General features: G+C 38.3%; 2 protein-coding genes and 1 pseudogene across 5 annotated transcripts; 2 read left to right on the forward strand and 1 right to left on the reverse strand.

The window, feature by feature from the left end:
• Nucleotides 1–21,880: 21,880 nt before the first annotated feature.
• Gpr65 (G protein-coupled receptor 65) lies at nucleotides 21,881–22,888 on the reverse strand. The gene has a single exon (XM_026400608.2). The coding sequence runs from the start codon at nucleotides 22,886–22,888 to the stop codon at nucleotides 21,881–21,883; it is 1,008 nt and encodes a 335-aa protein (XP_026256393.2).
• A 19,412-nt stretch (nucleotides 22,889–42,300) lies between these two features.
• Galc (galactosylceramidase) lies at nucleotides 42,301–118,676 on the forward strand. Of its 4 annotated transcripts, XM_077799465.1 has the most exons (18): nucleotides 42,301–42,565; nucleotides 47,928–47,996; nucleotides 48,238–48,301; nucleotides 50,222–50,335; nucleotides 64,258–64,397; nucleotides 66,368–66,406; nucleotides 70,554–70,684; nucleotides 79,341–79,496; nucleotides 81,480–81,604; nucleotides 83,765–83,892; nucleotides 105,568–105,657; nucleotides 106,739–106,825; nucleotides 107,255–107,335; nucleotides 108,896–109,046; nucleotides 110,079–110,259; nucleotides 114,658–114,821; nucleotides 116,012–116,088; nucleotides 117,921–118,676. In XM_077799465.1, the coding sequence occupies exons 1-18, from the start codon at nucleotides 42,371–42,373 to the stop codon at nucleotides 118,068–118,070; spliced, it is 2,142 nt and encodes a 713-aa protein (XP_077655591.1). In that variant the 5' UTR covers nucleotides 42,301–42,370; the 3' UTR covers nucleotides 118,071–118,676. The 4 variants fall into 4 exon arrangements, with proteins under 4 accessions (XP_077655591.1, XP_026257582.2, XP_077655592.1 ...); XM_026401797.2 differs by lacking the exon at nucleotides 107,255–107,335; XM_077799466.1 differs by lacking the exon at nucleotides 105,568–105,657.
• Nucleotides 57,039–58,382, forward strand: LOC113192388 (gap junction alpha-1 protein-like; annotated as a pseudogene).
• Nucleotides 118,677–144,179: the final 25,503 nt, after the last annotated feature.

The raw sequence follows: 144,179 nt of genomic DNA on the forward strand, positions 1-144,179 counted from the left end.
TACTTGCAGGCAGCAGGTACAATTTTCTTGCCTCTGAAGTGTGGGAAGGCAGAGTTTGGCCGAGATCATTAATGAAGGTGACTCTAGCAGCACCCTACCTGGGGTGATGAGCAGTGGCCATAGTGGTCAAGGCAGCCCGGTTAGATGGGAGGGCAAGGAGACCCACATCTTGTCCTTGCATCACCCTTCTGAATGGTCATTCCATCTTCCCACTGCAGCCTCAGGAGCAAATTAACCCTTCAAGACTTGGAACAAATGTCGCTTCCTCAGCAAAGCCTTCCCTCCTTCCTAGGTTCTCCACAACACCCTGCCCAGACCTCACAGGATGTCACGTGTTTTCTTACTAGCTTCCCAGTTCCCCAAGGGCCGCTTCTCATGTCTTACCTCATTTTGTATCAACGGGGCTTGATACAATGCCTCAAATATCTCTATGACATAAATGTCCTAATAAAATGTCTATAGTATCTACTCTCCACCTCATAATGTACTTAAGAAATCCAATATCCCTTACAAATCCAGATGGCTCACTTAACAGAATGGAGTTATCTTATTATCAGACTTCAAGGTCTGCTTTGATGATACAGCATCTATAACTTAACTTGTTTTTGAAATAGAGGGAAAATGATTACTGAAATGAAGGTCACTGCTGAGCATGAAAAATGGAAGGGAAGAGAGCCAGGCCCAACATCATTGTTTAATGAAAACAGGATTGAAACCTCTTTACTAAAGAAGCCTGCTTGATGATACTCTAGTGCAGGGCTAGGATGTGGCTCAGTGGTAGAGCTCTTGCCTAGTGTAGCTAGTAGGTGGAGGCCCTTGGCTTGATCCCCACACTGTAAAAACATCAAAAAACTCTCTAATGTCTTCTTCTGATCCTCTGGAAAGTGTTCAAGTGTTTTCTTAAAAGGAGACTGCGGCTCTGCTCTTTCCAGCACGTGGCCGGTGTTCTGGGAACCAACTAATCCCCTCACTTTCCAGCTCACCTGGGCTACAAACCTTGCATCAGGCCTTGGGCTTATTTTTCCCCTGGAGGCCTGAGTCATTCCCATCCACGGGCTTCTGAGAACAAGCCAGCTGGAGATGTGCAGCAGCTGAATCTGCCATGCCTTGTTAGCAGGCTATGATCCCAACCCTCAGGGGACTTAAGCCCAAATGCCTTCAGGAGTTAGGCAGGGAACAGGAATGTGTGAAGTGTATAACACACACAGAGCTGAGCAGGGAGCCTGGTAAGTGGGAAAAAATGTATGCTCTACCTGAAGATGTTCAGATTCAAATTTTTTTTCAGGGTGTTCCAGACAAAATGCACCTATTGTCAAATGTATTCCAAAGACATAGATGTCCAATTGATGCAGCCATTTGGCTCCTCCTGCATTCGCACCCACACTTCTCTCTGACTTTCCTACCTTATCTAACGTGAGGTCCTCCAAGCCTCACTAGTTTCACCCCTGTGACAACCAACTGGGCCTAGATTCTGGCTGATTTCATGCAGGCCAGCCTGGTAGGCCCTCATCACATAGACAGCCTCAGGCCTTTCATCTCCTGACTGGGGCTTCCCTGTTGACATTGCTGGAGCCTCTGCTGGGCACACGGATAGGCAGAGCTGGAAGTGCAGGGGAGTCCCCCATGTGAAGCTTTAACCAATGGGAGGTGGGAGACAGATGAGTAAATAAACTCTTTCCCTTTTTCTCTCCCCATCAATAGACAATGCTGATATGTAGGTTTTTTTGTTTGTTTGTTTGTTTTTAACAGCTTCTCAGGAATGGACACAACTCCCTGAGCAATCAGTCACACTAGAGGCAACCTGCTTGCTAACAAATACTCCCATTGGCTCTCCTCTGCTCCCTTCTTTCTTCTTGTCCTTTACTTTTGACCTCTGGGATGGTACTCAAGCCACCCCTTTAAGCTGTGCCACAATAGGGAGCCCAGGCTTGAACAACTAGTATCAAGAGTGGCCCTATCAATCAAACCACCGAGATGGAACTTTCAAGCTAGATTACTCAGTGATCTGGTGGCAGTAACTAAGTACTCCACTGCCGGAGATGTGGTGTGGTGATAATCCCTGGCCTGTTGTGACCTGCAGTGACATACAATTACCAAGGCATTCACCTGAGATTGACTGAGGCGAGGTGCGGGCAGAAGATGAGGTACTTGACCCAATTCTGAGGGCTGAGATAATTACAAGATTTATTTTGACTGGGATAACTCTCTTAACTGCATTGAAGATTTGCACCAGAAAATGAGATGTTATGACAACCAAATGCTGAGTAAAAAACATTCTTTAAAAAGCCGGTGTGTTCAACAAATGGGACTTACTTAAACTAAAAAGTTTTTTCTCAGCAAGAGAAACAATAAGAGAGGTAAATAGGGAGCCTACATCCTGGGAACAATTTTTTACTCCTCACACTTCAGATAGAGCCCTAATATCCAGAGTATACAGAGAACTCAAAAAATTAGACAATAAGATAACAAATAACCCAATCAACAAATGGGCCAAGGACCTGAACAGACACTTCTCAGAGGAGGATATACAATCAATCAACAAGTACATGAAAAAATGCTCACCATCTCTAGCAGTCAGAGAAATGCAAATCAAAACCACCCTAAGATACCATCTCACTCCAGTAAGATTGGCAGCCATTATGAAGTCAAACAACAACAAGTGCTGGCGAGGATGTGGAGAAAAGGGTACACTTGTACATTGCTGGTGGGACTGCAAATTGGTGCAGCCAATTTGGAAAGCAGTATGGAGATTCCTGGGAAAGCTGGGAATGGAACCACCATTTGACCCTGCTATTGCCCTTCTCGGACTATTCCCTGAAGACCTTAAAAGAGCATGCTACAGGGATACTGCCACATCGATGTTCATAGCAGCACAATTCACAATAGCTAGACTGTGGAACCAACCCAGATGCCCTTCAATAGATGAATGGATAAGAAGAAATGTGGCATTTATACACCATGGAATATTATGCAGCACTTAAAAATGACAAAATCATGGAATTTGCAGGGAAATGGATGGCACTAGAGCAGATTATGCTTAGTGAAGCTAGCCAATCCCTAAAAAACAAATACCAAATGTCTTCTTTGATATAATGAGAATAACTATGAACAGAGCAGGGAGGAAGAGCAGGAAGAAAAGATTAACATTAAACAGAGACATGAGATGGGAGGGAAAGGGAGAGAAAAGGGAAATTGCATGGAAATGGAGGGAGACCCTCATTGCTATACAAAATTACATATAAGAGGTTGTGAGGGGAATGGGAAAATAAACAAGGAGAGAAATGAATTACAATAGATGGGGTAGAGAGAGAAGATGGGAGGGAAGGGGAGGGGGGATAGTAGGGGATAGGAAAGATAGCAGAATACAACAATTACTAATAGGGCATTATGTAAAGTTGTGGATGTGTAACCGACGTGATTCTGCAATCTGCATTTGGGGTAAAATTGGGAGTTCATAACCCTCTTCAATCTAAGGTATGAAATATGATATGTCAAGAGCTTTGTAATGTTGTGAACAACCAATAAAAAATAAATAAATAAATAAGCCGGTGTGTTCTGTGGTAACTTCAAAGGAGACTCTCATTTCCTGAAGACCGTGCTGAAAAGTCTCTAATTTTAAAGGTAACAGAGCTGCTCAGATGATTCAGCTCAGAGCTCCAACAAGTCTTATCTCTCAGTGTCAATGCCCTGATGTGATTCATGTTAGGGCTCTTTGGGTGGATTCCTGGGAATTGTGAGCCCCAGATTCCCCTCAGCTCTCCAGGCTGGCTGAAGCATACCTCCATCCTGCTAGAAGGCAGCAGCCTCCCCTTTCCTGGAGTCAGTGAAATGGTACCACCTGAGGTACCCCACACTAAGTTACTGGTTCTCCCCTACACCCCCTCCTCAGCACCCCCAGGCCTGCCTCCCAGTCTGATCAGGACCATCTGATCCGGTGGTACTGATATCAGCACAATCTGTGCTTCGGGAGGGTTGATCTGCATTCCCAAGCATTTGCAGGACCCAGAGAGGTCGATCTCAGGAGTGCTAACCTGGAACCGGAAAGCAGGGGGTAAGACTGGATAGGGAGCATTTATTGACAAAGGAGAGTTCATTCATGACTTGGATTTCAATGCTGGGCAACAAATAGCTCAAGAGAATTCTAAAAATCTTAAACTGAGTCCTTAAAGCTTGTATGTGTCAATGGGCTCCAGTTAATGAGGAAGGGATGCTAGAACTTTTTTGGTTTTTTTGGAGATGAGACTGTTAGAATTAGTTTATTGTGGAAGATCTAGAAATCTATCGCCTGGCTGTGGTCACTGAGGGGACCTGGAAAACATTCCCTCAATCAAATCAATAAGGAATACAAAGATGAGAGGGATACTGACAGTCTAGAAATTTGTTAGACTCTGTCTTCATAAACAGGACTGGTGGTTGGAGGTATTGCCATAAAACTGGTCTCCACATTATCATTGGGGATGACAGGATTCCAGAAGAGCAGAGTCTGGGCCTCTGAGGGCCTCTTGATCGTCCATCCATTATAGACATTGTGCCTATAATGGGCAGCAAAGTCAGACTGTCAATCAAAATGCTTTAACAGAGATCTTTGTTGTTGGCTAATAAACCATGATGTTCCTAGACTTGAGACGGCTAGACTGCTGACTAGGGTTGCTGACTTGTGTGGTTATATTTATAAATATTGAGAACCACGGAGCAGAAGTGCGACATCAGTCACCGCAATGGAAATTTATGGCCCTTATTTCAGTTTCAAGACCTAGAATCCACTTATTGAAAGGAAGCTGAGTACCCTTGAAGAATAACCTTGGCACACTATGTGAGCATATATATTTCCACCAGAGAGACCCAAGGCCAGTTGATAGAGTATTGTACTCTGGGGAAGGGAAAATACATAGATTTTTTTTGAGCAATGTTAAGTATGGAATTTGATTAGAGTAGTGGTATACAGAGTCTAGGTGCTAAATGAAATTTTAGCCTGAGTTTATCTCAGTTTTTTTCCTAGTCACCAAGTATACAGTTATGTTGGGCATCTGGCAGAACCTTCACACACATTGTTTCCCTGAGTGAGGGTCATCATGGAAAGAAGGGCCAATTAGAAACCCCTAAAACTTCACACACACACACACACACACACACACACACACACACACACACCCTACATACACATTCTTGGCCTGCATGGTAAATGAGAAGCAGTCTGTATCCAGGAGGATTGCAGACATTTCAACTATCATCAGAGACTGTAGGTATGCAGAGGTGGATATGAGTGTTTACACCATATCCCCATTCAATTAATTTGCCTGGGTCTTGGGGAAAAAAAAAGATGGCTTATGGCAAACAATGGTAAACTACTATAAATTTAATTGGATAATAATTCTCATTCTGGCTTACATGCAAAATATGGAACCATTAATGGAGCAGATCAACATAGTCTCTAGCTCTTCATATGCAGCTACTGATCTGGAGAATTCATTCTTCTATATTAGGGGCAGGCAAACTATAGCCTATGGGCCAAATATATAGATATTACTGCTTATCAGAGAATATGCACTGCTGACGGAAGGGTCAATCAACAACTGGTTAGGAAGGACATGCCTCATACATTTCAGTCCATCTCTGTCATTGATTGCCCCTGTACTGGACAGAGGCCCCCAAACAAGGTGGTCATTGGCAGGGATAGAGGCCTGTATGGGATCCCTCTCCTCTAGCTTGTGTTACTTTTGCATGCCCAAACTGTCAGTAGCACAGACCGAAGAGATCAGTCAGTCTCTTGGTATCAGGTTGATTACAATTAGACATCTTTTATCCTCCATTGGGTATATAAAAATTTGTCTTTGTAGGAATCCTTAATTGAAAATAGGGGTTTGCATTGCTGTCTGAAGTTACATCCAAAGCTCTAGACAATGCTTGATTTATCAACATGAGGTCTCACACAACATTGCTCACACCGAAGGTTATATTCTTTAGTAGGAAAGGCAGGGCATTTGCACACAGAATCCACTAATTATTCCTTGTACCCTGTCATTCAGAAGTGGACATTTTATTAGAAATCCTGTTAAAAGCTCACTTAAGAACCCAGCTTGAGGACAACACCTAGGAGGGATGGAACGCAGATTTCCAGGATGTGCTATGGACATATATGGAGATAAATATTAAGCTCCAAGTTCTCGGTAGCACAGTTTCACAGGACCAAGAATTGAATGGTTAGGGGTTTTGTGTTTCTTATCCTGCAACCTTAGCCTCTATTGGATAAGAAGTCTTAATAGTGGTGGATGGGGAAGAGAACAATTCTACCAGGAGAAAAGTATAAATCTACTGAACTTGAAGCTGAAATGCCAGTTGGATTCAGCATGCCTGTAGGCAGCAGCTAAGAAAAAAATATTCTGCTTATGAAAGTAATAGACCCTGATTATCCTCAAGAACTAGGTCTGCTGCACCTTATGGAGATGGGGAGAAGCATGTGTGGAACCCAAGGGTTTCATAATATGTGTGCATCCGGGCGATTCAATGTCCAGTGAGACAATAGTTGCATATTGTCAAGTTGACATATAGTTGTGTTGCAACAACGCCCACTAAAAACAAAGAAAATAAGGCACCAGCCCCTAAAACTGAAGGTCTATACAGCCCTACCAGGACATTAACCCATACAGCTCATGTGCTGGATGATGGTGAGGGACATAGAGGCTATTGGAAGAGATGGAGATAAATCTTAATGATGACTGCAGATCCAGCTAGAATTGTGTAGACTGAAGTTTGCTTTACTTATCTTCAACCAGACTGACTGACCTTAACCTTGAAGGGGACCCTGTGCCAGATTGGACTCATGCTTTCCAGTCCTCCTGGAGAGCTGGATATAACAGTGGGGCAAAGAGGACCTGGACAGTACAAGGGGCACAACTGTATTTGTTCTTTGTTCCACCTGTTTCCTTCAAAGCCACCACGGCGATGTCCCACTCTTGAGGTATGTTCTGACTACTTGCATGAAGGTGCAACTAGACAGCACCTCAGCTTTTCACCTCCTGCCCGGGGCCACCTTCCACATGAAACTATCGTACTCACGTACGTCCATCATGGAAACACAGGGAGGTTCATGCCCTATCAGAAAAAGCTTTGGCCAGCGGGAGACAGGAGGCAGTGGATGAATTTTTCCTTTTTATTCCTTCATGTTGAGATTATACACCTTCTCAGCAGACCCACCTGTCATCAGTGGGATGGAGCGATCTGCCACACTACACAGCCTCAGCTCTTTGATCTAGTGTCATTATTGCTCTCTCTCTTCCTCTCCTCCATTCCCTCACCCCTCACTCTCACGACCTGGGATTGCACAACTTCATTCAGGTTAGAATAGTCTCTAACCTCCCAACCTGATCCACGTGTGCCTTCTGGGGATTTGACTGTCACAACAAACAGTCCCTCTAATTGCACCTTAAGTGAAATGTGGTTGTTTTCTAAGGATAATTGCAGAGTGGTCAAATGAAGGCTGCTGGCTGTCTGATACTATTTCCACATCTTTTTTTTTTTTTCTTTCTTACACTTTTGATGTGTTTGCCGCTGAGCCAAAATACCCTCTGGTCCTCCTAAGACCTCTTGCATCTGTCCATTTCTTGCTATCCCAGAGGCCACCGCCTCACTCAGGCCTGCACCAAGTCTTGCCTCACTGTTTCCATGGCTCTCCTTCCCAACATCGATAGCTCTCGGTGTCCAGAGCTCATCTCCTTCCTTCATGCCTGGACACTGAGCCAGAGTCATCTTCATAATGGACAAATCTGTTGTCATGCGCTGCTTAGCACTTTTTCATGGCAACTTGGTGACCTTAACATAAAAGTCCAAATTATGAATCTCTGCTAAAAGTTAACTTCTGTTTATTTCCAGCCTTTGTCGTTTGCTACTTCCTCCCTCATAGTCAGTTCCAATAGCAGTGAACTACTTTCATTTCCTTAAAATGGAGCCAGGGCTTGGCCCGTTCAATTCCTTGGCAGGAAACGTTCTGCCCTCTTGGTTAAGGCCTATGCTGCCTTTAGGGTCCTGGGACATTTCCTGACTCTTCAAGACTGAGCAAGCACTGGCCATCTCCATTCATCCTTCTATCCAACTGGTATATTCACTCGCTTGTATCATTTATCTTTGGATCCCCTATCAGACTGAAGGCTTTCCAATCCTACTGGTGTGTTTTAAAAATTAAACGCTTGACAAAAGTTTGTTGAAAAAGTTAATAAATGAATCATGTGTTTTTCTTTCTATTAAATATTTCACCATCTTTTATAGTATCATTAAAAGAGATAAGTACACTTTTTTCCCTCACATACGTCTCCTATATACTTAAGAACCAAATGAAATGGTATATGAACAACATGAAATTGACTGGAAACTTTACCAGAGGTAGTTTAAATCACTTGACTTAACCTCTTACCATCAGTATCTTTACCTGTTTTGTGTTGCGATAACAAAATACCTAAGTCTAGAAACTTTAAAAAGTAAAGAGCTTTATTGACTCATGATTCTAGTGCCTGCAGGGCCCAGACAACATGGTGCTAGAATCCTGGCAAGGGTCCCCTGGACATGATAGGGAAGAAAGGGAGCTGGCCTTGGGCAGAGGGATACATGTGTGAATGAAGAAGCAAGATGGGGGCGTTGGACAAGGCTCGTTCTTTTTATGAAAACCCACTGTCATGGAAACGAATCCATCCCTGTGGGATCTGGTCCACTTCCAAGAGAGAAAGCATTAATCCATTCAAGAAGGTGGAGCTCCCAAGACCTAATTACCTCCCACAGGGCCCCACCTCCTAAAAATTCTACCCCCTCAACACTGTTACATTGGGAACCAAATCTCCAGCTCATAAGCCTTCGGGGAAAACAAACCATTTTCAAACCACAGCAGTCAGCAATTTCAGAAAAATAGGTTAAGTTTCAAACACAGATTCACAACCATTTATTACCCTTTCCATAGCTTTGTATTTTAAAAATCTCAAATAGTGCCTCGCGGAGCTCTTAAATATCTGTCTCACTGGTGGCATTGAACCTTGCATGGTATCATGATTAGAATTTAGACTTCATAGTGACTGATAGAACATGGCAGTCAAATAAGACTGTTCCCCTTCTTGGCTGTTAAAGGGAGGTCTCTAGGGAGTCCTGATAACCCCTTTCCTAATAAAATGCCATCTATTTGCAAGTATGTGTATCCAAGGGTCTCCTGAAATTATAGGAGCAAAACTCCCTCTTCACTTCAACCCAGTTAAGCTCTATTGCTCAAACGTGATTAGCCACACTGTGTGTAAGAGGGCATGGAAACAGGTAGGCTACCTGTCTGGTGTTCAGTTCACAGGCTCTCAACTCAAACATTTGAGCTCAAATTCTTATGCTGTTTTTAGTCTCTCTAACCTTCAGACTCTTCATGTACAGTGGGAAAAATAATATCTGCTTTTATAAGATTTGGGGGGAAATTCAATATCAAATGTGGTGGTCTTGGCCCATGTGTGTACTCCAGTATAGAAATGGCAGTGATCACTGATGGATTCCGAAAAACATGGCACAAAGAGAACATCAGACTAAAAGAGCCTTAGGAACCAGAATATTTAAGGAGGCAAGGTGGTGGATGGCAGCGACAAGGAACTGGGAGAGGTGAGATGGGAAGGAGTAGGTGTGGCCATTTTCTCCAATGTATTTTTTTTTATTAAACTACAGCTTCCAATCTGGGGTTCAAAACTCATGGGGATCATCCTAGGAGCCAGCAAAGCAGAAATGAACTGTGATGAGTCTAGTTCTAGTAGGAAAAACATTCTCAGCCTACTGCAGGGGAGAGATAGCAGGAAGATCCATGGCCAAAGCACGTCTTCTAGAGGACTTTCATAATTCACTGGGATGCATGGGGCATTCTGTGCTTTTGCCTAGTCATAAACAGACATAAACACAGTGACTCACCTGTCAGACAGAAAAGTTGATTAATGTTTTTTCTACAATAAGCAGAATCGTAGTAAATCATGCCCTTAATGTAAGCTTGGAGTTAACTGGAGGTCGATTTGTCATTACATCATTTCAGCTTTCACATGTGGAAGGAGCCAAATAGTCTGTAGAGCTTCTCCTGACATAAAAATTGCAAAAAAACCCAAAAAACAAAAAACAAACAAAAAAAAAACGAAAAAACACCATATTATTCTATTTCTTGTGCTCACATATTGAAGTTGAAATTATCAATATAAAATTAATACCTTATCACTAGAAATACTTATATTCCATATCTCATTTGCCCTGAATAACAGATATCATTAGGTGCATGAAGGAATTGTATCATCCTCATATTAAAGATGAGAAAACAGTTTCTAAATGGTTATCTTATTTGTTCAAGGTCCCATGGCTTGGAAATGAAAGAACACTAGTGACTAGTCTTGAGAATCAAAGTCCCCCAATGGACCTCACTAATGCTGTGGTCAGGTGTTAGCTTTTTTCTCACTCTGACAAATACCTGAGAGAAATGACGTAGAGGAGAAACATTTTACTTTGGCTCATGATTTCAAATGTTTCAGTTCATAGTTACCCAGCTTCATTGCTTTTGGGCCTGAGGTAAGGCAAAACATCATGATGGCAGGGCATGGTGGAGGAAAGCTGCTCAGTTCATGGAGAGAGAGAGAGAGAGAGAGAGAGAGAGAGAGAGAGAGAGAGAGAGAGAGAGAGAGAGAGATTGATTGAGAAGGAGTGTGTGAGGGGAACCTGCATTAGTGCAAGAAAGAAGCCAGAGATAAGCAATACTCTTCCAAGTCATTCCCTAGTGACCTACTTCCTCCAACTAGGTTGACCTCATTGCCTCCTGACAGTCTGTCCAGCTATCAATGGATCAATCGGTTGCTGAGGTGAACTATAGGGCAGGTGAACCAGAATCATGACTTTCACCAGAAAAGATCCTCTCTCTCCCCCCTAGTTTTCTAAGCTGTGGAATCTAAACTGGGAAATGCTGGTAATCCTCCTTCACATCACATTAAAGTCAAAGGACAGAAAGTGTCAAAAATCTCTTCCTGGCAACATAGGTTGAACATTGGTATTCAGCCATACCTGGAATTTTCTTCCCTGGACCCCTACTTTTTTTTTTCATAGACGCTATGATCTGTCATCTTCATCTAGAAGAATCTGCAATAAAGGAAAAACTCCTGATTAGACAGATGTGAAGTTTATCCCAGTCTGTTACTTAGAAGTCGTGTGACTTTTGGCAAATTATTTTGCCTCTCGGGGCACACATGCTTCATGTACAAAATGAGAATTTTGTATGGAAGGTTCTTCAAATGTCTTTCTAGGGCTGAACAGGAAGAAGGAAAACAGGGGCCAGTCATCCAGCTCAGCTGGAACTAAGGCAAAAGCCGTGCTTCCAAGTGAGCTCCTTCTTTAGTCCCAGATACTCACCGTAGCAGACAGTCACTGCTGTCCATCCAACACAGGCTGCTGTGAGCACTGACCACACCCTGCTCTTGTCAGTCCCATTGATCTTCCCAGGAGATCTCGTCTCATCTTCTCCACGTCAGTTCAACCAACCAAGTACACTATGTAATTTTCATGATCTCCCTCCTCAAATCTACTCAGCATGTCAAATATTCAATGCATAACCCAAGTAAAATGAGGTGCTAGGTACTGTGATGATTTTATTAGCCTGTCTTTTTGTGTATCCTCCTTGGAAGGGACGGAATTCATTTTCATCAAATGGATGCCAGGGAAACAAATGAGTTTTGAAGTAAAAAGATGAAGGAAATTTTTGAACAGTACTTAATCCTCTTCATTGTTCATCCATTCATTCTTCTACTACCCAATGGCTAGGGCATTGCTTTGGGGCTCTTTACTTTAATTCTATTGATTGATTGATTGATTGATTGCTACTGCTTTCCAGTGAATGAAAATTTAGCTAAAATAAACTAAGCTTATGGAAGATGAGGGCAACAGCATTGTCTTGCGTGATTTATCTAACATTTGTTGAGTTGAGAGGTCACATATTTGCATACCACATTTAGATGTGGGGAAGACACTATTTGTCACCTTGCCCTAAAAACCCCATTCCTGATGATGGTGGGAAAATATCTAAAGTAGCTCATGGAAGACATTTCATTCTCTGTTGGCTAAAGCAGTCTTTTAAAGACTTGCTTACTATCTTCTGGGTAAATAATCAAGCAATTTTAAAGTTCGTGTCCCTCGAGTGATATTTCTCACCTTACACATCCACAAGATGGCGCCTTCCCCAAGAGACCATTTCCACAAGGAGGCTTCCATTAGATTTCGCCTGGGTGGTGAGAAAAGGGTATCTTACATTTTGTGATGAGAAAAAGAGTGATGTCTACCTGCTGATCCTGGTGGTCTTCTATGACCTTTGAACCTCTTGATGCCCACAATAATGTAACTCATGATCTGGTGGCCTGGTGGGGGTCTGGTGTGCCCTCCTCTTGTTATACTCCTTTACCTTGATATTTAAACCAAGTTTCTCCACAGTGATCCATGATAGCCCACCGGCCCCCATCTATTTCTTACCTTCTGGGAGCATGTGATAATGCCCCACATGAGCTGGCCTTCTCTCAACTATCTGCTTTTGCTTAAGCACAGTGTACCCCATGTCTACTTCTCAGTTATCTTTCAGTTCTCCTACTCTGGTGCAGGGGGTCACTGAAAGGTGATGTTCTTCCTGAGCTTTAGTCAAAATGGGGCATGGATCTTCTCTGCTTCTAGATTTCTTTGCTGACCTCTCTTGATCCGACCTTAGGAACCTTAGGACCTTAGGAACTTCCTCCTAGAATCAGACAGTCCATTCACATCAGCATTGTTAAAGGACGCATCAAAAATACAAATTCGGGGGCTGAGGTTATGACTTAGTGGCAGAGCGCTTGCCTGGCATATGTAAGGCACTGGGTTCCATGCTCAGCACCACATATAAACAAACAAACAAACAAACAAATAAAGATATTGTGTCCATCTACAACTTAAAAAAAAGATTTTAAAAATACAAATTCTCAGGTCCAAATTCAGGTCTATCAAATCAGATTCTCTAGGGCCAAGATCCAGCACTCAGTTTTCACAAGCCCCCCAGGGGATTCTGACCACCACAAAAATCTGAGACCCACTCTTCAGACTCTCAACCATGCAACTCAGTGCTTGAACCCTGGGCTCAGCAGCACTGGCCTTGCCTGAAAATTATTTAGAAATGCAGAATGTCAGGCTCCACTTGAGATTATTGCTAAGAACTTTGAAATGAGATTCTGCAGTGATTCTTATAAACAGTCAATTGGAGACCCACTACTTGATGATTGGACCTGTACGCAACCTGGATTGTAGATTAGAGGTGGATAGTGTTGAAGGGAACTTTTCTTCTCTCTCTGTCCAGCAGGCCACCTCCAGTCCAAGGTTGGACATTGGGAGACAGTGGTTAGACTACAACTCGCTTGTGCACAAAACAAAAAAGTAGCTTTCTTTCTATTGTTGTTCTTCTTCCTCCTATCTTACCAACCTGCTGGGTAGTAGGGTGTCAAAAATTATTTCACTTGTAAATTAAAGACATTGTCACCTCTTCCTCCCTTAACTATCTCTATAGGGTATCTCAACTACTTTGGGGGAAATTTTGAGCCTTTCAGATAAACTCCAACTATGCCAGCTCCTCCCATGATGGCTCTGGGTAGGAGAGTCTTACATGACCTTGTGATGCCAGGGGCAGGTGGGGTTATGCTGTTCACATGGCATTCTGTGCAAAAGAGGAAAAGGCGTATGTTCCTTAAAACACTCTCTATTCAGTTGTTGGAAAATTGTCATGTTTACTTTCTTAGGATAAACACATCACTGTCATATACTTTAAAACTGCCACAGTAAATGTGAAAATTTACAATGTCTGAACTGAATCATGTTTCCATAGACGTAGTTTTCTTTTTCTTTTTCTTTTTTTTATGCTGTGCTCAGTCTGCACAACTCTTCATCCATCTCCCTATTTTTTACCATAATGATGTGCATCAGATGGAACATGAGGTTTCTCCCAAAGTCTTGCAAAAGCATTAACTATCTCACCCCCTCTAGAAATTTCTACCACTCTGAAGACCACAAGGTGAACATTTCTCTCTGACCTCTTCTTTTTGGCTGTTCCTTGTGTCTTCCCCACAGTGCACGGGATCAGGAGCACAGGCAGATTCCTGTGTGATCCAAGTTTGGACATCATAGTTGGTCCTCATTTCCCTTTGATGGACAGAAAACTCCAAGTTTAAGCCCAGTCCTGCTTCTTCATATGAAACCAGAGGCTGGGGGATATTCAAAATCCTTTTCTTTCTCCACAATGACTGGTTTTTGAGACTTCACTTGCTGGTGACTCACAATGTTGACTTCCTATTTTTTAGCAAAAATTCACCCTCTTCCTGAAGCATGAAAAGACACTTACACCAGTGGCCAGGCCCCTCAGGGAAGCAGTATCTTCTGGATTTGAAAACAGAGAAAGCTCTAAGAAGAAACCAAAAGACTCTAATGTCTTGACTTTTTCCCCAATATTTCTCTGATGCAGTCTTGGTAGACATTGTCTTAGTCCAAGGGGTTTAACGAACCATTTTGCTATTGTTTAATGAGAGCTGCTCCTTTCACCGGCTAGAGATGCCCTCCTTGCCCTCTCTGTTAGATCTCTCTATCTCTGCTAGATCTCTCTATCTCTGCCTACTCAACACCGTAACTTCATCCCATCTCCAAAGGTCCAAATTAGGACCTTTGGTGTTCAGGAGACAAAAAAAAAAAATCTGGTTCAGATTAAAGTAAAACATAAGAAGGTTTATTTGGTTCATGTAACTGCAACATGCAGAGACTCACCATGTCACTAGGATACAGCCCCAGAGTTCTGCGATTCCTTGCTTCCATGTGTCAGCTATTTCGTGAAGACAAAATGGCCCACAAAGCAGTCAGGCACTTCATCTGCATACCACATCATCATGAGCCAAGAAAGAGCCTTTGTACCAGCACCTAAGCGGGTTGTCACATGCCCACCACTGAACCTACACCATGGTCAGGGGATTAGACCATTTTGATGGTTTCAGTTAGCTAATGAGGAACATGTTCCATTCCTAAAGCCAAAAAACTCACAAGTCTGGAAGTTAGGCATCTCTCCAAAAAGGCATCTCTGGAGGATGTGATGTCTACCCAGTGTACAGGAATCTGTCAATGACTGGGTCCCTACCCAGTCTCCCCCAATGAACCCTGTGCCCTAATATTCAAAGAGAATAGAACCACAGTGATGATTCAAAGACCACTTAAACCTTAGGCAACCCGATGGTGTGGGTGACTGTCAGAGACTGTCCATCAAAAGTCCCTCCACACTTCCATTTTATTTTCATTTTCATAATTTATTTTGTTGGTGCATTATAATTACACTTAACAGTGGGATTCATTATGTTTTAGTTGTAAACTTCTCCCTGCCCTTCCCTCCTCCCTCAGGATCTCCTTCCTCTACTCTTTGGGTCTCCTTTCTATTTTTATGAGATACCTTCCACCTTTTTAAAAAATTTTAAATTATTTAAAAAAAATTTTTTTTTAAATTTGAATTCCTAATTCTCCATGATTTTCATAGCATTAAGTAAACTTCCCTGATTCTGGGGTGAACCCAGAAGAGGAAGAAAGTTCTGCCACGACTGTGATGGATTCTCTGTGGCTGGTCGGCCTGAGGGCTGGCAGTTAAGATGAAGTTGACAAAGAAAAATGAAGCAGTATTTTTGGTTGCACTGACTGTCAACAGAGATTGACGCCACTGTGTAGTCTGCAACAAAATTAAGTCGATTTATGAACATCTTACCAAAAATTTAGGGGTGAAACATCCTAAAAATGTTTCTCATAAGGGGTGGTATCAGGAAACCACATGACAACTCTATAACTGCCAAGTGACAGTGAATACAAGGTCATCCATAGTGTCTTTTTCTATTGTTTTACTCTTTCTCTCTTCTGCTCATCATATTTTCCCATATAATCCTAAAATTTTTCAAGCCCCAATACAAAATAGTTCCAAGGGTTTCAAGAATCAAACTCTGACATTGAAATTCACTTCTTAGTTTATTCCATTAATCAACATATTGTTTATTCATTCAACAAACAATCATAATTACTAGGTAGAATACCCATAAGAATTGAGTCTTTCTGGAACAAGTGTGGTGGCCCACACCAGTAATCCCAGTGACTCAGGAGGCAGGCAGATTGCAATTTGGAGGCCTGGGCAACTTAGTGAGACCCTGTCTCAGAATAAAAGGGTCTTGGGGGATATAGCTCAGTGATAGAGAAACCCCTGGTTCAATCCCCAGCAACACACACACACACACACACACACAACACTTTGTAGCTCAGAATGATAGTTGCTACCCAATTTTCAACTGGAGTTTCAATAGTGTCAATAGTCTTGGAGGCAGGGTCAGAACTTTTAGGACACTTCTGAAAAGATTTCCAAGTCCATCCAACTATCTAAGAACTTTGAATGAAATGCAGAGAACTAAGTTATTATTTTCATAGCATGGGCTAGGCGAGTCCATGTAGATTAGGGTTTCTTGATCACAGTTTGGATTTGAAACCAAGCACACATTTCCTGGATAATTAAATTTGAATTTCTATTCCATAACTGATTCTGAACAATATGGAGAAGTCTCCAGTTCATTCCCTTATTGGATGAGTATACGGTTGGCTTTTTAAACACCTAATTGCAACATCATTTGAGGAATCGCAACCTATTTTTTTAGCGTGTAAAATTCCACTAGTGCTGCATAAAGGGCTTCAGAAAATTATAAGCAGAAGAAAAATAGGTTACAGGACATTATATGTTTAATGATATGCAAATGCTATTAAATTAGAACATGATTGTATCACTGTTCTTTGGGGAAAAATGGTTTTAAGCAATTCAAAACAACAGATGTTAAGGTTTTGTGGGGTTTTTTTGGTGCAGAGATCTAACAATATCAAATTAGAATTAAAACCCACATATATTGAATTACCTCTTGACTTTCATAGATATTAATTTTATAGTAGACAAAAAGACAAACTGATTAAAGCTTAATTTTGCTTTTTATTTGAAAAGTAGCTAGTATTTTCTTACATAGGTAGGAAAACTAAACAAAGACAAATTGTCAAGGCTATAGCCACAATCTTGCAGAAATTACACAATTTAGCCTAAGTTTTCTTACACCTTGACCGACCAATTGTATGTAACCAGCTTAGGAAAAAAAAAATACTGAAAAGACATTTGGAGTTTAAACCAAGAGAAAGCATCTGATGATTGCTGAGCTTTTCAGAGTGCAGAGGAATAAATGGTGCAGAGGATTGCAGCATCTCCCTCCCTTCATTTCCAGCTCCTAGGGAGCAGTCTCTTGGATAGGAAAATGCCAGCCTGGGCTACTCTTGGCTCTTCAAGAGCAACAAGGGAGCGGCGAACTACAAGGTTCCATGATAGAGCATTATCGCCACCTAGTGGCCATGAGTAAGATGAACAACAAATGAGATGGCGAGAATAGGACCTCTGGAAAAGAGAATCTTAAACCCCACATCACCTCCAATTTGACCTGCTTTTGTTATTTTCAGCTAATTAATTCAAACCAGGTGCATTAACTAAATGTAACTAATTACACTAATCTAATCTCAGTGTGCTCCATCTTAAAGCTGTTATAAACCTCAAAGAATAAAAGAGATACAATGCTCAAATATCTTTTTTATTTGAATGGAGTCAGGGGGTTTACACTAAGGAATAAAGAAAATTTGGAAACATATATTGCTGTATTTTAAGTTTAATTTTTCATTACCACCCCCCGCCATGTGTCCACTTAGTAGAGGTAAATAAACATCACAGTCAGAACTAGATTTTTTTTTCAGACCAGTATGGCAATGAAAAGGAAAGTTTTCCTGCCTCATTTCCCTTGGCAGCCACTTCCTGGGAGAAAAAAAGAATGAGGGACAGGGAAGGAGAATGTAAATAAAATCTCTCCCCTGGCTGCTGATATAGTAAACTCGAAAATAAAAAACCCAGGTGGTTTTCAAAAGTTCATGAGGCAACAGGTGTTCCCCTGGTTGGCATTAGACACCCTACAAAATGGTACATGCCAAAGTGGTTTGGGAGGTTTTTTTTTCCTTAGTCTTTGTGAGATGGAGTAAGTGGTTTGTGTGTGTGTGAGTCTTTTTGTGTCTGCTGGAGAAATTCTGGTTCCTGGCAGGGTCACTAGACGGACATCGACAAAGAAGTCTATTATCTCAAAAGCTTTATTGGGTCGGGGTTGTATAGCAGTTGTGTTTCCATGGCAACCCATGGACCGGTTTAACCGGAAAAGAACAGAGGCCCTGCATAGATAACAGAATGATGGCAGGGCCAAAAGGAAAACATACTGTAAAAAGAAATGCCTGCTCACTCTGTATTGCAAATGCTATTTTAAAATCAATGCCTCTAACTAAAAACAAGTTAATGAAGTCAATGGAGGTGATTGATAAATAATTGTTTATTTGATCATTACTCTAAAGAATAGATATCTAATATCCTGGAGAGATCTGTCAGCTCAGCTTGAGAAGAGGAAAAGGCATAATCATTGTGGGTAAGCAGATTTGCTCTGGATGCTCCCGGGGAGATAATGCTGTGTAATTTGGATGAAATGAGGTGATTATTTTTTATGTCGTTTAAGTTCTTCATCCATAAAGATTCCCCAGACCTGAACTTGGTCTGATTTCCAGCCTATCCAAGATGTCTATTTTGAGTTACTTAAATTAAAAAATAACACTTTGAATAAGAAAATAAAAACTCAAAATGTAAATAAATTTAAAATAGTTGTCAACCTGTATGTTGACAATACACAGTGTGGTCTCCACAGAATTGTGGGCAAGGAGCAGGCGCCACTGAGGATATCCTATAGAACCATAAACCATGAAGGTTCTTGAACTACCTTAATAGAGGTATTTAACCCTCCAGAGAAAGTGACCATGACAATAGTGTCCTGGGACCTGCTCCTACCAGTCCACGTCACTATGTCCTTATGCCCAGTGTCCTTCCAGAGAATTTTCTCTCAGGTAGTTGGCTATATCGTGATAAAATGGGAATAACTCATAATAATGAACAATTATCTCAACACTGTGGATAAAGCATTTTCAAATCTACTTGTTAAAAAGCAAGTGTTACAATTGTCCCTACAGTTTGGGACAAAAAAAAAAAAAAAACAATTTCAAGAAAGTTTTTCAAAGAGCTAGTCGGTAGATGATCTGGTATTCCAGTCTGGGTCTCCTGATGAAGAAGATCCAGGCAATAATAGCTGGAAGGTCTTATCCCTTCCAGAATTATTTTCATCTTAATGGAGAACTTTGGAACCTAAAAGTCTTCAGAAACAAAAGTGTTTACTCTCCACCGTTGAAAATTTTAGATTGTGTCTAGGGTCCTCTGTCCTAAATCACCTGAGCATCTTCCCAGTTTAGCCTCTCCTTGACTGGCCCTCCTCTGAGAAGATTTTGGCAGCTTGATTCACTTGGGAACTAATCCCTCATCTTAACAGTGTTTTGCTACCAGTTGTTCAATAGGACCTTCTCATTAAGGGTGGCACAAATTTGTATTTGCCAGTCTCCTCACATAACCAACTGAAGAAAAATCCCAATCAGGTCTCTGTAACAGATCATTTTAATTACTATCGATAAGACTTACGATATTCTCAGAGGTGATAATTAATGAGATTAACTCTCTCCTTTCCCCTTATCCTGACCAACAATGACACCGATCAACTCTTTATGCATACGTCTGCATCACACCTAGAGAAAGAAACCGTAGAAGTATTTTTAAAAATTTTTTCAAGGGGGAAAAATCTACTCTGGAGGCAATTCAGGGTCCTTGGCTTCAAGGTCTGACACTGCTTTTGAAGCCAGATTTAAAGATAGGGAGTTAATGTAGTTAGGTAAATCAGGTCTAATGTAGAGTACCAAAATCAAAGTGGAGATCATTATTGGGAATGGAGTCCACGAAACCAGAACAGCACCTGGGGAAATTGAAATGTTAATGTCCCCAAGGCCCCAAATCCATCCTAAAGAACTGTTAATGAAGTAGCTCAAAGCAAACTTAATCACCTCACCGGACCCTGACCTTCTGGCCTTGCCACCTGCATTCTAGCACTGCAGGATGGAGGGGGAACAAAGGACAGGAATGTGGGGGGACTAAAAGAAGACCTCAGATATAAAAAAGGGAAGACCTCCCCCTTCCATGGATTCTGCCTTTTGGGTCCCTTTCTTCCTCCCGGGGAGAAGTCTTTTCTGCTGTCCTTTAATAAAGCTTCCACTTTCCACTCCACCCTTGCCGTGCTTCTCTGGTGTTAGACTCCAGCCTTCCCAGAAGCAAGGACTCACCGGTGAACAGCAGTAACACTATCAGTCAACTGTGTGGTCCTTTCTGGATCTTTTACCTTTAAATGTGTTTGACTCACAAGTTGCCAATAACGTATTCATAATTAAGCAGTTCACACTATTGTATTCTTTGTTTTAATGCTGAATCTTTATCTCTTATGCATTTGTGAGTGTGTCTCACTCAGAGTGCCTGCCCAGAATCTCTTCATTCTCTAACATCATTATAACCAGAAAAAATGCAAAGAACAGAGAAGGGGCATATGGCCTCAAAACCAGGCAGTTTTCTGTTGTGCTCATGTATCACCGTCAGTTTATGTTGAAAATTTTCATTATTGAGAAAATACTGATCTCATTATCAGGATATTGTTTTGGAATGGGAGGGCACAACATGGTGTCATGACAGTAGCTATCTGATCATTTTTGGAGGAGTAGAAAGAGCAAATAAAGAAGAGAAGGAAGGAAAGGAGAAAAGGAAAGAGTAGGATAAAGAGTCTTAAAAATCACTTTGGTCAGGACAAATGTTTACCCAGTGCCAACCTAATTCTAGAGCAGAGCAATTTCCTCAATGAAGATTCAAAATGATCTATCAAGACTCCAAATATTCCAAGTCCTCAAAGAAGACTGTGGGTAGAAGATTTGACATAACTGTCTACTTGTCTAAAAATAAACTTCTGGTAATTTCAACTACCACGTACTCAGCTGTAGACTGAAAAAGAATCAAATCAAAACTGGGAGTCCACTTGTTTCTGCTTCCTGTAAAACCTTACAAACTCAGTGACTAGGTTTCCATACTGACCTAAACCTCAGAAGGCTTCATGAGATCGTTTCTGTTGGGACTCCAGTACCTAGTGGTAGAGTAGGTTCAATAAATATTTGTGAATAAATGAGAAGAAAAGAAGCAGTTGTTAGTAGTTGGGATTGTGGGAGACAGTCACAGAATTGAGAGATCTGGTGGTTGATGACCCAAAATCCAAAGAAAGAGCAAGAAAACCCTTAAAATCCAGACATGGGTTGGTTTGATGGTGGTGTACCAATGTGATCCCTAGGACTTGGGAGCCTGAGAGAGGAGGATCCCAAGTTGGAGGCCAGCATGGGCAATTTAGTGAGGTCCTGTTTCAAAATAAAAATATAAAAAAAGGGCTCGGGATGTAGCTCAGTGGTAAAGCAGCCTTGGGTTCAATCTCTAGCACCAAGCCAAACAAACAAACCAACAACAAAAAACAGACACAAAGGGCACTAATTTAAAGGACTTATTGTCCTATGCACCTATTTTACTAGCTTCTGAGGGATTATAACCCAGGTAACAACCCCCCCCCCAAAAAAAAAAAATTATCATCAACAATAATGATCCCAAGTCATTAGGAAAATATTAGGTTTTATTAATCCATCTCATTTAATAAAAGGCGAGCAGGAAGATGTACAATGCGCTTTTAAACGTTTCCTTTGGACCGGATTAAAATCTTCACTGAGAACACCTGTCACCTCCCAGGCTGCGATTGATTCCTTTTACAAAATGTGATCTGGATGCAATGATGCCACAGACCTCCCCTCCCTGCCCCCATCCTTCATTCTATTCCAGGACCTCTAGCTCCATAGTGTCTTTTGTAGACATGGAAAGGGTGCAGTTCCTTTGCTTTTGGGATTTGTTGCAGATCCCAGTACAGAATTTCAGTATGCTCCACATGTCGGACCTCCCTGTTTCGGTTACAAAGCAGTACAGAATCGGGTCCGCCACACAGTTGAGACTCGTCAGGGCCACGGAGATTCTGTACATGGTGTACGTCTGCCTCCCGGACTTGTCCTCCAAATTCATGTTGCGCTCTAAGATGCAGCGGACCAGTAGCATCACATGAAAGGGAGTGAAACAGAGGACGAAGGTCAGGGTGATGCTAACCAGCAGTTTAATGATCCTTGTCTTTTCACGGCTTTCTGTGGCTTGATTGTGCCTGACAGCTTGATAGACTTTCTGGTTGCAAATCGCGATGATGACCAAGGGTACCGCGTAGCCCGTGCAGGTCCTGAACAGGTTGAGGTTGATCTGCCACTTCTCCAGAGGGTACTTGTCATAGCATAAGGTGAAATTAGACCGTCTGGCATCACAGTATTCAATGGTTGTTTCATCCTCCCACAAAATGACAGCATTAAAGATAGATTCCAACACCCAGATAGAGAGGCTGACCATGAAGGCGAATCTTCTGGTCCTGAGAAAAGAGAATCTCAAAGGGTAGACGACGGCTAAGTACCGATCAACAGCAATGCAGGTGAGGAAGCCCGTGCTGCTGTAGAAGTTCATGTACATGCAGAAGGCACTCCCTTTGCACAAGGCAGGCGAGAAAGTCCAGTTGTCTTTATTCCAAGTGTAATCAATCCACAGAGGGAGGGTTAAGGCGTACAGCAAATCAGACAGTGATAAGCTGAAGAGGTAAATTCCCAGCTCGTTCTCCTTCTTAGCTTGCAGAAAGGACACACAGAGAGACCCGATATTGGCTGGGATGCTGACAAAAATCACAAAGATGTAAACAGTTGGAAACAGATAGTGTTCCAGGTCGTGCTGTTCTTCAATGCATGTGCTGTTCATTGTTTCTTCTTCAGGTGGCAATAACAGTAATTCTTGGGATGTAAGAACAGGGAAATTAGTCTTTTGTAGTTTGTTTTCAACATTGAATTCTCTTTTACTGTGCCCGCACCCCCCTCCCTCAATTTTCCTTTGGTTTCTAAAGTTCTAATTAATCCATCACTGTTTTGAAGGGTGGATGCAGATCAGTTTTCACAGATGATGCATTGTTAGAAGTCAGAATCCAAACTCCTGGCAGTTAGCTAAATTCAATGAAGACAAGTCCATGTGTCCATAGGACAGAATGCTGGCAAAGAGCCCTCCAGGATCAACTGGGATATCCTTCAACTTCCAATTTAATTTTCTTCATGAATCTCACAGAGATTGGTGCAGAAAGAATTCATTTTCGCAGAGATTGACATCTCTTTTTAAATGCCTTTGTGTCTGTAATGAAAGATGAACTAGAATAGGTTAGATGTCTACAAGATATATAACCTCCTTACAATCATGATTTTAAAGAATTCTTGTATTTCATTATTGAAGATCTTGCAAATGTTTTAAATCACAATGAGGGTGCTTAAATGGGAAAATTACTTAGTAGACTTTAGTAAATAAAATCAAGCTGAGATATTTTACTTACTGCAAATAAGAATTACCCAAGGGAATTATGTTTCTCACCAGACATGAGATAACAACCCAAACTAAAACCAACAGGCAATTTTAAGTGGCTAAAAATAGAAAATGTAGTTATTTGGTTGTGATCAGTACATGCCTCCAAGTGTGTGATACACTTTGTGGTTATACACTTCTACATTTTTAATTTCATATACAATTTAGGTGTAAAGCACTTTCAAACCAATCGTTTTAGCCAAGCGAATATTTTCAGAAGAAATACAATCAAGTTTAATTTTAAAATACAACAACAGCTTGTTGAGCCTTAATACATAGATGAGCCCACGTTTTTGAGCTTTTTCTTCCTTTGTGAGTTATTACATTTTGTATTTCACCACCAAGAGAAACTTTCATAAGGCTTTAATACTTCCATGAACAAGAGGATAGAGTGTTCTGCATTCTAGGTAAAATCTTGTGATCAACAATTTCTGCTGATATCCCAGCTATGATGTGAAGCTATGATGTCATGGATCCACACAGGAGTAAAGGATTCATCCTTCTCCCCATCCTGGGGTGGAGAAATACTTCTGGTATTTCTCTGTTGGTGGTGCCTCTTGGTCGTTTGGATGATTTACCTGATGGGGGCCTTCAAAGAAAAGCTTTTCGAGGACACCAGACAGGGCATCAAATCTCTTGCCTTCCAAATGCGGATGGATCCTGAGCACACTAGGGACCTGCCCTCATAAGGCATGAGGATCCTGCTTGTAGAGCAAGCCATATCCAGAGTACATGACATATCTCACTCAAAACAAATTGGAGAAAAACTCCTGAGATCTTCTGGTCTCATCACATCTCAAATATGAATGAAATGTGAAAAACAGCCTTTCAAATCAAAACAGTCTCTTCCAGAGAGAAAAATAATTCTGATGGAAAAAATAAAAGTAGGAGCTGAGATGAGGGAGGTCAGTGAGCAGGGTAAGCTCTGGAGAATCTACAGGCATCTGTGGCTTTGGAGGAAATAGCTAAAGCCTCTGGAGCAGATAAACACTGAGTTTGGACCCACGCAGGGAGGGAGGTCCTCCACCATCCCACACACATTGGTAAACAGGAGCCTCCACCCTCAGAAGGGTGAGCCAGAAAACAAAGTAAAATAGTAAACTCCACAGACACTTTGCAGACAGCAGAGAAAAGTTGGCAAGTTCCATATCTCAGCTTAGTCTCTGTGGGGAGCTATAAAAAAGCAATGCTTCCCTGAGTGTTCATGCAATTCTAGGTATATATGAGTACATATGTGTTTACCACAGCAGTGCACAAGATTAAAATATTCACAGTAGCACTATGTGTAAAACCCTTCAAATTAAATGCCTATTAGTAGTAGATTAGAAAAGTAAATTGTGGCATATTAATACAATTGAAATCTACCTATTGATGAAAATGAAGAAATTATTGCTACACTTAATGACATGGGTGAAACTCACAAACAGAATGCAGAGTGAAAGGAAAGACAAAGACAACAAAGTATGTGCTAATAAAAGTCAAGCAAAGTTAATATATGCTGCTAGAATTTAGAATTTGGGAAGGAAACCAGATACCATGCAAAGAGGGTATGATGGGAACTTCTGAGATTTTGGTGATGTTCTGTTTCTTGGAATAGTGCTGCTTCCACGCCCAGTGTGTAAAAATTTATCAGGCTGCTTGCTTGGGAAATGTGCTTTTTTTTCTGCCTGAAAAAGTGGTTTTGGAAAGCTGTGTGAGATGGGATGTGAGGCACCGTGACAAACAACATCTGTTGCACATGCAGTTGAAGTATGTATGCCTTCCTAGGAAATATGATTCTACTTCTTTTAAAACATAAAAATTAATTAAAACAGAACAAAAAATAATTTAAATAGTTGTGGAAATAAATTCACCAAAAATAAAGGTTTATTATATGACAAATAAATAAATTCTAGGCATTTGGAAGAAGTAAATACAAAACCTCCCTTGAGAAAAACTTCCTTAACATCCCCTTCAAAGAAGCCCAGAGAGCCAGGTGCATACACGTTATCCCAGTGGCTCAGGAAACTGCGATAGGAGGACTGAAAGTTCAAAGCCAGCCTCAGCAACTTAGCGAGGCCCTAAGCAATGCAGCGATACCCTGTCTCTAAATAAAATACAAAAAAAGTGTGGGGATGTGGTTCAGTGGTTTAATGCCCTTGCGTTCAAACCCTGGTACCAAAAAGAAAAAATAACTCCCATAGATAGGGTTCTAACAATTATGACCTCACTAAAACACATACGTGCGTACACACCCACGCCCACACCCACACAGAAATAAACCACTACGTGTGAGACTGAGCAGAAACAAGAAAGAACTAGATCCACCAAAGATTTAGAGGTACATTAGTATATAACAAAAAACAAGTGTGTTTAATATGTTTAAAGAAATGAAAGAAGGAATTGGAACACATAAGTGAGGAGCAAGAGAAGGTAAAAATGACCAGATGTATTTTTAAAAGTTTGAAATAAAGTGTCTAGATAAAAACATAATACTTTAAATTTGAAAATCAACCAATTGATTAGATATAGCTAAAGAGAGAATTAGTATTTTGCAAGACAGAAATAAAGAAAGAAGATGAAATGATCAGTGTTAAAGAGATGAGAAAACACCAAAGGGACATGGAGAATAATGGTCAGCATGTGTGTAACTCGAGTGGCACAAAAGTAGAGAAGAGAGAATAGGGAAGAGGCAATATTTGCAAAGATAATATTTCAGCACTTTCTAGAACTGATGAAGGATGAAGTCTTCAGATTTATGAAGACTTACAAATTCCAAATAGGATTTTAAAACAAACAGAAATGGAAATCTATATCAAACTGCAGATCACCAAAGACTGATAAAAAAAATAGCCAGAGAGAAAAGATGGATTACCGACAGAGGATAAAATTTAGACTGACAAAGGATTTAATAAAAACAATAATAGTATACAGAGGATTAATAGTCCTAAACAGCTAAGAAAATATATGTCACCTGTAACTGTGTACACAACAGAACTAAGTTGCTAGAACCGGAGAAAAAATAAAAACATTTTAAGACCAACTACCACTGAGAAAATTTACTCCCATTGAATTTCTCACTTCAGCAGCTTCTATAGGATATAATTGAAGGACCAGAGAGGAGTCTGAGAAGCACCAAGAATTGATGAAGCGACTGAAGATGCAACCTGAAGAAGACACCACACGGTGTTCCCCACGAGACTGACACACCTGGACCCTGAAAACATTCTCCCATGGGACCAGGACTACAACTGTGGGAGGATGGCCGTGTGTACCCCTTCTCAATGTTACTCAATAAGTATACATTTTTTTCTCTAAAAAAAAAAGTATAAAATGGACAAACTGATTTTGGAAGAGTTTAACAAGTTCTCAATAGAATGAATTTCTTGAGCTGTAGAAGTGTTTCCTTCCTTGCTGAAAATAACCACAAGAAAGGATGGTTTGATGAAGCAGATACTGGGTCTCCTCTCTGTTGGGCAACAGAGGCCCTATAACCCTTGTGGTTATGAGCGTGGGCTCTGGAGACAGTTTGAAAGCCTCTCCATGGTCTTTGGGGGATCTGTGACCTAAGTTCCAATCTCCACATGCGTTCCGTTAGTCACAGGGTAGTCGTGAGGGTTGAACGGGATGGACACCAGGCAGAGAACCTGGCACATGGCAAGCCTTCACTCTATGCTGTCACTGTCACTGTTGTTTCAATGGCAACATTGGTAATATGCTGCTATCATCTGTGCTGTCCCCCACGTTTCTGACAAGGAGTTCACTTTGACCACCTGGCCAGAGCATGGCAGAGGAAGAACTCAGCCTGGTTTGAACGGTAATGCTTCACTTACGATACCAAGGTTTGCAGATAAACTTGTTAACTTAATGCATGCAGGTCTACAATTTTAGTGGAAAACAAATGTCCTCTTATTCATACGTTTTTCAAATGTTATTTCGTCTACTTTAAACAGATTTGGAGAAAATTGCTTTTAGAACCACTAAGAAGTCTAGATGAGTTTTGAAATTTTATTTTACTCTTTACTGAATGCCAAAAGACAATCTATAGTATCTTAAAGTATACCTATTTCTAAACAGCTCTAAAAATAGTAAGAATCACTGATGAGAATTACCAAAAGGAAACTGTTTTCCTATAGTGTTATAAGAAGAAGGCTCACGTTCAGTTATCAGTTTAATAGCTGCTTATTAAGACTACTGTGTTCCAGGCACTGTGATAGTCACTCACTAACAAATAGTTATTAATTGATGCTTATTAATTTTAGAAACACTATTTCCTAACTTCACATTATTTTATACATACATATATATACACACACACACACATATATATATACATATGCATATATATATATGCATATATATATTTTTTAGTTGTTTATGGACCTTTACTTTATCTATCTATTTATATGTGGTGCTGAGAATCCAACTCAGTGCCTCACACATGCCAGGCAAGCACTCCACTGAGCCACAACTCCAGCCCCATTCACATTATTTCTGATGAATATAAAAGATATCATTAGATCATTGTTTGCTAAGGAAAGGTGTGAGGTAGTCCTACAGCTAGGAGCTGATAGGTTTCCTCCTAAACAATGCAGTTTTCCAATATACCACTTTCCGAAAAGGAAACGGAGCACTTACATTCCCTGTTTGTATAAGCATAGTTCTACTTAACTCTTCATGAATTTAAATTTCGACATCTCTTTACCCATATTCAAAGCAGAGGAAACCATGCGTCTTCCTCTTTGTGTCTCTCTACAATACTCTGCCTTGTTACATTTATACATCCTAAACCAGATAAAACGCTACAACCATTGCTGACCATCCTGCCAAAGTATGTTATCTCGCTTAAAATCTTATTCTGTTTGTAATCTTACACTTACCCCTGTTTCTTGGAGTGATGCTTTTGTCGACTGAGGAGCCTGATAAATCTGGCATTGAGAAGAGAAACCAGCACTCTTGAAGTGGGGACAGGAAATTGCACTCATAGCTCACATTTCATCATAAACCAATGAGGAAGCAGCATCTTGATGGGAAGGTTTATATTGTCCAAGTTTGAACAATTAAAAAAAAAAAAGTCAAGCTCTTAAGTATGCTAAAACATGTTTTTATCATTTACTGTGTGTAATTTTTATGACTCGCTCTTCTCTTTGCATTCTAATTACAAATATGTACTGATGTTCTAGATCTTTACTTAATAGAAGATGCACTAGGTATTTCACTCGTTCATTCATTCCATCAGTACATATTTCTATGCACTGTGCTGGGAGACATATAAGACCTGTCTATGACCCTCTATGACTAGGAGCTTATCACCTAGTAAAGGAGAAGTACAGATACGGTATGATAAACAGGAAAGTGTGCGATAAGAGATGATGCTGCAGGTGGATGCGGGTGATCAAGTTCTGGGGAAGAAGACAGAAGAAGGAGACTGGGGGTTGGGTGTTTGATGGTGGAGAGCGTGGTTCAATAGCTGATGGGGTGCAGCCTGGGGAGGCTAAGGCAGACTACTCTGTAAAGTTTTTTTTTTCTTTTCTTTTTAGGGCTAATGGTTTTCTATGTGTAGTATTTCATTGTCTTTTAACTCTCCTCTGAGAATAGAAAACAGAGATTTTCAAAACCAATTAAACTTCCTGTCTTGGGTAAATAAATAATTTTATGAACCTTGAAAGATCATAGATAGTTTAAGACTAATATAGATAGTTACGCTAGAAACTCATGTAGTACTGTAATGAGTTAAAAGTTACCGCCAAATTTACAAATGGTTTATACTTATCTCCTAGAACTTCCTCATATCATTAGACATCATTTTGGAAACTTGTCTTCATAAACCTTTATTAGAAATGGAGGGGAGACTATCACATCATACAGACAGACGTAATCTGGGATGGGAATTTTTGGCTTCATGAATCAGCACACCCTGAGTCTCTGTGTGTAAGAGGATACTGAAGGCTGTTGGGAGGATCTTTTCTACCCAGAGTAGGAAAAGGTGATCTTGTGATGCAGCCACAATTATTCATCTTAGACTTAATCGAGTATATCAGGAATGCACAAGTCTTTGATACTTTCTTTGTAGGTCTTTCATTAAGAACAACAAAAGTAATACATTCATAAAAGTATACAAGAATTTACAAATAAGTGGGCATACTTGAACTTCAAAATTCAGAATGTGTTGATATTGAAATGATAAAGGATTAAAGCACAATGTGGAAAATTATTTTTTTTAAAAAAAGCCTTGAATCATTACAAAAACAAAAGTAATGATTTCAGTGTACTTGTGACCACGATCCCAAATTCTCCTTTTTTTGCATGGTTTGGCACGTCTGCTTCTCTGCGGTTTCTAAACATGGGTATTTCGTGACTCTGAGAATCTCTTACACTACCTAAATAGACTGTACTTCTGCTTTTAGGGAAAGAGAATTTCATGTCCACATCAAAATTCTATGTAGTTTACTCTTCAAAAACAAAAATTAAAAAAAAAGGATATACTAAAGAACATGAGAAATACAATTAAACTTTCACTTCTCCTGATTTAATAGGAGAAAAATTGTGGCCGACCTGTGCTAAAACCTTTGTCCAGTTCACACAGTAAGTTTACCAACATTTATAATATTTCCTTCTTATTTAGGCCAAAAAATAGAGCATTGCCATATTTTCAACCACATGGGTCTCTAATGAGTAGTTGGAAATGCTGATTAGAGCACTGAGTCACTGTGACATTTTAACAACATAAAGGTCAGACAAAGCCAATTAGCATTACTGTCTTTATGGAGGTTGGCATTTGTATCCAGGTGTCTAGCCTTCTGAGGTCACAAGCTGGGCACTCAGCACTGGCCAGTCAGGGCACTTGGGCTACCCAATGGGGGAAAAAAGGAATCGAATGTGGATTTGTCTGGTTCCAACTTCTCCATGAGGCAGACAGCACAGGATTGGATTCTGCTGATGAGGGTTCTTCTGTGAGGCCACTCCTTTGTCCGGTGCAATGGAGACAACGGCTAAATATGGCCGGCTGAGATTTTGAAATACTGTTCTGTTTTCTCAGTCTCATTTCTTTGTACCTCGGGTCTCCTCTATGCACACTCAATGGGGTTTATTGTCTCAAGAGAAGAGATTCTCGTCAGGAAGTAGGAAAAGGAAGAAAGGGGGGAACATGTGAGTTTAAGGTTACAAAAGATGGAAGCCGCTCGGGGAATGGAAAGGACTGAGGCAGAGACAGTGTGCTTGGGAGAATTCCTGCTGAGGTGCAGCAAACCTTCCAGGCCCCAAGAGCACAAAGGGATTTTCCTTGGGGTTGGGAGAGAGGCAGTAAGGAGAGCTTAGATGTGGTGAGAACCTGAAGCAGGGCCCCTGCATCCTGACTGCTACTCTCCCCCAGCAACCTCCGGTGGGTGGTGGTGAGGGGTGTGAGATGAAGTTTGTAATCAGGGGAGGAGAGTGGACTTGTGCCTCCCTTCCAGGATGAAGTCCAGTTAGGTGGTGTGACTCAGGGGTAGGTACGTGAGGTGCCTGAGGCAGCCCTGTTACCACAGCACAGGTAGAGTAGAATAGTTTCCAGAAGGTCTCAGCTACCCTCCTGGCACTTCTGGTAGCCCAGTGTGGTGACACAGGAGCAGATGGCAGTCACTGCTGACGGACAACTCAGGTGAGTCCTACATGAGATAGCTACAGAAGAAAACAGGGAACAAGGTTGTTTTGGGAGATGCCAGCCTTGATAGAGAAAAGCCCTAAAAATCGGGGGTTCAAGCTGCCCTCAAGCCTTGGCAACACGCACCCCCTACCCCTGGATCCTAAATGATGTTATGGAGTGGATTGTTTCCCTCCTAAAATTCATACGTCGAGGCCCTAACCCCTAGTATCTCAGAATATATTTGGAGATAGGACCTTTAAAGAGGTGATTAAACTAAAATAATGCCCTAAAGATTGGTCCTCATCCAACCTGACTGGTATCCTTACAAGAAGAGGAAATTTGATAACCTAGCAGAGATGGATACTTCCTAGACACATGCAATTGACCAAGGTGGGATCATGAAGAAATAGGAAACCTGGACAGTAAGTAAAATGGATCCACACCCGGAAACACCCAGATGTAAATTTCACAACTTATGTCCTCCAGGCCTCTCAGAAATGATTTCATGGTTTGGAACCAGCTTTTTCAGACTGGGCAGGAGCAGCAGTCAGGTCCTCTGTCAATGATGTCACAAACTCAAAATCATCTATGCAGAACATAAGTGCCCCCCCCACACCCCCCCAAAAGAAAATTTTGGCCCTTCTTGTCATTCAATCAATAAGCAGATTTTCCCTTCTCCCTGGATTTGAATTTTTCGTTCCTTTCCAGTCACCACACAAAAGAACTTTTTCTTTTTTGCAATAATCTGTTGCCACACAGATTATTGTGTCCGTAGGGCAGCAAGTCCTTGCTTGATAACCTAAGGAAGTTGAATTAGAATTAAAAAAAAAAAAAGTCTCCTATCAAAGATAAGCTCAGGATCCAATGACCTTGCTACTGAATTCTATAAAACATCTAAGAAGAAATAATACTAATCCTTTTCAAAGTCTTCCACAAAGTTAAAAAGGGGGACTTCCAAATTCATTTATGAAGCTAGGATCACTTTGATGATGAAGCCAGACAGGACACTAAAAAGGGAAACTTATAGGCCAAAGTCCCTGATGAAAATAGATATAAAAATTCTAAACAAACAAACAAAAAACAAATTAGCAATCAAATCCAACAACACATTACAAGGATCAGAATTTCACCATGATCAAGTGGGATTTATTCAAAGATGTAAAGATGGTTCAGCAGATGCAAACCTATAAGTGAGATGTTCCATGTTAATGGAATGAAAGATAAAAACCATATAATTACCTCAACGGATGCAGAAAAACAGTGGTCAAAATTCAACATCCTTTTATGATTAAAAAAAACACAAAACTTTGAACAAATTAGGTGTAGAAAGAGTGCACCTCAACACCATATGTGACAAACCCCAGAAGGCCTCATGTTAACTGGTAAAATTTTGAAAGCTTTCTCTCCAAAATCAGAAAGGAGAAAAGGATGCTAACTCTTGCCACCTCTATGCAGTCTAGTTCTGAAGTTCTAGTCAGAATCAGGAAAGAGCAAGAACAAACATCCCAGGGAAGGGAAGAAGTTAGATTGTCCCTGTTTGCAGTTAACATGATCCTATATGTAGGAATCCCAAAGATTCTACCAAAAAGCTCTTAGAACTGATAAGTGCATTCAGTAAAGATGAAGGATACAAAGTCAATATCCAAAAATCAACAGTGTTTCAATACACTAACAAAGAATTACCTGAAAAAATTAAGAACATTCCCATTTATAACAATAAATAAATAAATGTAAGAATAAATTTAATCAAAGAGATAAAATACTTGCACATGGGAAATTGTAAATTGTTAATGAAAGAAATTAAGGAAGACATAGATAAATGGAAAAATATCCTATATTTATGAATTAAAAGAATATTGTTAAAATATCCAAACTACCCAAAGCAATCTACAGATACAATGCAATTTCTATTGAAATTCCAATGATATTTTTCACAGGCATAAAAAAATCCAAAAATTTGTATCAAATCCCTGAATAGACAAAGCAAAGCTGACTTCAAAATCTAGTACAAATCTATAGTAATCAAGACAGCATGAAACTGGCGTAAATGCAGACACCTAGACCAGTGGAGCAGACCAGAGATCCCAGAAATAAATCTGTGCATTACACTCTCTTTATTTCTGACAAAGATGCAAAGGAAACACAATGGGGAATGGCAATTTCTTCTTTAAATAGGACAACTAAATCTTTACATGCAGAAGAATGTAATTAGATCCTTTTCTTACACCATATATATATATACTTTTTTCCCTCTAAAATGTAATAAGGTTTAAATGACAGATCCTGACAGATCTAAAACCATAAAACTACTGGAAGAAAACATACAGGAAAGGCTCCCATGACATTGGAATTGGTGATAATTTGGGGGATATGACCCCAAAACCACAAGCAACAACAGAGAAAACAGGCAAATAGTATTGCTTAAACTGAAAAGCATCAGCACACCCAAGGTAATATTCAATAGAGTGAGGATAACACCTATAGAATGAGAAAATATTTGCAAATCATATATCTAAGGAGTTAATATCTAAAATATGTAAGGAGTTAAATTCAACTGCAAGACAATAAACAATCCAATAAAAAATGGACTATAGACCTGAATATATATATATATATATATATATATATATATATATATATATTTCTTAAAGGAAGACATAAAATGGCCAACAGATATATGAAAAACAAACAAAACCCCAATAATTTAAAAAACCAAAATCAACATCACTAATTCCAGGAAAATGAAAGTTCAAACCACAATGAAATAACTCCTCCAACCTGTTTGAGTGGCATTTGTCAAAAAGAGGAAAGAAAACAAATGGAGGCAAAGATGTAGAGGACACATGCACAGTGTTGGTGGGAATGTAAATTCTTATGACCATTATACAAAACTCTATAGAGGTTTCTCAAAAAACTTAAAAATAGAATGACCATATGACTCAATAATCTCAATACTGGAAATATATCCAAAGAAAATGGAATCAATGTGGTGAAGAGATATTTGCACTCCTGTCTTCATTGCTGCAGTGTTCATAATAGCCAAGACATGGATTCAATCTAAGTGTCCATCAGTGGATGAATGGATAAAGAAAACGGGACACTAGGAAGCCCTAAAAAAGAAGAAAATCCTGTCCTTTATGACAACATGGAAGAACCTGGCAGACATTATGTTAAGTGAAATAAGCCAGGCCCAGAAAGACAAGTACTTCATGATCTCATTTATGTGAAGAACCTAAAAAAAAAATTTTAAACTCATAAAAATGGAGAGTAGAATGGTTGCTATCAGGACCTGGGAGCTGGGGTAGTTTAAGGAGAAGTTGATCAAGTGATTCAAAATTTCAGTTATATCAGATGATTGAGTTCAAGAGAATTATCATACAGCAGGGTGACTACAGATTATATATCAGGAATACAGTGGATTGTATTCTTGAAAATAGCTAAGGGAGTAAAATCTTCTCCCCACAAAACAGAAACGGTATATGAGGCAATGCATACATTAATTGACCCCATTTAGTCAGTATATAGTATGTTGTACATGATAAATATATGTGTAACTTTTGTCTGCTGAAAATACATTAATTTTATAAAAGAAGAAATTCAAACTTATGAAAAGGCACCAGGGTTGCCTGTACCATGCCAGGAGACAGTGAGAAGGTGGCTATCTACAAGCCAGGGAGGGACCAACCTTGCAGATATGACAATAGATCTGTTCAGTCTACAAGAGGGGATTGATTTTTATGTACTTGAAATGTCACTAATCCAAATTCAGATGTGTATATGCATAAAATGCACCCTAGGTCTTTGAAAATTTAACATGTAAAGAAGAACATCAAATAAACATTTATGTTATTCCATATGGTGATGATAATAATTTGGATATTTAGGGTCAAATAAAACATATCACAAAAGTTAATTGTACCCCCATTTTTTACTTTTATGTGACTACTAGGAAATTTTAAATTTTATGTGCACTTTGCATTACATTTCTGTTGGACAGTATTGTTCTGACTGTCATTTTCTTCATTCTTTGGATCTTGAGCTAAGTGGACTCTAAAATTCTTCCTCTGGCAGAAGTACAAAAATAAATGGGTATTGACAGTCCAGAGGAGACAAAACACATTACGGGTTCAGCATGGGAGACAGCAAAACTTCCTAGAGTTCCTTATCTGAGAAAATCTATGCAGTAACAACCACCAACAGAAGAACTACAGGTGATGAAGGCAGTTTTGTTTTTCTTTTTCTCTCTCTCTTTTTTTTTATAGAGAGAAAGAGAGAGAGAGAGAGAGAGAGAGAGAGAGAGAGAGAGAGAGAGAGAGAGAGAATTTTTTTATATTTATTTTTTAGTTTTTGGTGGACACAACATCTTTATTTTATTTTTATGTAGTGCTGAGGATCGAACCCAGTGCCCCGCGCATGCCAGGTGAGCACGCTACCGCTTGAGCCACATCCCCAGGCCAGCAGTTTTTAAAGTAGAAAAAAAAATGCATACACAGAGACTGAAAATTCTTATCTACGATCATGTTAGTCTGTCACCTGGTCTGTTGGTCAGGGTTCTGGTTTTTCATTGCAGAAAACAAATGAAGCAAAGGCTTCAGAAACAGGCTGATAAATAGGGTGAGAATCAAAGGCCAAAAGACAGCCAGGTTCCTGGCTAATCACTCAGGCTAAGATGGCACTACTGACTCCTCTGTGCTGGGCTCTTGCAGCCACCTCTGATGGAGCCTTTATGTCACTGCTTCCTCCAGACTCTGACATGACTCCAGGGTGATTTTCAACTGTGTTGTCAGGACCACAGTCCAGTTGTGCTAGAGCAGTGGGACAGGTTGCTGAGATACCAAAGAAATACCCAGAGGAGGCACATGAGACACAAGGTTTATTGAAGAATGTTTATAGGGAAGGAACAGTGATGACAGGCTGGACAGAGAGCACCTCTGTCCCTCATGGTGCTTCACCAAATAGCAGCTCTATCCCTTATAGTGCTATTCCCAAAAGTCCAGTGGTGACAGCCTGACAGATAGTGCTTCTGTACCTTATGGGACAAATATTGCTTCCATTTCTGATGACACCTTGTCTAGTGGAGGTTGACTGCAAAACAGGTACTTCATCCCTAGTGCTCTCAATTCCATGTCATTTACCACAGGGAGAGGGGCTTTATGTTAGGCTATAGAAATAGTGACATCATGAGTTTACTTAGTTTGCTTTGTTCTTTATATGAGCAGCAATCCAAGGAGCAGCTCTCCTAGGGTGGGTACAAGAAAGCAGTTCCTACAGAGGACACTGGTTTACCCTATTTGCAGAATATGCAATAAAGAGAGTCAGAAAATGGAGTTTATCTGCACATTCTGTTCCTAGCCGGTTCTCTTAACTTGGCTAGGCTCTTGGAACCAGACAGGGGAGTTTCAGGAACATCGGGTTTTACTGTCCTCCCTTTTTTTTAAAGATGACAATGTGTGCATATCTGGTCACCCTTCCAAGGTCAAAGTTAAGGGTTCAAGGAACTCACTGAGGGAGCTTGGTCACTATCAGAACCTGTGTTGCTCAGAGCAGCAAGAGGAAGGGTCTGGAGACTTTGCTCCTCAAAGAGGCAGAATTCTACCTCCTGCCAAGACCCTCATCATGGGGAATCAGTCACATTGAATGTGGGTTTGGGTAATCATGGGCCAATAGAACAGAACAAAATAACACATAAAAATAACAAAACAAATGCACCCAGACTCTCCCCCATAAATAAAATATCCAGACCCAATGCAAAGATAAAAATGATTCATTTTTCTGGGATTGTCTTAGTGTGGAAAGAGAAGTAAACATAAAAGTTATACTGTTGTTAAATTAGTATGTCATTTCAATAGCAGGTAATATGTGTTGGTCACTCTTCTAAGTGCTATATCACCGTAAAATTGGCTGAACTTCATATCAGTGCATTGCAATCATCATCTCTGCTTTATAGATGGGTAAATGAAAACTTAAAGAGGAAAACATCTTACCTATAAGCACTAGCTAGTAGGTGGTAGGAGAGTGATTTGAAGTCAAGCAGTCTAGAAATTCAGGACCAATGTTCTAAGCACTACACTTTGTCAAAATGTTTTTTTTTTTAATTTCTGCGCACTCTTAAGAAAATATTCAGTAAGCAACGTCTAATTTATTTCATTAGGAGGATTCTGTTCTCTAAAACACTTTTATTACCATTATATAAAGTCCTGAGTTAACAGAACCCCTTCACATACTTTAGAGAGAAGCTGCTAAGCAGGGTGACCACATTAACAGTTGAGATCAAGAGACTTTTGTTCAGAGTTGAAAAACCAGATCCACAGGAGATGCCACAGGATAGTTCATGAAAAGAAAATAATTCATGTCATTTTATGGCCAGAGACTACTTAAGAATTGTTTCCAATGACTTTACTGAGTATGCTACAGGTAGCACGTTGTTATCATACATTTTGTACTCAGGAAGTACAAAGAGAAAAAAGCCTTAACCTCTGTCCTTGAATTTCTGACAGCCTACTTGAGGTTTCTAGAAGTAAAGCCCTTTCTTTAGGTCAATGAGTTTTTGTTAAAAGGCAAGATCTCTCCTCCTAAGAGATTATTTTTTTTTCATATTTTTCCTTTAGAAAAACTAGATTTTTTTCAGTGACTGGTGTACCCTTGTGTACTCAGAAGAACTTCTGGTTTAAAAGAGAGGATGTCATTGTCACCAGGCCCATGTCTGTTTTGCTTGCCATTCAAGCTTCCTCAAGAACTAGTTGCTAGTGCAAGGAAAAAGGTGTCCTTGAAAGCCAATAAACCAAAGAAGATGGGAGCTTAACTCCAACAAAGACAATTTTAGGGAATTTGGGTGTAAAGAATTTCATGAGGAGGAAAAGGAAGAGTGAGGATGGACATCCTGCTCACTGGGGTATTCATCATCTGTAGCCTATGTTTTATTTTTCTTCTTCCAGAATATCTTTGAGATAACAATTGACTTTCATCTCCTAGGCTGTTCCCTATAATTCTTTAGATAAACATATTATTTCCCTGCAAATTAATCATTCTTTTTCTTTTGAACCCAGAGTTGCTTTACCACTGAGCCACACCCCCAATCCTTTTTATTTTTTGCTTTGAAACAGAGTCTCACTGAGTTGTGGAGGGTCTTGCTAAGCTGCTGAGGCTGGCCTTGAACTTCCGATTCTCTTGTCTCTGCCTCTTCCTGTAATTACAGGTGTCAGCTATTGTAACTGGCCACATTATTTCTTTTTAAATTAAAGAACAAGATAAGAAACCCTCTTCCCATGCTTTGAGGTTATCTGAAGACTATCTGAAGATGATTAGATGCCTTGGGTTCTGTAAATATAGATACTGATAGATAACTTTTACAACTTGGGTTTCTTCAGTCTGGTTTCCCAGAGATAGCTAAACTTGAAATTGATCACTGAGACACAAGAGGAATCTTTTATTGGAGAATGGGGGAAGACAGTGAAAGACAGTTGTTTTCTCTGGTAGGAGGCACTCAATCAGAAGTATCAGCTACAGCCAAACTAGTGGGAAACTAATAATAAATGGCTCAGCTGTGGGACTTCCAAAAAGAGTGATTTTTAAAGTCTACTAAAGCAAGTGAAGCTAGTGTTTACTTAGGATTTGTTTCGATTACATCATTATTTTTAAACTCATTTGAGATGGAAGAAATGGGATTCTCCTCCCTTAAGTTTAACTCACTGATCCTGAACCCAGAGATTGGATGGGAACCAAACACATGATATTCTCTTTATCTTTATTGAACATCTTAAGTGAAAAAAAAAATCAGCTTGCATTTATTTTTCAGCTTGTATTTATTGTTTCTTTGCTTAACGGTCTTGCAACAGAAAAAGTTGCATTCTGCAGCCTCCTGATAAGGCTGATGACTCAAGAAACGGAGTGACAGAAGAAAGAGCTTTTAAAAAACAGATTTTCAACTCTAGGGGCCTGAGAGTTTGCAGATTGAGAATAGGAATAATGAAGGAGGGGGATAGGTCAGTAAAGGAAAGGAATATTCATGTCTTTTCTGGGAACAGGGGGAGATCTTCCAGGAACTCAGGGGCCACCTCTTTTTGCTCCTTTTATGGTCTAGTGTTTGGGATCTTGGTGGATGGTAGGTGTCTTTCGTCCAAAAGTTAAGGCCACAAAGGAGACAGAAACAATATGAAGACAGAGATATCAAGCCTTTTTATCTTGTTCCAGATCCCTTATCAGACATCCTGCAGACCCAAGTGAAGAGTGAGTGTTTTTAGCAAAAGTGGCCTTCAAGTCTTGAACAGCAACTGTTAAACCACACGGCAGAAGTGTTATCGGCAGACAACAAAGCTAGTGAGAGACAAATAATGAATTGCAAATAATGAATAGCTGTGTAACCTCCAAAATTAGTAATTTTTAAGTCAACTAAAATCAAGTAAAGCCAGAAAGTTTAGTCAGGGTTTTCCTCATAAATGGTCTCCTGGATATAGATTAGAAAATAGAAACAAACAATATTCTCTCTGGTAAGCAATTACTTCAGCATAGGAATTACTAGGAACCAGTGGTACTTCCTGTGGGGGGTAGGGGTACTTTTTCTGTTAGATGTTGCATCCTCTTCTGCAGATTTTAAATATTGCACAAATATTTGTGGCTTGTCCTCTAAGTACAAGGTGCAGTGATGTGCTACAGGATGACATTTGCTGGGTACTGGTTTCAACTTTCTCATCTCATGTACATGGTATTTTCCTGTTTTCACCTTCGTATTTACAACTTACTCACTTTATCATGTGGTGCTTGTATGCTATATGCATATCACAGATATGAAACTTCTGGTTAGTAGGAAGTGTATCATTTACTTGATTTATCATCCATGACTTGCAACCAAGGTTGTGAAGGATATGGAAAATAGGCCCCAAAGAACTTCCCCTACCGTATTCCCCTTCCTGCCCCACCCCACCCTAAATGGGCTCACCACCAAAACTCCTCCTATGACCTGGACCAGCCTTCCAAAAGGGCCAACCAAAAGTAGCTAATTCCTTCCATGAGCTGGCTCTGCGTAGGCCCTATAAAACCCAGACCCTTGTGGTGGCCTGCTGCCATCCCTCACCCCCCAAGATGTGCCCCTTCAGTGCTGAATAAAGCATCGCTGATCCATGAGGTCTCTCTCCATTTTCTTATTCTTTTTGTATTCTCTTTCATGTGCTTTCAGGTTGCTCCAACTCATACTTAAAATTTGGGGGTAAAACACATGGGTCGGAGTGAGTTCTGCAAAGCTAAATCTATAAAAGTGGAGAGTTACTGACTTTTTATCAGAGAGTGGTGGTGGTGGTGAGGCAGAGTGTTCAGATATGTGTTGTGTGGGAAGAGACAATGGGTCCCAGAAAGAGAAGGAAAACAATGGGATCTGAACTTTCACAATTTGTTCTGCAACTATTTTCCTGACTGCCCAACCGACACATGCTCTTACAATTAAGTCTCTGATGATCAAGTCATATTAAACCTTCTGCTATGATTAACTCTCACTAAACCCTATGAAAATCAGACTCCTATTATAAGCAGCTGCCATTTTCTCCCCTGAAAATGTGCCATTCCACTGCTTAACAAAGAAAGCTTGCTGATCCATTTTGGTTATTTCTGCTTTCAGTTCATACATGGGGGACCATATAACTTATTCAAACCAGGACACTTTTGAGGGTGAAAGGGTATTGCTGGTAGTTATGCTGGGACTACAGAGAGAAACTGAAACTGTCTTTGGTAAATCAGACCTAGAATAATTTAAATAGAAAAAATGAATACAGCTATTGTTCAGTAAGAACCTAGGGATATCAGAGAGTCTGATGAGGTTGTTTATGGGATTACCCAGATGGAGATTTGACTTCCTCATATAATTAAGTGTGGTCCTGAAATTTAAATCTAGTTTGTAGGTAAATGACAAAATAATTAGATTTCAAACAGGACTGTGCAAACAAAGTGTCCTTAAATCTTGTGTCTTCTTGAATTTGGTATCTTAGGGGCTTGTTTGGGCACTAATAACCAATTTCATGCTTCTGCCAAGGGAGAGTCAGGGACGAGAAAACACTTCCTCTGCAGTCTGTTTCAGAGTATATTTAATTTGATCCAGTTGCAGGGTATCAGAGATACCAGGGCAACTTTGCTAACAATTGGCTTGTAGTCATTTCAACTAACAGTGGAAGATGGTTCACTATACTTTAAGTGAGACATTGGGTCCCGGGTGGGCCCAACAATAAAATGGACAAAAGACAGATCTGCAGGGGAGAAGAATACGGTTTAAGTTTACATGGCACAGGAGACTTCAAAAGGAAATGCAGACTCAAAGAAGCAGGTTAGTCAATCGCTCATATCCTGAATTAGACCCCAAACCAGTTAAGTTGTGAAATGTGATAAGGCAAAGGGGCATGGGCAATGGTGTTTAATTCAATAGAGAACTGATTAGGAAGATAAACGTTGTTTGCAAAGATTGCTGTTGGGTTTCAACTTCCTGTCCTCGTTATTATTTTTATAAAGATGACATCTTACACGAATTTCATCTCCTGTTTGAAACAAACGAAGGTCACAGTGATCTTGCACCTCCTGTTTTCTTTCAATTGCTTTTAATTGCAAATACTGAATATGCCAGAGCAGCATATTTTGGGATGACATATTCTTCAAGCTCAGGTTACTCCAGGGTAGTTACCAGAATGGAGAACCTTGTCAGATAAAGTTTGCGAAAGTGTGGTGCATACTAGGAAGGTTTACCGAGTGTCTATTAACTGATCTCATTTGATCACACCCCATGCCCTTGCTCTTCTCATCTCATCCAATATACAGAACAACTCGCCCTCCGAAAGCTGAGTGACTGGACCATGATGACAGCTGAACTGTGGCTTAGTTAGGGGTACAAACCCTTTGCAAACCTGGCCCTCTTGTTCTGCTACAGACTGGTACATGGTAGATGCACCCCAAGTTGTTGGGGTATCCGTGGTAAGCCTACTTCTTGCCCTCTGCCTTTGGCAGGTTTTTGATATTATCCATCTTTCTTTCGCTAACATGCTTCATCAGGTGAGGCCCAAAGAGTAGCCGCGAAGTGATAGCACTTGAAGGCGGGTAAAGTTTAAAAAAGACGCGCCCCGCCTTCCCTCAACACTATTGCGGCTGCGCGGGCGCGCCCTTACTCAAGATGTCCGGAACCGCTTCAACAGCCTTTTGCCCTTTTCCATCATGGCGGCGGCCGGACCCGCCTCCCTGGGCACCCGTGTCATGTGACCCACACAATGGCTGAGACCCCGCACCAGGCTTCCCGGCAACGCCAAGCCAAAGTCATGACGGCCGCCGCGGGTTCGGCGGGCCGTGCCGTGGTGCCCCTGCTGCTGTGCGCGCTGCTGGCGCCCTGTGCCGCGTACGTGCTCGACGACTCCGCCGGGCTGGGCCGGGAGTTCGATGGCATCGGCGCCGTCAGCGGCGGCGGGGTGAGCGGCAGGTATCGGGGTGCGCGGGGAACGCCGGCGACCGCCGGGACTTGCCCCAGCCCACGAGCCTGGCGGCGCCGCCCCTCAGTGGGAAGCCCCTCCGCGGGCCCCGCTCCACGCCGTTTGGCTGCGGCCGGGGGCGAACCGGTGCTCGTTGAAGATGAACTCAGGGCCATTTAGGTCTCAGGAAGCGAGTCCCCGGGGGTCCAGCAGGTGTGACAGGTCTAGGCTCGAACCCTCAGCCTCCGCGCGGGCCAGGGCTGTCCTCGCCGCCACAGCGACCGGGAGAGTCGCCCCGGGGAGGGCCACTTGGCGCCACCGGGAGTGTCCCCGCGGGAGGCCCCGGCGCCGGCTCTTCGTTTTGGGAGTCGGTGGACGGGGGAGGCGGAAGCCACGCGCCATTAGTGCAGGTGACGGCGACCCCTTTCTGAGGGGCGAATGGGTTTTTATTGGGAGGCAGCACTGTTTACCCCAAAGCCTCGCGAGAAAGGTGCGCGGCCTCCGAGTGGCTGGGACCTTTTCGTTTGCTTTGCTGGGAGGCTGCGCGGTCCACCGGGGTCTGGGGTTTGCTGTGGGCCCCGCCAGCCCCGCGGAGGGTCGCGGCCCAGTGCCCCCGCCCGCAAGGCCGCGCGCTCCCGCCTCGCTGAGGGGTGTTTCCGTGTGTGAGCCACAGGGAAATGTTGGCGCCTCGCGTTCCGGGTGCTGAAGAATCCCTGGGGGTGTGCTGTTACCCTGTGAATTCTGCCTTCCACATTCCAACTGTGTTGTTCTGGAACCACGGGAGAATCCTGATTTTAACCAGTCCACCAGTTAATTTTCAGTAGAGGTGTTTGAGAGACAGTATTCCTAATTCAGAAATCTCAGGAGGAGATTTTAAGAAAATAAAATTTTAAATGCTGGTGAGGATGTGGGGTAAAAGGAATCCTTATACACTGTTGGTGGGGATGTAAATTAGTAAGCCACTATAGACATCAATATGGAGGTTCTTCCTCAAAAAAAATAAAATAGAACTACCATATGATCCATCCATACTGCTCCTGGGTATAGACTCAGAGGGTTGAAGCTAGGTACCTGCACAATTCACAATAACCAATCATGGAATCAGCCTCAGTGCCTGTCAACAGAATGGATAAAGAGGATGTGGTGTATATACACAATGGAATATTATTTAGTCATAAAGAAGAACAAAAATCATGTTATTTGTAGGAAATGGATGGAACTGAAGATCATAATGATTAGCAAAATAAACCCGACCCAGAAAGACAAGCCTCTCATGTTTCCAACCTCTTGTGAAATCTAGGAGGAAAAACAAACACCCCCCCCCCAACAACAACAAAACGACACATGACATGAAAGTTGTAGGGAGACTATTAGAGAAGAGGAAAGAGATTTGAAGAGTAAGTGAGGGTACTGGTGGGTGGTTTATAATCAAAATATGTTATTTTATGTGTGAATATGCCACAGTGAAACCCATCATTCTGTGTAATTTAAATACTCCAATAAAGAATAATTTTAAATTTCACAGTAGTTTTAGAAAGACAATACCCTGTTCTCATATACCAGTAGCCAGTTTTTCCCTGTTATTATTATCCCATATTGGAATGGTTACCTTTGTCACGAACAATATTCATACATTTTTAAAGCCCATACTTCTAATAGATTTCCTTCCTCTTCACCTAATACTCTTTTATTTGGCTTGTTTTCTTAGTCTTCTCTTGGCTGCAGCAGTGGGATGAGTTATTTTTATGAGGGCATTCCATGGGATTTATTTAAAAGGAATCAGGGAAGCAATTGTAGGTTTGGGCATAATTGTGGATGGGCACAGCTGGTCATTTTTTAGTTCTCTGGACATGCCAGTAAGGTGACTTCTAAGCCTGGGAGCTTTCTTCAGTGAGATGATTTGTTCTTGGTGCCTAATAATATTTACTTACCCCATCACAAACTCTTTGTAATCTTTGCCTCTTTTATTTGTAACTTGTGGACTCTTGGGACCCAGGCATTCAAGACTGTCCAATGCTGCCAAACCTTTGGATTATTTATGTATTTGTTTTTGTGGCTTTATACCCTAGATCACATCTATGGCTCATTTTGTTTGAAAACGTTGAGGCCGAACTCTTAAACTTCTGGTTTTTGTTAGGTTGAGTCAGATGGGAATCACCATCTTTAAATTCAACTCAGAACAAGCTTGGATGCTTGCTTGCTGTGTGGGTGTCCCAGCCTGTAGAATGATCACAGATCTGACCTTCGGCTGGGGGCAAATCGTTTTCTTGAAATTCTACTTCTTCTTGGTTTTTGCACTTTTCAACGAGTTCTGATACATATTTCAGAGAGAACCTGTGGGCTGATGAACTAATTGTTCTTCACTGTTATCATTCTCCTTTTTAATTTTTCTCATCTTAACCTGAAATAGCCAATATTTCATAATGAGGCCCTGATTTCTCCTTCTGATACCTTCCCTTATGATATTAAATTTAGTGTATAATCTTAACAAAAAATGGAAGTGTTTCGTTATATTATGTTTATTTAGCTCAGTTTAGAATTATTAAAATTGGAATCATTTCATAACCCAGAGTAAGAAACTCCGGTAATCTGATGAAATGTTCAAGTTATTAGTGTCCTTAAGTATACAGTACATTACTCATCTTAGAAGATCAATAAATAATGAATGTAAATGGTCTCATCACTGTAATGTGCCTACCAGTTTAAGTATTTTTTTCCTGTGGGATCCTTGGTACCTGGCATGGTTTGTGGTTATGTTTAGAATGCTCTCATTCAATCTTCAGATCATAGGGCTGGCATTTTGGTGTAGTAGTTAAGAATGTGGGCTCAAGAAGGTTTTTGGGTCCATGCTGGAATCTGCCACTCACTCTGTGGCCTTGGCAGGTTACTTCACCTCTCTTTGCTTCACTTTCTTTTCCTGGGTTCCAGTGATACCTGCCTGATATGAGCATTGTGAGGATAGATAAAAAGTGCCTAGAATAACAGTCTGGCACATGGCTAATTTTGGTTAATATCAACTTTTAGGGATTAGGGTGGAGGAAGTTATTTTAAGCCTTTGAACCAAGGGATGTTCATCTCAAGGCTTCTTCCTGGTCTTGTGAACAGCTTCAAGCCTTATTCAGGCAGTGTGATCAGCCTTTTGGAAATATGTTATTGCTTGAATGGTACATTTCATCATTCCATTCGGTTATCTTATCTTTGACTAATGCTTTTGCATTGCAATAGCATAATAATATGGTGTGTTTGTCTAAGGCTGATACTTTCTGTTTAAGGGAAAGAGTGCATAGGGAGCAAAATAATCTCAAACAGCAAAATACACAGTTCTACTGGAATAATGCAAGGTATGAAAAATGGCTGACTAGAGTCAGGGATATGTTGGTGTGCACTTCCGGTGTTCAATCATTTGAGAACCAACTTTGGCATTTGAGCCTTTGCTGTGTTGTGAGCTCTTTGAGAACAATATATTTAAAAATAAATTTGTGTATGCAATGACTGCCATTTATTGAGAGCTTCTGTGTGCTGGTAACTTTGCTAATTTTTTTAATGTACAATTTATTTTAGTCTTACAACAGTTGATGAATAATTACAATAATTTACTTACAATCATATGACTTGAAAATGATAGGACAAGGGTGCAAGCTCTGTTTGACTCAGAGCCTCCTACTTTCGGTTTACTGTACCAGTGCAGTAACAACACCAAAGCTATTAAGTAAATGTTAATTGAATAGCATAGGATGAGGATACCAACTTGGGTAAGACAGTCTGTGTCCTCAAGGAGTTTAGAGACAGCAAAGTAAAGCAGTGATTAGATGCAGAGTTAGAAGAATTATGGTAGAGATATGGACCTTGTGCCAAGGGTGCTTTGAGGAGAGGTACTTACACCAAATCCGTGGGGGAGAGACAGAAGGTTAGCTGAAAGCAAAGGATGAATTGGAGTTTCCCCAATGAGGGTATACAGTGCATTCTGGGCAGTAAGAAAGGAAAAGATAGTTTGATGTGTCTGGATAGAAGATGTAAGATTGTGATTGGGGCAGAATGTTAGAATTAGGGTCCAAATAATGAAGAGATTTGAGTGTAAAACTGAATAGTTCTGAACTTGATCCTGAAAGCTGGTGGGAAGGGGGAGTTCTTAGCAAGTTTAAATAGAGTAGTTTCATGATTGAGGGAAGATGAATCTGATAATGGTGTGAATGGTAGAATACAGAGTTGCAGATGGGATGCTTGAGACCATTTATACTATTCTACTAAGTGAGGAGGGCTAGGTTAAGTGGTTATGGGGGTGGGTGGCAGGAAGAGTAGGAGATGATTTAGGTGTCTGCAGATGGATGGGAAGTTTGATGAAATGCCAATCCCAGATTTTTGTTATAGTAAGATGTTCTGTGGTAAGAAAGGAAATGTAGGAGAAGGGGCAGATTTAGGACCAGTGCTCTGTTTGGTCTGGATGTGTTGAGCTAATGAGATGAATCTTCAGTTGAGTGGCAGGGACTGGGGAGGTTCTGGGTGTGAAGAGAATAGATATGGGCACTACTGAATGTCAGTGGTAGCACATATGTCAGTGGTAGCATATATGAAAAGATAGAATGTAAGTTTGAACCCCATAAAAGTTAGTTGTCTTGCCCCTGTTATATACCTGGAAGGTGTCAGCATTTTGAACCTAGATCTGTCCAGCTTCTAAGCCAGGTACATGCTCCTGTATCATGCAGAAAGTCCACCTCTTCTATTTCCTTTGCTTATATTGCCTCCTAAAAGAGTTTGGGTCAGATACTGGTTTTGTGCTTTCTTTTTTCAAGTGGTCTTCTGTCATGGTCTTTCTGTATGTGTCTTTCCATTCTTTCTTATGGCAAACTTGTGTGAGGTTTCTTTAACCTGTATGTCATGGGGAATCGTTATGTGGTCATTTGTAATAGAGACAGATGAACTTCTGATGGATGAGGAAAGTAGTGCTTCCTTTCAGCATTCTGCTTGAAATAGTTTGCTGCAAAATGTTGAGAGGCACAGCTATCTGAGGTTCATCCTACTCATCTTAGCCCCGAGATATTGTTGACAAATGGTTTTAAGAGAGAAAGCCTGTTTCAAGATGTTTATGGTCATGATTTTACCAGTAACCTTAATAAGCTTACCTCCAGCCAACCCTTGTGTCTCAGCAGAAGAGAACCTTTTAGCTGTTGGGAAAATGACAGCCCTGCTTGTCCCATGACTGGCAAAGGCAGATCAAGCAAGTGACCTGGGAATGACTTTTCATAGTTCCATCTTGCCCACGAGCTAGCTAAGCAGGAGCATGCCAGGGGGCTTACATGAGCATTATAGACAAGTGCATGGTTCAATTTATTTTATTGACATTTTTGGCTACATTTTTTTTCAGGCAACCTCCCGACTTCTAATAAATTACTCAGAGCCCTATCGTTCTGAAATATTGGATTATCTATTTAAGGTAATGAAAAAATAATTATTTAATGGACTTGTGATGTTTTAAAAAGTGTTATGTTGAATTTCAGCCATAAAATTTATTAGTTTTACAATTATAGGTTTTGAAAAAAATGGCAAATTACTTTTGGAATAAGCTGCTATTTGAAGTTGTGCTTTTCTCATCTGTAAACCAAAAGGTGTTACTAGTAATTGTCTTGAGGTTTCATATGATGAAGCAGTGTTAATACTGTTATTTCTTTCCACAGCCAAATTTTGGTGCCTCTTTGCATATTCTAAAAGTTGAAATAGGTGGTGATGGGCAAACAACAGGTAGGAGTATTTGGGAAATAGGATTCCCCCCCCCCCAACATTTTAATTTTCCTTAACCTTATGGATTGAATTTCAGAATATAAATAATGCCAACATTTTTGAGGTATTGTTGCTTAGTAGATTGTTTCTTATTTTTACTTTTTTACCTGCAATTATTAAAAAGTATAGAAATGTGAATTTTTCAAAATAGTACTTAGAGTTTAAATCGCTTATTTAGTTGAAATAATCAGTAGTAAACAAATCCATAATTTTCTAAAAGCTATATACACTAGAGGGAGCATAGGAACAGTTTACAATTTTATGGAGAAGTTCAAAAACAAAGATTTTAGATTTTGTATAGGATATGTAAGATGCAAGATGTTATTAACTTTAAAAATATATGGTAAAATATGCAATCTGTATTTTAGAGATACAGCTTTTTTTTCCTTTTAAAAGCAAAACTATTTTAAACCACTAGATCTTCGATCTTCATGGTCACCATTTTGATTCGTTTTATATAGTACCTATTGTCAGTCAATAGTTTATAGGCCTCTGGTTTTCAGGAAGGAGGAAAAATTATTCTCTCAATGGTTAGATATAGTTTATTATTTAGGGGTCTGATTCCATTATATTTAACTTTTCCTGCTAATGATTTGAAAGTCATTTTTAAATCAGATGTCTCTGTGTGGTGGTGTTAGTGGTTATGTTGAAAGAAAAAAACTTTAAGGTGAAACTAAAAGAAAACCCTCATAATGGAAACTTTTCCCAAGAAATTGTAAGAGGACCTCTATTTTATTGTCAAAACCTTTTAGGCAGAACTGATAGTGACTGGCCAACTTTATTTGCTGAAGCTAAATTAGAGGTTAAGATGTATAAGCAAGCAGTTCTTGTGAATTATGATGTTTGCCTTTAATGGGCCAGTGTCCTTCTTATAGGGCCCTACCTAACAAGGTACATCTGAACCATGGGACATATGAGGACTTTGATGTAAGTTACCTACCTCTGTGCTTGATGTTACCTCAACTAATGTGGTCTCATTATCTTTTTCTTGAAATTATTATTAATGATGTGGGGTATAAAGCATAGATATTTATGTCCAAATTTGAGAGTCTGGAAGTTGAGGTTATGCAAATTTGAAGTTGGACATGGGGATTTGAAAATCTTAGATCAAAAACTTACCAGAATATAGTCCTAGGACTTTTTAGTTATGTGAAGTAATAATATTTGTCTTATGGCTGCTCTTAATAGAAAGTTATGGTTTTATAATAATAACTATAGTGTTTAGGCTAATGAAACAGGATGAAATAATATGCTTTGGTCATTGTGTTAGTGGGCTTTCCATTGCTGTGACAAAAAAATCTGAGGAAAAAAACTTAAAAGAGGAAAGATTAATTTTGGCCCATGGTTTCAGAGATCAGTCCTTGGTTGACTGACATTATTTTGGGCCTGGTGTGAGACAGATCATCAAGGTTGAAGGGCTTGGCATAGGAAAGCTGCCCAGCTCACAACAGCCAGGAAGTAGAAAAAGAGGCAAGGAATAAGATATACCTATAAAGGGCGTGCCTCCAGAGACCCACTTTGTTCAACGAGGACCTGCTTTCTATAGTTTACATAACCTCTCAATAGTTCATTAAATGATGAACCCATCAGCGGATTAATTCATTGACAAGGTCAGAGTTTTCATGATCCAGTTGCTTGCCCAAAGCCTACCTCTGAATTGCTGCATTGGGGACCAAGCCCTTCAACATAGGAGGCTTTGGGGAACATTGCAGATCCAAACCTAAATAGCCATCCATCTTCAAGTTATTATATAGAATTATTCTTATTTGCCCAACTTCAGGATTGGAACTGGAGTACTACTTTTGTGAAGTATGTATGTGTAAATGACCCAGAAAGCACCATTTATAATGCATTTCCCCTTTCTTTTACTCTCCTATTCAGATGGTACTGAACCCTCCCACATGCATTATACACTAGATGAGAATTATTTCCGAGGATATGAGTGGTGGTTAATGAAGGAGGCTAAGAAGAGGAACCCTGATATTACACTTATAGGTAAGAAATGAAGTTTGCAGTGCTTCTGATGTTTCTTCTCCTTTAACTATAGATCATGGTGGTACAGTCTGCTAATACTGAAACACTAATAATTACCAGTATGCTACTACCAGCAAAACGTGCCAGGAATGATCTTCCTCTGCCCTTGTGCATTATGTCAGATCTTTATAATGTCTCTGGAATAAGGTGTTACTTTTCTCATTTTATAGAAGAAGCAGTGGGGGTTTAAAGAGGTTGGGCCACTGACTCATGGTTGCAGATAGTAAATGGCTAAATCAGGTTTAGAACTTAATTCCATTTTTTTTCCTGTGATGATAAACTTACTTGACCAAATTTCTCATTAAAATTTGTAAAAGGGCAAATATTATTTACAAGATTATAAATTAAGCATAATACTAGATTCCATTTTTTAGAAGGGATATATATAAGAGCATTTTAATTTGTTTTTAAACCTCAGAGATATGCAGATCATTCTTTAAGGGACCAAGGATACTGAGCAATCCAAACCTCAATTACTACCCATTCTGGACACAGGTTCTTATTGTCAAGATCATTGGGTAATTGCCCAAATTTCATTCATAGTTCTGTTGCAATGCATGCAGAACTTCTGAAGTATTTCAGGCTTCTAGAGTGGTGGAATATTTTCATTATTTGAAATGAATTTGGTATTTTGAAACAGGTTTACATTCAAATCAAGTTAAATGAAAAGATCTGTTTTAATGATTAAATTTCAAATTATTTTAAAAAATAATTTTCTCCACAATCAAATTAAAGGAAAAGAGCCTTATTTTCTAAATAAAATGAGTGAGGAATGAATGTGTTCTTTCAAATGGACTTTTGTGAGAGATCCCAGAGATGTTTTGAGCAATAAAAGCCTCATTGAATTGAGCACATATCTGCCCACTGAGTTGTTTCCAAGGTCAAACCTCATTTGAATGTAGAAAATCTGGCATGCCAACAATGTCCCAACAAAAACTCACTCATGGTGGGACTTCAGTTTATATTTAGCATTTCACTGTTTAAAAATGTTCCAATATTTTAGTGTCATATTTTTTATGTAATGTACTTACTTTAGAAAAGTAGCATTTTTTCATTTTGATTTTGTCTCCCCATCTCCCCAAACTCCAGTGGTGAACTGTTAGGGTAGCTGGTGCAGATATCCCCGGGAGACACATCTCAGTGTCAAGCAAAGGTTTATTTACAGAGGCTCTCTGCCAGGCTGCCCTTCTGCAAGGCACTGCAGCCTGCTGAAAAAACTTATTAACTATATAGTCATGTACAATGAAGTAGTTAAAAAATAACCTATCTGGTCCTGTGAATGTTACGTGGCGTCTTTGTTGTGGTTGGGTAGTTAGGAACTCTTTGAGGCAGGCTTAATGAGAAGGTCATTAAGAAGCCTGTGTGGGCTTCTTAAGATGGTGGATGCTGATTTTCAAAATGTTACTTTGGCCTAAGGACCTAACCTGAACTAGATTGGTAATATATTTCATAGCTAAGGATCTTAACTGTTAAGCTTATTTTAAAATATTAGTAACCAAATTAGGATTTACATCTGTAATCAGTGCCTTTCTACCATTCTCAGTTTTAAACTTAATAATCAGGGTTACTGGAAGAATATGGACTTATTGATATACATCATTTAACAAAGATGTATTTTCCTGTTGAGTCATTGGCATCTATATTGATATCAGGACAAACTAGTTTGCTAAATTTGGTTACCTGACAGGTTAATGTTTTAAATAGCCTTAAATTGTAAAAAGATGTACTTGTAAATGGGAAATTTGTATTTTGTTTATCTGATGGGGTAGTTGAGTATAACTTTTTAGAACCCATGGATTTGACCCTCAGAAAACAGAAATTTAACATTGAAATCCCAATGGAGAATGGAGATGTTAGGTTAAAATGTTGTACATGTCTCTTAGTGAGTGTCTTTGAGAGAGGTACATTTGTTGTTTGTTTTCATTTCATTTCTTGGAAAGAATATTTGGAATTATGGGATCTGACTCTAGAGGTCAATAAGAAATTACAATGTCCATAGATTGGAAGGAATTTCAAGAATTTGTGGTATATAATGGTTCCTTTTGGTCAGCTCTGTAATGTCCTTTAGTCATGGAGGAAGAGATGTCTCTGGAGGAGGGTCCAAGGAGTTCCCAGAGAATGGGGGGGACTCAATCCAGGAGCAGCAGGGTTCTTGCCGTATGTGACGGAAAAGAATTTCAGCACGAGCCAGACATAGGCATAGACAGAGGATTATTTAGGAAGGTAGATACATATTCAAGAGAGAATGTGGACTGTCTTGAGAGTGAGAAGCAGCCCAGACCTGGGGTAGGGATCCAGTATTTATAGAATGTCTGTATCAGAGACCAGTCTGGAGGTGAGTCTAGGGGAGCTGCACAATTTTATACCAGTTTTCCTACACTTTCAAATTTCCCTCATTTTTCAAGGGCATGGGCCAAGTTTACAATTGTGTTTTCTGCATCTCAGTAGCTTGAGGGTGTTTCCATTAAGAGTCCATATTTCTCTCTCCTTATCCTAAATCCCTATCTCATTCTCCTGCTCAGACTTTGATCCCTAATCTTAAGGGCTGGTGAGGAATGAAAATCTGCCTCTTATGGCTGCTTCAGACTGGCAAGGGGTGATGACCCTGCCTAGTCAGGGGTCAAAAATCTCACTCTGACTATTGTAAAGGAGATATATTGCTGGCTTTAATTGCAGGGATGGATTGATATTCTTGTGTTTCCATTCTATTAACATGGAATTGTAATCTGGAAGATACAAGCTTTATTAGTTTAAAAAGACCCAGACTTTTTGATGCCTTTGATATCTATTTTGCCTCCACAGAGACACATAAATTTATCAACACAATCACAGGCAATCCTTTATTTTTACTTTTCTTTAAAACTCTCTTATAATCTTACATATCTTTTATAACTTGCCCAAATCTTACTTAGTTTTGTATTATATCCCTTTGTTATTTGAGATCACAGTAATCTTTACAACAAAAATCTATCTTTTGAACACAACTTTAAATAAGCTTAAGTTTAGCCTACTTTGGAACCATCCTAATATAGAGTAAGGTGAGAGGTAGAGTCTTAACTCAGGTGAGGCTGGACTGTTGACAGATCTTAGGTGAAGTGTTTTATTTCTGAAGCTGATCTTTGCCTCTTTCTTAAATATACTTTTACAGAGTTTTCATTGTTTCCTTAGTCTGTATGGAATATCAGCTGACACAATTCAACATTATATCTGAAACATGAATCAAATAAACTAAGAGAGCTCCTGAATCCTTTTTGTGGAAAAGTGGCAAACTATTTTCATGTTCCACATTGTCAGCCTTTAAACAAATCAAGATTTACTTATTACCTTCCAAAAACACATTTAAGTTCCTATCCCAATATAAAAGTAACATAAAATTGTATATGTCGCTTATTGATAACAGGTTGTTTTTATCTAGTTATAAAACATAAAATGACGTAAATAAATTCCCAACCAAATTTATTATTTTTTATATAAGTATGAAAGAAACTATTGCTACAGATAAAACTTTAGATTGGAGTAGACCAGCTTGATAAAGTGCTTGCCTAAGCTTTACATTTTAAAGGGCTTGTATACTTGGAGGACATGAATATATTTAGTATGCAAAGAAGCCAGTGTCAGTTACACAGATGTCCTTTTAAAGAAAAATTTAGAACTTATAATGTAGAGTAACTATAATCATAGGTCTGCATAGACTAGCAACACAGACAAAAATCAAAGTACAACTTCAAAGCTTTCATGTGTTTAGGAAACAGTGTTGATGATCAGAAATAGACTTATTATCTGATGTATAAATGCACTTCATTTCTATAATACAAATGTTTACATAGCACTTAGATAAAGCTTGGACAAACATATTTAGTTCAATACCTAGAACTTTCTTATATCTCTTTCCTAGATGCTGACCCTTTCTTAAATTTACATTCTGAAACAATCTTTATGAAATTTGAAAATTTGATTTTTCCCCCAATTACCCCTTTTAATAAGATGAAAATTTGATTTTTTCCTCCAGTTACTCCTCTTATTATTTACAGCACTTTAATTGAAACAGCTGGAACTTTTTGTACTCTTTGCATATAGAATTATTCCTGTTAGAATTTTAACTCTTAGTATCCTTGCTTTCAATGAAGACCCAGAAACTAAATAATCTTAAAGTCTTTTCATTTACCAATTTATAAACACATTTAATATAGTCAAATGTATATTACCTTTTAGAAATCAAGAGTACTTGAATTTTTATTTAATGGTTGATGTCTCAGTATTTTAATTTTGCATATTAATCAGGTGTCTCCTCTTAACTGATACATTTATGAAGATTAATCCCATTGATGTTAGATCTGATTTACTCATTTTTTTTTAACTGTAACTTTAAGCTACCCATGAAAACCAGGATGTCAGTCAAGTGTAGTTAACAGTATAAGCCATCTTTTCCCTGCTGAAGAAAAATCTAGAAGCAATGGACATTACACTTCAAACATTTTATAGAAATCAAAATTCTATTGATTGTCTGACCACTTAGAAAAATGTATAAAGACATCTTTACTTTTATCTGTTTAACCAATTTGAATGGAACTTTTTCTTAAAGGTCTAAGTCATGTGGACTAAAAGGTATTTGGATCCATTACTTTAAAAAAAATTTAATTTATGAGCAATAATGCCAATTCTGGTACCAAGTAAATGACACATAGACAAAGACACATGTATAGACACAGATACAATACACAGGTGTGCATAAATATACGTGAAAACAGGAAACAAAGATTTTTGAATTTTGAATAATTGACTTTTGAATAAAGACAGCAGGAAGAACATACAGAAGGCAACAAACAAACAAAACAACAAAAACCCTCTATAGTTAAAACAAAACAAGGCTAAACAGAACAATATATATTAATTTAGGCATGCAGGATCAAGTGTGAATTTACCACAAAAACTTATGAGCTCAAAGAAAAAAAAAAGTTCTGAAGAAAACAATGCATCCGTGATCACTCTAGTAAAAGAGCACACAGAATATTTCTATCAGAACAGAGTGCAGTTTTGGATCAGATTAGAGTCGTCCGGATATTTGAAGAATGTAGGAGGCCATGTGTTCCTCAGAAAAATGGTTCTTAAGGCAAAGAAGACTGGTACAGATGGGATCTTTTCATTTTTCTTCCCTGGAGAGAAGAGGAAACCCCATGGGAAGCAGGGAATCCCCTGACATTCTTGAGTCTTTCCTGTCAGGTTCCTGAAGCTGAGACTCTGATTTTGGGTAATATCTGCTCCATTATTTCCCAAACACAATGCAGAACTCTTAAGAGCCCCCAAAAGGTCCAGGACCTGGGGTAGCTGGCCTTTCCAGATCCCCTCCATCTGACTCTCCTGTCCTCTAGTATTTAGGAAGGAATTTACTGAGAGAGCAGAATACCAGAGTACAAGAAAAGAGAAAACAGTCTATTTTGATTTGAATCCACAGCAGCTTATATTTAAAAGTGAAACTTTCCTTCTCTGGTCTCCAACTGATTTGGGCATCTGCTTATGTGGCTTACTTATTAGATGGGTATCAGGTAGGCAGCGAAAGAGGAGGGAAAGCCCCTGTTTTGAGCATGGGAGGCAAAAAAAAAAAAAAAAATCTCATTCACAGGGCACTTTTGACCATTTTCCCCCTCTCCCTTTGTAAAACCAGTCTCTTAAGGAGTGATGTTCATTTATGTTTCCCTTTGGAGACCATTGTTTTATTCCCCCAGGTTTGTTGTAGAAAATTATCAGGCATTTCTTTTTTCTCAACTGTAAATAGGTCATCCCTTGGTATTACTTTTGAGGCTGAGGCTCCCGTCTAAACAAAACAAAACAAATCACAAATGAAAGTGAATAGAACATAGGCACCTATGCCTAGGAAACTGTCTCTTTAGCTAGGAGATGTCTCCCTGATCCTGGAGCATCTCGTGGTCACAGTTCCCTCCCCTCTTTTCATGACCTCTAGACTTAACTGCTGCCTTATCAGTATGGTCATAACTTCTGTTCTTCTTCAGGCCTGGCCAAGAAAAAGGTGCAAGCCTTGGACTATCCACCCTTACCCTGTGACTTGTAACCTTGGGAGACCATGAAACCCTTAGATGCCTTTCTTGTCATAAATCCTGGTCTGTCTGTCCTAAGCCTATCATTAGTTAATACTCTTTAGTGGTGGTGATGGGAAGAATTGGGCCTTATTCAGAATAGGGTATGCTAACTTCTTGATAACTATTTAATTTAAGGGAGGACATTTGCAGCTAACTGTGCCTTTACAATTTATCTTACATGTTCCCTTTGTCCTTTTGGGTCCTCATACTCACAGGACCACTTCTCAACTTGAAGTGGGAGGCAAGGCTGTCAGTCCTCTGGGTGATGTCCCTAATAGAGGAAGTAAATAGTTTGGCTCCTGAAGTAGGAGAGAAAAGGGAATAATTGACTCTAATTGAGTGAGACAGAACTTCTGGTCTTTTTTCCCTGCCAGTTGATGGGAATATAAAAGAAGAGGTGTCTTGTGAGAGTCTAGAAGGCAGCCTAATTTCAAAGTTAGAAGGGCTGAATCTTGGTAATCTCTCACAATGGATCCTTATCTAAGAGGTAGACACCAAGTTGAGTCAGTGGCTTGAAACTTTTTAAAAGCTCTGTGCTCCAAGTTAGAAAAAAGCTTTTACGAGGTATCAGCACTTTTCTTTCATTGGGGGGAAGGCGTGAGGAAAGTACCAAACAGCAGCAGACTTTTAAACTTTAAATAGCCAGGTCTGAGTGCCTGAACTTGCCTTTTCATTTTACTTCATCCTCCACGGAGTTCAATCACTTGGAGTGCCTACTTCACTTCTTTAAGCGAAAGAGAGGTATCCAGGCATCATGGGTGACTGGAGTGCCTTAGGCAAACTCCTTGACAAGGTCCAAGCCTACTCCACTGCTGGAGGGAAGGTGTGGCTGTCTGTTCTCTTCATTTTTCGAATCCTGCTACTGGGGACAGCAGTTGAATCAGCTTGGGGTGATGAGCAGTCCGCCTTTCGTTGTAACACCTAACAACCTGGTTGTGAAAACGTCTGCTACGACAAGTCTTTCCCAATCTCTCATGTGCGCTTCTGGGTCCTGCAGATCATATTCGTGTCCGTACCCACACTCTTGTACCTGGCTCATGTGTTCTATGTGATGAGAAAAGAAGAGAAACTGAACAAGAAGGAGGAGGAGCTCAAAGTTGCCCAAACTGATGGGGCAAACGTGGAGATGCACTTGAAGCAGATCGAAATAAAGAAGTTCAAGTATGGCATTGAGGAGCACGGTAAAGTGAAGATTCGAGGAGGGCTGCTGAGAACCTACATCATCAATATCCTCTTCAAGTCTGTCTTCGAGGTGGCCTTCTTGCTGATCCAGTGGTACATCTATGGATTCAGCTTGAGTGCTGTCTACACTTGCAAAAGAGACCCCTGCCCACATCAAGTGGACTGCTTTCTCTCTCGCCCCACAGAGAAAACCATCTTCATCATCTTCATGCTGGTGGTGTCCTTGGTGTCTCTTGCCTTGAATATCATCGAACTCTTCTATGTCTTTTTCAAGGGCGTTAAGGATCGTGTGAAGGGAAGGAGTGATCCTTACCACGCTACCACTGGCCCACTGAGCCCCTCAAAAGACTGTGGATCTCCAAAATATGCGTATTTCAATGGCTGCTCTTCACCAACCGCTCCCCTGTCACCTATGTCTCCTCCTGGGTACAAGCTGGTTACTGGTGACAGAAACAATTCTTCATGCCGTAATTATAACAAGCAAGCAAGTGAGCAAAACTGGGCTAATTACAGCGCAGACAAAACCGAATGGGGCAGGCAGGAAGCACCATCTCTAACTCCCATGCCCAGCCTTTCGATTTCCCGGATGACAACCAGAATTCTAAAAAAATCGCTGCTGGACATGAATTACAGCCACTAGCCATCGTGGACCAGCGACCTTCAAGCAGAGCCAGCAGCCGTGCCAGCAGCCGACCTCGGCCTGATGACCTGGAGATCTAGATACAGGCTTGAGCATCAAAATTCCATTAACTGTGGAGAAGAAAAAAGGTGCTGTAGAAAGGGCACCCTAGGTGTTAATTTTGTTCCAGTTGGAGGTGGTACTCAACAGCCTTAGTCATGAGGCTTAGAAAACAACAAAGACTTTAGAATATGTAGGTTCATCAGGGGGTGTCTGGGATAGGTGGGTGGAGAGGGAGGGGATAAGGGAGGTATATGTGGATATTTAACGTAGTGAATTCAAAGAACTTAATTTCTAAAGCAGAGTTGCATTAGGTGATACATAGGTAAGGGCTTTTTCTCCCCAACGTACACCCCTAGGAATGGTTCTGTGTATGTGAAAGAGTGGGTGATCATTGTGGCTAAATGTTTTTAAAATTTTTGTTGTACCAAGAAACTGAAATAGCTTTGGCCAGGAATAAATACTTCCTGAACATTTTATTTCTTTGCAACAAGAAAAAGACAGAAGATTGTTCTTATGTCCCTGCTAAAACATTCCATTGTTAAAACTTGTACTTTGAAGGTAAACTTTCAATCCTCCAGGTGTCAAAGGACTTGTGCTACTACTTTTTTTTTTTTTTTTAATTCTTGGTAACAACTGAAAGTTCAGACAAGGCCCACAGAAAAAGGTGTTCCATGCATTTGCCATGCATACAGGAGTATTTTTTTTTTTTGCATCCACTTTCATCATATCATTGCCATCACTTTTCTTCATTCCTCAACTACTATTCACATTCATTTGATGTTTTCTGTAAACATTTTTAAAACAGTTGGGATGTCACTTAGCATTTTCTTTGATTTAGTGTCAGGGAAGCAAGCCATGCTCAATATTTAACAATCACTTGTATGTGTATGTGTGTGGAAGAAAGTGTGTTTAATTTCTCATGTATTGGTACAAGCAGATTCAGTATAAACTCACAAATACAGATTTGAAAATAATGCACACACAGTGTTCAAATTTGAACCTTTCTCATGGATTTTGTGGTGTGGGCCAATATGGTGTTTACATTATATAATTCCTGCTGTGCAAATAAAGCACATTTTTTTTCCTAAAATGTTTTTTCCCCATGTATTCTATTATGGATACTGGTTTTGTTAATTATGATTTTTTTTCCTTTCTTTCTTTTTTTTTTAGAATGTAGCAGTAATGCTATTACTGAAATGAATGATTTCCTTTTTCTGAAATATAATCATTGATGCTTGAATGATAGAATTTTAGTACTGTAAACAAGCTTTAGTCATTAATGTGAGAGAATTAGAAGAAATGCTTAGAGTGGACTATTAAGTGTGCCTAAATGAATTTTGCAGTAACTGGTATTCTTGATTTTTGTCCTACTTAATACACATTAATTCAGAACTTGTATTCTCTTATGAGGTTGACAGTCTTTTGGAGTGACCAGCAACTTTGATGTTTGCACTAAGATTTTATTTGGAATGCAAGAGAGGTTGAAAGAGGTTCAGTAGTGCACATGAAACTAATTTATTTGAACTATATGCTGAAGACATCTACCAGTTTCTTCAAATGCCTTTTTGAACTCATCACAGATGATTGGTGAAAATGCTGAATATCATCATACTATTCTTCTTGCACATCAGCTACACAAACAGTTTTGTACAATGAAAATACTAATGTGTTTGACATTCCATGTTAAACTACTGTCATGTTCAGCTTCATTGCATTTAATGTAGACCTGGTCCATCAGATCTTGTGTTCTGGAGAGTGTTCTTTATTCAATAAAGTTTTAATTTAGTATAAAGATTAAAAAAAAAAAAGAGGTAGACACCAGGGACAGACAGACTTGGGGTAGAAGCATTTCTGAAGAGGGAGGAACTGCTCAGCTCATGCTCTGGGGATTAATGGGTCACCTCTTTCCCAAAGACCTCAGATTAGACTAACACTTCATCTCAGGACTCAAGATTCACTGAGTGAGGGTACCCTCCACCATCGGGCCAAGTCAGTCAGAAACAAAAGACAGACAGTAGTTAATATTTGGTACCCTTGAGAGCTATTGGTGTCAGACTTTGGACATGAGACCTTCGTGCACCTGAGTGTGGCCCTGTGAACTGCGTTTAATTGTCTCAAGCCTTCCTCTGTCCCATGCACCAACTTTCTCCCTCAGGAAACTGAAGCAAGTCAGGACCCCCATGCTCACATCTGGGTGAAGGGGGAGATCTGTATAGGAATGGCTGGGGCAAGGTCTGTCCTTCATGTCTGGACACTGAATCAGTGGTTCAAATGGCCACTTGTTCATCCATGAGGTGAATCCCTGTTAGCCGTCACTACTGTTGATTCTCCTTTTTAAAGAACCTTATAAAGAGGAAGATCTCTTTCTCTTTCCTTTAGACTCAGTGAGTTGGAGAGTTAGCCCTTGAATAGTTGCTTAAGATGAAAAACTTTGAATAATTAGCCAGTTTTTTAGACAGTTTGAGGGAAGTGGGAGACCTAGGTAATCAAATCTCAGTCCATTTTTCCCATTACAGAACAAGCCTCCATTCTCTAATTTATATTGGGACCCAATTATATTACAGAAAAAAAAGGAAATTGATTTTAGTTCTCTGTCTTAAACTAACTTTAATTATTTAATATGCACCCAAGGGGTGAGTTCTCAGGGATGTATGCTAAATTACCCACAATCTCCAATGTGGCTTTCTGAAAAGAAAACAGCCTTGGGGTATTCTTTGAAAAGTCTCTAGCCAGAATCAGACATTTTTGTAGTATCTTTGGGATATACTCTATGTGTCCCCATTAGGATAAGACTTTCCAGTCTGTCCAATAATGTAGCCTCTGGGATACTCTTTTAAGTCCCCAACCAGGATTGGACCTTTAAGTCTGTCCCAAATGATCAGTGGTACGAGCATGCTTGTTCCATTAGGCAGTGTTCAGGGTGATTGATAGCCCTTACCCAGCCTCAAGAAAAGAAATAAGAAAAATCCTAAAAAAAAAAAAAAAAAAAAAAATCTGTAAGATCTCAAGTAATCTAGGTACACTCAAGAATTTAAGTTTTCTTATTTTAAATAGTGAAGACACAAAAACTTTGTAGAGAGCTTAGAGGCACTTTGGGATAGGACAAAGTCAGGTAAGTTTTAATTAGAAATTTGTTCCTTAATTGGGATCTACTTTATGTTTTAAACCTAATCCTTACTGTCCTGCCAAATGCCACTTTTTTTAAAACTAACATTTTGTTTTTCTTTTTCTCCCCCTCCCTAATTAAGGAGGAAGTGTGATTAACTTTCCCATCCTAGGCTGAGTTATCCATGTAGTTCAATGACCATACAAATCAAGGAATGAAGAAATTTAAACTTTAGGGCTGGTTCCTGAGGGCCTAAGAAACTGTGGTTTCTCATGGCCACACACAAACCATGACTCTTTTCTTTTTTGGGTACCAGGGATTGAACTCAGGGGCACTTGACCACTGAGCCACATCCCCAGGCCGGTTTGTATTTAACTTAGAGACAGGGTCTCACTGAGTTGCTTAGCGTCTCGCCTTTGTTGAGGCCGGCTTTGAACTCTCAATCCTCCTTCCTCAGCCTCCTTAGCCTCTGGGATTACAGGTGTTTGCCTGGCAAACTGTGACTCTTGACAGGGTACAGCCTTGCATCTCCTTTTTACAAGCCCCCAGTTTCCCTGATGGTAAGAACTGCAGCCTCTAGGATAAGGACGTTTAGCTGGGGTGGGTAAGGGAGACTGTGAAGAGATGGTTTGGAAAGGGGATGAGGGAGGACTGACCACGAGGTGTGCCTTAGGACTTACAAGTTTTAGCTGAAATTTAGGGTTGGGAGATTATAGCAGAAGCTTAGAGTTAGATTGGCTACTGTGTGTATTGGGTCTGAACATGGTGATTAATAGATGCAGCTACCTTGACTGTCCTGTCAAGGCCAGGTCCCTCCAACATTGTGTCTTGGGTGAACCCTGCATTTGGCAAAACGAAGGGGTGCTCAAAATGCTGGGACACCAATCCTTCGTATATGCCTTGAAGATGAGCACTTTATGTTCCCTCTGACCCAGGAATGGAGTATTTTGGCCTAAGGGACTCTCCTGTCTTCTGTGCTTTTATAGACAAGCATTTATCTTAAGGGAGAAAAGGGCTTTTGGCTTAGGAAAGGAGGAAGAGAAAGAATAAGAACATTACCTGTTTAGGTTTCTCAATGTCTGTGGTTTTATTTTTTTCCCCACTATATGGCATAAGAGAAAGAAAGAGCTTTAAAAAGGACCACTGAGCTCCTTTGTGGTTTTAGAGTTCAAAGACTCTTTTCAGATCCCTGCCACCTTATTGCTACCTTATTCCCACATGGCCTAGGGATTTCTCAGCCACCCAGGAAGGGGACCCTTGGCAAATGAGGTGGATCAAGATTAGGCTCTCTGGTCTTTGAAAGTGGAAGAAATAGAGAAAGAGAGAAAGAGAGAAGGGTGGGGAGAGGTGTTTATAGCTATAGGAACTAACGGAATAAGTCAGTCATGACAGAAAATATTTGATAATACTTAGCAATGTCAGTGCTTCTGAAGCCCTACATTTGGGTACCAAGAGATATCATGGGAGAAGAGTTATCTCTGGAGAAGAGTGCAAGGAGTTCCTAATGGAAGGGGGGAACTCAGGACCAGAGAGGCTCTTAACATATGTGACAGAATTTCAGCACGAGCCATGCAAAGGCATAGACAGAGGTTTATTTAGGTGAGGAGAATGCGGGCTGTCTTGGGAGGATCCAATATTTATAGAAGGGCTGTATGGGGGGGCCACACTATAGGTGGATCCATGGTGGAGCTGTATAATTTCATGCCAGTTTTCTTATCCTTGTATATTTCCCTCATTTCATAAGGACATGGGCCAAGGTCATAGACCAAGGGCATGGGCCAAAGTTTACAACTGTAATTTCTGCATCTCAATGTCCTGAGGGTGTTTCCCTTAACATTCCATATTTCTCTCTCCTTATCCTAAATCCCAGCCTCACTGTGGCTTAGCTGGGTGTTTTTATTGTTTTCAACAGTGCTGCCACTTGACCTCTCTGTTCTTCCTGGTGTGGCCACTCATCCCTAAAGCCAGTTGAAGACATGAGCAGTGGGAAGGCAGGAAAGGGGCTTCATTCAGCATGGCCACACAGAGAGGAAGAACAGAGAGGTCAAGCGACCTAATGTCTGTCTAAAGGAGATGACGAGAGCTTTGAGGCTTTAGAGAAAGGGGAATGAGGGCAAAGTATGGTGTTTGCTTAGCTGGCAAAGCAGTCAGTCTTGGTTAGCCAGGGTCTGGTTGGTCATGGTCTCATGTCTGCAAGGTCCTGCTGGCTCTGGGCTTGAGGAGGTAATTTGGTTCCATGATGGGATGATTGCACCTGCTCCAGGGGGTAACCCTCATCATGGGGTAATTTGTCCTACTTGGGGGGCAGTCTCATTATGGGATGGTCTGCCTGCGAGGCTTGCTGTTCTAAGATAGGTGCAGGAGAAAATGACTGGGGACAAAAGGACAAGTCAAAAAGGCAAGATGGAGTTAGTTCCTGTAGGTTTAAGGCAGTGACTGGAGACTTATAGGTGTCATTCTTGGGGTTTAGATCAGGACAGTTGACAATCTCTTGATTATGAGGACGCTTAGTACTCTTGTCTTGGTACCTTCAGCCTTGACGGGGGAGGATCACTAGCTTTAAATGAACACTCTTTAAATGATTAACTTGTCTATGTGCAGAGCTGAGTGGGAATCTGACCCAGAGTATAAGACAGAAAGAAAGGAGACAGATAACAAATGAAGGCAGACATGCCAAGTTTTGTCGGCTTTTGTTACCACAGGACATTTGCAGGCTCAAGTGAAGCATCGATGCTTTTAGCAAGAGAAGCCTCTAAGTCTCTGTTCCAGTGCCAGCGCTGTTCACCCCTGCCTTTAACCTCTCTTCTTCTCTCCACAGGGTTGCCATGGTCCTTCCCTGGATGGCTGGGAAAAGGTTTCAACTGGCCTTATGTAAATCTGGAGCTGACTGCCTACTACATCGTGAGCTGGATTTTGGGTGCCAAGCGTTATCATGATTTGGACATTGATTATATTGGAGTTAGTAGTATATTTAAAATATTCATTTTTGAACATTTGTAATTTTTAAAAGTAATTTGGTTCTGTAGCACTTTGTTGACTAACCATTTTGTGTCATGAGACTAATTTGTTCTTTTTTCCCCCCCATTCAAATTCTTCCCACTTTTAAAAACTGTACTGAATGTATACCTTCTCTTAACTGTTTACAAAGTTTTTTGTTTTTTTATGCCCACTAACTCAGCTTCTCCATCTTCCAAGCCTTTCGTAATTTTTCTAGTTCTTACCAATACTGTGTTTCCTGTATAGCTTCATAATCATTCTTTTTTTTAAAAAAAATTTTTATTTGTCAATGGACCTTTATTTTATCCCATAATTATTCTTATTTTATTGCATGAGTCTTTTGTTATTGTCCTTAACCAGGGATTGACAAACTTTCTTAAAGGGCCAGCACACAAGTGTTTCATGATTTGTAGGTCAAAATGCAGTATTAAAGATATTTTTATGGTAATTATGTATCTATTTAAAATGTAACCACTTAAAAGTAGAAACCATTTTTAGCTCTCAGGCTCTGCAAATACAGGTGGTAGCTAGATTTGGCAGGCAGGCTGAAATCTGTCTCTTCCTGTCCTAAACTTTACTTAACATCTTTTAATGATTTAAAAACTATAAAACACGATGTTGTAAAAAAAAAAAAAAACCACGATATTGTGTGTCTCTAAAGCTAATCTGTTGGCAGACTGGAGGTGTGTCTCAGGTTGCATGGTACCCTGCATAGCTCATTCATATGCAGAGTAGATTTCCATAAGCATTTGCTTATTAATATGCCATCTACCAAAGGATGTTTTAAATTTTATGCAGTTATGAGTTAGATTATCAGTAAGCATTTACCCAATTCCTGCTGTTGCAAAGCTAAATATTCCAGGGATACCAAGATTAATAAATTCTTTAGTTCGGTGAGCAAGGGACACACTGTATCACACAACTGCATGAGAATGAACAACGGCTGTAGGAAGCCAGAAACACAGATGTACTTGTTTTTGCTAGCCTTTTCCAAATTACAACTGAAAGTTAGTCTGTATTTGAGAACTTAAATGTCAAGGCATTTTAACCCACAATGAGACAGAACGTAGGATTGGAACCAATAGCTTTCAATTATGTCACACTCATCTTTAGAAAATGTTTCTGGTAAATAGTGGGTGACTCACACTTGATAATCACATGCTATGGTGAGGAATTTCTTTGATAAGGAATTCTTTATAGTACCAGGACTGTAGGCTTTTCTCAGTTATTGTTCTGAACTGCAAAATAAAAGTCATAGAAGTTCTCTTTCATTGTTGAGCCCCCATGCTTCGTGATTCTAACCTAAGTGATTTGTGTGCGATTTTTGTCCCTCGGTTTTCTTTGGGGATCTAGCACAACCTTGTGATTCTCTGTGTGCTTAAAATCTTTTCCTGTTATGATGTCCTAATTAATGAGTGACTTTCAGGTATGCCTGTAGGGATCTTGTCAGAATTATTACAATACTCTTCACATCTGTTAGTTCTCCAGTGCCTGCTATAGTCCTGGCATACCTTGTACCATTAATATTTGGTGTGAACATACTTTTTATATACAGAGTTATGAAAAATTGTGCTGTGAATGGATAATTATGATTGTAATGCATTCCACTATTGTCATGTATGTAAGAAATTTTAAATAATAAATATTTATTTATTGAATATCGAATTAATGTATATTCCATTGTTGGGACCATCTGGAACAAAGGGATTTTTGAAAAATAACCACCAAATATTTTGTTTTTAAGAATAATATGTGAGTTTAAAGGAGTTATATTGTCTTATAAATGTTTCTAAAATATATGGCAGCAGATTCTATAAGGTAGGAAAAAAGGCTTATCAAATAAAATGAAAGTATGAGAAGTAACATCTTAGCATCTACTTTCTGATACTTGAAAACTTTCAATTTAAACTTATTGGCTTTTTGTTTTATAGATTTGGAATGAAAGATCATTTGATAGCAATTATATCAAGGTATGTACAACTTTAATATCTTTTGATCTTTAAGTTATTTGTGAATTTCAGTGGTTCCATATACCTAGAAATTAGTAGGAAATTTATAGTAGAAACACATATTTATTTCAGCACGGTTTTTTATTTTGCTAATTGTGACATAAAATTAAAGTAGAATCTTAAGTATATAATCTTGATATTAAAGTATATGTAATTCTCTGTAATCTCTGAATTGTCTTTATCTGAAGAGTTGGGTGGGATTTTCCTATTTTAAATTTTATTAGTTTTGTGGGGTTGGGGGCATAGCTCAGACTAGAGTGCATATTTACATGCACAATCTTCAGGATCAACACAAAACAAAACACAACAAAAAATAGATTAGTTTTAAAATAATTATGTCATTTTAGACCTTAAGGACTTAAGAAATTTAGCTTTTTCTTTTTATTATTGTTAAATAATATGTAGCATATATTGTCATTCTTCTTTTCTTTGAAATGCCTGTTATATTAGAGTGTACTATATATAGTATATTTCCATTTGTGATTAGCAAAGAGGTAGCACCTAAAATTTGCAAACTGTTTTATTTTTGAGCAACTTTTAAAAATTATTTCAGTTTAATTTTTATAAGCCCCCTGGCGAGGCATACTATCATTTTTATTTTTCAGGAAAGAAAAAACTGAAAATATTAATTCTTGTCATAATAATAACTCCTGCCTTTTGCATAAAAGGTAGTTTCACTTTTCAGGTTGAGCGAGTCTTAGGTTATTTTTCGGATTTATTTGTCTTGTCTATGTCACTTTTCCTTAAGAAATACAATTTTGTGGTAATATTTTATTTTAATTCTTAAATTTTTTATTTAATTTGGGTATTTAATATTTTTAAGCAGATAATTTCAATATGTTTATTTTGTTTATCATTCAATCCTTGAGTTAGCAAACATTTGTTTAATACCCAGTGTGTCAGGCATTGACCTGCCTGGAACACAGGGTAGGGAATATCCATTCTGCCCAAAGGAAGTCTGGGCAGTGGATAGACAGTCAGATAGAGACAACTAAAATATCAGTCTTAACTTCTTTAACAGAACAGTGCAATACAGGATTCTCAGGGGGCACCCAGAGATGACACCCTTCCCTGAGTTGATTAGGGAAGTCTAATAAGGAGGTGATATGTAGTTAGAATCTTTTAAGATTTTAGGGACTGCTCAAGTTGAAGGTGGGGCACACATTTGCAAGGAGACAAAGTCTGAAACAAAAGAATGTGGGGAAGGAGCAAGTCTTGAAAGATGAATTAAATAAGAAAGGAGAAGCAGGGCACTGAGCCCAATCAGTACGCTAATGTGTTCACTAAATTGATGGCACATTTTAACTATTCTATAGATATAGGGTGGGAGAGAGGACTAAGTTTGATAATAGCCATTGCAGCCAGAGCCAGGTAACTCAAGTCAACTCCAGGATACCAGCATTACCAGTAGGGTTGTGGGAGTGAGTAGGTTGGGTGTGGGAGATAGGGCAGTGGAGGTGCCATTGAAGTACAAGGCTTGTTAATTGAATGTCCTGACTGCTGAGTGCAGAGCTTGATGAAAGCAAGAGCACAGAGCAGAAGCCATTATCCCATGTATAGCATAATGTCTCCCAAACAGGTAGACAGGATTGCTATTGTATCATAACAGTGCAAAGTGCTGAGCTTTGCATCTAACCACATTTGACTTTTCAAATCTTGCTTTCTTTTTTGTGATTATACATGTGTCTCTCTAGTTTTTATTTCATTTGTGAGAAGTATTAGAAGTATTAGAATCTGGTTTCCTTTTTCTTTTAAATCAATGATTTGGGACTGAAGTAGCTATTTTGTTGTTATTATTTTTTTACTTATTGCTATAATAATTATAATTAGTTTTTACTGTTTTAACACCACTGTATTCCAATTGAACTCACCTGATTTGGGAGATTAATTATTGGTCTCAGACTCATCATCAGTGTTATGAACAGTTTAGACTTCATTTCTTTTTATTTTACTAGATTACCTGAAGGAAAATGTCTCAGAATATAGAAACTTTTAGCTTGTGCTTGTCAGTTTTTTTTTTTTCAGTAGGATTCTATTGGAATCTACAGATTTCTATTGGAATCTATTTCTATTGGAACTATTGCCTATAGTTCAATAAAGACAAATGAATGTAGTGCTCAGGTTTGATAACCTTAATGAATTCCATATAGTATACATTAAGATGACTCCTGGAAAGAACGAGGATTTTTTTTTTTTTTTTTTTTTTGATGCTGGAGATTGAACTCAGGGTCTTGTACATGTGAGGCAAGCACTTTACTAACTGGGCTACATCCCCAGCCCGAGGATCTGGTTTTAAGAGTAGAAATAAATATAATAAAAGCAAGTTATATAAAGATGATAAGGGTACTACTTCTTTTAAATTTTATTTTTTGTTGTATAATTAAATTTATGATTTAGTCTGGTTTTCATGGTATTCTTAGGGTTTTAAAATTGTGTCTGTAAAATTTCATCAAGGATCTGGGGGTGGTAGAAAGAAATGAATTTGCAGTGTCTGGATCCTCCAGAACCTCATCCTTTTAATGTATCTTATAAATAAGCATTTTTTTTAATGGAAAGTTTCTTCCCCCAAAACATTTGAAAATATGGTTGATGAAATTTTACAGAAAGAATACTGCTAATCATACTGACTTTGGGATGGAAATTTATTTATAAATCATAGCTTATATATTTGTATGTTTTGAAATGTTATTCAAATGTACTGTGTAAAAACTAAGCAATCTGACTTATGATCATCTAGGAACAGGACTAGAAAAATTGAGGTATATACATAGTGACAAATACAAATTCGACTAAGTTGCTCGATCTCTTCTCTGTATGAATAAGAAAGGTTTTAGAGTGATGAAACTCAAGGCTGATCTCCTAATAGAGGCACAGGAATTCTCTGTCCTGCTGAATCTTGAGTTGGTCTCTTATCTACTACTAAGGATCTTGTGTTGCTTTCAGGGTTCCCTCAGACTCAACTGACCTTGTTTGAAAGATATATTTGGATTGTCACTCCAGTTCTCACCATATTTTCTAAAATAATTAGAGCTTTTATTATTTGCCTCCTAAAAGAGCATTATTAAATAAATGGAAATTTCCTGAGTTCTGAAAAGTTAAAGGTGAAAAGAAAGCTTGCAAAATTGTTTATGCTTGCTTATCGCAATCAATTCAACTGATACTGTTGAGCTTCTGTATGCCAGACAGTTTGAAGTGTTTGGATGTATGGATAGCAGGGAGCTTGTTTGTATCCATCCATCAAGAGCTGCTTCTGCTGTTAAATCAGATTCTTCTGATCCTGGGTAAAATGGTGTCATCTCTGCTCCTGTCATACCTGTAGACTATCCATATATTTTGTTATGTACCTGCTTTTTGATGTTCTAGTTCACTGTGGTCGTTTTGGTGTCCTGTTGAGTGTGTCTGCACCTGCGGGTGAGGGCTCCATCTTGTGCTGCCTTGGGAGTCCTCATGGGCCCATGGATGGTTCCAAGCACCAGTGAAAGCACTCAATTTGTGCTTTGTGTGTTTATTTCCTGTTAAACTTTAGCTACTTTCTTTTAAATTTCGTATGTTTAAATTTAAGTAGATTTTAAAATTTTCTGTCCTGTTTATAAATGTGAAAGACAATAGTAGGAATGGAATTTTCCTTAGTTCCTCTAATATGGTACAAAATATTAGGAACTGTAATATTTCTAATAATGGCAGAATATTTAAAGACATTAAGAAAAGCTTAAAATAAGATGAGGTTAAAGTATTTTACTAAATGGTATGTATAATATGATCTCAATTTTATTATTAAGTCTGCACAGGAAAATTCCTGTAAGAAAGTATACCAAAATAATAATGGCTGTTTCTGGGTAGTATTATATTTTAGATTATTTTTGCTTTTATTCCCCACCTTCTACCCTCTAAGTTCTCTGATTGAACATAATTTTAAAGTCAGAGGGAAAACCCTATAAAACATTTTGCCTCAGAAGGCACATTTCTTTTGAGAAATAATATATATTGAAATCATCATCCAGAATGCTGTTTTGAAGATATTTTAGCTATTTTGGTCATAATTCAATAGCAGAAAACTCATTTGTAACAATTATTAATTCCTGTGCTCTCTCTGTTTCTCTCTCAAAAGGTGTTGAGACGGATGCTGAACACTCAGGGTCTCCAGAAAGTCAAAATCATAGCAAGTGATAATCTCTGGGAGCCTATTTCTACTTCCATGCTGCTGGACTCTGCGCTCTGGAAGGTGATTGATGTGATAGGGTAAGGCACACTTTACTTCGAAAACTGGCATTTTCTTTCTTCTTGATCTGGGTGTGGACTGTCTTTGTTTTTGTCTTCTCGTCCCTGTTTCATTTCTTTCTCGGAAGGTAACTCATGGTTCATAGCTTTCCCTTTGAAGTGTATGTACTCAGGGATCTTTCTGTGACAAAGAAATGTTTGGTAATATTTAAATATGTGTTGTTATTTGGAGTAATGAAACAGGGCTTTATGTAGATAATGGCAGAGTAGTGTTTAATTTTGTAAATTTTAAAGGCAGTGTTGTGAAATTAGTTCCTAAGTCAGGTTTCTGTGGCTGGGAGTTTTTGCATGAACACTTGTAAATGGTTTGGTGTGTTCACCAACTAACTTTTGTCATATGTCCTTAGTAGCATAGCTTTGATCCTATTCCTTAATCCATCTCTGCTTCAACTGTGGGCCCTGAGAGGTCAGGACTGGGTTTCCCAGTGAATTTATATTTTATTCACCATTAGATTCTTATAAACATTTGAAAAATTGAATATGTATATGTGTGGAACATGTTCTATTTTGAAATCTGTTTGATCTCTACATTTGCTTTTTTCCTTTCTTCTGTGGAGAATTTTGAAAGTACACAAAGATAGCAGAATAATGAATATTTATGTTCCTGTCACTGAGCCTGAAAAACTAAGAACCCCTGACTAGTTCTCCACTCATACTTACTCCTTTCTTCTTCCTCCTCACATTATTTTGAAACAAATCTCAGACATTTTATATTATTTTTTCCATAAAAAATTTACCATGTATTTCTAAAGATATAAATTCTTTTATAAAAATATGATTATTACATAAAAATTAAAGCTTAATGATATTACCAGATGCCTGTTATCATTTCTTTACTGTTTTATTTGGTTGAAACTGGATTAATTTAAGATTCATACATTGTGATTTGTTGATATTTAAGCCTCTTTTAATCTTTAGGGATTTTTTTCTTTTAATTTATTTGTTGAAGAAACTATATTGTTAAGTTTCTCACTGTCTAGATTTTATTGATTATATCCTTGTAGTTTAATTTAACATGCTTATGTAACCTGTTTCTTATTGGAAATTGGTAGAGACATGATTAGATTAGATTTAGGATTAATTTTGGGGGGTGACAAGAGAAGCAATGTATTTAAACATTTTATACACTTAAATTAGAATAAATGTAAATGGTTTAGTGTGCCTTTATTGTTATTACTTTCATAATAGCTCAAGTCTTAAGGGGAAACAAAGTTATACTGATCTGGAATATATTTGGTTAGGAAAAATATTTAAAATATAGGTTTCACTGTATAATGAAATTGGATGTCTGATTTATTTTGATTTTATTGATACAGGCATTTTTAAAAAAAATTTATTCTAATTTGTTATATGTGATAGTGGAATGTATTACAATTCATATTACACATATACAGCACAATTTTTCATATCTCTGGTTGTATACAAAGTATATTCACACCATTCATGTCTTCATACATGTACTTTGGCTAATGATGTCCATCTCATTCCACCATCATTTCTAACCCCATGCTTTCTCCCTTCCCCTCCCAACCCTTTGTCCTATCCAGAGTTCTTCTATTCCTCCCGTGCTCCCCTCCCTATCCCACTATGAATCAGCCTTCATATATCGGAGAAAACATTTGGCATTTGTTTTTTGGGGGATTGATTTTTTTTTTTTTTTAAGAGAGAGTGAGAGAGGAGAGAGAGAGAGAGAGAGAGAGAATTTTTTTTTAATATTTATTTTTTAGTTCTCGGCGGACACAACATCTTTGTTGGTATGTGGTGCTGAGGATCGAACCCGGGCCGCACGCATGCCAGGCGAGCGCGCTACCGCTGAGCCACATCTCCAGCCCTGGGGGATTGATTAACTTCACTTAGCATTATATTCTCCAACTCCATCCATTTATCTGCAATGCCATGATTTTATCTCTTTTATTGTAATATTCTATTGTGTATATATACCACATTTTTTTATCCATTCATCTACTGAAGGGCATCTAGGTTGGTTCTACAATTTAGCTATTATGAATTGTGCTGCTATAAACATCGATGTGGCTGTGTCCCTGTAGTATGCTGTTTTTAAGTCCTTTGGGTATAGGTCGAGGAGAGGGATACCTGGGTCAAATGGTGGTTCCATTCCCAGTTTTCCAAGGAATCTCCACACTGCTTTCCATATTGGCTGCACCAATTTGAAGTCCCACCAGCAGTGTATGAGTGTACCTCTCCCCCCATCCCCCACCCACCCCGCATTCTCACCAACACTTATTGTTGTTTGTATGCATAATAGCTGCCATTCTGACTGGAGTGACATGAAATCTTAGAGTAGTTTTGATTTGCATTTCTCTAATTGCTAGAGATGATGATCATTTTTTTTTCATATATTTGTTGATTGATTGTATATCATCTTCTGAGAAGTGTCTGTTCAGATCCTTGGCCCATTTATTGATTGGGTTATTTGTTTTTCAGTGTTTAGCTTTTTGCTTTTTTTATATACCCTAGACATTAGTGCTCTATCTGAAATGTGAGGGGTAAAAATTTGCTGCCAAGATGTAGGCTCTCTATTCACCTCACTGATTGTTTCTTTTGCTGGAAAGAAACTTTTTAGTTTGAATCCATACCATTTATTAATTCTTAATTTTAATTCTTGCACTATAGAAATCTTATTAAGGAGGGACTAACCTGATGTGATGGAGATTTGGGCCTACTTTTTCTTCTATTAGACACAAGGTATCTGGTTTAATTCCTAGGTCCTTGATCCATTTTGAGTTGAGTTTTGTGCATGATGAGAGATGGGGGTTTAATTTCATTTTGCTGCATATGGATTTCCAGTTTTCCCAGCTTGTTAAAGAGGCTCTCTTTTCTCCAAAGTATGTTTTTGGCACCTTTGTCTAATATAAGATAATTGTAATTTTATGGGTTAGTCTCAGTATCCTCTATTCTGTACCATTGGTCTACCAGTCTATTTTGGTGCCAATACCATGCTATTTTTGTTACTATTGCTCTGCAGTATAGTTTAAGGTCTGGTATAGTGATGCCACTTGTTTCACTCTTCTTGCTAAGGATTGCTTTAGCTATTCTGGGTCTCTTATTTTTCCAGATGAATTTCATGATTACTTTTTCTATTTTCTTTTTTTTTAATATTTATTTTTTAGTTGTACACAATACTTTTATTTTGTTTATTATTTTTATGTGATGCTGAGGATAGAACCTAGGGCCTCCCACATGCTAGGTGAGCGCTCTACCGCTGAGCTACAACCCCAGCCCTGCTTTTTCTATTTCTATGAGGAATGCCATTGGGATTTTGCTTGGAAGTGCATTAAATCTGTATAGTGTTTTTGGTAGTGTGGTCATTTTGATAATGTTAATTCTTCCTATCCAAGAGCAAGGTAGATCTTTCCGTCTTCTAAGGTCTTTTTTGATTTCTCTCTTTAGGGTCCTGTAGTTTTCATTGTATAGGTTTTTCACCTCCTTAGTTAAGTTGATTCGCAAGTTTTTTTTTTTTTTTTTTTTGAGGCTATTGTAAATTGTAGTTTTCCTCACTTCCCTCTCAGGATTTGTCACTGATGTACAGAAATGCCTTTAGTTTATGGGTGTTGATTTTATATCCTGCTACTTTGATGAATTCATTTACTAGTTCTAGAAGTTTTCTGGTGGAACTTTTTGGGTGTTCTAGGTATAGAATCATATCATCAGCAAATAGTACTAATTTGAGTTCTTTTCCTATCCACGACATAGGCATTTTAATACAGTAAATTTTCCTCTGAGCTTTAGCTTTATCATATTAGTCTGTTTTGTTATCAATAAGCCCTAACTTTATTGCATTCTGGTCATTTAATATCAAATAATTTACTTGACTGAAAAATAGTTTTTCTCAAGAGATTCTTTTCGACTTAGTATTCAGTTTGTATCAGGATACAGTGTTGAACATATAACCCACCCAGTTGATTATACTGTTTAGATATTCTGTGTCTTAATTACATTGTACTCTTAAGCTATCCAGAGTTACCAGGAGTGAATCCTCTTGTTAGAGGAATTCTGTTTTTCCTTTTCATCCTATGCAGTTTGAACTTCATGAAAGTTGCTGCTTTGTTATTTGGTGTATAGATATTCACAAATGTTTTGTCTTTATGAATATCTTGTTTTAAAAATTTTTTTTAGTTGTTGATGGACCTTTATTTTTGTTTATTTACATGTGGCGCTGAGAATTGAACCTAGTTTCTCACACATGCTAGGCAAGCACTCTACTACTGAGCCCCAGCCCCAGCCCTGGGTATCTTCTTTATTAATACACCTGGTTGGTCTGTTTGGTTTCAGGAGGCATGCTAGGGAGTTTCAGAAACTGGGCTAACACCCAGCTCTGCCTTGTCCAGAAGTTCTAATTTTCTTTCAATTCAGTGTAGGTACATTGCTCTGTCTTGGCAAACTATAAAGTCAGTTCATTGTGAGGGATCTTGTATTTGTCATTCAAAGTTTGAAAAAATCATGCTGTGGAATGATTGGGAAATTTTACTTGATCATATTATATTTAAAAATTGTATTTTTAAAGAGCCTTCTAATTTTGTTGAACTAGCAATAGATCTGGACATTGGGAAAGGATCAAATTTTAGTATCAATTTTGTCCTTATTTATTTAGATCATTTAATAAATTGCTCAGGTTTTGACCGTAGTAACAATTTCATTATTTTATGAATGCAGTATGTGTCACTCATTCCTGTGCATGTTTTTTTTAATATTTATTTTTTAGTTGCAGTTGGATACAATATCTTTAATTAATTAATTTATTTTTATGTGGTGCTGAGGATTGAACCCAGGGCCTTGCTCATGCTAGGCAAGCGCTCATCCTCTGAGTGATAACCCCAGCCCCTCCTATGCATTTTTTTTTAAAATAGCAAATTGGAAAATGTAGAAAACTGTAAATAGAATTAAAATTCACTCACAATCCCAACATCTATTGGTCATAGGAACATGATAGCTTATACTTTTAAGATTTTAAAAAATATATGCAAGTATATTTTGATCAGATTCATCAGGGATGCATTTTCTCAAATATAACTAAATTATATTAAATATAGTTAAAAATATTAAATAGAAAACTAGCTAAATATTTGGCTGAGGAGGCAAAGCTGAATATCATGATCATAGAATGAAGTTGTGGGATAAAAGAATAAGTCAGAAGTGTGAAAATTTATTCAAGTTATATTTTTTAAAAAGTTGAAGAGCAGTTTATTATTTCATATTAATTATACAGAATAGTGGGTTTCATTGTCTCTTTATTGTACATATGTTATACATATTTTGATGATGTGCACCTGCCCATTACTTCATCCTTTCCCTCTCACCCCTCCTCCTTTCCCTTTCTTCTCTAATAGCGTCACACTACACTCATGTTGTCCCTCCCACTCCAGATTATGAGAGAAAATATGATACTTTTTGAGTTTGGCTTATTACATTTAACATGTTTCATCCTGTTTTATGCAAAGGACATGATTTTATTCTTTTTTATGATTGAATAATATTCCATTGTGTATATATGCCACATTTTCTATTTATTCATCTATTGTTGGATACCTAGGGTGATTCTATGACTTAGCTATTGTGACTTGTACCACAATAAACTTGGGTGTACAGATATCTCTATAACATGCTTACTTTAATTCCTTTGGGTATATATTCAGGGGTAGTATACCTATATCTTATGGTAGTTCTAGTTTTAGTGTTTTGAGGAACCTCCATACTGATTTCCATAGTGGCTGCACTAATTTACATTCCAGCCAGCAGTTTGTATAAGAGTTCCTTTTCCCCTGCATCCTCACCAACAGTTATTGTTATTTGCATTTTTGATGATTGCTCTTCTGCCAGGGTGAAGTGGAATCTCATTGTAATTTTGTTCTGCATTTTCCTTATGGCTAAAGATATTGAACATTTTTTCATCTAGTTATTGAATATTTGTACTTCTTTTGAAAAGTGTCTGTTTAGTTCATTTGCCCATTTATTGACTGGATGTGTGTGTGTGTGTGTGTGTGTGCGCGCGCGCGCGCATTCATGTTTGTGTATTTATTTTTTGAGTTCATTATATATTCTGGGTATTTATTCTCTGTTGGAAGAATAGTTGGCCAAGATTTTTCTCCCATTCCATAAGTCGTTTGTACTCCTTTGTTTCCTTTACAGTGAAGACGATTTTTAATTTGATACCAGCCATTTGTCAGTTCTTGCTACTATTTCTGAGCTAATCGCACCTGGCTACCTCCTTATGCAACCACATATCTGTTGGTTTGAGTCAACCTCAGAAGCAGCTGGTACATGCCAGATGTTTCTAGTTTGCCTGTGACTTTATCTTAAAATGTTAACTCTTGTTTCTTTCTAGCAGTTTCAGATGTTATTCCTAGGTATTTGATCCATTTTGAGTTGGATTTTGTACAGGGTGGTAGGGATTAAGTTTCATTCTTTTACATAAGAATATTTGAGTTTCCCCAGCACTGTTTGTTAAAGAGATTGTCTTTCTCTAAGAAATGTTTTTGGCACCTTTATTAAGAATCAGGTGGCTGTAGCCATGTGGGTATATATCTGTGTCTTCTATTCCATTGATATACTTGTCTGTTTTTAAAGCCTGTACCATGCTGTTTACAGTGGTTAGTGTATTTTGAAATTAGATATTGTGATACCCCCAACATTGTTCTTTTTGCTTAACCTTGCTTTGGTTATCTTTTTATAAAAAATTTTTTAGTTGTAGTTGGACACAATACCGTTATTTTATTTATTTGTTGTTATGTGGTGCTTAGGATCAAACCCAGGGCCTCGCATGTGCTAGGCAAGCACAACTGTGATTATTTTTTTTCATAGTTCTATGAAGAATACCCCTGGTGTTTTGAAAGGTATTGCATTGAATTTGAATATCACTTTCAGAAATAGGACCATTTGACAATATTAATTATACCCATCTATGAACATGGGAGATATTTCCATCTTATAATGTCTTCTTCAATATCTTTCTGCAGTGTACTGTAACTTGAGTTGTAGTTGTCTTTCACTATCTTGGTTAGATTTATTCCTAGGGATTTTATTTTTTGGTGGGGGTACCAGGGATTGAACTCAGGGCCACTTGAACACTGAGCCACATCCCCAGCCCTGTTTTGTATTTTATTTAGAGACAGGGTCTCATTGAGTTGCTTAGTGGCTCGCTGTCGCTGAGTTTGGCTTTGAACTTGAGATCCTCCTGCCTCAGCCTCCCGAGCTGCCAGGATTACAGGCATGCTCAATGACCGCACCTGGCTACCTCCTCATGCAACCACATACCTGTTGGTTTGAGTCAACCTCAGAAGCAGCTGGTACATGCCAAATGTCTCTAGTTTGCCATTTTATTGTCTCCTCAAAGATTAGTATTTTGATTTCTGAAATTTAACATAATTGTGCAAGGACATAATTTCTAAAACATGTCTTCACGATCTTTCTTTTGATGTTATGAATACTGCTATGCCATACTATAAAGATTGGAATTCTGATATAATCTAATCTTTCTTATTCTGCTTATAATGGTGTTATTTTTTTTTATAAATAATTGTTGACCTGAAAAGTATACACTCTTATTTCCAGTTATTTAACTAACGTGCACTCTTATTGTATTGTCAATCGGTTTTCTGTTTTCTGTTACTGTTTCTTACTTATTTTTATTCATGTCATCAGTTGCTTCCACAGTCATCAGTATGGCAGTATTTTACTCCTGCAATAAGAAGTATGCATTTATGCTGCACCAGATTAACTCCCTTCAAATGCTGGAGTGAGGGAGGGATTCATTTTCTGGGCAGTTTCTCATTCTCTACATTATAGGTATTTTCACTCGACATTCCTTGTTGTGGAGGTCTGTCCTATGCATTTTATGTGCTCTGTAGCATTTTTGGCCCAATTCATTGAGTGCTTGTATAGCAAATCTCCCCTGCCCAGGTGGGACAGTTGAAAAAATGTCTTAGATTTTGACAAATATCCACTTCAGGAACAAAATTACCCAGGTTGAGAACTGCAACAGCTCTGAGATAGTAACTTCTAACTTTGAAAATATAGTTTATTATTTTTATTTGAGAAAGAATTAACTATAGGGTTTTGTTTGTTTTTATATTTTGCTTGGGAATAAATGGCATGCTGTCCTCCTTTCTAGACGCTAGGGGCAGCAGTAAGGAAGAGGGTGCCACTTTATATAATGGACTCATTAGTCTTATTATTGGCCTCCTCCTTGCCTATTCCCTCCTACTGTCCCCAAGTTCTCTAGCTTCCTCTGGAAAGTTTGAATCCCATCTTTACCTCATTCTCCTCTTGGAGCACTCTAGGCCGTGTCCTCTTCCATCTCCATCTATCAACATATCCTTCTATTTTATGGTTTCCAGAATTTTCTCACCCATTAATGCGTTTTCCTTCTGTCATATGTGTGACTGTAGGTTTATCCCCACCCCTTTTTCTTTTTTGCTATCATTGTAAGAATATCTTGGGACAGAAATGTGGGAAGCAGATGCTTCTATCATCTATCTGAAAGAAGCTGCCCAATTTTTAAAAATAGGTAGCCTTGGAGAAAACTTGTGTTTAATTCACTCAGAAATATTTTTAAATGCCAGATTCTGACCTTTACCCACTTTTGCCTTTTCTTTTCTAGGGCTCATTATCCTGGGACCCATACAGTTCGAAATGCACAGCTGACTCAGAAGAAGCTTTGGTCTTCTGAAGATTTTAGCACTTTAAACAGTGATGTGGGTGCTGGCTGTTGGGGTCGCATATTAAATCAAAATTATATCAACGGCTACATGACTTCGTAAGTTATTAAAAGCCTTTTAGGGTTTCTGTTACAGCAAATTTAGGTAGTAAGTAGAAAAGAAGGATGATGGGCTTTCACAACGTAGATTCAGTGATTTTACCATTTGTGTTATTGGCTTCATCTATACCTGTACCTACAACTGATTTACATCTAATCTGTACCTGTTTTTCCATATTTGAATATAGTATATATTAAGTGAAGTTGTGTTAATTGAGGTATAACATATATAGTAGGATTCATGCAGTTCTGTGATTTTTGATAAGCAACATATATTTTAAATTAACAGTTATGAAATAGATTATATATCATTATCATGACACCATACTCCTAAATACTTAATTGTCTCCAAAGCATACGGATATTCTTTACATGATTAGAATGTAATTTTCGTGCATATAAGCATTTGAAAATATTTCCAATACCCAGTCTACATTCAGATTTTCTTCACTATTATCTAAAATGTCATTTATCACTTTCTGTTTTCTTAAAGGAAGATCTAATTAAGCACCATGCTTTCCATGTAGAAGCTGTGGCCCTAAAGTCTCTCTTAATCTACAGTAGTTGTCTCACCATTTTTTTAAAATAGTCATCTTTAAAAAAAAAAAAGGCCATTTTTTTATAAGATTTTTATAAGACTAACTGCTTACAGTCTGCATGGTTGATTCCTCATGGGACATCTTAACTTGGGAACTGTTCATTTGCAATACACGCAAGAGGTTCTTAAGGGAGAACATAGCTTTACTTATTCCTAAAGGAAGCATTTCTTAATTGCTTTGATGATACTTTAATTATAATTAGATTCAAATTAGCCTTCTAAGACCATGAAAAACAGAACAAGGGCAAACCAACTTATATATTTTTGTTGACATACATTTACATTTTTTGGATATCTTTTTGAAAAAAATAATGCTTATTATCATGGCCTGCTTGGTATTAAGATAAAACACGTTTATGTCAGAGAATTTAGAAACTGAAGATATATACAAATCACCTATAATCTAACCATCCAGAAGTAACTGTCCTTAATAATATTGGTATATATCCTTTTATATTTTATTTACACAAATATATTTTTAATAGAAATTTGAGACCTTACTGTGTAATCTGTTAGGTGATATACTTTTCACTTAACATGCCACTATGAATTTCCTTTGATATTTAAGTATATTTCTATTTTATTTTGCATGCCTATGTATATTCTGTTACAGAAAGCTGTATTTCCCAAACTTGCCTTGTCTTTATAAGCACCTGGTAAGCACTCCTTTATGGAGTAAAGGAATTTTACTGACTGCTAGGCAGCTGCACATATTTAACCAAAGCAGATGCTAAAAGGAAGGCTCTAGGACTCTGTCCCCTCTATTCAGTGCCACAGGTGATTCTGCAAAATTGGGAAACACCAATGTAGAAAATATACCTCATTGAATATTTCCCTTTTTCCAGAAATGGAAGTTTCTATTCTAATTAATAGCTTTATATAAGCTGAAATGATATTTGTACACATGTATAATCCCAGTGACCTGGGATAGGAGAGCTGAGGCAGGAGGATCTCAAATTCAAGGCCAACCTCAGCAACTTAGTGAGATCCTGTCTCAAAATAGAAAATAAAAAGGGCTAGGAAGGTAGCCTAGTGGCAGAGTGCCTCTGAGTTCAAACCCCGGTACCGCAGTGTAAAAAAGAAAAAGAAAACTCAATAAAAAGCTATATGACTACACCACTGTTTAGTAAAGAGCTTGTATATCTCATAAACATTTGTATGTTTTTTATTATGTGTGATTCTCCATTAGAAATGTTTACATGCATATAACAGTGGATTTTTTAAAATGTTAGTGCATTTAGGCAACTTACAGGTTTTTGGGTGGTCATTTTATTGTGGTCATACATATATAATCATGATAAAAAGTTTTTACTTGAGGTTCATAGACATTTACATTTTCTCACAATTTATTTTGTTATTTCTTTTTTATCAAACAAATCCTTTAGCACAATCGCTTGGAATTTGGTGGCTAGTTACTATGAACAGTTGCCGTATGGGCGATGTGGATTGATGACTGCCCAGGAGCCATGGAGTGGACACTATGTGGTAGAATCTCCTATCTGGGTGACAGGTATGGTTTGGTATTTCTCACTACATAAACTCCTAGAGGAGATTATATAAACTGTGTGCTTGTCCATGTCTTAAGTGTGTATTTCTATTTTAAGTGAGATTAGCCAGTGTTTTATAAGAATAATTTTTGTAATGAGACACTTTCTATATTTCATAGATAATTATTCTAAAACCAGACCCTTAGAAAAAAAGAGTGGGAGAAGAGAAAGAAAGGAAGCGAAAGGAAGGTCGGGGGAGGAGAAGAAGAAGAAGGAGAAGGAGAAGACGGTGTGAGGGAGGGAAAGGAAAGAAAGAAGTGTGGTGGTGAAGACAGAAATAATCACCTGAGTCTGAAATCATGTTATGATGATTGCTAATAAGATGATATGTTTGTTCAGATTCATTCCAATTCAGAGCATCTCAAAGTCTTAAAATTAGTCTAGGAGACAGTTTTACTTTTTACATAAATTATTTTGATTAGAATAGTATGGTAACAAAATTGAAGGTGATAAATAAAAAGTTGGTTAAATAACAAGTTGGTTAACGAGGGCTGTATTTATTGAGTCATTAAATGAGTAAGTAAATATAAACATTGTATGAAATATCATGGCTTTAGATGGTTCCTTAAATCTACTGGTGGGTTTTATTAAAAGCTCATTTTCAGAAAAAATGCAATCATAATTCTCATAGACAAAAAAAGAGCACATGCTGAAGATTTTATGTTACTCTAATGATAGATCTTAGAACCAGTTTAAAGGAAAAGTCAACAATTATAAATTTTTATGGAATAAAGGAATTTGAGATGAATTGTAGATGGAGACAAGTTGAGTTTTTCCAAGCCAGGAGGACATCAATTAAATCTGTCCCACACAGGACACGATTTATATTAGCTCAAAGACAGGGCTATAGATTGACCCATTCCCACTGAAACAAAGCTTTTTCCACAGTTTCATTCATTAGTCACAAGTAAAGTTGAGATCATGCAGACAAGGAATGGCATGGTTTCACTTTTTCATGAAGGGATATAAGCCTATTAATTATGAATGTAGTTCAAACAAAATGGGAAAGTCCATTTGATTTATATTGAATTTATTTATTTTTTGGGGTACTGGAGATTGAACTTAGGGGCACTCGACCACGCAGCCACATCCCCAGCCCTATTTTGTATTTTATTAGAGACAGGTCTCACTGAGTTGCTCAGGGCCTTGTTAAATTGCTGAGGCTGACTTTGAACTTGCAATCCACTTGCCTCCGCCTCCTGAGCCACTGGAATTACAAGTATGTGCCACTGCACCCGGCTCATAATAAATTTGTTTTTTCCAATATTTTTTGTAAAAATATTAAACACTTATAACCATTTTGTTTTAAAATCGTAGCCACAGTCATAGATAAGATGCTTTCAGAGGAAAAATATGAATTCAAAGTGAACTTGTTTTAATTTTAAACTTGTATTTTGGTGATTTTCTGTTTTAGTTGATGTGCTTTCCTCAGGCAGATCTGTAATTAGATTAATCATGTCATCATGACATCATTCTAAACTCCTTAACTTGTTCTTTGAAAACTACAGAAAAATTAAGTTGAATTTTCAGACTTAGAATTCTTAGTTGGCAAGCTTCTTACATGTTTAAATTCTTGAACCTACTTAGGAGATTGATATGCCCTTATTAATTTGAGACTGGGTTGTTTTTTTTTTTTTTTAACTGTGGACTTGGAATATTGCTTGCTTAATTCATTTTCAGAAACAGGTTTGGAAGTTACCAGTAAATACATATATTGTGGAAACAAATTTGTTTGAAACCATACAGTTTTTGTAGTACCTTAATTTTCTTAATGAATACCCGCTTCTTTTTGTAGTTAGGATGGGTTAAATAGAGATGAACAAAGTTTGGGAGGATTGACTTAACTTTGCTTTTGGGAAAAAAACCCAAACTAATAAATATTCTTGGATTGACAAGTTCTTTTATTTTTACCAGTTGTTCCATGAATCTTCTTGCAGCTACACCATTTAACTGAATTACTCATTTAAAACTTGAAATATTTAAAACTTGGAATGTAGTTTCCTTTAAAATAGAATGTAGCTGGTTAGAATCAATCAGACTCAAATTGGTAGGCAGACTTGTTAAAAGAAGCCTCATCATGACCATTTTCATCTCATTTGTACTTTTTTTCTGCTTTTCTGCAGCTCATACCACTCAGTTTACTCAGCCAGGTTGGTATTACCTGAAGACAGTTGGACATTTAGAGAAAGGAGGAAGCTATGTAGCTCTGACTGACGGCTTGGGTAACCTCACCATCATCGTTGAAACTATGGTAATTTTTCCTTATTGATACTGGATTAACTCACTTTTTTACTTTTGGAAAAATAGGATAATGCAGAACTATACACCCTTAGGTTTTAGTTTTCTGCATGTGTACACATAAACTTTTATCAGATGCCAAGGTCTTAGAGCTTTAGTTTAAAAATTCTAGCCACAAGTGAGTTAAGAAAAGGCAATATAACTCACTGGTCTGTGTAGTTGGTAGTTGGAGCTTGTCTTTCTGGCCGTGGGGTTCTGTAAGGTTACCGTCCACCAGTATTTGTTGGGGAGGACTTCAACACCTTCCCTTGCCCTGATATGTAATCTCACAGAGGTTGTGGCTTTTTTTCCATTTTCAGTCTCAGGAAGGTGCTTTTGGGGATATTGAGTCCATTGAGAGAAAGGGGCCTAGATTTCAAATGGCTGTAGTGGGAAGGAGAAAGGTCTGGCCGTGGTGAACAGAGGAATGGAGAAAGCAGGAACTGGAAGTGGGACAAATCCAAGGACTCAGGGACCTGAATGGAAGACAAAGTGGCAAAAGGAGGAAGGGGGAGCAGGGGAAAATGGAAAGTAGAGGTCTTATTAGTGCCAGTTTGGGAGCTTAGGCTTAAGGACATGGATAGAGTGTTGATGTAGTGTATAGTCCACAGGGGTTTGAAGAGGCTTTCAGTCGACCCATGGGAGAACCAGGATCCTATTGAGATAGGCCTTAAAAATATATATGTCTCCTATCGATTTCTGAATGTCAGCCTACCCTGCTCTTAAAAAAATTAGAAAATTTTTTTCAAGTATTATATTGTCAGGTTTCAGCCAGGACAAATAGTAAATATTCCTGGCACTATTGATCTTTTTTATCCCAAAGCTACCAAGTGCTTTGAAATCAAAACAATAAACGTTGTTTCAGCATTTACTGTGGAACAAAAAGGACTTCCCAACAGAAAGATGCAGCTCTCCCTAGATATGGAGCCATTCCCAGAGAGCCAAATGAAAGACACAGGTATCCTCCTCACCAGAGCTGGCAGCACTCAGTATGCTAACTACAAATGGGGTATAACACATATTTTGAGTCAGCCGTATTTTGGGGGCACATAACATGAAGTTGGGTGCCTGCACAAACAAAACTGGAAACTCAGATGCCACAGACAGGCAGAAAGTCAGGCTACAATCTGATCTTGGGGCATAAGTTGAGACAAACAAAAAAGCAGTATAGTTATCCCTGAGAGGAGAAGGATCTGTAACTAGAAGGGACCCCAAATCAAACTTACACAAGAGTAATAGATTAAACAAATGTTTTTCTCCTGCTAAGCTGAATTTGGAAAGGAGAGGACAAGAAGTGTTTTTTTTTTTTTTTTTTTTTAAACTTTCCTCTTACCCTGGTATGCTATAAGGAAATCCAGGAGAGCAGGCCTTGGCAAGAATTCTTACCTTTTTGCTAGATTTTTTTTTTGTCAGTTGTCCCAGGATCTCCTATGCAGGCTCTAGAACCAGTGGGCATCTCATTCTCTTCACCAGAAATTTTGTCTTCATAGCTAAGGAAGTTCTTTTCCTCTGGAACTTGTCAAATGAGGCTCTTATGACCTGCTTCAAGGGAGAAAAGCAGGGGAAAGTCAGAGAGTCACCTTCTTGCTTCTGCTATTTTCTCAAAATGTTTCCCCTAAAATGTTTTGGGACTTAAAAAAATAGCATGGTAGGGTAAGACTGCATGCTCCTGTTGCCCCATGGCCTGGAATTAAAGCGGCAGGAATACTGCTTCTCAGCAAGGCGCCTGACTGAGGGAATTCATTGAAATTCCATATTGGACAATCAGTTTCAGAGACCCAGAAAGTTTGGTATTTAAAAGAGAGGATAACAAAGGAGTATATGGAACCACGTCAGTGGTGACAGTGTTGCCAGGTCACTGTAGAGGAAAGACATAACACAAGGGGAAAGAGAAACCGTGGCAAATTTAACTTGGAAACACCTATAGAATATAAGGACACTGTGAATTTAGCTGATTCAGAGGCTGCAGTGCAGTCTGGAGTACTAAAAAGTGTTCTAGGTTTCTCACCTTGTGAGGGGGGAGCTGATGTGGGAAGCCATCTTGTGAAGTCACACTGGAGCTTGCTACTGTGAGAAGTAGGTATATCATAGCAAATATTGTTACCCTGTTCAGGTCAACAGCTACCATGTGGCCTAGGGTGCACCTGGCAGAACATGACTGAAAAAGGCACAGAATTGTATCCAGGAGGATTCAGGTCATAGGTATGGAGGAAAGTGTAATTTACTTTTCCTTTGGGTCTGGTGGCTCCAATCAGCTGAAGAGGGTTGTGAAATCAAACAGGTGAATGTGATTATATTTAGGGACTATGTCTTAGAAGGCTGTAGTCATGGGTGCTTTAGTGCATGAGACCCGCTGTATTGATTATTCTGCCTTATGAGTAAAATTCATGACAGGTACTTGAGGTCCAGTTGCTTAGCATAGATGAGCATTTCCCTGGCCTTGGGGGGGGGTCCAATCTGATGATCTACTCTCTTTGGCATAGATACTACCTGACAAAGTTCTAAAATTCTGATCAGAGTTAGACCCCAATCAAGAGAACTTCCTATCTAGAACTCAGCATTAGCTCTGCCCCAGGAATGCATTGGTTGTGTCTCTGGACAAAACTCCAATATATAGTACTTCCCATTCCATTCCATCTGAGCTTGTACTGGTGAACAAGGAAGCTGAGAATCATTTCAGCCAGCAGATTGGCAGGCAATGCCAAAGGAAAGGTTGAATAATCCATACTGCTTCTTCTATGGGGGTGAACAGCCCAAGAAGAAATAGTAAAAAGGTTAGTTTAACAAAGGTAAGGAATATCCATTCTTTACCACTGTTTTGACCAGTGGAGATAATTCTTTTCATTTTTTATTAAGAATTTTTTGTTTGTTCTCATATAAATACACTCATATTGTCTTCTTAAATAATTTTACCATTTGTTATTCTTCTGTTAGTGTTTTTCTACTTTTTTCTCCCTCTAATAAATTCTTTTTTCTTTATCTCTTTTGCTCTTTCTCCATTAGTTTCTTTCCCCCACTTCTTTCTTTTTTGGCTTTCACTTACTAACTTTGTTCTGTTTTCTCTTTTTACCTTTTGAATATTTTAATCTTTCTTTGGCCATTCTATCCCATTTTCTTTTAATGAACTGTATTTTTACCATCAATTAAAAGTATCTAGTAATTTCTGCCCCCACTATTCATGTTGTTGAGATTATTAGCATTGTGCATATGTCCTTGACAGCTGATGTTTGCTTCAATGCTATATCTAGTTTAATTGTCGTTTTTGCTGTTATTAATTTCTGACTCCCACCATTTTTGTGATTATTAATGTGTTGTAGATGTTGATGGTATTTACTTTAATACTATATGTTATTGCCTGCTGTTTTTGCTGTCATTTATTCCCCCCATGTCTGTGAAGTGCTGGTAATCTGGTGTGACACTATCACAGATAGTGGTAGTAGATTCTGTGCTACTGAGCTGTACCCCAAACCATTTAAGAGATAGCATACCTTGCTCTGCATACGATAAAACTTCACTCAAACTTCAGCCACACTGTACCATAAAGAATAGAGGAGGGGCTGGGGATGTGGCTCAAGCGGTAGCGCACTCGCCTGGCATGCATGCTGCCCGGGTTCAAATCCTCAGCACCACATACAAACAAAGATGTTGTGTCTGCCAAAAACTAAAAAAAAAAAAAAATTAAAATTCTCTCTCTCTCTCTCTCTCTCTCTCTCTCTCTCTCTCTCTCTTTCTCTTTAAAAAAAAAAAAAAGAATAGAGGAGATGATAAATCCAAGTGATGACCAGACCCCAGGTAGGAATGACTAGGAGTCTCTCAGGTTCCACTGTTACTGTGGTCTGACAGTAACAGCAGAGAGAAATAACACAAAGACTGAGGACACTATACTGACAAGGGGCCTCAATATAGACTGAAAACATATAGAGTTGACAAGTCTAGGAGCACAGTCACAGAGGGTGTACCTCATGGTCCCTGCTGTATACAACATGTTGTTTGACTTACTAGAAGGAGCCCAGTTATATTCAGTAATTCATAGCAGTCATCCCTGAATACTTGACCAAGAGAAGGCTGTTTCTGAAAAAGACCCCCACATAAAAGTAGAAGGGAAATTCATCCTAACATGCACAAATCATAACTTGGGAATATATGAGACATGAATAAACAAGGTAATATGATGCCTCCTAGGGTTCATAATTCACTAGAAACTGACTTCAAAGATATTGAAGGGATGAAATATAAGATAAAGAATTCAGTTTTCCAAGGAATCTCCATACTGCTTTCCAAACTGGCTACACCAATTTGCAGTCCCACCAGCAGTGTATGAGTGCACCTTTTTTCCTGCATCCTTGCCAGCACTTGTTGTTGTTTGTCTTCATAATGGCTGCCACGCTTACTGGAGTGAGGTGGTATCTTAGAGTAGTTTTTATTTGCATTTCTCTGATTGCTAGAGATGATGAGCATTTTTTCTTATAGTTGTTGATTGATTGTATATCCTCTTCTGAGAAGTGTCTGTTCAGTTCCTAGGCCCATTTATTGACTGGATTATTTGGGTTTTTTGGTGCTTATCTTTTTGAGCTCTTTATATACCCTAGAAATTAGAGCTCTATCTGATGTGTGAGGGGTAAAAATTTGTTCCCAGGATGTAGGCTCTCTATTCACCTCACATATTATTTCTTTTGCTGAGAAAAAACTTTTTAGTTTGAATCCATCCCATTTGTTGATTCTTGGTTTTAATTCTTGTGCTATCTGCATCTTATTAAGGAAGTTGGGGCCTAGCCTCATGTGATGGAAATTAGGGCCTACTTTTTCTTCTATTAGATACAGAGTCTCTGGTTTAATCCCTAGATCCTTGATCCATTTTGAGTTAACTTTTGTGCATGGTGAGAGATAGGGATTTAATTTCATTTTGTTGCATATGGATTTCCAGTTTTCCCAGCACCATTTGTTGAAGATGCTATCCTTTCTCCAGTGCATGGAACCACCATTTGACCCAGCTATTCCTCTTCTCGGACTATACCCAAAGGACCTAAAAACAGCATATTACAGGGACACAGCCACATCAATGTTTATAGCAGCACAATTCACAATAGCTAAACTGTGGAGCCAACCTAGATGTCCTTCAGTGGACGAATGGATTAAAAACAGTGGCATTTATACACAATGGAATATTACTCAGCAATAAAAAAGAATAAGATCATGGCATTTGCAGGGAAATTGATGACATTAGAGGATTATACTAAGTGAAGTTAGTCAATTCCCCAAAAAAACAAATGCCGAGTGTCTTCTCTGATATAAGGGGGTGACTCAAAATGGGGTTGGGAGGGAGAGCAAGGGAGGAAGATTACCTCTAGATAGGGAATATGGGTGGGAGGGAAAAGGAGGGAGAAGGGGAATACCATGGATGGTGAAAGGAGACCCTCATCATTATACAAAATACACGAATGAAGATATGAATTTGGTGTCAACATACCTTATATATAATCAGAAATATGAGAAATTATGATATAATGGTGTAGTAAGAATCATAATGCAAAAATAAATAAATAAATCAAAACACAAATAAATAAAGATAAAGAATTCAGAAAAATGAATATTAAAAACATCAATGAGTTACAAAAAATACAGAAAAATAACTATAGATTTAAGGAAATCATTACAGGATATGAATGAAAAATTCAATCAGTAGATAATGAAAAAGAACCAAAGAAAAATCTTAGATATGAAATACATAATGGATCAAATTAAAAAAATCAGTTGAAAGTCTGATTTTCAACTAATTTTTTAATCAGTTGAAAGAGAATCTTAAGAGCTTGAAAACAAATTGGCCAGCTTTGAATATTCAGACATTATTTAAAAAATAAGAAATTATGGTCAGAATATACTAGAACTCTGGGAAAATATTAAGAGATCAAACTTAAGAATCATGCTCATCAAGAATGGAAGAGAAATACAGGCTAATGGCATAGATAATCTTTTCAGTGAAAACAATATCATAAATTTTTCTAAACTTTGGGAATGAGATGGACATAGATAAAAGGAGACATTTAGAATCCTGAATAGACAAGTTCAAGAAAGATCCTTTCTATCACACATTATAATTAAAATGCCAGCTATAAGGATAGAAATTTTAAAAGCCTCAGGAGAGAAATGTAAGGTCACATTTAATAGTAAACCAATCAAAATAACATCTGATTTCCTAAAAGAGACCCTAAAATTTAGATAGGCTTGGGAATGATGAGTTTATGCCCAGAAATATAAATGCTACAAATGAAACTGCTATATCCAGCAAAGCCATCCTTCAGAATTGAAAATGAAATAAAAATCTTCCAAGATAAGTATAAACTAAACAAATTTATGACCACTAAGCCAGTGCTGCAAAAGATATGTAAAGAAATCTTTTAATAAGAGAAAGAAAAATAGCACAGTTCAGGACAGGACAAAAATAGTTAAGCAAATGAGAATTAAGATCAAATTATACATTAGAAATTAATCAATATATCAGAAAATACACATTTTGCTACAATAACACTGAATGTAAATGGTCTCAACTCTTCAATTAAAAGACATAGACTGGCAGGTTGGGTTACAAAACAAGACTCATCTATGTGTTGCCTGCAAGAGATACACCTCTTAGGCAAAGACATCCATAGGCTAAAAGTGAAAGGATTAAAAATGATATTCTATGCAAATGGAGCCTGTTAGAAGCAGGAGTAGCTACTGTTATAACCAACAAGAGATATTTCAATCCAAAATTAATCAAAAGAGACAAGCTCACTTCATATTGGTAAAGGGAATAATCCAACAGAAAGGTATAGCAGTAGTAAATATTTGTGCCTCAAACATTAGTAGACCTAATGACATAAACACACCTCAATATAAAAGTTCAGGTAGATCTTAATAAAATAGTACAGGGTGGTTTCAACACACCCATCAATAAGTAGGTCCTGTAGACATAAAATCAGCAAGGATACCTCAAACCTAATAAATACTATAAATCAAATGGAATATTTTATCCCACAACAGCTAATTAAACTTTCTTCTCAACTGCTAATGGAACTTTATCCAAAATAGACTGTATTTTAGACCACAAAGCAAGTCTTAGTAAACACAAAAAGATTCATATAATTTCTTGCATCTTATCAAATCATATAGAATGCAATTAGAAAATCAACAATAAGAAAAACTATGGCAGCTATGTAAACATGTGGAGATTTAACACTACTCTTTGAATGGCCATTGAAGACATCAGGGGAGAAATTAAAAAATTCTTAGAACCAAGTGAGTATAGAGAGATAAGATGCCAGAATCTCTGGGACAGTGTAAAGGTGGTTCTAAGAAACAACTTTATAGCTGTGTAGGCCTACATAAAATAAAGATCCCAAATAAACAATTTAATGATGCATCTCAAGGTCCTGAGAAAATAAGACCAAACTAACTTCAAAACTAGTAGAAGGAAGGAAATAATTAAGATCAGAGCCAAAATTAGTGAAGAGGGAGTTAAAAAACCAAGAAGGATCAATATAATGAAGAGTTGGTTCTTTGAAAAGATAACAAGAGTTATAATCACTTTAGCCAAGAAATAGAAGACCCAAATTAATAAATTAAAGATGAAAAAGGAGATATCACCACAGATATCACTGAGATCTAGAGGATCATTATGGACTATTTTGAAAACTTACATTTCAATAAACTGGAACATCAGAAGAAAAGAATAAATTTCTAGACACATATGACCTACAAAAATTGAATCAAGAGGGAATGGAAAACCTAAAGAGGCATATAGCAATCAGTGGGATTGACGTAGTGTTAAAAGCTTTCCAACAAAGAGAGGTCCAAGACTAGATTGATTTTAGCTGGATTCTGCAATATCTTTAAAGAAGAACTAAGTCAACACTCCTCAAATTATTCCATGAAATAGGAAGTCCAGAAACACTTCCAAAACCATGTTGTGAAGCCAGTGTCACACTGATACCAAAGCCAGATGACATATTAGAAACCCAAACTAGAGACCAATATCCCAAGTGAGCATAGATGTAAAGATTATTAATAGGTTATTAGCAAATCATATTTAACAAGATTTTAGGAAGATTATACATTATAGGCAATAGGGTCTCATTCCAGGGATATGAAGATGGTTCAATATAGATATACCAACAAATATAATTCACTACATAAATAGCATAAGGAAAAATGCATATAATTATATTCATAGATGAAGAAAACTTCTTCAACAAAATTCAGCACCCATTCATTATAAAAACTGTGAAGGAATTAGGGACAGACGGAACTTACTTCAGTATCATAAAGGCTACATACAACACTCCCAAAGCCAGCATCATAGTGGATAGGAAAAAACTGAAAGTATTCTCTCTAATATCAACAACAAGAAAAGGATCCCACTCTTGCCACTTACATTCAGTGTACTTCTTGAAATTTTAGTCAGAGCATTTATTCAGAAGAAGAAAATGAAAAGGATATAAATGGAAAAGGAAGAAGTCATATATGGTATGATCCTATCTTAAAAGATCCAAAGAGATCCATGAGAAGACTTCTCGAGCTAGTAAATATTTCAGCAAAGTAGCAGGACACAAAATAAACATACAAAACTCAATAGCTTTTATATATAAGAATAATGAATCAGCTGTAAAAAAAATTAAAAAAGTTTCATTGAGAACATTCTCAAAAAGAAAAATAAAGATTCCTTGAAATAAACCTAACCAAGAGAAAGACCTCTACAATGAAAATTACCAAACACTGAAATTGAAGCAGACACTAGAAAATGGAAATTCCTCCCATGTTCATGGATGGGCAGAATTAATGTTGTTTAAATGGTCATATTTCCAAAAGTGATCTAAAAATTCAACACAAACCCCATCAAAAAACCCCACAAATTCCTCACAGAAATATAAAAATGCCCTAAATTCATAGAAAGAATGTAAACCCAGGAAAAGTAAAACAATTCTGAGCAGTAAGAGCAATACTCAAGACCTCACCATGCCTAATTTCTAATTATACTATAGAAGTATAGTACTAAACCAGTAGGATATTGACATTAAAAACAGATTTTAGGCGAATGGACTAGAGGACACAGGGAAACCCACATAGTCCAGTCATTTGATTTTTGACAAGGGAACCAGCAACATCCCATGGAGGAAAGACAGCCTTTTAAACCAGTGGTCCTGGGAAAATTCAATATCCATATGTAGAAGAATGGAACTAGATCCAAATCCCTCACCCTGCACAAAAGTCTATTCAGAATGAATAAAAAAATCCTTGGGGTTAGACTAGAGACTTTGCACTGCTGGAAGAAAACATAGGGGCAGGCACTTACTTTGTCAATAGGACTCCTAAAGCTCTGGAAATAATATTAATAATTAATAAATGGGATGGTGTCAAATTAAAAAGCTTTACACAAAAAAGGAAACGATAGAGAACATGAAGAATGGGAGAAAAATCTTTGCTACTTTTCTGACAGGGGATTCATATCTGGAAAAAAACCCCCTAAATATCCCAATTAATAAATGGGCAAATGAACTAAACAGACACTTCTCAAAAGAAGAAATACATGTGGCCAACAAATATGTGAAAAAATGGTCAACATATTTAGTAACTGGGGAAGTGCACATCACCACTACACTGAGGGTTGCATATCACTCCAGTGAGAGCAGCAATCATCAAGAATACAAATAATAGCTGGGCGGGTGGCACACATCTGTAATCCCAGCGGCTCAGGAGGTTGAGGCAGGAGGATCACGAGTTCAAAGTCAGCTTCAGCAAAAGCTAGGCACTAAGCGACTCAGTGAGACCCTGTCTCTAAATAAAATATAAAATAGGGCTGGGGATGTGGCTCAGTAGCCAAGTGCCCTGAATTTAATCCCCAGTACCACCCAAAAGAAATCAAAACCAAAACAAACAAACAATAGCTGGGTACAATGGCACACACCTGTAACCCCAGCATCTCAGGAAGCTGAGGCAGGAGAATCATAAATCCAAAACTAACATTCTCAACTTAAACTTAGCAAGGTCCTGAGCAACATAGCAAGACCCTGTCTGAATATATAAAATAAAAAAGACTGGGGATGTGGTTCAGTGGTTAAGCACCCCTGGATTCAATCCCCAGTACCAAAACAAACAAACAACCCTAAAAAATAGTTTAAATAGTGATTATTTGAGGGAAAAAATCAATCAACATATACATTGTTGATTTGATTGTGAATTTGTCCAGCCTCTATGGAGATTGATATGGAGGTTCTTCAAAAGATTGGGAATGGAGCCACAATATGACCCAGCTATACTACTCCTTGGTAAATTTCCAAAAGAATTAAAGTCAGCATACTGTATTGATGCTCAAGTTTATAGCAGCATGATTCACAATAGCAAAATCATGGAACCACCCGAAGTGTCCATGAACAGGTGAATGAATAAAATAAAATTGGTATATATGCACAGTGGAGTTTTATTCAGCCATGAAGAAGAATGAAATTATCATTTAGAGAAAATAGATGAAATTTGAGAACATTTTGTTAAGTGAAATAAGTCAAACTCAGAAAGTCACGGGTCATATGTTTTCTCTCATATGTGGAAACCAGAGATTTTAAAGGAGAAAAAGGGATGGGGAATCTGATGAAGATAGAAGGGAAAACATAGAATAGTGGAAGTGGATTAGGGAGAGGGAGGAGAGGGAAAAGGGAGGTATTGGGGAATAAATTGACCAAATTATGTTTTATGCATGTATGAATATGCCTTAATGAACCTCACTATTGTGTATAATTATAATGCACCAATAAAAGAAATATTTTGGCGTAACTTTTCCTGAACTCCATTATGCCTATTATGAAGAATGCTGCAATTAACATTTGTATAGAAGTTTTTCTGTGGACACATGTTTTAGTTTTCTTGTGTGTATATAAAGGACTGGAATTGCTAGGTTGAATGATACTCTGTTTAACATTCTAAGAAACTACCAGATTATTTTCCAATGTCAACACACCGTTTTACATTGCCACCAGCTGGTATATGAGCCATAGGATTTTTCCGTATCTTCATGAATCGTCATTGTCCATCTTTTTGGTAATATCCATCCTAGTGGCTAGGCAGTGATATGTTATTGCGTTTGATTCGTATTTTCTTTGTGACTAATGATGTTGGATATATTTTCATGTGCCTGTTGGCTTTTGTATATCTTTGGAGAAATGTCTATTTAAAGCCCATTGCCCATTTTTAATTTGGGTATCTGTGATTTTATTCTTTAGCTGTAGGAGTTCTGTTTCTAGATGTCCCTTAACAGGTGCATAATATGCAAATATTTTCTCCCATTCTGTAAGTTGTCTTTCCCTTTCTAAATGTTGACTTTTGAAGAAAAAATATTTTAAATTGAAGTGAAATCCAATTTTTCCTTTTGTTTCTTTTGCTTTTGGTGGCATAGCTAAGAAATCAGTGCATAATCCAAGGTTATGAATATGCAATATTTACATCCATGTTATAAGATTGTTCTAGTTTTGAAATATTACATTTAGGTCTTTGATCCATTTTATTTCTTAATGTGGCATTTTACATATTTATCTAATTTCATTTTTGTTTTGTCTATGCACATCCAGTTGTCCCAATACCATTTGTTAAAAAGACTGTTGTTCATGTTTTGAGTTGTCTGTCTTTGGCACCCTTGTTGAAAACCAGTTGACCATAAATTTGAGAGTTTATTTCTGGAATCTCAATGATATTTCATTTTCCTATATCTATCCTTGGGTGGGCACCGTACTTCTTAATTACTGTAGTTCTTTGGTAAGTTTTAGAATCAGGAAGAATGAGTTCCCCAACTTTGTTCTCTTTCAAGATTGTCTGGCTATTCTAGCTCCCTTGCATTTCAAAGTGAATTTTAGGATCAGCTTGTCAATTTGAGGCTACCTAGACTTTTGTTGGGGATTTTGCTTCATCTGTAGATTAACTTGGGGAGTTTTGCCATTGTGACATGGTAGTCCATGAAGGTCTTTCTATTCATTATGTCTTATCTAATTTCTAGGATGTGTTGTAGCTTCAGTGTATACATCTTAAGCTTTTTTTTGGTTAAAGTTGTCATTCCTGAGTATTTTTTATACTACTACAAATAAATTGTCTTAATTTCATTTTCAGATTTTTCATTGCTAGTGTATAGGGAAACATAATTGATTTTTAAATATTAGTCTTGTGTTCCACAGGTTTGCTGTACTCATTTATTAGTTCTAAAAATTTTCTTTTTTTTAATTGGTTGTTCAAAACATTACAAAGCTCTTGACATATCATATTTCATACATTAGATTCAAGTGGGTTATGAACTCCCATTTTTACCCCAAATAGAGATTGCAGAATCACATCGGTTACACATCCACAATTTTACATAATGCCCTATTAGTAACTGTTGTATTCTGCTACCTTTCCTATCCTCTACTATCCCCCCTTCCCTTCCCTCCCATCTTCTCTCTCTACCTCATCTACTGTAATTCATTTCTCTCCTTGTATATTTTCCCATTCCCCTCACAATCTCTTATATATAATTTTGTATAGCAATGAGGGTCTCCCTCCATTTCCATGCAATTTCCCTTTTCTCTCCCTTTCCCTCTGACCTCATGTCTCTGTTTAATGTTAATCTTTTCCTCCTGCTCTTCCTCCCTGCTCTGTTCTTAGTTGCTCTCATTATATCAAAGAAGACATTTGGTATTTGTTTTTTAGGGATTGGCTAGCTTCACTAAGCATAATCTGCTCTAGAGCCATCCATTTCCCTGCAAATTCCATGATTTTGTTATTTTTTAGTGCCGCGTAATACTCCATGGTATATAAATGCCACATTTTTTTTATCCATTCATCTATTGAAGGGCATCTGGGTTGGTTCCACAGTCTAGCTATTGTGAATTGTGCTGCTATGAACATCGATGTGGCAGTATCCCTGTAGTACACTCTTTTAAGGTCTTCAGGCAATAGTCCGAGAAGGGCAATAGCTGGGTCAAATGGTGGTTCCATTCCCAGCTTCCCCAGGAATCTCCATACTGCTTTCCAAATTAGCCGCACCAATTTGCAGTCCCACCAACAATGAACAAGTGTACCCTTTTCCCTACATCCTCGCCAGCACTTGTTGTTGTTTGACTTCATAATGGCTGCCAATCTTACTGGAGTGAGATGGTATCTTAGGGTGGTTTTGATTTGCATTTCTCTGACTGCTAGAGATGGTGAGCATTTTTTCATGTACTTGTTGATTGATTGTATGTCCTCCTCTGAGAAGTGTCTGTTCAGGTCTTTGGCCCATTTGTTGATTGGGTTATTTGTTATCTTATTGTCTAATTTTTTGAGTTCTTTGTATACTCTGGATATTAGGGCTCTATCTGAAGTGTGAGGGGTAAAAATTTGTTCCCAGGATGTAGGCTCCCTATTTACCTCTCTTATTGTTTCTCTTGCTGAGAAAAAACTTTTTAGTTTAAGTAAGTCCCATTTGTTTATTCTTGTTATTAACTGTTGTGCTATGGGTATCCTATTAAGGAATTTGGAGCCTGACCCCACAATATGTAGATCGGAGCCAACTTTTTCTTCTATCAGATGCAGAGTCTCTGATTTGATATCAAGCTCCTTGATCCACTTTGAGTTAACTTTTGTGCATGGTGAGAGGAGGGGATTCAGTTTCATTTTGTTGCATATGGATTTCCAGTTTTCCCAACACCATTTGTTGAAGATGCTATCCTTCCTCCATTGCATGCTTTTAGACCCTTTATCAAATATAAGATAGTTGTAACTTTGTGGATTAGTCTCTGTGTCCTCTATTCTGTACCATTCGTTGGTCCACCTGCCTGTTTTGGTACCAGTACCATGCTGTTTTTGTTACTATTGCTCTGTAATATAGTTTGATATCTGGAATCGCTATACCGCCTGATTCACACTTCCTGCTTAGAATTGCTTTTGCTATTCTGGGTCTTTTATTTTTCCATATGAATTTCATGATTGCTTTATCTATTTCTACAAGAAATGCTGTTGGGATTTTGATTGGCATTGCATTAAACCTATAGAGAACTTTTGGTAATATTGCCATTTTGATGATGTTAGTTCTGCCTATCCATGAACAGGGTATATTTTTCCATCTTCTAAGATCTTCTTCTACTTCTCTCTTTAGGGTTCTGTAGTTTTCATTGTATAAGTCTTTCACCTCTTTTGTTAGGTTGATTCCCAAGTATTTTATTTTTTTTGAGGATATTGTGAATGGAATGTTTTTCCTCATTTCCGTTTCAGAAGTTTTGTCGCTGATATACAGAAATACCTTTGATTTATGTGTGTTGATTTTATATCCTGCCACTTTGCTGAATTCATTTATTAGTTCTAGTAGTTTTTTTTGTAGACCCTTTTGGGTCTTCTAGGTATAGAATCATGTCAACCGCAAATAGTGATAATTTAAGTTCTTCTTTTCCTATTTTTATGCCTTTAATTTCTTTCATCTGTCTAATTGCTCTGGCCAGTGTTTCGAGAACTATGTTGAATAGAAGTGGTGATAGAGGGCATCCCTGTCTTGTTCCAGATTTTAGAGGGAATGCCTTCAATTTTTCTCCATTCAGAATGATGCTAGCCTGAGGCTTAGCATAGATAGCTTTTACAATGTCGAGGTAAGTTCCTGTTATCCCTAGTTTTTCTAATGTTTTGAACATAAAGGGATGCTGTACTTTGTGGAATGCTTTTTCTGCGTCTATCAAGATGATCATATGGTTCTTGTCTTTAAGTCTATTGATGTGGTGAATAACATTTATTGATTTCCGTATATTGAACCATCCTTGCATCCCAGGGATGAATCCCACTTGATCACGGTGCACAATTTTTTTCATGTGCCTTTGTATCCAATTCGCCAGAATTTTATTGAGGATTTTTGCATCTAGGTTCATCAGAGATATTGGTCTGTAGTTTTCTTTCTTTGAGGTGTCTTTGTCTGGTTTCGGAATCAGGGTGATGTTGGCCTCATAGAATGAATTTGGAAGAGTTCCCTCTTTTTCTATTTCCTGAAATAACTTGAAAAGTATTGGTATTAATTCTTCTTTAAAGGTTTTGTAAAACTCTGCTGTATACCCATCAGGTCCTGGGCTTTTCTTGGTTGATAGTCTTTTGATTGCTTCTTCTATTTCATCCATTGATATTGGTCTGTTCAAATTGTGTGTATCCTCCTGACTCAGTCTGGGCAAATCATATGACTTAAGAAATTTATCGATGTCTTCATTATCTTCTATTTTATTGGAATATAGGTTTTCAAAATAATTTCTAATTATCTTCTGTATTTCTATAGCATCTGTTGTGATATTACCTTTTTCATCCTGTATGTTAGTAATTTGAGTTCTCTCTCTTCTTCTCTTCGTTAGCATGGCTAAAGGTCTGTCGATCTTATTTATTTTTTCGAAGAACCAACTTTTAGTTTGTTAATTTTTTCAATAGTTTCTTTTGTTTCAATTTCATTGATTTCCACTCTGATTTTAATTATTTCTTGCCTTCTGCTACATTTGCTGTTGTTTTGCTCTTCCTTTTCTAGGGCTTTGAGATGAAGTGTGAGCTCATTTATTTGTTGGTTTTTTCTTTTTTTGAGGAATGACCTCCAGGTGATGAATTTCCCTCTTAAAACTGCTTTCATTGTGTCCCATAGATTCTGATATGTTGTGTCTGTATTTTCATTTATCTCTAAGAATTTTTTGATTTCCTCCTTTATGTCTTCTGTAACACATTGATCATTTAGTAACATATTGTTCATTTTCCATGTGATGTGGGATTTTTCCTTTCTTCTTTTATCATTGATTTCCAGTTTCATTCCATTATGATCAGATAAACTGCATGGTATTATCTCCACCCCTTTATATTTACTGAGGGTTGCCCTATGGCATAATATATGGTCTGTTTTTGAGAAGGATCCATGTGCTGCTGAGAAAAAAGTATATCCACTTGATGATGGTTGATAATTAAGTCCAATTAAGTCTAGGTTATTGATTGTGATATTGAGTTCTGTAGTTTCTTTATTCAACGTTTGTTTAGAGGATCTGTCCAATGGTGAGAGAGGTGTGTTGAAGTCACCCATAATTATTGTGTTGTGGTCTATTTGATTCTTGAACTTGAGGAGAATTTGTTTTATGAACATCGCAGCACCATTGTTTGGTGCATAAATATTGATAATTGTTATGTCTTGTTGATGAATGGTTCCTTTTAACAGTATATAATGTCCTTCTTTATCCCTTTTGATTAACTCAGTCTTGAAGTCGATTTTATTCGATATGAGGATGGCCACCCCTGCTTGCTTACGAGGACCGTGTGCGTGGTATATTTTTTCCCAACCTTTCACCTTCAGCCTGTGTATGTCTTTTCCAATCAGATGTGTCTCCTGGAGGCAGCATATTGTTGGATTTGTTTTTTATAATTCATGTTACCAGCCTATGTCGCTTTATTGGAGAGTTTAAGCCATTAACGTTTAAAGTTACTATTGATATATAGTTTGTACTTCCTGCCATCTTTGATTATTTATCTTTTTTTAAAAATTTAGTTTGTTTCTCCATGATTAGCTTTCCCCCTGCCCTTTGTCTTTACTGAGGCACTTCCCACTGATGGTTTTTGGTATTGTTTATCATTTCTTCCTCGTGTATTATTTTGCTCAAGATGCTTTGCAGTGCTGGTTTTCTGGCTGCAAATTCTTTTAGCTTTTGTTTATCATGAAAGATTTTTATTTCATTGACGTACCTGAAGCTTAATTTTGCTGGATACAAAATTCTTGGTTGGCATCCATTGTCTTTCAGTGTTTGAAATACGTTGTTCCAGGATCTTCTTGCTTTCAGCAAGGGATAGTTACTGCTGATTCACAGCGGTTTGGCTTCGAGAAGCAGGCGAACATGAGCTTGAATACAGCCGATCTGGGCTGGGTGTGTGTTCTGAGAGGCCCAGACTGTTCACCCCAGATCCACATCAGCTCAGCATTGCCTCGTGATCCTGAGCAAACAGCATGTAGACAGTTTACAACTCCCTATGCCCGCGCAGCTGAAGAGGTCAGAGACTTGATCTCTCTGCGCCCGCCGCCATGTTGGATCTCCAGTTCTAAAAATTTTCAAGTAGGTTACTAGAGGATTTTCTGAGTATGCTGCCTGTAAATGAAGAGAGTTTTACTTCTTCCTTTCTAATCTAATTTGCCTTTTATTTCTTTTGCTTGTCTAATTGTCTCTGTTATGCTGTCTGTGGCTTTTGGGACAATCATGTCATTTTTGCCCTTATTCTCATAGTATGTTATGTTATTTTGACTGATTTTTGAATGTGGCACCACCCATACATTCCTCAGACAAATTCTATTTTGTCATTATGTATAACTCTTTTTATATTTGTTGCTTGATTTGGTTTGTTAGTATTTCATTGAGGACTTTGTGTCTCTATTCATAATTGAGATTGGCTCACAGTTTTATTATGATGTCTTTGGTTTTGGTATCAGGATAATACTGACCTCATAGGATGAAGTGTAAAATGTTCTGTTTTGAAGAATTTGTGAAGGATTGCTATTAATTATTTAAGTGTTTCAAAGGAACCCTCAGTAGTGCATCTGGCCCTGGGACTTTCTTTCACAAAAGTTTTAGTTTATCATTTCAGTCTCTTTTTCTTGTTATGGTCTTTCCAGATCTTATATTATTTCTTCAGTAGATTAGATATATTTTGTTTTTATATTTGTCTCTTTAATCTATGTTACTTAATTTACTTGCAAGTAATTGTGCATAATATTCCCTTTTTAAAATTTTAGTGTGGTTGGTAAAAATAAAAATTCTCTTTTCCATTCCTGGTCTCACTAACCTGAGTCTTCTCCCTTTCTTCTTGCTTAGTCTACCTAAAAGTTTAATGTTGTTGTTCTTTATTTTCCAAGAAACAATTTTTGCTTTTATTGATTTTTCTCTGAAGGGTTTAATTTTGTTCTTCTTTTCAAAGAAACAACTTTTGCTTTTATTGATTTTTCTCTGTTGTTTTCCTTATTTCAGTAATTTGTACTCTAGTGTTTAATATTTCTTCCCTTCAGTTTCCTATGGATTTGGCTTGTTCACAGGAAAGAGTTTAAACACTGAGTTTTAGTTTTTTTTTTTGTTTGTTTGTTTCTGTGACAAAAGGACCTGACCAGAACAACTGTAGAGGAGGAAAAGTTTATTTGAGGGCTCACAGTTTCAGAGGTCTCCAATCCACAGATGGCAGGCTCCATTCCTCCAGGCTGGAGGTGAGGCAGAACAACATGGCAGAAGAGTGTGGCAGAAAGAAGCAGCTCACAAGAAGATCAGAAGGTAGAGAGAGATACAAATATATACCCCAAAGCCACACACCCACTGCCCACCTCCTCTAGCCATTCCCGATGCCTCCAGTTACCATTCAGTTAATCTCATCAGGAGATTAGTTCACTGATCGGGTTCTGGCTTCTGTAACCCAATCATTTCTTCTCTGAACCTTCTTGCATTGTCTTTTGGAGGGCACCTCACATCCAAACCATGGCATACTGTTTAATGACTTCTGATTTAAACTGAGTTATAGTGAGTTAAAAAATTTTGTATTTCTTGAGGTGGAAGGAAGGTTAATGCTTTGAGTTTTTTTTTTAATATAGGCATTTGTAATTATTAGTTTCTCTATAAGCAGTACTTTAGTATATTCTTATTATATTAGTGTATTCTGAAGTTTTATGGTCTATTTACATTTTACTCATTTCAAAGTATTTTTTCTAATTTTCCTTGTGATTTCTTCCTCAGCCCATTGGTTCTTTAGGAAGGTATTGTTTCATTTTCACATTTCTGTGAGTTTTGCCAGTTTTTTTTTTATTATTGATTTTTCATTTCATTTTATTGTGGTTGAAGAATAAATATACTTATTTCTTGTTTCATTGCCTGTCATTTGGTGTATCCTGAAGAATGTAGACTTGGGAAGCGTGTATGTTCAGTCTTGTGTGGAGTTCTATGTAGACATTTCATAGGTCTGGTTAGTTTATGATATTATTTAATTCTTCTATTTTACCTGCTCTGTTATTAATAGTTACTAATTGAAATCTTCAACTGTAGTTGTTGTATTGTCTGTCTTCCTTCCCCTGTCTGTCAGTTATTATTTCATGTTATTTGGAGACTTTCTTCTTAGGTGCAAGTATGTTTCTAATTGCTCCATTTATCCAATGTATTGACCTTTCTGTCATACTCTATCCCTAGTTACAGTTTTCTTTTTTTAAACAATCTGTTTTGTCTGCTATCATTCTAGCTGTTATCATTTTGGCTTTCTTGTAGTTTGTTAATATAGTTTCCCCCTCTTTTTATTTTCAATCTACTTGTTTCTTTGAATCCAAAGTTTGTCTCCTTTCAACAGAACATACTTGGATCTCTCTTTTTTTCTATCTTTTCTGGACTTTCCATTGGATTGTGTTGGCCATTCACATTTAATGTTAATGTTGATGTACAGTTGGATTTACATCACATTCTTAGTGTTTGCATTCTATATATCTCATTTTTGGTTCCTTGATTTCTCCTTTACTAAACACATGCACACACACACACACACACACGCACGCACACAAACATATTTGTATCAAATGAATATTTTTGGATGTAACATTTAAATTCCTTTAATGATTTTTTTCACTATATTTTTGTGTTATTTATTTAGTGATGGTTCTAGTGTACTATATACATCTTAACTTATCAGAATCACTTCAGATTTAAACTAATTGATCCAGTGAGATAAAGAAATATTATTCATAGGTTGTTCTCTTCCCTCCTCCTTTGCTTGATTTTTTTTAATATTTTTGTTTGTTTGTTTGTTTGTTTTAATATTTATTTTTTAGTTATTGGTGGACACAACATCTTTGTTTGTATGTGGTGCTGAGGATCGAACCCGGGTCACACGCATCCCAGGCGAGCGTGCTACCTCTTGAGCCACATCCCCAGCCCCCTTTGCTTGATTTTTATTGTATCATTACTTATGTGTTAGAAACTTGGGAAGACATTATAAATTTTACTTCATATTTTTAATAAACTAAGAGAAGAAAGGTGAACAAGCATATGTTTATGGCTTTTGCTATATTTAGTTTTTAATTTATTATTTGGGTTCTTTTCATCTGTTTCTGTGTGTTTGAGTTGCCATCTGGTGTCATTCTAGCTTTTAGTCCACTGGCTCCTTTGTGTTGTTAGTGGCAATTAAACATTTCTTTTTATTGCAATCCCACCAATAAAATTATATATATTGTCTCATAAAGCAACTTTAAAATCAGTTATGAGAAGAAAGGATAGGTAATATGCATTTTTACTGTCTTTAAAATAATCGTGATTACTAGTACATTTGTTTGTGGATTTGAAATACTGTTTTGGAGTCCCTTGCTTTCAGCTTGAAGCATTTCTTGTCGAGTTTTGTAAAGGCTGCATCTGCTTGCATCAGTCTGTCAATTTTTGCTTACTTGAGAATGTCATTATTTTGCCTTTATATTTTTTGTGGGGGAGATAGTTTTGGTGGATATAGGATTCTTGGTTGACACTTTATTTGTCCTTGAGCACTTTGAACATGTCCTTCACTGTATCAATGGTAACCGTTAATCTTATTGAGCTTCCCTTGTAAATGGAGCCATTTTTTTCTTGCTGCTTCTAAGATTTTTTTTTCTTTGACTTTCAGCAGTCAAAGTTTTCCTAAGATGCATCTGTGTGTGGATCTCTTTGTATTTACTCTTGGAGTTTGTTGAAGTTCTTAGATAAGTAAACTAATTTTTAGTCAGATTTAGAAAGTTTTCATTTTGAGTATTTTTATTTTTTATTTGGCCCTTGTAGAATTTTGTAATTAATTTTTAAATATTTTAGAATTTTCCAGAGGGTTTTTTTCTTGTTTATTTGTGATTTAATTCTGCTATGGTCACAAAATGTACTTTGTGTGACTTAAATATTTTTAAATATATTGAGACTTCTTTTGTAGGTAGGAATATAGTATACCTTGGTCAGTGTTCTTTGTACACTTGAACAGAATATCCATTCTGCTTTTGCTGGATGGAGTGGTCTATAGATGTTAATCTGGAAGTTACCTGATAGTGTTGTTCATTTCTCCAGTAGTTGTACTGATTTTCTCTCTTTTCATATATCAATTACTGAGCGTAGGTATTACAATGTCTAATTATAGTTGTAATTTTTTTAATTATCTACAAAGGCTGGGACAGACTCTGGTACTGTAAATGCGTTATAATTGTTGAATTCTCTAAAGCAGGAATTGTGTATTGTACATTTTTGATCCCAATTCATAGTAGTAACTCTTTAGTACATGAGGACAGCAGTGTGAGAACTGTGTGTCATATATATTTAGCTGATTTTACTTTGTATTTATATGTGATGTCTTTTTAGTAAAAACATCCAAACTTTTGATTTTTATTTGGTGTATTTTATTTGGAAAATATTTATAACAAAAAAACCAATTTTAGTCTCTGGAATTTAGCTATGAATTTAGAGTTTGATTTAGTTGAAATCTCATTGATATTTGCTTTGATTGTATACACATAATGCACATTAATTAAGGTTACAATAGAAAAAATATTTTAAAGTATGAAATAAATTGTGTATGCTATTTTTTTTAAATCTCGGGGCAGTAAATAACTCTACCTCAAATAGCTTGTATATCATTTGGATAACTTACATTTTTTTTATTCCCTCAGAGTCATAAACATTCTACATGTATACGGCCATTTCTTCCATATTATAATGTGTCACATCAATTGGCTACCTTTACTCTTAAGGGATCTTTTGTAAGTACATAAATGTGACTTTCACTTTGATTTTGATTTGAGAATGGATATATTCTATCACAGACCAGCAGTTCTTTAGTGAAGTCTTACATTATGAACTACTAACAGTTTTCATATAAATATATAACTGCTCTGGTATCTTCTTTCTCCTGACTCCTTTTAATCAGACAGGACAGAAGCCAATAGGAGGTAAAGCTTTCTTTGGTTTTGAGGAACACTTAACAGAAGTCACTTTCAAGAAAATTGTTCTTGGGGTTGGGGATGTGGCTCAAGCGGTAGCGCACTCGCCTAGCGTGCGTGCGGCCCAGGTTCAATCCTCAGCACCACATACCAACAAAGATGTTGTGTCCGCCGAGAACTAAGAAAAAATAAATAAATGTTAAAATTCTCTCTCTTTCTCTGTCCCCCTCTCTCTCTCTCTCACTCTCTTTAAAAAAAAAAAAGAAAGAAAATTGTTCTTGGTGATCTGAGAGTGATTGTATGGTCTGAGAAACGTTTAAGCATTGAGTATATTAAATACAAATAAACAAAACCAAACAAATAAGAAACCAGATTTTTGCTATTTCTACCTCTTATTAGATTTGAATTGAGAAAATGCAGTACTCTCTTTGAGATTTTTACACAGGTAAAATAATGAGCATTTTTTAAGCAAAGGCACTAAAATCTTTTAAAACATTGACCAAAATTCTTTAGTGTTTAAGGAAATAAAGTATTTGTGTAAACAATGTTTTCCTGTTTTTAAAAACATTATTGTTGGGGCTGGGGATGTGGCTCAAGCGTTAGTGCGCTCACCTGGCATGCACGGGGCGCTGGGCTCGATCCTCAGCACCACATAAAAATAAAATAAAGATGCTGTGTCCACCGAAAACTAAAAAATAAATATTAAAAAAATTCTCTCTCTCTCTCTTAAAAAAAACAAAAAACAAAACAAAACATTATTGTTTAGAATTTGAGATAATTCTTTTGATAGAGAGAAACAGTGTACAACATCATTGCTCTGTTCTTACTGGTGCTGATTTGGAAATTCTCCCAGAGTATGGGATGGATCACTGAACCATGCTTTCTTGTGTTTTCTCCCCAGAGTGACATACCAGAGCTACAAGTGTGGTATACCAAACTTGCAAAACCGTTGGAGAGAACTCTTTTTAAACAACTGGATTCTCTATGGGTAGTTTTAAAATAAATTCCTATATTTTGGGTATTGCAACAGTAAAGCAGTAAAAGGGAACAGAAAGTTGATGAAAAAGAGTTTTTAATTGATCATTGATTTTATAGCTGAAGCATAATGGAGATATATTTGCATCCTGATTTTTAAAATAGAAATCCTCTAAAGTATTATAGAAATTTTGTATATTTATGGGACTGTTTTGTTCTTAGGTACTGGTTTGATTTGGTGGCTGGTGCCATTACCCACCTGGCTGCCCCAGTAAGAAATTCAAGTCTCACATGGGGCTGTCTTTCCCACTCACCCTCTGTATCCCACTGGTGATCAGCTGTGGACCATTCTCTTATCCACGTGTTTTTACTCCTCATTTCTTATTCTCTACTTCTGCTGCTTCCTGTTTCAGCTCCTCATTATCACTCTCCTGGATTTCAGAAACTACCTCCTGTTTTCCCATCCTCCAGTATGACTCTCACCAGCCATCACCTGCGCCCGTGTGCTGTGTTTGCAGTGCAGGTCTGGTTTTTGGCAGCACTGTGTTTAGAATGCCCCAGCACTTTCTTTTTGTCAGTTCATATCCCTTAGCATAGTGCATGACCCTCGTACCTGCTCATGAGGTGGAAGACTGCTTTCTAGATGCTTGTCCTGTTAAACTGGCCTCTCTTCACAGATGAGACCTCTTCCATTTTTCAGAGCATGGCACATCCATTTACCTACCTCTGTGCTTTGCACCTGTTCTTTTCTTCTTCTGGAATGGATTCTCTTCAGATCTTTGTCATCTTTCAAGACTCAGCTCAAGTGTCACTTCCCCTGAAACTTTTCTCTACCAGTCTTAGTGAATAGCCATTTGGCCTGTATGCTGCCCAGTTTAACAGTTTCCCCATTACAGTAGATGCCCGAGGATTGGGAGACTGCTTTACTTCGCTTCAGCCCAGGGGCCTGCCTCAGTACCTAGCATGGAGGTTTCTTAGGAAAGGTTTCAACAAGTGAATTGGCTCAAGCAAGCACATTACTTCACCTAATTGACACAAATCTTGCTACTCTTTCTGATCATTCTTAATGTTCTGATAATTAGCTTGTCACTATTAATGATGAAACATTCATTACATAAAAAAATCTAAAACAGAACAGTCTCTAGTTTCTGTATAACAAATTGCTAGAAAGAACATAACAAACCTGATTTTTTTTCCCAGGGGAAAAAGAATATTATTTCTGAGCCAGAATATAGCATTAGATATTTTATAGATCTGACCATCAGTTTATTGTTAAAGCAAAGATATTTAAACTTCTTTAATTCCAAATAGGAAAAAAAAAAACCCCAAACTCTACAAAGTCTCATAAAATGGGCATAAATTTAATACTTACATTAATTGTGCAAGGGATTCTAATGTCTTCAGAGGTCTGCATTTAATGCAGGACAGCTATGACATAGGGAGTGTTTGCTGTTGGTCACACACTAAGCTAAGTACTTTATAAACATCATCTGGTTTAGTCCTCAAAATATCTCTGTGAAGTATGTAGTTTTCCCCTTCATTTTGAAGGTGAGGGGAAAAAATATAGAGATTAAGTTGTCAAGATCATAAATGTGACATGAACTTAAACTTGAATATATTGGGCATAAATTTTCTTTTTTAATTGTTAAAGGTTTTCTGGGATTAATAGTTGAGTCAACAGTAATATTTTATAGATTTTTCTCTCTTAGTAAAATCCTAAAAGAAATAAACAGGCCTCTTAACTGCATGTATTAAATATGCACACACTATAAAAAGCTTATAGTGTGATGAAAAATAATAGGCCTATAGAATTGATTTGGGAATCATCTAATCCTTCTTCCCTCCACGAAGTAAAATGCTTTAATTTTTCTTTCTATAAATTATAATTAATATTATAAAGTCTTCTAAAATACTTGAGAAAAAAGGATCCCAAGGACCTTGGTATTAATGTGTCTTTCACACATGTTTAGGAAGTTCTAGCAGAAATGAATTGGGCTCTTCCTTAAACTTGGTTTTTAAAAAGCTGTTTTGTCCCAGAGATGAGCCATTGCCCCTGGCATTGACCCAGCAACATGTTTTTCAGCTCGATGACAGTGGTGGCCGTTTCACCTTGGACCTGCAAGAGGATGAGCTGTTTACACTCACCACTCTCACCACAGGCCGAAAAGGCAGCCACCCACTGCCTCCCAAATCCCAGTCCTTCCCACTCTCTTATAAGGATGATTTCAATGTTGGTAAGTATTTTTCACTAAAAATTTCCTTGGCCTCTGTCTTTAGCAGGACTAGGTCAGTTTCTGTCTGTTAAACTACATGCATCATGGAATGACTATCACAATCATATTTATCAAGCTCTGTGTGGTGAAAGGAGACCTAAGTTCTATGTTCCTGCAAGGCAAATCTTATCTGGATTTTTTCAGTGCCAGAGAGGTTACTGTCAGAATGAAAGTTATAATTCTAAGTTGTTTTTAGTGGAACTTAAGATTTTTAACTCTGCCTCTGCTCCCTTGACCATTAGTCTCTTGTGTGGCAGTTAGGACATACGAATGCCTGTCTTTTCATGGTGCTTGTGAACTGAGTGCTGCAGGGGGCAATTAGCTGTTCTTGATGATGAGTATTCCACATCATCGTAAACCCTTTAGTTGTGTCTGGGAGTTGTATATTATAGCTGGTGTTTGGGAAGATCTGTCTTAAAACCATCAGAAAAGTTTCGGATTATAGGTATATTAGGAGAACCATTTGAAAAAAAATAGTAAGAGAAATGGTTATTGTGATTATATTCCTAGATCACTCAGTAAGCAACAAAATTTTGTTAACTAATAAGTGGTGTTATACAGGATTATTGGCCTCATAGACAAAGTCAGGTGGCTCTGTAATCTGTTCTAAAAATTCTGTACCTACGTGAGAGTAAGAGGGAGGGTATTAGCATTACTAAAGAGAATTTAAACTTCTTGTTGGCTTCAGGACTGCTTGTTCCACCATTTGGAGACTTCTACCACTCACTAGCCCTCCTTGTTACCTTGTCTGTGTGATCTTTAGCCAACTGACATAATAAGACCTTTGCACTGTACTGCAGTCTGCTAAACTACTTGAATAAGATAAAAATGGGTAAAAGTTGAATGATGTAAAAGTCAATCTCTTTGTTATATCTGAATGCCAAATTTTGGTTATCTGCATTATTTTTTAGAAATTTTCAACAGTGTTTCAAAAGGTACCATCAGATTCTATAAAGTTTTGATACTAAACAGAATTTATTGTGTTTTGAACAGATTATCCATTTTTTAGTGAACCTCCAAATTTTGCCGATCAGACTGGTGTATTTGAGTACTATACAAATATTGAAGACAAAGGAGAGCATCACTACACACTGCGCCAAGTTCTTAATCAGCGACCTATCACGTGGACGGCTGATGCTGCCAACACAATCAGCATTATAGGAGATTACCATTGGTATGTGAGATGCTTCAGAATGGACCGAGCATTACAAGGTCATTTCAGCCAGATCTACATTGAGGAGGTCAAAGAGTTTTCAGTAGTCCTCCCTGCATAAGATCACAACAGATGTGTAATAATTTTTGAATATCATGGCACCCACTAATCAGCAAATTGTTTTGGTGTCTTCATGTTCCTCCTTCATATTAGCCCAATTTAATACTGGTTATTTCAGGAGAAATTTGGTTTTAATATAAAAAGTGGAAAATTTGGACCCAATTGTAATTAATATTTACTTATATAGACTTTGTGGTTTTGTTTTGCTGGAGTTGATTTGTTGATCTGGTGTTGCCACCTGCTGGATCAATAGTATACTTACACTTTCTTAGCCTTTGTGGAAAGTCTAATTACCTGCTTTAGGTGGTTCTTTTCTGTTTTTTTTTTCCTATTTCTAGTAAATTCTTCTGTGGAAAAACAAATATGCATGCATATGTGTATGCACATGAACACATGCATTCCAGGTTTCAAGATAATAAATAGTAATGCCAAGCTATGAAACTTGGAAACTGGTCAGGGAAAAGAAGACTCTGAAAATTTCTTGAGTTGCTTATCGACAGAATGCTACAAAAAGTCTTTATCCCATTTGTATTGTGTCACTCCAAGTTATAAATCCCTATTCTAGAACCAAGCTCTGACGTAAGTCTAAGAAACTTTTAGTTATCTAGTCCCTGGAATCTTACAACGCTGTGGAAAGTAGGTAGAATTCTTCCCTAATTTAGGATAACTTTGGTGGCTTTTCCTCTTATTTAACATACTATTTATCACATTGTCTCTGAGGTAGAAACTTTTAACTGGATTTTCTGAACATGTCCTTGGGGTTTGTTACTTTCTCATTTGTGACTATGGTCTTATGATACAGGTGGGTGGGTGTTTTAGTTAGCTTTTGTGTTGCTGGGATCAAAACACCTGACAAGAACAACTAAGAGGAGGAAAAGTTTATTCGTGGCCCACAGTTTCAGAGGTCACACACAGTCCAGAGGTGGCTGACTCCATATTCTCAAGAGCTGCCCATGGTGAGATAATACTTGATGGGGGAAGGGCCCAGGGGCAAAAAGCTGCTTCGTTTATGGCAGGTCAGGAAGCAGAGGAGTTGGGGAGGGTGGAAAGGGAAGGGGTCACAGGAAAGATGTATCCTTCCAGGCACACCCCTGGGGACTTACCTCCTCCAGCCACACCCCACCTAGCTTCAGTTACCACCCAGTCAGTCCGTCCAAACTAGGATGGACTGATTAGGTTATAGTCCTCATAATCCAACCATCTTATCTCTGAATATTCCTGTATTAACAGGAGCTTTTTGGGGATACCTCATATCTAGAGCATAACAGTGGGTTTAAGTGTAAAAGGCATTGTTTTGATCATCAGGTTGGAAGTAAGCTATTTAGGAAACCTTTAACTTTTCTTTGTACTACTGTTCCTTATAGAGACCTCTCTCTAAACTCAACCTATCATTTCTGGGAGAGTCTCCAGAAAAATTGAGAGGCCACTTGTAGTAGAATGATGAGATTTACTATCCAAAGATGATGACAACAACAAAAATCTCATATATTTAAAGATTTAATACCAAGTGGTAATAATCTTTGCTATGATCTATTATAGTGGATAAGGCAGTGGGGAAGAGATAGGTGGAGGAGAGTATGGAGATGGGGAAAGAGTTACAAAATCTGAAAGAAAAGGAACTAATGAATAGCAGTTATTTGTATCAGGAAAGGACTGTTTCCATCCTTCTCAACCCCTATTTTCAACAGGTTTCTCCACCGCTTGGGAATGCACAGCAACTCTGCCTCACAACTCTGCTCTCACATCACCTCCATACTTCTGTTCCTGACTTCCAAGATCCTTTGTCATTTGTCTCTTCTGTTTATTGTGTTTTCCCCAATATTCCATCTTCTGTTTGAGGCAGCCAGATGGGCTTGGAGATGTACGCTGATCCCATGTTCCTTTCTGTCCTGTGTCTACTGACTAAAGAAAGGAGGGAATGAAAACTGCTCAATATCAGGCACTTTAGTGAACTTCCCACAACTACCTATGGCAGGGATGTCATCCTCTTGCCTTATGAATTGAGGACCTGAGGCCCTGGAATGAGATTTACTAAGACAGACCCAGGCCTGGAGGTTCTGTTCAGTTCTGTTACCTTCACCTCACAGCCTCCTGTAATCAGTGTCTTCTCCCTGAGAGTGGGAGGGGAGATGAGTTTAGTGTTTTTGTAGAGCTGTTTTAGTAAATCAGTTCTAGTTCTCAGGTGCTCAGTGCTGACAGTTCTTAAATTGTGTTTTTCAGTAGAACTTTCTCTTACAGATTTTGTTAAATACCAGCACAACAATTTGACAAAGGGGAGGCTCTTCTAAAGCTACTTAAGACTTTTCTGTCTTTAGTAAGCTGTCACTGGGATCTCAAGACAATCACAAAATTACCTTGCTTGTAAGCTATTCATTCCTTTGATCAAACTTGCTTAATATATTGGTATTTTTTCCCCCTTCAGCACAACCTAGAGACTGTGGCTGTGGAAGAGTAAACTTCACCTTTATTCTATTTCATTCATTATATACAAAAGTAGCTGGCAAGTTCTGATGAAAGAATCACTTATCCTAGAATATGATGTGGAAAAAAAGAAAAAAGTTTCATTTTCTCTCATTCCATCTCTAAATAGAATAAGTTTATGAAACTGACAGTATCTGTTATACTTGCAAACTTCTCATAAGCCAGAAAAGAAGTTGGGGATGTACATGAGAGTGCCCATCCTCAGAGGTTTCATGCTGGTGACAATCTATGGCAGGAAAGCTTCTTCTAGTATCAGCATATATGAGATGGGGCTCGAGTTACTTAGCGTCTGATCTTCCTGTAAAGCACTCCAGATAATTAACCGTGGGTCTTCCTGATTGTGTTCCCATTGTACACACTTCCTTTTAAAAATATTTTCCTTTATGTAGTAAAACTCCACAGTGCAAAATTCTCTTAAGAAACTCTGAGGAATATAAAAACCAGGTAATTCTAGATCTACCCCCCTCATTCCCAAATAGATTTCCTGGTGTTCCTAGTCTTACTTTGTATTGTTAGCTTTTTTTCTTGGTTGCATGCAATTTTTTTCCCCTTTCCATTTGCAATTAGACACTGAGTAGGAAATAATTTTTTTCCAGAGATTATGTTGGTTTGGAGTGGTTGTATTGCTCCTAAAGGAGAGTGTTTACAAAGAAACCTGGAGGAGAGCTCATTGTCACAGCTCAGGTAGTCCTTGGCTGGATGCATCTTTCCCTGTCTTTGATATACTCTTGGTAAAGAGTGAGCCTGGAATCAGGGTATAATTGCCTCTATATGAGCAGATGCTGTGTAGGGTAAAAATGGTAGTGGGATTGCTGTGGGATTCCCGGACCAGCAACAGCCTCCCCTGGGAAGTCATGCACATTCATTCACATTCAGAGGGCCTACCTCACACTTAGTGAATCAGATGCTATGGCAGTGGGGCCAAGGGGCTGAGCATAATTGGTCTTCCAACACCGCTCAAGTTTGAGAAGCCCGGCAGCAGAGGCAACAGAGTTGATTTCCATCTTTGCAGAGAAAGAATTTCAGATCTTTCTTTAGGAGCTTTTAATTCTTCTTAGGTGTAAATATGGAAATTGGCCACAGAGTAGCTTATGTTCCTCCCAGAGGCTCCCAGCATTGCTCTCATTGCTTCTCTTTGCTGATAGAAATTTGAATAAACCTTTTGTTTGATTTTGTAGAAATTGTTACTTAGTATTCATAGAAAAACTGCTTATTTCACTATTATAAGAATGGCAAGTTGTTTTATTATTGACAAAAATGTGATCTTTTAAATTTATTTTTAAATTGGTACATTATAGTTGTATAGAAAAGTGGAATTCATTGGGATATGCTCATACATGCACATGGCCTAGTCTGGTCAGTTTCATTCTGCTCTTTCTCTTTTTTCCCATCTTCTCTCTCATTTTCATGAGATCCCCCACCTTGCCTTTTTATAATTCCTATTTCTCCCTAACTTCCGCATTTAAGAGAAAACATTTGACTTTCTGAATCTGGCTTATTTTGCCCAGCATAATGTTCTATAGTTCTGTTTACCAGCAAATGACATAATAAGAAATACGATCCCAAAGAGCTCAAGAATTGTAAATATTATTGTCCAGTAACCCATTAATAGAAGCTATGAAATAACTTAAGTTTTGTAACACTTAAAATGATTATCAGTGAAGATTCTTGAAGCCCATCCAAGCTACAAACTCAGACGTAGCAAGTCATTTTTTTGCTTCACTTAGAAGTTTGGAAGCATTTGATGTAAAATGGAATATTTGTACTGCATTAGGAAAGGCATGATTAAGCCTACTAATCAACATTTTCATTCTGCAGGAGCGATCTGACGATACAGTGTGACGTTTACATAGAAACCCTTAATAGGGGAGGTGTATTTATTGCAGGAAGAGTAAATAAAGGTGGTATTTTGATCAGAAGTGCCAGAGGAGTTTTCTTCTGGATTTTTTCAAATGGATCTTTCAGAGTTACTGGTGACCTAGGTAGGTGACTTTTTTTTTTTTTTTTTTAATAGCACGTTACTTGCTTTGTGATGTTACTTTGAGCATCTGCTTGTTATTTGTGGGAGCAATAAAGAGCTCCACTGCAAGGTGCTGGTGCTTCTGATTGGGAAGAGATTGACCACACATGTAACAACAGCCAACAGTTCAGAGATGTAGTTATTGAATTTGTGTAGATGAGTAGCTCAATAAATGAAAAAATAAGCATGCAAAGGTTTTTAGGGTATAGAGTGAGCTGGGCTGTGATGGTAGGATTTGTGTAAACTGGCGTGAGGTAGGGAGGGGCGGGAGAGAATGCTGAGGACATCCCATTCCCAAAAACAAGACTTTGAAATGTTGCTATTGTGCTTTGTAGAAATTAAGGAAAGGAATTGATATGCTTAAAACTAACAAATCCTACTTCCTAATTTACTTACTACTTGAAAACAGTGTGACTTTTCTCATTCTTCTTCAGAGCACTGGTCCTGCAGGGCACATCATTTAACCCTGACTAGGTGCAGTAGAGACTGTTGAATTATAGCACGCCTGAGCTGAAAGATATCTCACTGATTTTCTAGAACAGAGAGCCAGAAAGTTGAATTGATTTTTCTGAAGTCTCAAAAAATAGTTAGTGATAGAACTGGAATTAGGATTTTAACTTTGTATCTTCAGTACCCACTGTTCTGTGTTTTAAACTGCCTGTTTGAGGTCTCATCCTAGCTTTTTCTTAGTCATTCAAATGTGATAAATCCCAAAATTAACTCTTTCTTTTCTCCATGTTAATTCTAAGTGAATGCTATTACCAGATGAGCACTTCCACTAGCTGGGAATCTTAGGGTCATCTAGGATTACTCCCTCTTATCCTCTGTATTCAGACTAATCAATTATGAATGTACACTTGAATTAGAAGCTAATTCATTATCCAACCATTGGCTTCTAAGTTTGTCTCACTAGTTTGGTTGTGAGCAATTTAAACACATAGCTTAGGGCCCATAACAGGATCTCATACATGCTTATGGAACAGATGGCAAAATGCAGATGTTTTGTTTTAAATCAGTTGTAGAGCTAGAAATGAAAGGTCATAGTTCTGTATTATGGCTGGCCTTAGTGCCATGTAGATGCCACTGCATTATATGATTCTGTGATTTAGATTTTAAAAATGTATCAATTAAGATAATCTTTTTGCATCACAGCTGGATGGATAACATATACTGCAGGAAGTGTTGAAGTTACAGCAAAAGTGTGGTATACACTCACATTAATAATTAAGGTAAGGATTGCTGATTTTAAGTAAGTAAAATGACCTCATACCTTTCTAGAATTTTCTGTTGTAAAACAATGGCAGAAAGTATGCTAAGTTTTGAAGAGTCATGGAAGCAGTAAACCACTCATCTCTGGGATGAAAATGATGTCAGTGTGACCACAAAATGACTACAGCAACTGACTCTATCAGACCACTATTTTAAATTTTTTTTAAAATTTTTTTCTGCTTCTTAAATTCTAATTGTTAAAGTCAATAATTGAATTATTCTTCCAGTTTACTTGAACCAAGGAATTGATGACCATAACTTTGTTCTCAATTTTTACCTTTATGGGGGGGGATCCTAAATGTGCTTTCTTGAGGTACACATATGGTACTGTTTAGTCAGATATTTAGAAGTATAATTACATTGTAGGTTTTCATAGCTATTGCCATATTGCTAGTTATACTATACCAAGTTTGGAGCAACTATAATATGATTTTAAACATTTTTTCCAAACTAATCTGCATTTCTTCAATAATTAGGGAGATTGCACATCTTATTATGTTTATTGACTATTTGTATCTTCTTTTCTCTGAAGCTGCTTGACTACATCCTTTACTCATTTATTTTTATCTTTTTTGATGGATTTGTATGAATTTATTATAAATTTTGGATAGTAACCTATTATCTATTGGTCAGATGTATTCTTCTCTTTTGTTATGTGTATTTGAATTTTGCTTATGATATTTTTGATGAATAAGTTTTAAAAATTGATACTGTCAAATTGTTCACCTGTTAAAATGTTTTTCGGTATTCACTGCCATGTAAGTGGCATAAGATGTTTAGTTAGCCCTTTTAGAGCTGAAGATAACTACACAGGTGTGTAGTAATAGGAGTGTGGCTCTGAATTTGGAGTTGGATGACTTGGATTCAAGTCCCAGCTCTGCTGATAAACCTGTACAAGGCCCTGGGTTCAATTCTCAGCACTGAAAAAGAAAGAAAAAAGACAAAAAACATATTTATTTTGGTTTTGGGCCTAGTGCTTTAGATATCCAGCCCATTACCTTTTGAGAGAAGCTGGTTTTAAATGTTTGGCTAAGGTTGGCATGCTGTGATATAGGTTCAGAATGTGCCACAATCATGACAATAAAGCCTATCATTTATTGTTCATGATATCCAAGCACTGACCTGAGTAGAAAGGCAACATCATGAGGAAAACACATTTTTTTTTCCCCTTCTCTGTCAGTGACCAGTAAATCACACCTCATGGGCACTTACCTGATTGTACCCCACACCCTGCCCTATCATCACTTTAACTGATGGTTTTTCTACCTTAAGGGTACCCAGTTCCCTATGGCTTTTAGTGATATGCTATACATGGGGACAAAGCAATAAAACTCTTCTGGTTGGGTGAAAGGTTCCTAATGAAGACCTTAAATACATAATGAGGTAGGGACAGATGTTTTGGCTGCAGCACAGTCATACCTGAAGAACTGTGGCCTGTTAGCCATGGCATTTGCATTTGAAACTATTGTAAATAACAAAAGTTTTGCTAAAGCTTTATTAGAATGTTATGAAAAGGATTACATTTCTGTTTTTACCTTTGAGTGGAGTTCAAGGAAGTACTGAGATATTCCATGTGTCTTGGTAACTATTTAAATAGGTAGTTTCTATTAGTTATTCCAGAAATTTTTCCTCATACTTCAAACTTCTGTTTAAATTCTAGGAATTGTGTTTTGCAGTGGTTAATATTGAGAAAAACATTTGCTTCACTAAGTATGTGGGCTCTATTTTATTAAGAAACAAACTTCAGAGATGATTTCTATGTTTTCAAAGGATGCATTTCTCTCCACTCCAGGGTTCTTTGTCCTCTGGCATGTTGAATGGCAAGCCGCTGTGGACAAACATCCATGTGAACTATCCAAAGAATGGCTGGGCTGCGATTGGAACACACTCCTTTGAATTTGCACAATTTGACAACTTTCATGTAGAAGCCACAAGATCATAGAAGCTCAAGCACATCATGAAGCCTGTCTAGATTTTCTTTCATTTTAGTTTTGGTTCAGAGCCAATTCTTATTTTGATGGACCAGTACATGAGCCTTTGGAGGCTAACAATAATGAAGAGTAACTAGAAGAAAGATATATTTTTGCTTGATCCTGTTGAAAGATTTTCTTAGAACTAATCCCAAAGGAAAGATAAATGAATCTTTAATATTAGCTGGCATGTCTCTTAAAATTCAAACCGTTCATTGGTCCTGTATTCAGGAGTGGTTAGGGTGGTTCAGGCCTTGAAACCTGTATCTTATTTGCAAGTGATGATGGAGGTGGCTGTGAATTGATCATCACTGAGATGTGTTTAGGAGTGCCATAGTGTGTCTAAGTGAGCTGTTGTCCTCCTGGTGAGATGATGATGCCACAAGAGGAAGTCCAAGAATATAGAAGTGTTGCTCTTTGAAAACCACTTCAACGTGTTATTCTTACACTCTAACAAGTACTTTTTTATATCTTATTTTTTAAAATGATGCTTCTGAATTGCAGGATATGATTAATGGAATGATTTGAAAAATGCCTCATTATTAAACTACCTCTAAATCTATTTCTGCAGTAATAAATATTAGCAGATTAACTGGTTTGTTCGCATTCTTTAATTCTTCCGATTTTAACTTGTAGTCTTATAACCCTCTTGCCTCTTGGTGTACATTTTCCCAGGTGGCTGGAAAAAGAGAGAAGACCCAAGATAGCATGTGCTGTAAGTGGGCCTAGAGAATGAGTTGTCCTTGTTTTCCTATGTGTCATTTCACTGTGCCTTTTGTGACCTGCTCTCATGTGAGTCTCTGGGAACTGACCAAAAGAGCCTTGAATGATTCATCTCCTCTTGTGTGAAAGGAGACTTTTACTATCTCACAGAATTGGGTCATCTCCTAATGATGTGGATGGTTAGATCACTTTTTCTTTTTTTTTTAAAGTCCCAGTGCATTTATATGTAAGTATAGCTGAGCATGTTTCTCATTAGTATGATGTATATCTAAGCATTAGTATAGTTCTTAGAAGCAAATCAGTTATTATGAGGGCAAAATAAGTTCTGGAATTCTTTCTAAGAAAAGAATTACTCATTGAACTGATTCTACTATTTAAACATTTTTAATGGTCTAACATAGGCCAAGCCACAATAAAATTTTGTATTACTTTTGATGACAAGAATTACTAGAATAAATCAAATTAGAGAAAAATTTAAAATTAAAACAAAGTCTAAATGACTTCTAGTTCCAATTTCTAAATATTTTTAACAAATATATATATATATATATATATATATATATACACTTTTTGTATGATAGAATGGTCCCATTTTAAGTGTATGGTTCAATGAGTTTTGATAAGTGGATCTACCCATGTAACGGGTACTCCAGTCAAGCTGTTGAATATTGCCATCACCTCAGAAAGTTCTCCATTCCCCTCACTCCCAATTTCAAGCAACCATGATGTGACTTCTGTTACCATTAATTAGATTTCTTTACTCTAAAACCTGAAAGTGGCATCGTGTGCTGTGTACTCTTGTGATTGATTTCTTTCAGTCAATATATAGAGACTTTTCCATATGGCATTTCAGTGATTGGCTCCATCTGAAGAGTATTCCATCTTATGGATTGCTACATTTGTTTTCTCCTCCCAGTTTCCATTATAAAGATAAAATTCCATCAGTATTTACATAAAAGTCTTTGTGTGGACATATGTTTTTATTTCTTCTGTGTGAATACTGAAGAGTAAAATTGATGGGTTTCATATTTTTTCAGACTATTTACATTCAGTACTATTATAAAGAGATGCTTATTAATTACTGCCATTTAAATTTATTTATGATGCTTTTAAAAAATATTTGTTCTACTTAGTTATACATGATAGCAGAATGCATTTCAATTCATTGTATACAAATAGAACACAACATTTCAATTCTCTAGTTTTATACAAAGTAGAGTTGCACCATTCTTGCAGTCATATATGTACCCATCTCTTTCTGCTGTCTTTCCTACCCCATGCTCCTCCCCTCCCTATACTCCTCTTTGCCCAATCCAAAGTTTCTCCATTCTTCTCATCCCCTCCCCGCCCATTATGGATCAGCATCCACTAATCAGAGAAGAGAAAACATTCTGCCTTTGGTTTTTTGGGATTGGCTTACTTTGCTTAGCATGATATTTGCCAACTCCATCTATTTACCTGCAAATGCCATAATTTTATTTTCTTTTAATTCTGAGTAATATTCCATTATGTATATATACCACAGTTTCTTTATCTAGTTTGTTTCCACAGTTTAGCTATTGTGAATTGAGTTGCTATAAACATTGATGTGGCTGCATCACTGTAATATGCTTATTTTTAAGTCCTTTGGGTATAGAGGGGTGTGGGTTAGCTGAGTCAAGGTTCCATTCTAAGTTTTCTAAGGAATCTATACTGCTTTCCAAAGTGATTACACCAATTTGCAGTCCCATCAGCAATGTAGGAGTGTACCTTTTCCCCCACATCCTTGCCAACACTTATTATTCCTTGTATTCTTGATAACTGCCATTCTGACTGGCATGAGATAAAATTTCTCTAATTACTAGAGATGTTGAACATTTTTTTTAATATTTGTTGATCACTTGTATATCTTTGAGAAGTGTCTGTTCAGTACCATAGCCCATTTATTTATTGGGTTGTTTGTTTCTTTGGTATTAAGTTTTTTGAGTTCTTTATATATCCTGGAGATTAGTGCTCTGTCTGATGTGCATGTGATAAAGATATTCTCCCACTCTGTACCCTCTCCCTTCACATCATTGATTGTTTCTTTTGCTGAGAAGAAGCTTTTTAGTTTGAATCCATCCTATTTATTGGTTCTTTTTTAAAAAATTTAAATTTGTTTTAATTAGTTATACATGACAGTAGAATGCATTTATGCACTTTGATATATCATACATAGATGGGATATAATTTCTCATTTTTCTGACTGTATGTGTTGCAGAATCATATTGGTCATGCAGTCACATATATACACACAGTGATAATGTCTGTTTCACTCTACTATCTTCTTATCCCCACATCCCCTCTCCTTCCCTCCCATCACTAAGATACCTAATCTAAGGTACCTCTACCTAATCTAAAGTAATGCTATTTTCCCCAGTGCCCCTCCCCCCACCTTATTGTGAATCAGTATCTGCATATTAGAGAAAACATTTGGCCTTTCTTGTGCTTTAGGAGTCTTATTAAGGAAGTTGGGGACTAATCCAACATGATGAAGATTTGGGCCTACTTTTTCTTCTATTAGGCACAGGGACTCTGGTGTAATTCCTAGGTCCTTGATCCACTTTGAGTTGAGTTTTGTGCGAGGTGAGAGATATGGGTTTAATTTCATTTTGCTGCATATGGCTTTCCAATTTTTTTTCCCAGCACCATTTGTTGAAGAGGCTTTTTTCCAACGTATGTTTTTGGCACCTTTGTCTAGTATGAGATAACTGTATTTATGTGGGGTTGTCTCTGTGTCTTCTATTTTGTACCATTAGTCTACATGTCTATTTTGGTGCCAATACCATGCCGTTTTTGTTACTGTTGCTCTGAAGTATGGTTTAAGGTCTGATATTGTGATGCCTCCTGCTTCATTTTTCTTGCTAAGGATTGCTTTGGCTATTCTGGGTCTCTTGTTTTTCTGAATGAATTTCATGATTGCTTTTTCTAGGCCTATGAAGAATGTCATTGAGATTTTAATAGGAATTGCATTAAATCTATATAACAGTTTTGGTAGTATGGCCATTTTGACAATATTAATTTTGCCTATCCAAGAGCATGGGAGATCTTTCCATCTTCTAAGGTCTTCTTCAATTTCTTTCTTTAGTGTTTTGTAGTTTTCATTGTGGAGGTCTTTCACTTCTTTTGTTAGATTGATTCCCAAGTATTTTATCTTTTTTGAGGCTATTTTGAATAAGGTAGTTTTCCTAATGGGTCTTATATTAAATATGCTTAATTTTGTAAGAATCTACCAAACTATTTTTTAAAATGATTGTGCGATTTTGCATTCCTATTAACGTTTGGGAGTTCTCATTATTCCATAATTCTTATCAGTGCTTCATGTTATCTGTCATTCTTTTTGATTGAACTTAATTTTGGATGAGTAGTTTGTACATTTTTTTTTCTGATGACTAAAGATATAGAGTGTCTTTTCATGGGCTTATTGGCCATTTATATATTTTGTTTTATGAAATATCTGCCCAAATAGTTTGCTCATTTGAAGAGTTTTAAGAGCCTTTTCTATATTCCAGAGGCAATTTTTTAAAATCAGTATATTGCAAATTATTTTTTCTTTCTGCAAAGAGCCTGATGGAACTTATTAAGTTCACTTAAATTATAGGTCAACTTGGGGAAAACTGATATCTGAAAAATATGCAACCTTTCATTCCTGAGCAGTTATATCTCTTCATGCATTTAGGTTTCTGTAACTTCAGCAATTTGAGTAGTTACCAGTGTACAGGTCTTAAATTTATCTTCAAAAATTTTGTTTTTGATGCTGTTGTAAACATGTGTTTTTATTTCCCTTTTCAGTTCTTTATTTGCTCATCTTTAGAAATACAGCCAATTTTTTGTATATTGACCTACATATATTCTTGCTGCCTTGCTAAGTTTACTAATAGTTCTAGATTTTGTTTTTATATTTTCCATAAACTCTTGGATTTTCCACGTATATGTCTTCTGTGAATACAGATGGCTTTACTTTTACTTTGCAGTATGCCTGCTCTATTCTGATGTCTTTGCCTTGGCACTAGCTAGGACTTCAGATACAGTGCTGAGAAGGGTGGGTATCTGTGTCCTTGCTTTGTTCCTGATCTTAGGAAGAGTGTCTTTCACCACTAAATGTGATGTTCTAGGTTTTTTGTTTTTTGAGAGCTCTACTTTGCCTAGCAAAAATTTCCTTCTCTTTGCAGTTTGCTAAGATTTTTATTATGAATAGGCATGGAATATGTTAGAGCATTTTCTACATTTAATGAGAAAGTTGATTTTTCTCCTTTATTCTATTAATGTGTTATATCATATTGTTTGATTTCCAAATGTTAAAGAAACTTTTCACTCCTGTCCAAGTGGGGTTTATTTCTGTTTATAGATTGGTGAATTCCATTTGCCAGTATCTGGCTGAGAGTGTTTGTGTCTATACCCATGTGGAATATTGGTCTAGTTTTATTTTCTTGTAACGTCTTTGGTCTTCCAACAGTTTGGAAATATTCCTTTTTGCTTTATTTTTTGAAAGAGTTTGTGAGGTTCTTAAATCTTGGACTTCATCATTATCAGTCAGGATCTAGTCAGGAGACAGAAACCACACCAGGAAGGATTCAGTATAAAGAATGGTAACTAATAACTGGGGATTTACTTCTAAGGATTAAAAAGAGCTCTAAAGAAGGCAGGAATAGCAACTGTAGTGACCGTTACTTCCTTGGTTGGGGTGGAGTAAAAAGGGACAAATTTGGAAGAGGTCAAGGTTGAGGTTTGATTTCATTCGATTAGCTGTGACCCTGGGATGGCCTAGAAGTTTGCTGAGATGCTTCATGCTGTGGCTGGAAGCAGGAAACTGCTTTCTGGGGTGTGTTTGAGACTCTGAGAGGTTGCCTCCTGTGGTGTTGTTGACACTCACTAGGAAGCTACTGTTTAGGTTCTGATGGAAGTTTCTGGGAAACACATGCAGAGTGTTGGTGACAATCCCTGGAGGGTAAGTGCCTCTGGTTGTCCCAGCTCTCCCTGGAAGGGCTGGCTCACTGGGTATCTGCTAGCAGCCACACTGTAAGTCACAGGAGCAAGAAGGAAAAAGCACACTAGGGCAAGGAAGATCAGCTCCTTCCCCTGCAGTGTCCCTCCAGTGACCTGTATTGACAAAGGTCAAGTGAGCCATGTTTATAGACCCAGCTCCAGGATCAGAAAGCAGGTCAAAAACAGTGGATTGAGGCTAAGCAGCCTTAAAACCAGGGCTACTCTAGTTTCTCAAGTCAGTTTTAAGTCAGTTTTGGAAGTTTGTGTCTTTTCAAGGAATTTGTCCATTTCATCTAAATTGTTTAATTTATTGTATCAAAGTTGTTTATTTTTTGTCATTTTAATATTTAATGTATTCCTAATATAGCCAATTTGTCCTTTCTTTCTTTTTATCTTGATTGGTCTAGTTTGTGTTTTATCAATTTTATTTATTTTCTAAGGAACCAGCTTTTGGTTTCTTAGATTTTTTTATTTTGCTTCTTTGTTTGCTATTTCATCAAATGCTGCTTATACCTTTATACTTATTCTACTTTTGGATAAAGTTCACTCTTCTTCTAGCTCTTTAAGGGATGAGCTTAGGTCTTCAATCGTTGAACCTTTTAAATTTTTAATATAAGCATTTAATAAAAATTCTTCTGATCTCTTTTACCTTATATGTTTTATTTTAATGCTTAATGTTTATTCCATTAAAATGCTTTCTAATTTCTTTTATAATTTTTTGACCTTTGTGTTAATTAGAAGTGTGAGAATTTCCAAATATTTGAAGATTTTTCAGATATCTTTTTGTCATTAATTGTGTTGTGATCAGAGAATATGCTGTTTCATTTTAGCTATTTTATATGTAGTTAGATTTCTTCAATGACCCAATTTATCTTAATTGACATACCTTTAAAATAGTTAGCTTTCTTCAGTTATTGGCTGTGAGTTTTACAAATATAAATTAGGTCACATTGTTTGACAGTGTTGTAAAGACTTCTCTGTACTTACTGGTTTTCTGTCTACTTGTTCTATCAATTACTGATAAAAAGCTATTAGAATTGCAAGGCACTGTGGTACACACCTGTAATCCAAGCTATTCGGGAGGCCAAAACAGGAGGCTTTCAAGATCAAGGCTGGCCTGGGCAATTTACAAACAGAAACAAAGCCAAACAAATAAAAATCTACAAAAACTCTTGTGTGTTCTGTTTTCCCTTTTAGTCTGATGGGTTGATTCTTTGGGGGAAGTCTAGCTCTATAGCTTGTTCTTAAGGCATGGGATTCCCTGGGAGTCAATGAGTCTTCTCTACTCCAGTTGTTTAGACTTTGAACATCTTCCAGCCCTGTGAGAATTATGGTAATTCAGCTATTAGGTCCCCATTACCTGTTCTTCTCCTGGTCATTCTTTTGTTGGTTTACAGGGTTTCACAATACGAATAAGTAGCTTACTATAGAACTCAAAAGGCAAATAGCATCCCTTGGAGATTTCTGGATCTTTTTCTGCATAGCTTCCTCTCTCAGGTGCTTTGCATGGCAAGTTTCAAGCTCCTTAAATCTTCTTGAATGATGATTTTTATCTGCACAGTGTTATAATATCCTTAAACTCTGAATTTTACCTTCCTGTGTTGGGATCTAATAAATTCCCCCAGACAGAAACTGAGGATGAAAGGAATCACTTTCCTCCATATCTCTTCTTTTGGAGATCATCTAATAATAAATAACACCTGTACAAGCACCGTGATGTGAGTTTTGAACTTGGGTCCTAAGATATGGATTGAATACTGGCTTCACTACTTATTTATCTGACTTTAGTTGAATCACTGAAGCTCCAGATTGAAGCTGCTATTTCTAGAAAACAAAGAAATTATGCTAGATGATCACTGAGACACCTTCCACCTCTAACTCTGTAAGGCTAATATGCAAATACAGTGACTTTTATATTTGCATTTCATCCAAATCCTTAGGTCAGTGTTGCTTGCCTGAAGAGGTGTTTTTTAAATTTAGTTTAATTAATTGATTGATTAATTAATTTTTTTTTGTGCTGAATGAACCCAGGGCCTTGCACATGCTAGGCAAGTGCCGTACCACTAAGCTATACCTCCAGCTTTGCCCCTCACCTTTTTAAATCAATGAGGTCTGTCACTTATTGTTTCTTCTTCCCACAGATGATCGTAAATTGCCTTATAGCATTTCATCCTAGCACAATGGCTTCATCACATAAAATCATTTTGCAAATGGATTTTATTTTATGGTAATATTGTTATGCCTTATGGAAGATTCCATTTTTTCTAGATATGTGACCTGCTTAAAAAGAACTCTCTTTTATCACTCTCACAGATCTACTGGTGATATTTTAAACTATTATGGGGTTCAACCATTGTGATATGGTAGACTGGAATCAAGAGGTAGAAGGTTTTATTCATACAGTAACATGTTGGGATTTCCTTCTAGACCTATTATCCTGCTAAACATTTGTTTATTTGTCCATGGACACTTGGTATATTTCTAGGTTGTTAGGGATGGGGTTCAAATGGAGTTGGACAATTAGTATTTAATGAATTTATAGTTTCAGTTTTCCAAGACCAAAATGTTCTAGAGTTGATAGTGCATACTTAACACTACTGAACCTGTAGTACTTAAGAATGAGTAAAATGGAAGATTTTATGTGAAGTGTATTTACTAAAACTTAGGGAAAAAAAGAGGAAGAAGACATTACAGTTTATGTTATGTATGTATTTATTTATTTTTTCGTAGGTGGGTTCTTTGAACCCTTTAGTTTTCTTTTATCTTGAGTTAATATTTTTCACTCACTTGAAAGACAGCCGGTTTTCTTTGTATGATAGAAGTATTCGAATTTGATCATATTATTCTGAAAACAGCTTCCCTGCCTATTTTAAGTCCATGGGTAATTTGAAATTGTTCTAAAATGCTTCCTTCTCCTCCATCTTTTCCTATTCCTTCTTTTCCTCCTCCTCTGTCCTCTCCTTCCTTCTTCAATAAAATCAAACTTGATGGTCCTTAGAATTGATAATTGCTATTCATCTAGGAAAATGCAAATAATTTGACAGATTGTGGAGGATTGTTGAACAAGAAATTTAAAGTGACCTTTTTTTTTTTCAACAGGCTATTTATAGTTTTCACATTTGCTGTTGGGTGGGCATTATAGAATTAAGTGATTTGGAAATTTACACTGAAGAGTTTATTCCTTTTTGCATCTGCTTAACAGTTTGTACTAATTAATGCTTTTGAATTGTGTGATATATATTTAACACAATGTGGGTAGTGTTAACTTCATGCTGAAGACTTTATATGTGGTCCCATGTGCTTTGGGCATTAGCATAGACTTTGGCATCAATTACTTTGCTGCAGGGAATTTACTACTCAGGTAAACAGGCTTTCAGCCATTCAACTGGAGACCCTCTTAGACACAAGCAGACAGTGAAGCCCTTTTATGTATATAAATGATGCCATAATTCACCTCTGTATTGTTAGCTCCTCAATGAGGGGCACTCAGAGCTCTATTCAGGTAGCGGTGCATACTTTCTGGATCTGTAGACTCACAAGGGTTCTTTGCTGCTTGTGCTACAATCTGATGGGGTGGGAACATGGTCAGAAGCTTTCAAATGGGAAGCTTTGGGGTGTATGTCCCATCCTGCCTCCTTCCAATTGCTCTGGAGACTCCATCTACGTGCAGGCCTCTTCCCTAGGTGTAACTGCTAACAATTCCAGAATAATTCAAGAATTTGCTGTAAGACTGAGTGAGTTCAAGGTAGTTTCTCAGGGATAGCCATCCCCACAAACCCCTTATAGGCCCAGGTTGCACACCTTCTAGAAATCTTTTTATATTCACTCTGGCACAGATTTATAGAGATGGTGATTATCTTTGCAAATGATTAAGTTTTCAAATAAAAGAGGCTGTGGTAGTTAATTTTATATGTCAACTTGGCTAGGTCATGGTACACATCTATTTGGCCAAACGTTTTTCTAGAGGTTTGTTGAAGGTGTTTGTTTAGATGAGGTTAACATTTAAATCAGTAGACTTTGCATATGAGGGTTGGCCTACCTAATCCCTTGAAGACTTTAATAGAAAAAAATCAACCTCTCCAAGCAAGAAAGAATTATGCATTCAGTCTTTGGATAGTGTTTGGATGTGGGGTGTCCTCAAAAACTAATGTGTGAGACAATGCAAGAACATTCAGAGGTGAAATCATTGGGTTATGAGAGTCTTCACCTAATCTGTGCATTAATCCACTGATATGGATTAAGTGGTAACTATAGACAGGTAGAGTGTGGCTAGAGGAGCAAGGTCACTGGGGTTGTACCTTTGGGATTTATATTTTTTTCCCTGGTGAATAGAGATTTTTCTCGGCTTCCTGATGGCTGTGTCCTGAGCTGTTTTCTTCCTACCTGCCCTTCCACCATGATGTTTTGCCTGACCTCAGACTTAAAGCAACGGAGTGAGCCGTCTATGGATTGTGACCTTTGAAACCATGAGCCCCAAATAAACATTTCCTCCTCTAAAATTGTTCTTATTAGATCTTTTAATTGTAGTCATGAATAAGCTGAAGAAAACAGATGGTCACTGGAGTTCCTTGCTGTTGGCCTACCCTGCAGAGTATGGTCTTACCACAACTCCACAGTTGCTAAGCCAAATCCTTAAAGTAAATCAATCAGTCAATCTTCCCCTCTCCTGCCTCTTCCCTCTCCCTCTCTCCCCTCATTCACCCTCCTCCTCTATCTCCTTCTGTACACACATCACACACAGACCCTATTGGTTCTGTTTCTGTGGATATCACCCTGATGAGTACAGATCCCTTTAACCAAGGAGTGCATCTTAAATCCTTAGATGCAGGTAGACAGTTCTTATATTTGGAATACTGCATTACATTTTCTAATAAATTATAATTTTTTTAGAGTATAGGAATTTTTGTTCATTTTTTATATAGGTTAGAAGAATCATGGGAAATCTTCACTGATCATAAACATTTTTTCAATGAGAAGCCTCCTTGTAGTCTAACTATGATGGCATTTTTTCACTAGAGGGGTAAAAAGTGTAAGAACCCTTGAAATTTTTATGGCTCCCTGGGTAATGGTGATATATATTTAACAAAAAATATCGTTAAATATTAGCTTTCTAAAATTGTTCTTTGGTATGTTTCTTTGGTATTTTTCAATATCTTTTGTTTTTTGCTTTGCATTAGGGAAAGAAAGGACTTGACCTTTTCCCTTGAAGGAAACGGGCTGGAATGGCCAATTTATATGTCATTGACCAAAAGATAGCAAAATTCTTGTCAGGGAGTCACAGGGGAGACTAGGAAACACAGCTTTTCAGCTAGATGTATAAGCACTTAAAAACAACAACAACAACTAGGAATCAGTTACTAAGTAGGAAGGCGAAATGGATATTGGAGTAGGTGACTAGCAGCCTTTGCCACAGAGTACCTATTTTTGTTAATATTATTTAAAATTTCAATTGGCAGAAGGGCATTTTGCATAGTAATTTTTTTTCATTAAAGCTGAGCTGAGGTATCATTGTTTTTAGGGAATAAACAATACACATTTAGGGGTAAGGATGTACTTCTGTGGTAGAGTGCTTGACTGGCTTGCACAAGACCCTGAGTCTCCAGTGCTACACAAAACAAAACAAAACAAAACAAAACAAAAACATTGCAAAAATCTAAACAAAACCCACCAAGAGCACATTTACAATTATCAAAAAGTGTTAGTTAGGGTGGGCATGGATCTTGGTTGATGCACTGGGAGGACTTTCTAGGAGCAGGGGTATGGTCAGTTCAGGCTGTTATCTACTCACTACACACACACACACACACACATATGTGTATATATATGCACACATATACATATGTGTGTGTGTGTGTGTGTGTGTGTGTGTATCCTGAATATTTCAAGTTTAGTCGAAGAAGTTTATCCATCCCTTCAGTGCTACATTATATTATTTCTTTTCTTGAAACCTAACTGTACAAATAACCTGCCATTTGGCAATCCCCTTGCACAAGTAAAACCTTGCAAATTCTTGGCGTACCACTCACACTATTTATTTTTAGCAACAAATGAATCATTCCCTTTCTTATAATCTTGAAATAATAACAGTGGCATTTCTTGAGCATTAGTTTGTAAGCTCCATGGAAGTCGGGATGAAGTTTGACTCCATGAACCACTATATCTGTAGTGCTTAGCATAGCCCCTGATGCTTCATATATAACACAAAAAATAAATAGCTGTTGGTTGAGTAAATGTCATGTTTATGAGGTGGCAGACATAGTGTTAAGCACTCGTCATGAATTATCTCATTTTATCCTCATAACAACCCCATGAGATAATGTTTGAAACTAAGATTTGAAAACATGCCCAAAGATACAAATAGTGAGTGTTGAGACTCCTTCCTGAATTCTGAGGGAAGCTGAAGGTTGGGGGCTTGCCATGGATTATCATATGATATGAATAAAATTACTCATAGATTAAGTATAAGGAATTTTAAAAGCCTGACTAGTTGACAAGCTATCTAGAATGAAAAATAAGTTAATTAGGCTTACAAAAAAAAAAGAAGAAACAATGACCTGTTAATTTAGCTAACAATATGTGGCTAATTTGGGGGAAGTAGGTTGGACCTGATTGGTGAATAGTTATTGAATAATGCTCTCACCCTCTTTGTCTCCAATCACCTCACCTCTAAACCTGGTGTTGTCTCACACATGAGCTTTTTTTTTTTTTAATATCTAAACCATATCAGAGGGCATAGAACAGGAAATAAGGTGAGCAGGACAAATATTACAGCTACCTGCAAATTTATGTGTCATCTAGGGCCAGTTTCATGCTACCACAGCAGAACTGAGTAGTCACAGTAGGGATCCTCTGGCTGGCAAAGCCAAAAATATTTACATTCTGGTCCTTCACAAAAAAATGTTTGCCAATCCCCAGCGTAGAATGAAGTCCACATTCAAGAGGCTGTGGAGGGCATTTACAAATCAGTGGGTCTATTGATGATGCCACTTGTCTTATTCTGCCACACATACAAGTCACAAATGATAAGTAATAGTCATAAGATAAAATATAGCTTTTGTAAACTTGTGAAGAACAAGTTTTTTTTTATAGGCATGCCATAAAGTAGGAACTATAAAGAAAGAGTTTTCAAATATGACCACAAATAAAATTTTATTAAAATGTCAGGGGAACACCAAAAACAGTACCAAAAGACAAATGACAAACTTGGGAAAATATTCCTAGGATGCGCTTGGCATGGTTTAACGTTTGCTGGTCAGACCTCAGTTACAGTTATAGAATGCACTCTGGCTCTTGAATCAGGGAGGGATTTAATGTAAGGTATAGGTGCTTCTAAATTGTTGGAAGGGTCAAGAGAAGAGCTTCCAGAGCTAGCCTGCCAAGGTATCTGGAACTTTCTTCTGCCCAGGAGGCTGCTGAGAAAGCTGCTGTCTCATTGCTGGCCACTGTATCACATGGTCACAGCTGTAATGCAAGGATTAGGAACCTGTGACTAGAACTGTTGGCTGATGAGCCTCACTAAGCCTGCTGACTCCAGAGCCACCCCAGTGCCTGTGATTCATGGGCTCATTCCTTTCCTTTTTGACTGCTCCCTGCCAGTATGTCCAGGGGGCGGAACAGTATCACATTTGGATTCTTAGCTGCAAGAGAGTCTGGAAAATGTGTTTGGCTTTCTTGGATCAGGAAGAGATTAGAGCAGTTCCTGAAAGAAGCACAATCTACTGCCCATAATTATGCATACTGTCATGTACATAAGGAGAGCTCTGAAAAGTGAACCAGGCAAAGATGAGCACCTTAGTTTAAAAAACAGGCAAACAATGAAGCAACGCATAAGAAGAAAATCAAAAGGTCCGTAAAAGGGAAAAGCTGAAATTGCTAATAACAAGTGTGGTATTGTCAAAGATGTGGGAGATGCAGCACTTTCATACCAGCGTGAAGTCAGATAATCTTTGTAAAGGGCTGAGAAAACCCTCTGTTTACCAATCCTATTGCAAGGAGTGTCTGCAAGTAAGGAGATAGCTTCTTGAGATTAACAAGTAGTATCTCCAAGCATGGCTGTCAGAGTGTTGCTTGTAATTGCAAAGCATTGCAAGTGATTGAACTGTCCATCCAAAAGGGACTGAATAAATGAATGGGATTACATTTACACCACAGAGAACCATACTGCCTTTGAAAGACTGGCATTTGGCACCACGTGGAACTAAGTGCAGTGACAGGCTTTCGAACAAGAGTACCTGGATTTGAATCTCAATTCTACCACTTACTGTGAAATCTTGGGACTAAATCTTCCCATGCATCCTTTTTGGTATTTGTAAAATACAGATAAAACAGTAAAATAGGAATAATAACAGATAACTTACTTGGCTGGTTTTTTTTTTTTGAGAGTTAAACAAATTAATACAATACCTCTAGTTTAGCTTGTACACATCAATGGTAAAGGCAACAACAGAATTTGCCAGAGTGTTTACTTTGTTTTGCACTATACTGTATTTGTGTATGTATAAATGCATGTTTATAATGTTCCATGTCATGTTTTAAGGAAAACTTACTTAAAAAGGGGCGGGGGGGACAGGATTTAAGTCCCCTCCTTTTATGATTCTGATAGAGTAAGCCTCAGCCCACTACTGGCAGACTGGCTCCCAGTCCTGAGGGAAGCTGAAACTGTTAGCCAAGCTTGGACACTCACTGTGCACCAGCAGGGAGCCGGGGCTCCCAGCAGGAGTCAGGCTCCAGCTTCAATCACCATGGCAACCACAGCTGAACATTAAATAAGGAGTTCTGAAGGGAGAAATACTCCTCCTGGACAAAAAAAATAAGAAGCTTTTAATTTTAATTTTTTTTTTAAAGCAATTCTCTTTCCTCCATCTCCAGAGCTCCAAAGCAAGATCTTCAGTCCTTTGTCTGTAGATCCAAACAACAAATCATTGATTCGGCTTTTTCCAGACACAGTCCTCTTTGACAGACATATCTTCTTTTGATGATCTGTGGACTTTATCGACATCATTATTTATGAAATATCTTGAAAATGAGGCATGCAAATGAGTGGTGTTTTCTTCAGATTAGAATCAGTACATCTTTGAGTTATTAGGAAGTTGCTTTTTCTGCAGCTCTCACTAGTGATGGTTTTGTTCCCACCTGAATCTTCTAGAGACAGGTGCCCCTGTTCATGCATAGACATGTCTTCATTGTAGGAGAGTTATGATAATTAGATGTGATTTTTTTTTAATGCCCACAAATCTGCCTTTATTAATTAATTAATTAATTAATTAATTTCAAAACTGGAAATCGAACTTATGGGTCTTCTACCACTGAATTGTATCCTTAGCCCTTTTTTAAAAAAATTTTTTTTAAAATTTGAAGCGGGCTCTCTCTAGGTTGCTTAGGCTGGCCTCGAAATTTTGTAATCCTCCCACCTCAGCCTCCCAAGTCATTAGGATCACAAGTATGCGCCAGCACACCTGGCACAAATCTGCCTTTCATGAACTTCAGCCAGCTAAGTCTAGTTCTAGATCAGAATTAACTATGAGAATGCCCAACCCTTTTCCTATTTCTCAGCCCTTCACATAGATAAAGACCACTTTCATGGACCATTTCAGGAGCGGCACTTATGTATAACCTCTGATAGGGTATGTTAGGGGTCCTTAGGTGCTGGGGTGTCCAGAGAAATAAACTCATCTGCTTGATAGTGTTGTTTGAAAAACTGATATAGTTTCTTTTCACCTTCCCCTAGTTACTCTTCAAAAGCAGGGCAAGTATTAAGCCTTTGAGTTTCCTGGTTTTCTCAAGAAAGTTGCTTGCTGTTGCTGTTCATTCTGCTATGGTGTGAGGGCTTGTTTTCAGATCCATCTCCTCCTTAAACTAACAGTCACCTAGCGGGGAGGAGTAGGGTGCTATCCTACCTGATCCCAAATACCTACTCTACTTTGGGACTTGATAAATATTGAATATCTGGCATGGCTGGTACAGAGGACAGGGAGACAAGGTCTCTTGTATCTGATATCTCTGACATTAGCTTCTTGATTTATTAGTTGTTAGTGTCTTAGTCAATTTGAGCTGCTGTCACAAAATACCATAGCCTAGGCAGCTTAAACAACAGATATTTATTTCTCACAGTTCTGGAGGCTGGAAGTCCAAATTCAAGGTGCAGGCAGATCTTGTGTCCGGAGAGAAATCTCTTCCTGGCTTAGAGACTGCCACCTTCTTGTTGTCTTCGCAAGGTAGAGAGAGGCAGGCAGCTCTCTGGCTTCTCTCTTATAACAGTGCTAATCCCATCATGGGGCACCTCCCAGAGGCTGTACCTCCCAATGCTATCACAGGGGCAGGATTAAAGAATGGAATTTGGAGGTGAGGGGAATTTTTTCTACAGCAGTGAGTGTGTGGTTCAGCTATTGATAGATCCAAGTAGTTCTCTTTTACTGAGATGTCACAGAACTTTGAGAACTTCAGCCACAGGCAGAGTGACCCATGGACTTTACCCACCCCTTCAATGCAAAATTTAAAAATTTTGATGATCTCACCCATTTTAGTTTTGAGCTGTTAAAATGATGTAACAGATGTGGAGTGGGATCATCTGCTCCTAGAATTGCCTGCAAAGTCCCATAACTGACACTCAAAAGTAGTTAGCACCTCGTCTCTGATTTCAGAGAACTGTTAGCACTTGGTGACTGGCTTTATGAGACGCACCCTAATTCTGCTGAATCAATTCTCCAAGGATAGAAGAGGGCTGATGGAGAAGCAACCTCTTTGGGGAAGGGGAGGCTCCCAAATCCATAAAGGGTGTCTGAACCATTCCTCTCTCCACCTGTTTGGGAGCTAGTTGATGGTCATATCTTGTCTCCTCTACCCAAGATCTGATGCTTCTGAAGTGTGGAGACAGGAAATAAAGAGAGAAGTTGAAGCCCAAAGACCCCCTAGTGAAGCATGGGAGTGGCAGGGCCACAGCATCCTGTGATTCCAGTCGATGCCCGATGCCCTATACGGGGTTTCCTTAAAAGGGAGTTGGAGTTGCTTACTGGAAAAGGGATCCCTGAAGTCCCCTCCAGGGAACCTTGAGGAAGTAGGAAAGGTCAAACCAAGGAGGATTTCTATGATGGGAACTGTGCAGCCAGGAGTCTCTGAAGATCACACTCTTCACAAGAATCCACAAATGTGTTCCTAAGAGTCCATTCTTAATCCTATTACATAAAGGGACTCATGTTTCGGCAGGGTAGACAGAGAAACAGGCAACCAACAGAAAATGGCAGGCAGCTTGGCCACCAGCCACTTGCCAGGTGGGCACTTGGACCACTTCTTTCCATCCTTCTGCCCCAATACTGTAGTAGTAGGAAATGTGAAGACAGGCAGAGGGGCTGTGTAGGAGTATCAGGGCCCAAGTTTATCTGCCTTACAGGGTGAGTTAAAATGAAGACAGGCCTTTAAGAACTGTCATGATGCTACTTTCCTTATTGAAAGTGACCCAGGCTTGATGGAACTAGCTCTTACAAAATATTACAAAAATACCCTTCTCTCCAGCTGGGAGGAGTTTGCATACTAGATTCTGTGGCACAGGGCAGTTATTGGGGAACATAAGACCATTCTACGTTTACATCACCAGGGAGACCACCGTGCATCAGCTTCTGTGGAACGTTTGTAAACAGCCTAGAGGTGTATTCTCATGGGAGCCTGCTGGGAGGCTGGGTCACTGTTATGGTTTAGGTATGAGGTGTCCCCCTTGAACATCTGCAGGGTTCCTGTTTTCATGGCGTTAACATTCTAGAAGGGATTGGCCATCTCTTTCTGTAAATGGCTTTGCAGGCTGTACCGGCTCTGCTGCAACTACTCAACTCTGCTCTTGTAGCGCTAGAGCCGCCATGGCCACCTGTGCCTGCATGGCATAAGAGAAAACGTTTGCATTGGACACTTGTTAAAACCCACAAGACAGATTTTATTTAAGTTTCTGTAGCAGGAGAGAGGGACTTCAGCATAGAACCACTTAGCTATGAATAGAGCAGTCCGAGGGGCCTAGGGAAGGAAAAAAATGACTAAGCAGAACTTAATTAGGTATGGAGGAAAGGGAGATGCTTGCTAATCTCACCTAACAGAATTTTTGCTAAAGGCAGATCAAAGACTTAGACCTCAAGGGTGGGAGATCAAAGGTGAGGGGATTCTTACTAAACTGGCTTAGTAGGATTCTTGCTAAAATTGGGCTCCACAGGTTAGAAGGCAGGCCAGGGTTGAGGCCCGGTGGAGAAGAAATGATTTGATTCAATTCCCAGGAGATGTGGCTGCCAAAGAAGCACACGGCAGAAGGCATGAGAACTCAAAAGTTGGGAGGTGACTGTAGTGGTCCAGAGACCTAGGAAGGTGACGGGTGCCAGGATGGCAGTGATGAATGAGGTAGTAAGAAGTGGTTGCACCCTAGATAGATTCAGAAGGTAGAACCAATGAGCTTTGCCGATGGTCCAGCTATCAGGCATAGGGGGAAGAGCAAAGTTCAAGGATGACTCAGATTTAAGCTGTAGCTAGAAGAATGACCTTTCCATCGATTGACACTATCAATAGTGAAGGGAGCAGATTTAAGGCAGAAGACCAAGAATTCTATTTAGCTCTTGTTAGATTTGAGATCAGATACCCAGATGAAGATGCTGAGTAGGTGACTGGATACACTGATCTGAGATTAAGTGAGATCCTATGCCACAAATACGAGGGACATTGATATATGGGTGGATAGTTGTTGAGGTATGGACAAGATCAGCCCATGAGTCAGAACTGACTCCATGCACTGAGCCCTGGTATGCTCCAGGGTTTGGAGGGTATGGCGAGGAGGCAGTCACCATGGACACAAATGACCAGGATGTTAGGACAGAGGCAAGAGAGAACAGGGTCAGGGAAGAGGGTGTGTGGTGTCCAGTGCTGCTGGTGGGGTGACTGGATGAGGGCTGAGAACACCGCCATCTCCCTACACTCTGGGCTTTTCAGTGATGAGCAGCTAGAGCTGAGAGTGTCACTCATGTCCCGGTGGGCAACGGAATCAGGGTTACCCCATGTGAATCGGGCTGGCAACGAAAAGACCACAACAAACACAAAATTTAGGGGTTGGGATGGCTCTGAGACCTCAGGGGTCAGCTCCATGCTGGGCAGCGCTGGAAAGAGCAATAGTGCAAGCACACCTGAAACCCCCCTTATTTATTGGGGAGAAGATATTCGATAGAATATTCCACCCAAATAAGGCAAGGGGTAGGGTTTGAAAGGGCGGAGTCTTGCTGAGGGAGGTCTTGTGGTCAGCAGATTGATTGACATCCTGGCAAGCCACACCCATCTCAGGTGCTGCATGGGAGAGCAAGAGGCACATTTGTGTCGCCCAGCCCAATCAGCACTCAAACGCGCACAGCTCACACACACAGCCTGTGGACGTGAGAGCTAAGCAGGAGTGCCCTCGGAGTTTCCTTTGGGAATGTGCATTTCATCTTCCCCTACTGTCCTCTGCTGCCGCTTTCGGAGAGCTCCCAGGCCATCACTCTTTCCACATCTTGTTGTCACTAGATAAGTTACATTTCCTTCATGACTTGGCAGGGAAATCGTACCTTCCAAATTGCTCATGATCCTTGGCTAAGCTGCTCCCTTTGTAAAGATGACACCAACAGAGTCAGAGAATGATTTCTGGGACCAACATCAAAATCTTCTAATAAAAATACAGGCACATCACAGACCTGCACACTGGCTCCCTTCACCCACTGCCCCTTTTTCCTGTTCCCTGGGGCAAGATGGATGGGATTCTGAAATCTCATCAAGTTAGCATTTCCCCTCTTGTGGGGTAAGAACGCAGCTACCCTGAGAAGTATAGGAAGCAGTCTGGCTTTCACAAGGAGGCAGAAGCAGCAGGGCTGGCCCTTCACAAGTGAGGGAGTGCTGCGTATGCTTACGGGCAAATGTGGAGGAAGCAGGAGGTGGGTGGAGGCAAGGCGAGCTGACCAAAGCAGACAACGGCAGTGGGGTGGCAGGGGCCTCCCTGGGCTCATCTTTACTCTCTGTACCCCAGGATCAGCCCAGTGTTTAAGGTCACAGATCCAAGAAATTGGTCCCCTTCTTCCTCTCCCCTGTTTTGGCCCTGTAAAAATGACACCTGGCACTCTGAGCTTGCTTAGCTGACAACTTTGTTCTATTTTTTTCCTACTCTGTTCAATTTGGGTGTTTGGCATGGCAGACTGAGGTTTGAAAGTGATACTCCAGCTGTCCCCTCTGTGCCCACTCCTACTGAATTATCTTGAAATCCCGCCTGCTTGGCAAGGCTTCCTTCAGTTCCTGCTAAGCAGAATCTTCAGCAAGCCTCTGTTGTGACATGGAATCATGCACTTGGCACCTTCCCGCAGGCACTCTTCTTGTGTTATTGAACAGCTGTCCTCTAAGCTTCAGATCTTGTGGTTGGTGGACGACCAGCTGTCCCTGAATGGAGCTGAGAGCCACAGAATCTATGGGGCCTCTCAACAGGTTGGGTTTTAAGCCAAGGAATATACAGGACCCCTGTGCTTAACATAGTTCTGGACAGCAAAGTCCTTTATACTAGTGGGGTACCTATAAAGATGGAATGGTCTTAAAATCATTTAACGATTATTTTTGTTCCTGGGACTTATCAAATTCAGGATACAGCATTTCTTTATTGTCCTGGCTACCAGGTATCAAAGTCACGAAGAAGTCGGTGGTAGAGGAATGTATTATTTTAACATCTGCTTCCGAGAAGGCAGCTATTTTAGGAAATTATCTTAACAGATCATTTGGGGATGGAGCAGGGAGCGCTGAGGAGTTTCAGGAGTTAAGACAACCAAAGGAGTTTCAAAATTGCTATGCATAGGATGTGGAGGCTCAGGAATGAGGAAAGAAAGGAACATGCTCAGTGCCTCTGTTGGTGGCAAGTAGGGCAAAGGAATGTTGTGCACAGAGAGGACAGATGCTCAATTTGAAGTGGCTGCATTTTACTGATATAGCTCTGGTTTTTAAAAGTCTTTAGTTAAATGTTAAATCTTTAGTTAAATCCCCTTCTTCCTCTCTGCACAAAAAATACAGTGTGTGAATGCATGTGTGCATGGATGTTTGCGTGGACATGTGAAATGTGTGTATCTGTGCATGTATGTGTGTGAGAAAAGGAAACCCACAGAGAAAGTGAGAGACAGAAAGAAACAAGGAGAATGGTTTGTAGATGGAAGAACTCAAGTTCCTCAGGACGGTTGCCACAGTGCAAAACGGGGTTGCAATGAGGTAATCCTGAAACAGGAAACTCAGCAGAAGCAGGATTCTGAATCAGAGGTGCTGGAAAGGTGTGAACCCACTGACATATTGTGGACGATTGATGAGAAATGGGAGCCAGACACAGTGGTGCACATCTGTAATTACAGCGATTCAGGAGCCTGAGGTGAGAGGATCACAAGTTCAAGACCAGCCTCAGCAACTTAGTGAGGCCCTTAAGCAACTTAGCAAGACCCTGTCTCAGAACAAAAATGGAAAAAAAAGGGGTTTAATGCCTTTGTGTTAAACCCCTGATTTTTTGGGGGGGGGTGTGGAGAAATGGGAATCACAGCCAATCTTACATAAATTGTAAGCCGCATGGTGATAAGAGCAATAATTTTGGAGGTTCCATTAACTCTTGGTAAAATGTAAATGCCCAAGACCTATAAATACAACCGAGCCACAACTGCCTCCTCTCTCAACAAGGCAAATAATCTGGATTGTTCCTTCACTTTCATGTTCCTCTCCGATTGTCACTGTGCGACAACTTTCCATCGCCCCCTAAGGCACTCTTGCTTAATTTTGGCAAAGAGGTGTCAGAGGTGAGGGTGTAGGTTTCTGCACTGGCTTGGGATGTTGGCACCTGCCAATGGGATTTTCACTCAGGGCATTGAAAGAATTCAATAAAAGCAACTTGGTTCACCTAGAACTGCTAGGATACCAGTTGTGTCAGATAAATTGTATTTTCATGCAAAGTTCTGAAGAGACAAATGGAGAAACTTGTACGTCATTTTCTTGAGGTCTTCTGTGGCTTTGGAGCAGTGACTCAATCTTGCAATACCCCCAGTACTCTTTGGGGAATCAATATCACCCCTTCCCTTCCCTGGCCCACTGTGGTAGGTAGATAGCATCCATTAAGATGCATCTCCCACAGAGCACCGGTGAGCCATCAAATACTAATAGGATCAGGCATATATTAGGGAGGAATCATATAAATTGATTTCCAGAGTAAAATAAATGCAGCACAAATTTAAAATTCACAACGAAGCTATCACAACTATTTAGGATGTAGTAAAAGTCCATTTTAATAAGTATCACATAGTTTACCTGTAGCCTATTACATGCATTTTAGAGAGAGGCAGAGTGAAAAGCAGAATTTGGTTTTAAGTCTTTTCCACTAACATAAAATCATCCAAATGAAGTATGGGCCTGCTTGCCCTATTGAAGGATATAGAAAATTGTACCAAACTTTTATGCTACTGGTACCACTCATGTGCTTGACTGCGATAGGAATGAATTCTATATAGTCTATGTCAAAATTCTCCCAAGGGCATTGAAGGCCAAACAGTCACTCCACCTCCCCACCACCCTCAGCTTTGTCTCTTGTTAGCTTTCTGATGTTGGACAAATCGCTTAACTTCCCTGGGCTGTGGGTTCCTTCAGTGTTTGTAAAAGTATGTAGGCTAATTAATCCTCTGAGTACTATTATTCAGGTAAAAGAAGATAATGCATACTAAGTACTTAGCTTTATTCTGGCAGGTACTAAATACTCAGTAAATGATAGCTATTATTTATAAGCTTGTAGGATTTAACTCAGCATTTTTATTTTTAGGGTCAAAAGTTACATTTATTTTAACCATTTGAGGTGAAAATTTTAAATAGATAACTTATGCTCTATCTGCCTGTTAAGCTGAATTTTATTTGTCATTAACAACTATTATAATGATATAAAGGAAGTAAAAAATAATCCATCCTAATTCTGATGAACTAATACAACTTCTATTTTCCCCTTTTAGTCCTTGATCAATATGTAGGTGCATTTTGATATCACTGTAATTTGTGTACCTAGATAGCATTATTCTATAGATATTTTAACTTTAGCTTTGTGTGTGTGTGTGTGTGTGTGTGTGTGTGTGTGTGTGTGTGTGTGGTGCTGTGGATTGAACACAGAGCCCTGCACATGTGGGGTAAATGCTCAACCTCTGAACTACATCCTCAGCCCCTGTAATTAATTTTACATGGTCTCCATAATTATAATTTCTGGTGGGCATCTAACATTTGGCTGAGTTTGTGGACCATAATTTTTTTAACCTTTTAAGAATGTTTATTTTTGTGCTTTATTTTTTGGATCATAATCTAACAGTCCTTTTTCCGGTTGTTTTGGTAGCCTCTGTTTTCACATACACTACAGTGGTGAATATCTTTTGTAGGGGGATTAAGGGGTGATAGATTTGGAGAACGCCATTTGCTTCCAGCTCTGGTGGGGGCTTTGTAGCTGGGGTGTTTGGGGTTGGACGACTGGAGCTTGTGTCTTGGAGAACCAGCCCCAGTAGGGGTGGGGATGGGGGTCCAGAGGGAAAGGATGCTAGGACAGCTACACAAACCTCACTCAAGCTTCATGGAGTCAGGTGGAGAGGACTTGGAGGTTCTCTTTCTGCATTGCCCTGCTTAGTTCCCGGGAAAGGGAAACACATGTCAAGGGGGACAGCAGTTCCTCCCAGCAAGGGAGGAAGAGGAGTAGACACTTATGTTTGCAACCTGTGCTTCCACCATGCTGTAACTGTGGGCTCATTTAATCCTATAAAGTACCTTTAGCCCTGTGAAGCCACTCATGTCCCATTTAAACAGGTGGGGAATGTGTAGGATGTGGAACAAGTGGCTCAGGTCAACAGTTCACAGTTCACTGGGGTCTCATCTAGCTCCTCGGAACTCCCCTGAGTGGAGGGATGTGGAACCTTCTGGGATGCTCATCTGGATGCCTCTGGGAGTTTTGCTGGACTCGGACCAGGGAAGGGCTAGTTCTGCACTATGATCAAAACCCAAGCTGTCTTTCCTGCTGAGAACCCAGAGAAACAGATAAGATGGGAGCCCGTGGCTAAGTGAAGCTGCTTTTAATGCAGGCAGTGTTTCTGGGACGGGGAACACCTCTAAGAGCACAGCAACCTGGTGTGTGCACGTAAAATGATTCCACCTGTCAGGACCCTGGGAAGCCTGGGTAGTCCACAGAAAATGGACTTTTTAGCAGTTTTCTGGAATCCATTCTCAAGCAATGACTGAGTCCACCAGATTGTTCTGATGAAAACTGTATGGGACCTGAGTGGCTCTAATTCGTATGAAGTGTCATGAAAATGTAGAGGTTAATTGAAGCAGTGAGAAGTCAGCATTTTGGGGGCCTATCACATTAGTAAATGCATATACATGAAAATATTTACGTGTGACAGGTAATCTATAAAATGATACATTTTGTTTCTATGTGTTCTACGTTTACCTATATCATCTATTATTATCTGTTTAAAAATATAAAAGGGTACACATATATGTGCATAGGATGTTAATTACTGGGCATTTTGTGGTAGTAAGAAATTGGAAATTAGATGTTAATGAGATTGGGATATGTAAAGACGTTACGCATACCCATATCATAAAGTGGATCCTTTTTAAAAAAAAATCATGCTTGCAAAGAACATTTAATGAAAGGGGAAAATGCTCATAATATAATCTTAAGGTTTTAAAAGGCAGTATATAAAATAGTTACCCAGTCTCTTAGTCTTTCTCCGCTTACAGGTTCATGAGGTGAGTACTACATTTACAAAGAAAATAAAAATATAAGAAACAATTGAAAATAAATGAATCAAAATATAAAAATGGAAAATGATGGTTAATTTGGGCAGTTACATGCTTTTTATTCTTTATGTAAAGTTCATACGGTTTCTTCAATGAAAGTGGAAAATACACACAGAAAAATATTTGTGCATGTGAAGGAAGTAGAGAAAAACTGCACCGTCAAGATTTCCTCAAATTATTCCAATTTCTAATTTCCGCCCTGTTGTCAGATTATGTAATTTAATTTTGGCTTGGGAAATCAAGCTGTAGGAAGAGTCAGGAGTCAAGAGTTTTCTGAAACAGGTGTTGTAGTTTGGATGTTGAATATTCTCCAAAAGCCCACATGGAAAGGCTGGGTCCCCAGGATGATGACATTGGCAGGTGCCATTGACCTTTAAGAAGTGAGCCCTTGTAGGAGGTCCTGGGGTCACGGGCCATGTGTCTTTAAAGGGGATGTGGGACCCAGTCTCTTAGTCTTTCTCCGCTTACAGGTTCACGAGGTGAGGACTTGCTGACAGGCACTCCCACTGTGATGTGGCACCTTTGTCAGGAGGCCAAGCCAATGGACTACCCAATCTTGAACATGAACCTCCAGAATCATAAACAAAAATAAGCGTGTGTTTCCTTCATATGGTCGTCTAGGTCAGCTTTTTGTTCACTACAGTAATGAAGAGCTCAGGAATCCAGTAGGTTTCAAACAAGAGGTGGCAGGTGAATTGCTCTACAAAATCAGAGTCCATGTTCGTCAAATGGATCACCTAGGATAGCCAACAGATAGTGGAGAAAGAACTGTTAATCTCCTGGTCTGACGTGGCCATCTGTGGGCCTCTGGGAATAGGACTGTGCATGGTATAAAGGAGCATGGGCCTAAGTTCAAATCCACATCCAAAGTTACCTATGTTGAACTAACCTGGTGAAATCTCAACATCATTGTAAAACGTCCGCCTCCTAAGGTTGCAGTGAAGTTCATGATATAATGGTGTGAAAGTGGTAGCAAGCAGTCTTGTTTACACAGAGCGTGAAATAAGCCGTATCCAGCTATTGATCTTTCCTGGTTTATGTCTTTGCCTGTCAAATCAAGGACTTGGAATAGATGATCTCTAAATTCCCTTTTCTCTTTAAAACATCTATGGTACTTAAAAAGCCTTTAGCAAGGAGAATTTAATATTCCCTTTAGCTTTTATTTTTCCTCCTTTGGCGAAGAATGAGTTATTGCAGCGCATGCACACACATTAAGGAACTAAATAATGTTTTTTAAATTTGCCAGTGGGAGTAGGGGGGCTTAAAGGAAACTAGAAGAGGGTCACAGTTCTCAAGGTGAGGGATGGGGAAGGATGAGGTGACTGGGTCCAGGTGATTTGCTCTTCTGCCCTTTCTGGAAAGCTTTATTTCATTTTTCAAGGGCCTTGAGTTTTATTTTCTCTAGAGTGTGGTCCTCAAGCTTTATTGCAAATCACAATCACCTGGACAGCTCTAAGATAATCCCCCATGTCCCAGCAGCACCACAGATTTGGCATTTTCCAAACTTTTCTGATGATTTCAAGGTGCATCTCAAG

Source organism: Urocitellus parryii, chromosome 6 (genome assembly GCF_045843805.1).
Source record: "Urocitellus parryii isolate mUroPar1 chromosome 6, mUroPar1.hap1, whole genome shotgun sequence".
Classification (NCBI taxonomy): Eukaryota; Metazoa; Chordata; class Mammalia; order Rodentia; family Sciuridae; genus Urocitellus; species Urocitellus parryii.

Coding starts and splice junctions, on each gene's coding strand:
- Gpr65 (XM_026400608.2), bottom strand. CDS start 22,888: ATGAACAGCACATGCATTGAAGAACAGCACGACCTGGAACACTATCTG.
- Galc (XM_077799465.1), top strand. CDS start 42,371: ATGGCTGAGACCCCGCACCAGGCTTCCCGGCAACGCCAAGCCAAAGTC. Junction 70,685..79,340: donor AAGGTGATTGATGTGATAGG/GTAAGGCACACT, acceptor TTTCTTTTCTAG/GGCTCATTATCCTGGGACCC. Junction 106,826..107,254: donor AACAACTGGATTCTCTATGG/GTAGTTTTAAAA, acceptor CCTGGATTTCAG/AAACTACCTCCTGTTTTCCC.